At 31.7% G+C, this 124,820-nt stretch overlaps 3 protein-coding genes and 1 long non-coding RNA gene across 6 annotated transcripts; 2 read left to right on the top strand and 2 right to left on the bottom strand.

Moving 5' to 3' along the window:
* Positions 1 to 4,454: 4,454 nt before the first annotated feature.
* On the bottom strand, positions 4,455 to 7,384 carry LOC146997466 (uncharacterized). The gene is made up of 2 exons (XR_015040569.1): positions 5,714 to 7,384; positions 4,455 to 4,677 (listed from the first exon to the last, which is right to left on the bottom strand). It is a non-coding gene; the product is annotated as an uncharacterized LOC146997466 (long non-coding RNA).
* Positions 7,385 to 8,968: 1,584 nt separating this feature from the next.
* On the top strand, positions 8,969 to 11,308 carry vnc (GNAT family N-acetyltransferase vnc). The gene has a single exon (XM_085814477.1). It carries the CDS (start codon positions 9,164 to 9,166, stop codon positions 9,665 to 9,667), a length of 504 nt encoding a protein of 167 aa, XP_085670603.1. The 5' UTR covers positions 8,969 to 9,163; the 3' UTR covers positions 9,668 to 11,308.
* An 11,424-nt stretch (positions 11,309 to 22,732) lies between these two features.
* Positions 22,733 to 75,758, bottom strand: LOC118202357 (uncharacterized). Of its 2 annotated transcripts, XM_085814475.1 has the most exons (11): positions 75,297 to 75,758; positions 75,133 to 75,209; positions 72,940 to 72,978; positions 60,986 to 61,037; positions 57,922 to 58,094; positions 56,713 to 56,878; positions 51,774 to 51,886; positions 45,160 to 45,346; positions 42,131 to 42,267; positions 37,578 to 37,747; positions 22,733 to 27,403 (listed from the first exon to the last, which is right to left on the bottom strand). In XM_085814475.1, exons 5-11 carry the CDS (start codon positions 58,068 to 58,070, stop codon positions 26,028 to 26,030), a joined length of 2,298 nt encoding a protein of 765 aa, XP_085670601.1. In that variant the 5' UTR covers positions 58,071 to 58,094; positions 60,986 to 61,037; positions 72,940 to 72,978; positions 75,133 to 75,209; positions 75,297 to 75,758; the 3' UTR covers positions 22,733 to 26,027. The 2 variants fall into 2 exon arrangements, with proteins under 2 accessions (XP_085670601.1, XP_085670600.1); XM_085814474.1 differs by lacking the exon at positions 72,940 to 72,978.
* A 1,102-nt stretch (positions 75,759 to 76,860) lies between these two features.
* Positions 76,861 to 121,628, top strand: LOC118191800 (mitochondrial import inner membrane translocase subunit Tim29). 2 transcript variants are annotated; one of them, XM_085814472.1, is made up of 3 exons: positions 76,861 to 77,067; positions 82,514 to 82,615; positions 121,199 to 121,628. In XM_085814472.1, the coding sequence occupies exons 1-3, from the start codon at positions 76,953 to 76,955 to the stop codon at positions 121,582 to 121,584; spliced, it is 603 nt and encodes a 200-aa protein (XP_085670598.1). In that variant the 5' UTR covers positions 76,861 to 76,952; the 3' UTR covers positions 121,585 to 121,628. The 2 variants fall into 2 exon arrangements, with proteins under 2 accessions (XP_085670598.1, XP_085670599.1); XM_085814473.1 differs by having other exon boundaries at positions 77,009 to 77,146.
* Positions 121,629 to 124,820: the final 3,192 nt, after the last annotated feature.

The raw sequence follows: 124,820 nt of genomic DNA, 5'->3' as shown, positions 1-124,820 counted from the left end.
AGTGATTTTGCTCACGTTTAAGAAATCGGAGAAATGCTGATCGAATCCCTTGGCATTTAAGAGACAGTCGTAATGCTTTTGAAATGGTGGAGCGTGAATTCATCAGTTGATTCAGATTAAATCGGTTTGCTTCAATGAATTGAAACCTTTTCTGAAGGCAACTGCCAATGGATATTCTCTGCAAAAGCAGGTTTGTTTTTACTTCAGATTATGGAAACTGAAATACTTCTGGAAATGTTTCCGAATCAAAGACTATGCTTAAATGACCTATTTGAGAATATTATATATTTTTATGCTTAAATGACCTATTTGAGAATATTATATATTTTTATACGTAAACACACAAATTTTTAATGTTATTGTATCAGGATTCTTTCTTCTTCATCCCGTTTTTTTTCGTAGTAATGATCGAAATCGTTAATTACTGCGAATTTTGGAATGCAGTAATAATATCACCATTAATTTATTGTTTTAATTACTCTAAAACGTAATCTCGGAGAAATTGTTTTTCTAACAGAAATTATGCATATGCCTGTCTTTGAGATATATATATATATGTATATATTTGGGATTAGTTTTTTGGAATATTATATATTTTTTCATGGTTTTAGATACGTGCATTTAATTTACATATGCTCTCAGAATTTCAGTGATATAGTAAATTAGTTTGCAGCAATAATTAATCTTTGATATGTATGCAATTAAAATTTCATAATTTAAATTAACTTTATATGAATAGAGAGTATTTGTTAAATTCAAATTTCATTCTTTGCAGCAATGGCACATGAGAATTATTTAAATTTAACTTTACTTTTTATTCTTATGAAACAATATATATATATATTCTGTAACTGTAGGGGGAAAAACCATGAATTTTTCTCAGCTGTTTAAACAGTTCCCATGTGTAAAATAGTATTTCATCCCCCAAAATATTAGTTAATTTTCTCCTAATGTATAATGTCTTGCCTGTTCGTACAGTGTGATTAATGTCATGGTAATTTTGGATACTTTCTATAGATCTTGCATAATAACTACACATGTAAGTTATATACACATTCATAAATCTCTTATGATATGAAAAGTTATTGCAGACTTTCACATAACTATTAATAACTTGATATTCTCGATAACAGGTGACTTACCTTACTTCCGTAGACCATGATCAGAATTAAATAAACTTATAAGGTTATCATACAAAATTACACGAAAAGCAGCATGACATAAATAAATACAAAGAAATTAAATGTATTTACTGTACTAATAGATTATTATATTACATGACATTGGTTTTGCCCATGTATAATGGTAATGAAAGCCAGTTTTCCATAGAAAGTCCTCTACAGAGGCATCTGTTTTCTTAAGCAGATTGCTTTTACCACATTTCAGTGACCTTGATTTAAGTATGAAACTGGATAATATTTTCTTTCTGCATGAAATGTGTTAACCGAGTTTTAGAAATATAAGCCATCTTGCAGTTACTGTGATAATACTAATTTTTGGTACCTCCATATTATACCATCAACCATGAAAGTTGTGCTAATTACTGCTGTGGAATTCTGAGCCAGACATTTGTATACAGCAGTTACAACAAACCATACAACAGTCTCTCTGCAGAATACATGAAATAACCCTGCCGTGAAAGTACTGGACCCACTTCGTGAAAAAACATTCGTTCATTACTATTGTTTTATTTGCGGTCAAATTTTACCAAAAGCTCATTTTAGAATGCTATGAATACAAGTTGTCCACAGGTAATTGTTCCAATTTCTTACTGTTTTGTTCGCTATTTCCACATACAGTAGATGTTAATTTTTTCGACCAGCTGTAAAAGAACTGGAGTGCAATCACAAATGTGATTCTACCTAGCTTACCAAGAATTATTTTGGGTTACATACAAATGAAACCGCAGATGTTGTGAGTGTGGTGATATTAATTTTTGTTTTGTCTTCATTAACCGGAAAAATAAATTTTCCATTAATGGTGAAAAGGTAAGAAATATATGATAATAAGTATAATATTATAGTCATTTCAAATTACTGCAAGAATGTTTCATTATTATTCAAATAATAATAACAAAAAGCTATCTATACTATAATTATAGTGAAGTATAGATATTAAATATTACAAAATATTAAATAAATTTTAGAATCACCTATTTACTATAATTACTACAATTTAATAAAAAAAAGGGTAGCTGTAATTTTTTTTTTTTTTTTTTTTTTTTTTTTTTTTTGTGTGTGTGTGTGTGTTTTAACGTTTTATTGCATATTTTTTAATAATGAAAAAACAGTGACATATTTTTGTTAAAAATGGAAAGTAAACTCCTTAAAAAGACTGATTTATTAATATATCAACTATATTTAATGTTAAAAATCTGTATATTAAAATTTCAGATGAAACTTTCTTTTGACTTAGGATTTATGTTTTTCTAGGTATGGAATGCTGGTCTGAGGGTTCTCTATGCTATAGGACAATGGCCAGGCAATACTCATGATGCATTTATATGGAGTGGACTGAAACAAAATCTAGATAGTATTTTGTCGCATCGTGCATATCTTTGGGAGATAGTGGATTATATTCCCATTTTATCATGGGAATATCTCTATAATGAGAAGCACAGAAAAGTTCGTGCAGCTATAGAGATCAAATCAAGATTTAGGGTACTGCACGATACTGGTGGAACACTATTGTATTCACAAAGCAAAATATGTAAAATGGCCATTTTACATAATATATGCTTAAGGTATTGTGTTGAAAATCCTGAGATTGATGTGTTTGAAGATGATGAGTTGGTACCTTCAGAAAGTTTTCAGTCAGTGCATGTTGAAATTGCATTGCACAATGAATTATCTTTAAATTTTGAAACTCGATAATAAAAACCCAAAGTGGGCAACAATGAACCTCTGGTAAAGGTGAAACCCCCTTCATGGATAATAAAGAATATATTATGAAAAAATTACTTTCATAATATATTCTTGGGGACCCACAAGCCATGGTTTATATTTAAACCTGTAACTAAATGCACAACCCTAAATGATTTTAATTTATAATAATAATCCTAAATAATTTTATTAGTCCTGGTTTCAAATGCATACTGACTTTTATCATTATTGTTCTTCCCTCTGAATTTCTTGTTTCCATCATTTATGTTTAAAAACTCTTGACTACCAGAAATAACTTAATAGGCTTGATATATATATATATTTTAGTGTTGGGTATGCCAGTCATGATTTACAATAGTAAGTCACTATAAATTAGCATTGCACTTAATTTATCTTAAACTCAGCAATAAGATTTACTGCACCAAAATTCAGTTTCTTCCAAAAAGTCAAATGTTTCCCTTTCGTCCCCTTCCGTGGGACAAGATAGAAAATTTCCATGTGACAATACACATTTAATAGCATAAGAACTTCATGCTTATTTATTATAGTATAAATTAAAACTGACATATTCTGTCAAAGATATTTAAATGTATTTCCTAAAAACAATTATTTCACTCTATACTGTTTATGTCTTCTTGGGGGTGGGCAAAACAAATATTGGACAGTTCAATTTTCCTCCACCATTCCTGTGAGCGTATTCTTCGATTAAGCAGGGTTTTGCTCCAATTCCTGATTAGCATAATATGTAAAGAATAAACAGCCTATGATTTATGCCTCCATATCCTCTTGTATTATTTAAAGAACATACATTTTTCTTTTAATTCTAGATTTTAAAACATTAAAGTAAGGGAAAGATTGTTTGCTGAATTTAGATTTATATCATCATTACGCATTCACTATAATAACTTACTGCATACTTACCTCAGTGGGTTTGCCATTAAAAGAAATACATTTAAGTAAAATCATGAGTGTATAATAAGTTGTTTTTCAGCCAAAAAAAGAGAAGGGGGAAAATAAATACAGTTTGATTCGCTTAATTTTTAGTACACGACTCAACATTGTTATTGTAAACTAGACATTAGCCATACTTTAATAGTTGTCATCTCTGTATTTTTAGAACTTCGAAATTAGAATGTCAATTTTATCTGCCATTGTTATGGTGCTGTAGGATATCGAATGTTATTTCTTCAATGATAAAAAGAAATGAAATTTTTAATACCACATCTCATTCATATAACTTACTAACATAATTGAAAAACAATTTAATTCATTTTGTGTTATATCTGAAAATTAAAATTTGTAATACATTGACTAAAGATTCTTACAGGTCTTATTCCCATTTTCCTCCAGGAAGAAGATAATTGCTGTGTAAAATGCATAAATATTTTCACGAGGCTTATAATAGTGGTATTAGAATTATTATAATGTTTATGTCATATAATGGATCTGTGAATTTCTTTTAAATAATTTTTATGACCACAAAATTTTATAAAATTAAGAAAGTAGTAAATTTTACAATTAAAATATGAATCCCACACTGCAGAAATACATACAAGAATGAAAACACTGTAATATTTGAAATGCATGATTTATTTTTTTAATAAATTAATAATTATATTTTGATTTTCTATGACAGCAGACTGATTTGCAACTGATTGCTTATACAAGTCACATATTTCACACAGTACATTAATATATTCTTCTGCGTTTTAATTATTTCCTTTTCTGTAGCTGTAATATCATCTCTCTTCCTTTTTTCTCTTCGGTCTCCTGCTTCGAATAGTTGAGCTTTTATCTGAGGGAAAATTTTAAAATATTCATTCAAATTCAAATATTCTTAATTTTTATATTTCATAATGTAAAACACTTTTTATAATTAATTAAACAATGAAACTTCTCTAAAAAGGAACAATTCATAATACTGATTTCTTTAAATTTCAATTTTTTTCCCTTTATAATTTTTAAGACTGTTTATAGATCAAGAGGATTTAATGATTATTATTTTAAATTCTTAAAATCCTGTTGTTAATAAAAGACATACTCTGTATATAATGTTCGCAATAAAGAATTGAAATAACTCTTTTGTATGAGAAATATTAATTTACATCTGTTATAATTAATTTATACCAGCGGTTCTCAGCCAGTGGTATGCAAACAAAATATTTTTAACTATGAAATTCAAAAATCTCATAAAGAAAAGAATAGTTAATAGAAATTTCCTTTGATCGAAATTGACTTGAAGATTTGGAAAATGACACACTTGTTAACTTTTGGCTGAACCGAAAAAAAGAATTTAAAGGCATTTCAAATAAAGCTATCAAATTTGTATTGTCTTTTCGCACAACCTGTTTGTGTGAAAAATGATTTTTTCCATGTTAAATTTGAAATATAAATACTCATCAAAATAAAAAGTGGATCCTAATTTACCATCAAATGAAATAAGAGCAGACATAAAGAAATTAAATATTAAAGTATTATAACTGAAATTTTGATAATCAAGTGAATAATTAATTTAATTAAATTTAATTTTGATAATTAAGTAATCATCAGTTTTTAATCTAATAGTTCTTTATGTGTACATATTTAATACAAAGAGTGTGCAAATGGCTATATATATATATATATATGTTTTTAATATTTCTATTGAGGAATTGAAAAATAATCATTGTAAAATTAGTGGTAGTCTTAATGTTTTTCAGTTTTTGCTTAGATGGTACACTACAGTCAAAAGGTTGAAAACCGCTGATTTATACCATTAAAGTTTTTCTGTTGGGGGGGAAAAGGAAAAGAAGAATGCAGAAAACATTAGATTTTATGTAATAGATACAAACTTGTCATTCCTAAATGCCATTGCAGATTTCCTCGTGATAAAGGTGTGGAATTTTCTAATGTAAAAAAGAAAAAAGCATAAAATAAGCACAATTTACTCAACAATCTTGACTGAAATATACATGCTTTCAGAGATAGCATAAAGCAAGAAAAGTTTACTCAACAATCTTGATTGAAATATACATGCTTTCAGAAATAATATACAAAGCATACTGCATAATCAAAGTTATGAGTTTATATACTATGAGATACTATACATGTTTATAATATACCACGTTCCTGTACACCTAACACCTCGTCCACAATTTTCTATACAATTCATTAAAGATAGTTCCTGAAACATAACTGACTTAAGAGAACCATGCATACTTCTAATTTATGCACAACAATTTGACAAACATTAATTTCAGGTAAAGAGCTACATGTATTATATCAAAGAAAGAATGAATAAGTGTAATTTGCCTTTATCCTACAAATACTTAAAAACATTTACATTAAAAAAATGAATTATACATAATGGTAGCAAATTTTTAATGAAAAATAAAACAAGAGTTGAAAACTTAATGCAGTTTTTGTCAAGATTTTAATCTCTTAAAATTTATATAAATGTATAGAAACTTGAAATGCATACTACATTTGGCTGGAAAACTTGTGGTATTGTACTGCACTCTAGGGAAAGGGAAAAAGTATACAATGAAGCAATCATAAGAATAAAAGATATTTGCATATTATTGAAACCAGCTTAATAAAAGTTACCAAATTTTCAAAAATGTGCCAAACTCTGACAACGATTATGTATCAAAATTTTTCAGGTAACATGCTCATGACAATTTTTCATTCAAGCAATGTCACCATTTTCATATGTGTTTCTTATGTCGTATTTCAAGTTCCAATGGATTTTAGATACGAATAGTTGTTTTAGATTAATTTCAGATTTAAAATACTGCTTGTGGAGCTTACCATTAAAAGACGAAGCTGTGTTAAAAGTTCTGCAGGAATAGAACATTTTAGTACAAAAATTTCTAATGGAAACAACTACGAGATGAATTTGGTACATAGACAAGGCATGCAGTATCAAGTTTATGTAATTCTCTGATTTTTTTTTTTTTAAGTGAAAACAGATCACTTGGCACAAGTGCTAAAAAATTAGACAAAAAATTTGTGGAAAATGTATTTTTTAAAAACTATCATATAATTTTTATTTAATAATTCAAATTAGTATTTTAAAATTTGTTAAATGTTTTTTCCTTTGATATGTTGATAACATTTTGCCAACTTAGATAAATATTGATAGTTTGGTTATGCTAAAAGCAAGCTGCAAAAACAACGTACTTCTCCTGATAAACTCTTTCATTGATTTCTCTTTTCATTTATAAAGACCACCAAACTGATCCAGGTGTTTGCGTTAATACGTTAAGTACCAAAAACTATTGAAGAATGCACAATGAAAGATGGCAACCAGTATGGTAAAAGATATAATTAATATATGCAATGAAAGAAATCTTATTAAAAGACGACTTTCATTATCAGCAGAGAAGCATGACACAGTTACAGTAAAGAAATTAAGCTTTTGTTTCTGCACTTGTAGCTTTTAATAGCCAAAAATTGTTTTTTGAAATTTTATGAAATAAATAAATCTGAACATAACTGATATCAAATGAGAATGGGTCCAAACTTTCACTTTAAATGCACAATATAATGAGCAGAACACAAAGCATAATTTATAAATTAACCTTTACTCTGGATGTATGTATTACATTAATATCACATTAGAATTATCAGGGTTTCATATAATTTTTTATTTATTGTATTATATTGAAATACCTTTAATTTCATTTTTATATTTTCCCAACGATGTACAATATAAATCTAAAAATTGCTCTTAACTGTTTCATCACATAATGAATGTCTAAGGGAAGGAATGCCTGCGTGGAAGACTAAGGAAAACTTAGTATTCATGTTATACATTGAAAAAAATGAAGAAAACACTCATGCAGCCAGCTTTTTCACCTGGATTTAAAGAGAGACTGGGATAGCGATGTTCAGCAGGCTTATCTGCTTGTAGATAGATGGGCTTATTAATTACTATATAATTCAAGAACTAGTTAATTTTCATATGGTAAACATGCCTACTGTCACTGAAGAATCATGCATCTGCATTAAACAATGAAAATATAACACAAATTTGAATTTTAAATTAAACTTACTATTAGAAGTATTAAAACCAAATGCTGTAATTTGAAAATGGGAAAAAAATGTGGTTTATATTTGAAAAAGCAAGGATTTTTGTATGAAAAGTAAAATATATTTTACACACACCTGTTGCTGTAGTTTACTTTGGAGGGAATTTTCTATAGGATAAAGTAAATAAAGTTGTACACATTAAAATAAATACACATGTCTGTATATTTCTTTCGTTTTCAGGGCTGGAACACTTCGTTACACCACACTACAACGCAGTAAACACTTGACCATAAGCTCAGAGAAATCATGGGAATGATGTTTTTTTTAACATCGACACGCAGTCTCATTGGATATTGATGTAGTTTATCGGACAAGCTCTCCTGGCACGAGAGCAAACCAGCTCCCCATTGCAATTTTGACGTCATCAGTTACCAGAGCGGTAAAGCGTTGCACTTGAATTCGACTTTAGCAGGCGATAGCAGGAACGCCTCTTGCGAGCTAACATTTGCAATTTATCAGAGCGTTGCACTTGAATTCGCCCCTTAGAAACTCCTTGTGTTTTGTATTTCAAATGTGTACGATCTGAAAGTGTGCAAAAATTTGTAATTCCCGAAATTAATTTTTCTAATAAACTTTCAAATTTTAAAATTAATCCTTTCTTACACGTTTTTCTCTGTAACCATATAATTTAGAAAAAAAAATCTAACCACAAAAGAATAACAAATATTCGTTCTTCGGGGTAAAAGACTTGAATAAAAGATGCACTTCTTTCTTCTCCAACCCCCTTTTTTTTTTGGTATTTTTTAGAAGAAAATTTGAACTGATATCAAAACAAAAATAAAAAGAAATAAAACGTAATTTTAGAAGCTCCAGTGATTACGTCTATATTCATTTTTCTAACATAAAATAGAAGGGAAAGTATCAAAATAATGAAAGAGTATATTTTCTATTGCACAAGACGAACAAAAGGACATTTATCATAGCTATTAGATGTTGGATGAAGATGAAGCATAAGAAATGAATTTTAATTTAGTTAGTAATTTTAGGATCAATCTGATATGGTGTGTAAAGTACAATATACATGGTTAGCCTGCTTAGGTATCTAATAAAATAAATATTTAGTCCTTTATCAGCAGAACTGACATTACTCAACTCTTCTAATGAAGCACGATTTTACTGAAATTGTAAGTTAAAAAGTTAGTTTTGCGGTTGTTAAATAGCCTTTTATTATTGATCTGAGTGCTTAATACATCTGTTATTATTGTAAAATGAATATTCGGTGTGCCACTCCAGATGATTTGATGAATATGCAACACTGCAATTTATTGTGTTTACCTGAAAATTATCAAATGAAATACTATTTTTATCACGGACTATCTTGGCCGCAATTATCTTATGTTGCAGAAGACGAAAAAGGAAAAATTGTTGGATACGTTCTAGCTAAAATGGAAGAGGATTCTGATGATGATCCTCATGGACATATCACTTCGCTTGCTGTTAAACGATCACACAGACGTTTGGGGCTCGCACAAAAATTGATGGATCAATCATCTCGAGCCATGGTGGAATGTTTCAACGCGAAATATGTATCGTTGCATGTACGAAAAAGCAATAGAGCTGCTTTACATCTCTACACAAATACTCTCAAATTCCAAATTAGCGAAATAGAGCCAAAATATTATGCCGATGGGGAAGATGCATATGCAATGAAAAGGGATTTGGCATCGTTCGCTAGCCAAGTTAAAATATCTGAGAAAGAAGCAAAGTCATAATGATAGTTTTATGCAGTGATATTTAAAATAAATTTAATCAATACTGTAAAATCAAGTATTGTTATAAAATATCTGATTGCCTTCTTTCTATTGATGAATCTGGAGTTTTACTGAAGTTATTTATTTAAGACAAGCAGAGTTTAATTTATAATTAGTTTTAAATATTTTGAAAACTAACTAAAACCGATGGGTAAAAATTAATAGTTGTTTTGACCTAACTGTTTAAGATTTGCCAATAATTAGCAGATGTCTGTATGAAAGGTGGCATCATGCTATATTGATGTTCTCGGAATGAAACTTTGGGTTTGAACTATTTTGTAGTGAATTAAACTGCTGTCATGTATTATTTTTGTTTTATCCTCATTTTGTGCAAAATATTAACTGTGTTCAATATTTTTATTAATAAACATATGACACCAGAGAATTGATATATTTTTGGTGTGAGGGTACATCATTTGCATCTAAAGATAATTTTTATGGGCGATTCATGAAATTAGAGAAATATTTTGTTATTTGAAACTCTCCTCCCCCAAGCTTTTAAGAACATGTTTTGTGCTGTATTTTAATACATTTATTAAGATTTTGTTAGCTAAAATATGCAAGTTTTCTTTAAGAGATCATATTCTAACTAGACCATTTATTTGTGTTTAAGTATTTAGAAACTAAGCTTAAATAATTTTAGGGTTGTTTGGTGTACTTACAACATTTCCAGTAAATATCTATGTAATTTCACTTGCAGTACACATTCTACAAATGTAATTTAAAATTTTATTTTTAAATCTCTTTGAAATATTCAACATATGTTGTATCGGTAATGGGTGCTCCTTGTCTTTTTTTTTTTTTTTATTTTTTTGTGTGTGTGTTTCTTTTTTTGCCAAGATCGGTGACAGGAAGGCACAATTTCAAGATGGCTGCTACACAAAACCAAAATAAGAAGTCGAAGAATTGCACAAACTTGATTTCTACATACATATCGATCTATTTTCATTTAAAAAAACGTAGTATTGCACAAACTGGGCATTGTGCACTGCCTTGACTTTGTCCATGTACACATCAAGCTATTTGCACTTAAAAAAAATTAGTAGAATGGTGGCATCGTATAAGGTTAAAACAAAGTTATTCATCTCCAGAATTGAACAAAATTTGTCACCAATCGAAGGGGCACCCAATTCTACAGTAGACCTGTTGTATCTAGTAAGAGTTGTAGGCAATATCTTAGAACTGAAGAAATTATTTTAAAAATTGGTGCAAATATAAAGGAAACTAAATTATTCGACTCCAACCAAAACAATTTTTCAGTTCAGCCTGTGCTACCAAATAATGTAAAATATGTTTTACTTCCAAATACTGTATCATATACTTAGATCGTGCTAAATTTTGGAATTTGCAAAATCATTGTTTCGAAATTATACATTCAAAGGCATAACATACATTTTAATGAAAACTGAGTTTTGACTCTCATGTTAATAATTTGATATGCATTAGTTTCTTTAAGCATATAAATTAAAAACAGAAGGAGGATTGTAGTTGCTGCTGACAGTATATTTGCTATCCAATTAGTCAGATAATTAGATCAGCTGAAATATTTATTATGCAGTGTATAAACCAATTCTATAATAAAGCTAGTTGACTCATGGCTAATTATTTTTTCACTGTTGGAAGCTTCCATAATTTATATATTTATGTGTTTCATTTTGTTGTATATCTGTGTAATCTAAAGTTTATTAATATTGGTTGATAAACATCCATAATATCTAGTAAAATATTTATATTGTGAGATTTTTAGTAACTGTATGAGGTATTTTCTCGCTCCTTTCTGCATGCCTTTGTGGTGTAACTGGAAGCACATTATACATGTATTCGGGAGAACCAGCATTCGAATCCCAGTGAGGATACTGGACATTTTTCATGTGTTCTACATAAAAAATCCTGATGACTCTACAGTGGCACCTGAACTAAAAGGTGGCGGATAGTGATTCCTTAACACCAAAATTTGACGACCTTTTCACATGCCTTTATAGTGTAACTGGAAGTGCACTTGCCGTGTATTCAGGAGTCCAGTGAAGGTATTGCATATTTTTCGTCTCCAGCATAAATGTGAGAATTTACCAGTCAGGCCTGATAACAGTAGTCTATGTAAAAATAACTTTTTAGTAAGGCCTTTTGGTTCTGGGAAGCATGGATAATCAAATGTACCTTTGGCATAATTCAAGCTTGGGATTTTCCAGTTGCCAGTTAGATGTGCCACCCACTTATACCGTGAGAGCAGATGTAAGAGAATATGATAATTTGTTACATTTTCCTACAGTAGCAGTTGGGTTAAGACAATAACCAGTCAATAAAATCCAAGTATGGAAAAGTTATCCAATGGCATATATTCTAGATTAGTTAGGCTGTCTGCAAAGTGCAATGGAAAGCAAGACTTGACGGTTCTGTAAGTTAATTATCTGATATGGCCAGCATATGACCTTGTGCCAAAGGAAAAAACTCAGTGTTACTGCTGGTTGTCTAATTCTGCTTGAAAACTAATAAGGATTTTGTGTAATTATAGAAACTTGTAGTAATCAACTAAATTATCCATGTACTAATGAAGTAATAATTTTGTCATTGATTACGACAATTTCATTATTACTGTACACATATATTTTGTAGCATATCAACCTATGAAAATTACTTTTTCATCGTTTTTTATACTATTATTAGCTCAGAGGGGTTGTTAGTCTCGGTCTCAGTTTTGTGTCTATTTCACTTTTGTATTGAATCACTTCAAATAAAAGAGTGTTGGGTTGATCTTTATGGTAACTTGGCAATTTTTTGGCGAACATTTGGCGACCAACTCTCCTACAGCAACCCTCATTTTTTTTTTCCTCGCCGCCATTTTGTCTTCACGAAGTAAAGACATGTTTCTTTTCTTTTTATCTACTGAACACTTCTTCCAACAATCTACTAGCCTAATTACACTTATGCTAGAAATTTTATCTAACAAAACTGCTTAATCATGACAAATATTCACTGCAAAATTGGGAAAAAGTGCACAATACCATACTCCTTACGCGTTTTTCAAAATAACACATACACATAAACCATGTACACGTCGACTTATTTTTACTTAAAAAAACATCCCAGAATTACACAAAAATGGCATTGCGCACACTCTTCACTATATACATGTACACTGCTTTTTTCTCATAAATTAGAAAAATTTCACGAAAATACATGACAATTTTCTGAATCTTTAAACCCGGTAAAAAGAACATATATGAAATTACCTGATCGCGAAAAAGTATATATCCTTTCCAAATATGAACATTTCCACATATAAAATAAATAAAATATCCAAAAACTTTTACCTCTAAATCATCTATTATATTATAAACGTCACCAACGAATTCATACTGCAAGCATTACAAATACTTAGTGTCAAATATTTAAATTATTTCCATGCACGTTTACTTCAACTAAAACGTATACCGAATTTCTACAAACTTAAAATCCACAAAATAACTATCATTTAATTAAAATATCACTAAACCATGTACACGTCGACTTATTTTTACTTTAAAAAAAATCCCAGAATTGCACAAAAATGGCATTGTGCACACTCTTCACCATATCCATGTACACTGCTTTTTTCTCATAAATTAGAAAAATTTCACGAAAATGCATGACAATTTTCTGAATCTTTAAACCCGTTAAAAAGAACATGTATGAAATTACCTAATAACGAAAAAGTATATACCCTTTTCAAATATGAACATTTCCACGCATAAAATAAATAAAATTTCCAAAAACTTTTACCTCTAAATTATCTATTTATTATAAACGTCACCAACGAATTCATACCGCAAACATTACAAATACTTGGTGTCAAATATTTAAATTATTTCCATGCATGTTTACTTCAACTAAAATGTATACCAAATTCCTACAAACATAAAATTCAAAAAATAACTATCATTTAATTAAAATATAATTAAATTCAAAAACACTACTTAAAATATAAATAAGCACATACATTAAATTAATAAAAATTAGCTTACATTCCTAATTACTTTAAACTAAATCATTGCTAATAACAATTTTCCCAATAATACCAAATTACTTTACTTCCACCTTACATTTAGAACAATGCATAAAAATAATATCTTCAAATAATTAAAAATACTAACTTACCTAATCTTCTTCAGAATCTTGCTTTCATGGTGGATACACTTTTATTAATAAAATTATTGAACGATTTTTTCTGCGAATTTTTCCTCCGCTAAATAAAAAGCAAAATTCTCTTTATCACAATGCCTCGGAATGGCGCTTTTTATAGCACTCCATGTGCCCTCTATTGTATTGGTATGTGCACCTGTTTCCGGATCTTTAAAATAATATTTGTGGTTCACAGCAAGATGTTTAAAACCTTCATCTTCCAAACATTCATACGATTTTTCACTTTAGACAGCGCCATACAATCCCAAAATTATTCAAACCTACTTCACACAACACACAGTGAAGCTTAATACAAAATAATATACAGCCACAGATATTTTTCCAAATTCCCCCCTTTTCCGATTAAAGAACTGTAATTCGTCCATTAATATCACATGACATATCCCATGATCTCTCATTTCCCTCACACAAAATAATGCGTAATCGGAACTGAGTACTGCTCATATTATTACCAAAGTCCCAGGTAATAACCTTTATCGCCTCCAAAATGTCACCAAACTACTAGTTACCATATTCTAAAGATCAGCCGAGTGTTGCCACCAGGCAACGTAAATACATAAAATTTAAAAGAAAAACCTCTGTATATTGTTTTTTAATGAGTAATACATCAAATTAAAAAGAAAAAAAAAAGTGGGTAGAATTCCAATATCGGGAGCACACGGAACAGCAGGTAAAAATATATGTAAAAGTGCTAAATCTAGGAAACATCACTATTGAAATATTTGTTTTATTTTTAGATTCTATTTTGATAACGCTATGGATCTAATAGTTTGGAAACTGTCCAAGGACTAAATTTCTGCAGTAGAATTTTTCAAAGAAAAAATGTCATTCATGATAGAAAATTATGCTTTAAAAACTAAAAGATAAAAATTTGCATTTTCAATAATTCAACAGTGAAATGGCCTGGGAAGGAAACTCATTACGTGAAAGAATCCTGTGATGAGAAGAAAGGTGGTACAAAAGATTGAAAATCCCCTTTCTTATAGTCATGAAATTCATCTGTTTTTGGTGTCGTGAGATGACATTTATTGAATTTTGCAAACTCCATCTGAATATGAACCACAATACAACTGTAGATCGGAACAATTACGTATCTCACCATATGCCACAGCTTCAATTGCTCAGCCTATATCAGCAGAGCTGACAAGATTATTGAAATAATTAAAAGCCTTTGCACTCGAAGAATGAACAGTGTTGAGCATGTTCTTCTGCCATAATGAATTTTCCGCAGATTATGCATAGAATCAAATAAATGTTTTTTAGTTGATGAAAACTTCGGAGGATATTGCAGAAGTAAGCATTGTCTATGCTGATTACCGAAAAGCATATTCGCCGGATGAATTGCAAGTTGCTGGCTTTGAAAATTTTACTGCCAGCTACAAATCTAATATCATAGACCTAAAAAGTAGGTCTCTTGCACAAACAATAGAGCAGCTGTAAGGTATTAATTGCTAAGTGGCATAGTAAGTGCCATAGAGGCATTTCTCAACAGCACCTCGATTAGTATTTGCCGAACATTTACACAAAAATCTGAAATTTTCTCTTGTTGGAAGACATAAAAAACTTTATGCCATCCATTTAATTTCAATTGTTTTCAGCCATTTTTGTTAATGGATTGTAATATATGAAATTAACTTTTCATCTAAATTAAAAATAGTTATTTACTATTTTGCTATAATTCTTAAATAGTTATTTACTATTTTGCTACCTTCCTTGTGTTAGCATAACCACAATTATTTTTGACATCATTGGCATCAATAGTAGTTGGTGATTTTTTGCAGCCCAAGTGACAGAATTGTACCAAAAACATGCATGGCAATACCTAACCTGTATTGGAAATTTTAAAAATTTTATTGTTGAAATTTATGTGGTGTAAGTGCAAAGAAAGGGATATTTAATAAATAAAGCCAAAATGACAAAAAAGAAAGTTTGTCATCGTTCTAAGAAAACTTAGAATTAATAATCTTGTAAACTGAAAAAGAAATTATGGCAACACTTAGCGCTTTATCAGGAATTTTAAAGATATGGTGATTTTAAATATTTTGTAGCTATTAATTCATTGATTTGTGAATCTGAAACACTATGTGACCAAAGGATATATTGTGATCCATGTGATATTTTCAAATGAAAGCATAAGAATCAATACTTGTCATTTTCCAGTGTAGAGGAGAGTAGAATAGTAAAACTGAGTAGTCATAGGACTGGTTCTAATAGCAAATTGATTAATTGTGAGATCAGCTGGGCAGTGTTAACATTTTAACCTTTTCAAATTTTAAATTTATGTATTAAATCAGAATTTCTTAAACTTTTTTCAGTCATGACCCCTTTTTGTCACTGAGATTTTTTCGTGATCCCCAGGACCCCATAATATTTTTAAAAAATTTTGTGGTACCCTATAAGCATTGCGCAAATTCAACACATGTGCGAGTGAAACTGTCAATTTTTTCACTTTTACTGTTATATACTATTGCAGTTTTAGGCCATTAATTTTAATTTCTAATTTTAAGACATAGAACAATGTGAAAATTTTAAATAAGTAAAAGACGAAATGACAGCATCACGTGCAAAGCAAGGAAAATTAACGTTTATGTTATAAAAAGAATGCGTCGAAACGTTTACATTTTTCTCCTTGTCTGTATTGTCTTATCTATTTTCAGATACATTGTGTAAAAATATTTGGTAATCGTAAAATTATTATAATAAGTTAAAGAAATATCAAAACTGCTAAAATTTTTGGCAATCCCCAAGGGGGCACGATGCACAGTTTAAAAATTCCTCTATTAAATTATACTTCTCCCTTTTATTCTTTTGGCTTTGTCAAAAGAATGATTTTAGCATCTAAATCCATTACAGACAGGCATTTATTTATTAATCTTGAAATCATGCTTGGAATAAAGGTTATGGTTTTTTAATGTGATTTGAGGCCTCCAATCAAAGTCTGAGTCCAGTGGAACCGATTGGTAGGTGGCACAATTTGACACACCTGTATATCAAACTCTTATTACATTGGTTCTATATCTTTTCTTTAAAATCTGTTAAAAGTTCCAAGTAAAGCACTACTTTTAGTTTATTATATGTAGTCAAAAATAATAAGTTAGTCTCAATCATGAAATTTTGGATATTATATATATCAGAGGCGTAGTTAGGGTGTTCGGCGCCCAGGGACAACTAAAGATTTTGCACCCCATTCTCTGTACCAAGAACGGAAAACGTTTCATTCTAAAATTTCGTAACATCAATTTGGCGCCCCCTGAATGCTGCGCCCAGGGGACAGATGTCCCCCCTTGCCCCACCCTAGCTACGCCACTGATATATATATATATATATTTGTGCGGAAGTGTCTTCAGAGCTTCAAGTAAAGTAGCACTTCCAGTTTATCAGTTTTAGCCAAACTCTAATATATTGTTTCCATTTATATAAAAGTCTGAAATACTAAAATTCAAATGTTACGGATTATATTTTAATATAGTTTTTCATTAAAAACTCTCACGGGCCACTTCCAATTATCCAGTTTAACCCCAGATCTGAATGTAGAAATCTCAAATATGGAAAAACAATTATTTCTGGAATTTTTATGTTAGAGTTATCATAGTTGAAAAGTTGTTACACATATGCAGACAGACATGTGTCATTGAAAAAATGTGTTATGGGGATCCGAGTTTGTACTTATTCGCTGGAAATTCGCTCAAATTTGTTTGCCAAAAGCATTACCCCCCTTATAATTATATGTGAAATTGTATTTTTCTGTGCAATGTAATATGAAAAATCTAAAAGGACTCATGGATATGTGAACTTACATTCAAGAAATATTGGCAAGATGACACGGTTTGAGGTACACAGATGAATTTTAATTTAAAAAATAGTTTGATTGTTGTACACGCTTACACTACCGAAGGATTATTCTAGGTGCTCAACTTGCATACAAAGTATCAGGTCAAAGCAAGGATTACCATGGGCAAATGAATTATGAAAATTGGAGAGAAAGAAAATGTTGGAAAAACTTCTTCCAAATATACGACCCCTAAGTGTGGTATGCTTGGACTCGAAAGCTAAAGATCTGACATCCATGATACATGCTACAAAGCAAACGATGTTAAACTGGCTGATGAGGAAGCTGCTACCCCTTAAATGAGAAAAGCAGAACGGTTCAACTTGATACAGTGAAATCGTTTTAAAAAACTCATCTATAAAACTGACATTATGAAATTAAGAAAATGGGCATCATCTTGTGAAGCTCCTCCTTACCTCTGAGATCTAACTGCAATAAAATATGTTTGGTCATCAGTTAAAAGACTGATTAGTGGGCATCATGTTGTGCAGCTCCTTCCTTACCACTAAGATCTAACCGCAATAAAGTATGCTTGGTTATCAGTTAAAAGACTAAATAGAGAAAGAAATGCAACTGGTTATTTATAAAATTTTGAAAAGTTTATTGCATGAAATTATAGATGGAATCACTTTACAGTAACTGCAAACACATTGTATCCATGTAGAAAATCTTGAAAATTCTTATTGAAACAAGGATGGAGTTATTTAACTGATGAATTAATAATTAAGACAGGCAGCAGTGATTCTGTTTCAGAAGTGGACGTGTGACATTTCAGACATTACACCCCTATGAACACATTTAATGTTAACCTATTTTTTCCAAAGTGGATAAGATTATAAAACAAAGTAAAACTGAATGCTAGTAGTTCGACTTCGCTCAAATCTTGGCGAATGAGATGGCTACATGGACGTTTTCATGGTTTTTCCGTGTGTAATGTGGATACAAGTCAGGTTTCCTTAGACTTTCCTCTAGGAAGGCATCTCTCCTCTTAAGCTGATAACCTTCACATGATTTACCATAATCACAACCAAACTGCATCTCTCAAATATTAGAGGACTGGAGAGAAGAAATATTCAAATTGCAGTTGCTGAGAACTTCATGAATGATATTTCTGAATTCAGTATTTCCTTTGCCACACTGAAAGACTACCAAAAGTGGGCAATAATGAGATTTTGGCAGAAGTGAAATCCCTTGTGGATAATAAGGAATACTGTATGTTTGTTTTATCTCCTATTATTGTGTTCTTGGGAACCCACAAGCCAAGGCATACTTTGTGCAAAAAGGAATTTTTAATCTTTAGACAAAAATTAAGAACGTTTCATTAAAAATATTAATACAATAAAGCTGACTGCAGTTATATAACCAAGTTTTGCATAATTATACATCTCTAAAGCACATTTTAAATATTGAATAGGTAACCAAATTTTAAAAACCTAATTTTTTTGGGGGTTTTAATATTTTATTATGTTACTTGTTATTACAGCATGTTTAAAAACACACATAGCACTTAACATGAGAATCGAGCTCGGTAATTGAGATAAAAGCAGTTTTGTTTTTAGTTCAACTTCCCAGTTCCCACAACTCGTTAAAATGACAAGCTTATGATTTTGTTTAAAGGTCTGGGAAAAGAAACAATGTTCACAAAACGTATTTATTGACAGTACGGTACATAAATGAACATTTTTACTTTCAAATTATTCCACATAAATTTAATGATGAAAATTTGTTGTTGAAAAAAATGCACGCAATAAAAGAAACATAACTGAATGTCATTCAGAGAATGAAGAAATCACTCTGAATATTCAATTTCAGAAACTGGGTGCCATAACAAGCATTTTATTTGACTTTACAGAAAAAACAAATATCGCCAATTCTTCATTAAGTGCTCCAAGATGGTAAACTGAAAAGCAATTCTTCAAAACACCCCTATGAAACAAGAGTTCAGCTTTTTTCTACAGCAACAGACAATTTGGCAAAATCTGTTCTTGTGATAGACAGACTGTATATAGCCATTGCTCTCAAATTCCTAATAGTCTGACAGGCAACTTTTCAAAGTACGATCTCTTCTCTCAGTCCAATAGTGCCCTTTCTTAAAATCTGTTAACTGGCAAAATGCCTTTCATTGTGCTGTTAAAACAAATCTAGCAAATGATTAATGATCTCTCAACAAAATGAAACTAAAATGAGATAAAATTATTATAGGAGAATCTATTACGAAAAATGAAGTTACAGTCAAAAGTCTTTAATCCGGACTCGTCGGGACTTTGGCGATTCCAAATTATCGGTTTTTCCAGATTATAGATCATCAATCTAAATCTGGTAAGATGGCATGCAGAAATTATAAAATTAAAAATATGAAACCGTAATTTATGAAATAAAAAGCAATTATGATCTAAAGGTATCAAAATTTACAAAAAAAAAAAAAAGCTTAATATTTATTTATTTACTTTATTAAACATTTCTTTCAACGCCGCATGCGTAAAGCATACATTATGCATAATCGAAATTAGAAAATTGCAACCAGAAAACTATTTGATGTGTATTCGTGATATTTATAATAACAAGGAATTTGATTTAGATCATATCAAAGACGGAGTACATCGAGATGAAATTAAGGAATTATAAGCCGAATAAAATAAAAACATCTGCCCTGAAGATAAGGATAGTGCTGACAGATCAACTTCCAGTTCATTGCGCACCGCCATGTCCCCCCCCCCCTGCAGAGCAGCGTGAAATTGATAAACAGATTTCGGAATGGTTAGAAAAACAAAGGATATGCCTTTATCCATTTTTTGCAGCAATTCCACTTTTTGTTTGATGGACATCGAAACATGCTTTCGCTTTGTAGATAGATCCTTTGGCAGCTCCGGAATTGGAAATTCTATTTGATATATTCGAAAGTTCACGCTTACTTTTATAAAATTTCTCTAACAGTCTGCAAAAAATAAAAAGCCGGATCCAATTCGAAGATTAAGGAACAATGCAATCTGCAACATTAACTGAATTAGATAATTTTAGCTTAGCTTATATCATCCGTATACATTATCCATATATATTATGTTTAATGTATCCGTCTTATACATTAAACATGCATGCGCACACGCATATGCACATGTGTAAATGTATTATGCACATGCGTAAACAGATTAAGGGTGTCAGGATTAATGACTTTTGACTGTAATTGCTACAGCTAGAACTACATGTTCAGTTTTGAAGCAATCCAACATTTCAAACTGGATGCAATATTTTGTTACTATTGTACTTATTTTCCTTTCTTCAATAAATATGCATTTGAGTTAAAATCAGAAAAATTTCTTTTCCGTTTTAACGTACTAATTGTAAGGGTGAGGCCATTTTGGACATCACTTTTGACTGTAAAACATAGATATCCAGATTTTTCAAGTACTGCTGTTCTTTCAGATTCCTCTGCTGTTTTATAGGCTGTAGTAGCCAATGAAGATTTCCTAAAAGTTCAAGAATGCTGATTATTACACATATATTTTTTCTGGTTCTTAAAAAGACAAGCTTTCTGCAATAGATTCCATCTTATACCTGTTAATGATGAGCTGCACCCCCAATAAATAAATAAAAAAAAAAAAAATAAATAAAAATAAAATAAAATAAAAAGATGTAGGATTGTAGACAGAAAAATAAAAAGGTTTTATTTGTAATCTTCAAAACTGTGTTATAAACAAAGTCTGAAGCACAGATTTAAATGATTTATCAGCTTAACTTTGAGATACTGCAATAGCTGCATTTGGACATGATAGTTTATTCACAGATTGTGATCACCTTATTTTTTTGTCTTGCTGTAACATACAGTTCTACATTCAAATGCTATTGGAATGCTGGAGTTTGCATGAGCCTCTTTATAGTATCTTAAATTGTCGTAATTCTGCCACTGAATTTTACCAGTGTTTTATCCTTTGTTGCTTAACACTTTTAAGTGGCACAGCCTTTTATTATTATTATTTTTCTATCTGCTTATAAAGAACTCCATTTAAACAGTACTGTTTTGGTAAATATTTAAAATTAATTATTTCTCTGTTCTCAAAAACTCCATTCATTAAGACAATATTTAGATTATTAAAGAAAGTAAGAAAACGGAATACTTAATATGAGGTAAGATACACCAAATCACAAAATTTCGTGTTCAGACAAAGGCAGTCATGTCACCCTGGGAGTTAAGGACATATTTCTGAAGTTTTCCCTCTCTCTGTGTGTGGAGAGGGTTAAGATTTAGCTCTAACATGTTTAGAAAATCAGCTAGAATATATATATTATACATACTTTCCATTGAAAACTTTGTTTCTTTTATTATTAGAATTAAATCTTTTTAATAGTTACTTATTAAATACTATTTAAAGTTATTTTTATGGCTAAATTGTTTGTATTTATTTACATTATATATAAAAACACATCTATGTTGCCAGCCCATTTCACTGAACCTTAGAAAAAATTACTAGCATTTATTTTGTTTCAACTAGTTGACTAATGGCGAGTTCCAAAATTATTACATTTTAATGCTTGTGCAATACACTACACAAATTAGCAAATTACTTCAATATATTAGCTGCTATATTTATAATATGATCCATATACCACACACAGTGGTTTTTTATTAAATAACTGCATTTAATTTTTCACAGCTAAAATAAAATAGTAAAATACAAAGATTTATTTTTCCAATTTACTTTTAATATAAACAACTGATATGTTTAGTCCACAACAGCATTATTGTATTATACATGTATTATAAAATAATGCAGTACTCATTAGCTGAACATCCTAATCATAAGGATTCGGTAGAAGTCAAAATACATATCTGACAATGTTATTGTATGTACATATGTCTAATATATGAATATGTAATATGAGTTATTTCTACCATAATTTAGAATGGCATTAAAACAGCAGTGCAAAACTTTTTTTATACATATATATTTAATTTACTGATGAAGATTTAACTCTTGGAAGTTTATATATATACATCTACCCATGTTTTATCACTCAGAATGTGCTGATAGGAAAAACTGTCTTTATTTAAGTCCAATTCGTCAATATTATTCAGAACATAAAAATCATACAACATAATATCTTTTGAGAAGGTTAACAATTTCTCATTTAACAGCAATTTTAACAATAACATAAACTGTTATTTCGATATAGGAATTATTATTACATGAATCTGTAATAAATAAGTAATACTTTATTAAACACAATATAAGCAAGACATTAAAAAATATGCAAACACAAAGAATTTCAAATGTTTGTTCACACCTGAGTCTTAGAACCCAGTATTAAGCCAAATAATAAGTTTCAATGTAGGGGGGAAAACACAAGATTACTGCCCAGTTTAATCTGATTTTTAGGTTATACTTCAAAATAAAATATATATTTTCTACATAGCTAAAGCTCATATGCAGAATGAAAAAATGTTGATTCATATATACTACTTATATACAGTACCATGATATCACATACAGAAAAAAGATTCTTAAAAACATAAAATATTCTATTAACCTAACATATAAAAATATTACATCATCATCATTATTTGCTAATAAAGTTGTAAAACACTAATAGATACCTATTTACATATTAAAAACTGATTTTACTTTTTCTTCATTTATAATGCATATACATACATACATTTCTTCATATGATGATTTTTACAAACACAAAAAAAAAAAGATACATTGTTTGCTTAAAAACTGCAACATAATTGAAATGGTGGCACACATTCAATGAATAACTTTTGAACAGATATAACATTTAAACTGTATAAAACTTCATGTAAAATCAAATATTAATTCATCTGTTTGAAAGTTCTACACTTTTAAGTATATAAAATATAGGGAAATAAAAAGGCATGACACAAATAATTTGAGTAAAATGAATATGAATGAAAAAAATTTAAAAACATAGGATATAAGGCAATGTAAAATATTTGGAAATTTAATATTATGAATGAACCTATGGTTACAAAATCTGAGGAAGTAATATCTTTTAATTGTAAACTGTCAAAAAATATTTTATAAAATATAAAAGTCTGGTACATTTTCTGCAATCAAACTAAAATTGAAAACCAGGAAAAATTTCACAAAATGAAAGGAATAAAATCAAGATCTAATAAAATAATTTAATTCACAAATTTTATACATTACAAGGATTTATTTTGCAATATATAATTATTTAACTATGAATCTAAAATAATTTAATTCACAAATTATATATATTATAAGGATTTATTTTGCAATATACAATTATTTAACTATGGATCTAAGAGTATTTATTAATACTTCTATTAATTCAAGTGCAAATTTATTCAGGAAAGCAAATACATTCTAAAACAATTAGATCACAGAAAAGCACCAAATCATGTTTTACAACATAAAACATAATCAAAGACCAGCTTCAAGATAGTTACTTCAACATTTCCTTAAAACCAACTGAGTTTTCAGATAATTTGATTTAGGAATAAACTTCAAATTAAACTGCTTTAACAAGCATAATGTGCAAAAATACTGAAAGTACGGATACATGAAATTAATATGATCATATTTTAGAATAAAAAATAGATTTTGATGTACAATCATACACATCTGAACATGTATAACTAAAAGTTACAGATTTTATTTCAAAATAAAGTCAAAATATTTTCCTTTTTGAATTTATCTAAGCACAGATGAAAAGAATATACTACACACAACAGAACAGCATATAATTATATTTACAAAAATTCAGCAGAATAATTTTTTAAAAAAGCACTGATTATTATAATTTTAACATGCAGAACACAATAATTACAGAAGCAATGAAAAATACTTATGTACAATGATTCGTTTGATGAATACAAACTGTGGCAGTAATCTGATAAATATAAATACACAATAAATATATGAGTACAAGTTTTAAAGATCTGTTTTACAGAATTGCATACATCACAGTTCAACCATTTATAACTGTTTCAACCAGTTACAGAGATAGTTCCCAAACTGTATGATAATGTGTACTTCTTACAAAATTGCGAATTAATCTATACTCAAAACAAATAAAAAAAAATCTTATTTCTACAGCATTTCAGGACAAAAATAAATTTTACTCTGGCTACCATATATGCTGTTTACAGATACAGAATACTGACAAGATATTGTTTTATAATATGAACAAATAATAATATATTTATTTAATAATCTTAAAATAATTTCCCTCGGTAGCAATTCTAAACATAAAACATGATCTGAACTTTTAATGGATTCATAACAAGTCTTTACATGTTCCAAAGCCAATCAGAAAATGTTAAATATTTATACAAAAATATTAAGAATCAAAACAGGCTAAGCTACCTTTATCATATTTCTTAACATTTTGAATTTTAAATTTAGTGTAGCAGAAACTTAATTATATTTATGTACATTTCTTCCTTAATGAAAGAGTATAGAAAAATTATCACAATATTTTTATTCTCTAAAATATTTTCTAAATCATTTTTCCATCTAAAGGAGAGAAAAAAATCAAAATCATCCATAAAATAACCCCCTTTTTTTTGCATTTTTTTAACAAAATGCATTTACTATTTGAGTTCTTCTTTTTAAAAAATTAAAAATTCATTGTTTATAATTTCATAAATTAACTTAACAGTTAATTTATGAAATTATAAACTTAACAGTTAATTTACGAAATTATAAACAATGAATTCTTATTTTTTGTATTTCAAACAAGTTTTCTTAATTTTTAAATGCCAATTTTATATTATAAGAATAAATTATACCAATGATTGTAAGATAAAATATAAATATAAATAAATAAAAATTCTGCTCTTAAATACCTAATTTTAATTCAAACAAAAAATAAATATCTAGTAAGAAAGTAAAGCAAAGAAAATAGAAACAAAATAAATTTAAATAAAATCAAGGCATTTTAATATGATTCATAATACTGTCAATAAAAGAAACTTTTAAAATATATATAAAAATAAAAATGTGTTCTCTGTCTTCAAAAATTTTACAATCACTTCCTAAAGGAATATTTAAATTCCACTCAACTGAAATTAATAGCTATCATACATCCTTCAAATTGATATTTTTACTTCAAAAAACTACTGACAATATTTAATTTTAAACTGCAAGTAAAAGAGCACAACACCGGTAATGGTAGCAACCACAATTCTTAAGAATTACACAGAAACATAATTTGAGTTTAAGAACCATGCAATGGCAGTGTTAAGAACAATAAAAATTACTTTCTATATACAGTAAACAATATTGCTATATAAAATGTTTTAAGAATGAAAAAATGTACATTAAAAAATTAAGACACTTTTTTATGTTTTGTAGGTGGAATGTCTATGTTTAAAGAGTTATTTTCCCCATATTTTAGTTTAATTCTTTTGAACTTCACTTCACCCACCCGCTTTAGAAACTCAGAAAAATTTTCACCATTTACACAATTGTTTGGAACAGAACTATGCTGTTCCAGTGTTTCAAAAGAGTCATTAAAATTGCGCTTTAATACTTTATGATGGTGATCACTATCAGATCTGTGTCGGTGAGTTTTGTGTTTGCTTTTTTTCTTTTTATATCTACAGGTATTCCTACGAGTTAAGCATTCTTCATGGTCAGAACTATACTTATCATATGAAGTACATCTTTCTGGATTTCTCAAACCAAAAGGATTAGTCGAGGAATAAATAATCCCTGAATATGTTTTCTTAATTCGAAGTATTAGTTTTGAGCGTTCGTGTGGGGATGAAGGCAGATTAGCCCTTTCTGCAACAGAAGCAATTTTTATGTCATTTTGTTTCTCATGGGTCCACTTTAGCTTCAGAGTGGACGGATATGAAGCTTTCTCAAAACTCTCTTTTTCTTGAGAAAGAGCACAGTCATGTAGGAATGATGAATCAGATGTAGGAATTTTTTCTGTGATTGCTTTTAGAGTTTCTTTCATTCGTGATAACAGCATACCTGATGTGGGATGTGTATCACTGATTTCTATCAAAGGGCAAGGAGGTAAAGAGCACAGCTGATTTTCATTTGTATCATTAGACATAACAGTATTATCACTATTACTAAGTGATGTATTATGTTCTGTTCTAGGAAACATAGGATCTTCTTGGGCTTCTTTCACCGGAACAGATGTTATCACAGTGTCTGATGTGACTGCAAAGTCATTAGGAAAGTCATTGCTTTCAGATCCAATTCCTGAATCACTCTGATATTTGTTGCTTATTGTCAAAGCTGATTCTATATTTGCACTAGCTGAATCACCATTTTCTGAACTACTACTTGAATCCTGAATACCAACATTTTCCATTTCTGAACAAAATGCTTGACTGCAATCTAAAGCTTGTGAAACTGCATTGTGGAAAGTAACATCAGGTGAATCAGAATTGCCTAAGAATGAATGCTGCAAATTCTCCAAAGAAGTATTTTTATGCAATAAATTTTCAATATTAGAACATTCTTTTTGAGATTTATCATCTTGACTACTCACTGAACTTGCATCTCCAGAAATTTCCCCTTCATCATTAGAATTATTTGTTGAAGTATTTTGTAAATCAAGTCTGCTACTTTCATCTTTAGCAGTAGAATCTTGAGATTTAGAGCTTTTGCGATTTTTAACTTTTTTCTTTTGGTTTTCTGGCACTGAGACAATGCTGCTACAGCTGTTACTCGAAGATCTAAATTCTAGAACAAAAATGAAAAATGATTAATTATGATGTCAAAAGCATGCAACAAAGACAGAAATTTTCAGATTTCGTAAAAAGAACAATTGTATTTTCCCACAATAATCACAATCAAAGAAACACACAAAATGTAAGATACATAGAAAACATTGGAACTACTCTGATATGCACCCTCAAGTCGCCAAATATTTTTGGCGAGAAACTTCACGCGGCCATATTACTATCTAAATTTTTTGTCAACATTTCGAACTTTAAGCCTAAAATGTCTCCAAAAACACAGTTTTCGGACATGCAAAAACTACGTTTTGAACACACGATTTAAGCTAAAAATCCAAAACAAAAAAAAAAATTTAGATAGCAAAAACGTAAAGTTCCTAACCAAAAATATTTGACAAGAATCAATGTACACAGCGACATGTTTTAACTTAAAAAAACATCTACGAATGGCACACTGCAGGCAATGAACGAATCTACGAATTACGCACACCTCGCTTTAATAAATTAACATAACAATAAATTTCAAAGAATACCATGTACACAGCGTTCTGTTTCAACTTTAAAAAACATCTACGACTTGCACAATCTACACTAAAAACAAATCAAGAAAATAAACTAAAATGAATTTCAGACAATTCAAAAAACAACAATAAAAACGGAAATTCATACAAAAAACAATGAATATAACATTCTACAAAATGAAAACAATAAAATAAAATGCACTTACCATAATGAAAGCTCCTTTTAAAAGCAGAAATATCTTTCCCCCCATCTTCTCAGATACAGAGCATACAAAGTCCAAAATACATTCGTTAATAAAATTTCACCAGTCACACAACGTCTGTGAAGAAAACTTCCACGATTTTGCTATATCACATGCCTTCCTACGATTCAAAATTTCGAAAGTAACAATAAAAACTTCCTCCAACGTTAACTTGCTACACGAAAACCAAGATCCAAACCTTAAACTCCGCTGACACTCACATACTTTATTAGCAACAATTTTACTGCAAACCCCCACAAGTCTATCAGAAACACCATTTTTCGCCCGAGTTCTCATATCAGCTCCGCATTTCGGACATGTCAAACTCCGTTTTAAAAGTCCCGACTCCCACAGAAATTCCAAAAATACACTACGATCCCCATAAATATATCCGTGAACAAAAGACTCGTTAACAACTCCAACATCGTACCTTTTCATACTAAATTTACTCTGCACACAATCTAAAATACGCGGCTGAAACCTTCCCACCACGTCTTTCATCGCAACATAGGCCATTTCAAAAACACACGCGACACGAACCAACCAGCAATTAAACTACTCAACCAAAAGATTTTTCAACGTCGACGTGGTTGCCATACAACACGCAATTGTGCCAAAAATCAGCGCAAAACACACATCGCCACATTTGGTGAAATTAAGGCGTTTATTAGAGTTGTACCAAAACATTTTTTGAGACAACAGATACACTAATAATCAGAATTCAAAGATAATCCATCTGGAAAGGGAAAAAAAGAAAAAAGTTTCATTTAAAAGCATGGCATTAAGAACCATTTTTCTTTTATTGCGTGTATTATTACAATTATCACCCCTGATGCGATATGATCTGGTCTCAGTAATTATTACCTTAATGAACCAAAAACAAAAAAGCTCTGCATACTTAATCCTCTGGCTGTGGATACAAAATTAAAAAAGCATAAAAAAATCATACCTTTCTTTCTGACAAACAGATTATAGTTTCTGCTGACACAAGAATGCTTCTAATGTATATTCAGGATAAAAGTTAAATGCGTTTCTCACGGATCCTGCATTTGAAGGATTGATATGAACACATAATTTTAATATTTGAATATAAATATACACAGTGATTCTAAAATATTTAGCAAAAATATAAAGGGAGGGAGAAGAGACTGAAATGAGCAGATTTTGTTATGGAAGTAAGTTCAGCAGTTAAAGACGGTATGAATAATAAGCAAATAAGAAAGTCAGGCAAAATCAAAAGAAAGAACTTTTCAATTATTCAGCTTTTTCAATAGGTGCCCACAAATGGTACTGCAAGATTCATTCTTGCATAGTTCGTGGCTAATACGGTTGAATGTTGGGCAATTCAACAGCTGTATACTTGGGAATAATTTTCTGTAAGCAGTTGCTTAATTTCCATTTGCAGCCCCTTAAATAAAATGCATACTGGTGAACTATACTCTGTTTTTGTGCAGTGACGCATACTGCTCAAAACATACACTAGGAATTATTATTTATGCAACAGGACTCCTTTCAACCAATGATCTCAACAGGACTTTCCCCACTTCAGCACACCATTTCTATATACACATCCATTGTACACATTCTATTATAAAATCTGCTTGTTTCAGTCAACTTTACCAGTTCTTATTCTCCCTAGTTCTTGCAGAACCAGCACACACAATAAGTATATATTAGGATAATATATGGTGTCCCTAACCATTGCGGGAAAAAAACATGAAGAGATTCTCATTCTCCTTCAGATTTTTGTTTGAGCTGTTAGGTGGAGCTCTGTTCAAGATGTTATGATGGAAATTTTGAAAGTTTTGCTATTTAAGAAAAGAGAAAGTAGTAAAAACATCCTCATGTGTTTGAGGCTATACAGGTAATTCACTTTTTAGGAAGTAGAAATTTGTCTTTTGAATGGACGGCTTTGCAAACCTTAGATCTTTTGCAAAATTTAGAGTATTCTTTATAAGAGTTATTACAATTTTCCTTTACAAACATGCATATCTTTGACAAAATGAATGTATGTAGACAATTGCCAATTCTAAATGTGCGTTTTAGATAGAGATGTGTAATTAGGGAGATCCATATAAACTATGATTTTTATGCTAAGTATGATGAAACTAAAAGAGAACAAAAATGTGCATAATACTAATTGTAATTAACCCTTTATATGATTTTTTTAATCAGTCCTTCTTTTGGAAGATATAACAATGCTAATCATACTTTTTTGTGATTCACAAATCAATTTTTGCATTATTTTGGGAGATAATACATTTTTTAACAGATCATTTACAGTGAACCGTGCTTCCAGTTCTTTAAAGTTTGTTGTATTGTAAAACTATATTTGCTAGATTTTATATTAATGACATATTAAAATTAACTACATTTAAAATTTTAAATATTTATGTGGAATGAAGTTCAAACTTTTGCATTTAGGGGGTGCTTTTTTTTTTTTTTTTTTTTCTTTTTTTCTTTCTTTTTTCATGCAAATTAAGTCTGATGATTAGTGAAACTATACTGTTTTTGGCAAACACTTTTTTTTTACATGGAAAGAGATTGCCATACTACTACTATAGATTTTTATTATGCCCAAAGATTTTATATTTCTAAATAGTTATTTTTGTTTTAAAACCTTGGGAATTATTTAAAAATTTTTAAATATTATTTGGCAGGCTAGATTGAAACCTTTGGTGGGTAGGTCTGTGGCCCCCATCTTGAATATTGAACAGACCTGTTACATACAACCTACAATTTTTTCTTCAGCATACATTATAACAAAGAGCTTCTCCCTTCTTGACAATGAATTTTAATATGAACAAAATATGCACAATATTTTACTCAACTTAAAAAAAAAATATTTTATTTTGAACTTACTGCATTACTGAATTTATTTAACCTTTACACTTAAATATACATATAAAAAGAATATTATTGAGATGAGTTTGAATAAAGAATTTTGTTTTTCTTAAAAGAAAATTTATTATCTAATACTTTTAAAGTTAATTACTGGGTTTCTAATTATGTTTGCAATAACTATTATTTCTATAAATTTTTTATATATTTTATATTTTTTAAATTTTTATTTTTACAGCAAATACCAAGATACAAGCACAAGAACTTCATTTGTTAAATTGGAACATTAGTCAAAATATGAGATTTAATAACATAGCTGATTTCAAGATACTGTTTAATTAAAAACAATTTTACTATGTTGCTACAACATGAATACATTTCTTGAATGTGCTCTCCAGGATAAAAGTTTTGGAAGACAATTATATTTCTCTATACTTAATATGCTTACTCTATTAAAAGAAAATAATTTGAACTTGAAATAAACTACCAGAAATAGAAGCTAAGAGCAAAAACATATACAGTCAAAAGTCTTTAAGCCGGACTCGTCAGGACTTCGGCGATTCCGGATTATAGATCATCAGTTTAAATCTGGTAAGATGGCACGCAGAAATTATAAAATTAAAAATATGAAACCGTAATTTATGAAATAAAGAGCAATTATGATCTAAAGGGTATCAAAATTTATTTAAAAAAATGCTTATTATATTTATTTGTTTACTTTATTAAACATTTCTTTCAACGTGCGCGTGCGTAAAGCATACATTACGCATAGTCGAAATTAGAAAATTGCAACCAGAAAACTATTTGATGTGCATTCGTGATATTTATAATGAATTTCATTTAAATCATATCAAAGACAGTGTACATCGAGATGAAATACTACATTTAGTAATGAACTATATGCTGAATAAAATAAAAACATCTGCCCTGAAGATAAGGATAGTGCTGACAGATCAACTTCCAGTTCATTGCACTCCGTGAGATTCCCCTCCGCAGAGCAGCGTGAAATTGATAAACAGATTTCGGAATGGTTAGAGAAACAAAGGATATGCCTTTATCCATTTTTTGCAGCAATTCCACTTTTTGTTTGATGGACATCGAAACATACTTTCGCTTTGTAGATCGTTTACATATTGGTAAATATATATCGGAAATTATATTTGACATAATCGAAACTTCAAGCTTACTTTTATAAAATTGCTCTAACAGTCTGCAAAAAATAATAAGTCGGATTCAATTCCAAGATTAAGGAACAACGCAATCTGCAACATTAACTGAAATAGATAATTAGATCATTTTAGCTTAGCTTATACCATCCGTTATATATTAAAAGTGCATGCGTAAATGTTGGCTTTACTTTTCCACATGCAAATTTTGATCGGAGGTCAATCGGTGGTAAGCTAACATGGTTGCTGCTGATTGGCCGATGACGTCAAGATCGGCGTGTTGGCCGAGTATTATATAGTAAATGTACGCTGGTATCGGCGAATGTCTTGTTCTCTTGTGTTATTATGAGTTAGCATAATGCTAGTTTACTTTCAATCAAATGATTTTAAATGTAAAGGCTACAGTGTTAGCTCCTTTATTTTAATTTACGGAATAAAGCATGAATTTTATTTAGATTAGTCTTAGCTTTATTTAAGGGAAGCAAAATATGCTTTGCCTTTATCACCACTGCCAACAGGGTTATGGGCCCAGCGTCAACAGCTAATCGGTCATCCAGTTCAACTCAGCATTGAAGGAATGTAGGTGAAGAGGGCCGTTATCCACGAAAAGAAGCTGACCTGTCTTAGAAGTTTGTTCACGTTGTTTTGTTCATATTTAATTAAAGATGTCATTACTACCTGAAGGTTTTGAGCTGTTAAACCATGACCACTGGGATCGATGGAAAGTTGATAGGAAAATGCTGTTACTGGATAGAAATTGTTGGAGCTTTATAGAGGACAAAAAAGACGAATTAGATAAAAGTGCAACAAGGCGTGAATAGCAGGTGTTCACACTGAGAGAGAACAGAGCCCTCACTACATTATATTATGGAATTAAAACAGAGTTCAGGCCACTGATACAAGAATGTTCAAGTGGTAAAGAAGCATGGGAAGTTCTACAGAAGCAATTCGAACCCAAAACAAGAGCAAGGATAATTCAGTTACTGGATGAATTTTTTAGTATTAGATATACACAAAATGAAGAAACAGGATTATTCATCGCGAGGATAAGAATGACTGCAAAGAAGTTGGCTGAAGCTGGTCACAACTTGGCACATCTTTTTAAAGGATTTCAGGCAATAAGGAGATTACCCCAGGAATACTCCGGCATTGTACAGTTGATCTATAGGTGGAAGGACGAAGATTTTACGCTGGAAAGAATTGCTGAAGAACTGGTAAGGGAAGAAAGCCGACTTCGTCAGGTAAATGCCGATTTAGAAGACAGTAAGGTAAGCGTGTTTAATACTATTGGTTCAAATCCAGGGAAAGATAGAGTTGAAAATAAAACTAAATCTAAGAAAAAGATGGGAAATATGAGAATAGGTTCTTGTTTCAGATGTCATAAATTTGGGCACTTAATCACTCAATGTAAAGAAAATGTAAGTAAAAATCAGAAGTTTAAAATAGACGATAAAAATGGAGAGTTTAAAGATAAAGAATTTATGTTAGTAGAAAATTACGTAACAACTACAGATAAAGAAGGTAATGCAGATAAATTTAATTGGGTCGTAGATACTGCAGCTACAACTCATTTCTGTAATAATTGAAATTTAATGACAAATTTCGAAGAAATAAACGATATACGTATGTCTTTAGCTGTAGGAAATAGTGAAAGTTACTGGAAAGGGTACCGTCAAATTTGCAGTAAAAGTAGGCAATCGAATAAATTGGATTGAGTCAGATAATGTGTTATATAATCCAAATCTAAGAAGAAATTTACTATCGGGAGCAAGGTTAGAAAAGGCAGGTGCTCATTTTGTGATTTCAAAAGGGAAGATATGGATATACTTTAATAATTGGGATAGATTATGCTACCCTAAACGATATGACGGACTTTATCACGTAAAACCATTTAGATATGCAAGAGATGAAAAAGAGGTTGGTTACGGTACAGAAATTGGAAGGTTAAATAAAATAGACGATGCAATGCTATAGCATCGGAGATTTAGCCACATAAATTTTGATTATATTAAGAAAACTAGTAAGAATCAAAGCGTGAAAGGGTTACCAGAAATTGGAAAACCAATGGAGAGGTGTGAACCGTGTATTATTGCTAAATCTAGTAGAATAACTTTTAAAACTTTCCGAAGAGATCGGATAAACCATTGCAGTTAGTTTATTTAGACGTTTGTGGCCCACTACCAGTTCCATCTAAGGGTGGGAGTAAATATTTTCTTGCTATTGTGGAGGACTATAGTAGATTAGTAACAGTGTATTGTATGAAAAATAAAAACATTAATCGTTCTACAATTTTAAGAATTATCATAGGCAAATGGAAAGACTGACGAATAGAAAATTAATAAGTATACGCACCGATAACGGTGGGGAATTTTGTAACAGGCAATTCGATGGGTACTTAGCCGAAAATGGAATTAGTGTTGAACGCACAAACGCGTACACTCCAGAAGAGAACGGTGTGTGTGAATGTTTTAACCGAATGGCATTATACACAGTTAAAGCTATGCTTAATGATGGTAAAATGGGAAAAGAATGGTGGGCAGAAGCTCTTGGCTGTTTCGTACATACGTTGAACAGAGTATGTCATAAAAGCAACCGAACCCCTTGTGAAATGTTCCTAAATAGAAAACCCAGTGTTGTTTATTTTAAAATATTTAGATGTAAAGCCTATGTTGGCGTGCCAAAACAGATTAAAAATAAATTACAAATAAGGTGCAAAGAAGGAATCATGGTAGGATATGCGAAGGAAACTAGGGGTTATAGGATATGGCTGCCAGAAGAACGCAGATTAATAGAAACCTGTAATGTGAAGTTCGATGAAAAACTGTATGCAGCAAATGGCATTCTGGAACAGAAATCAAAACCTAAATTTAAAAGACTAGAGGAATCTGAGCTATTAGCAGAATCAGATGAAGAACAGGAAATTTCTAGAGAAGAAATAAAGTTGTCAGATGACAAATCTACTCCGAAAGAAGTATCAGACTTAAACTGGCAAACAAAAGCAGTTAAAAGACCAGATGGAACACGTACAGACATATATTATTATGTAGAGGGAACAAACACCCGTTTTAGATCCTATAATGATATTGAAAAGTATTGTGAGGCAAAAAATATTAAATTTGAAAAAGATAAGTTCGATTTTAGTGGAAAAAACGAATACTCCGGGAAAGTTAATTTTATAGAACAGGAGACTAGCTCCGTGTCTGAAGAGGCAAATTCCGTAGAAATTGTTATCCCACAAAATTTTAAAGAAGCACGAAAATCAGTAAATGCCGAAGAATGGGATGACGCAATGAAAGAAGAAATTGACACAATGAAGAAAAGAAAGGTTTGGGAATTAGTCGAAAAGCCAGAAAATAAAACTATGATAGGAAACAAATGGGTCTATACGCTAAAAAGAAATGAAAAGAATCAAGTGATACAAAGCACGTTTAGTAGCACAGGGATTCAGGCAGAAAAGAGGTTAAGATTTTGATGACGTTTACAGTCCTGTAGTAAATTTTTCAATCATAAGAATATTTTTCACTATCCTGGTATGTTTATATGGATGGACTAACTGTCAGTTAGATGTAAAGAATGCATATTTATACGCAAACCTAAATGAGAAAATATATATGACCCAACCAGAGGGATTTATCGAAGAGGAAAATAAAGTGCGTTTAATACACAAGGCCATTTACGGTCTACATCAAAGCAATCATGAATGGTTTTGTGAATTTGAAAGTACTTTAGAAAATCTACATTTTAAGAAAATACAATGGTGTAATTGTGTTTATAAGAGTTCAAATGTAATTCTCTTGTTATATGTAGATGATATTGTGATTTTTAGTAAAGATCAACATAGTATAGATAAAGTAATTTCACAGCTGAGTAAGTTTTTTTATCTTAAAGTATTAGGCAAAACTAAAACGTTACTTGGAACTGAATTCTTAGAGAATGAGAATGGAGTTTTTATACATCAGCTGAAAATATATCGAAGAAATTTTTGAAAAATTTAAACATTTCCAGATACCAATAACTTTACTTCCCATAGCTACAGGCACTATTCTTACAAAATTAGATTGTCCATCTACAGGTGCAGAAATTACGGAAATGCGTACATTACCCTTTAGAAATCTGTTAGGATGTTTAGTTTTTGTAGCTAACAGGACAAGGCCTGATATTACATGCAGTGAATATCTTATCACAATTTCAGGAGAATCCTGGAATTAGGCATTGGGAAGCATTGTTGAAATTGCTTGGTTATCTCAACAGTACTAAATTATATAAGTTAAACTTATCGAAGATTAAACATATAAATTTATATTGTTATTCAGATGCTGATTATGCAAGTAATAGAGATGACCGCGTGTCCATGGGAGGATTTATATTATATTTAGATGAAGTACCGGTAATGTGGAAAACTGTTAAAGAAAAATGTGTAAGTTTATCAACCATGGAAGCGGAGTATATCGCCTTATCTGAAGCAGCGAAGGAATTAATGTGGATGAAAAATGTCTTACAAGATGAAATTTTAAAGTTTAATTTAAGAGAGTGTAAACTATTTTGCGATAACAAGTCTGCCACTGATTTTTCTAGATCGCTAATAGAAAATCGCCGAACTAAGCACATAGATGTAAAATATCACTTTGTTAGAAGACTAGTAAATGATGGAGTGTTTGACCTTGAATTTATCACCAGTAAATTAAATACTGCCGACTTATTTACAAAAGCAGCGACTGCTGTTAATTTAAGAAAGTTTTGTTTAGATGTTGTCAGTGTTTAAGACAATAAGTGTTTTCGTATAATAGAAATGAACTATGAACTTCTGTGCAAGTTTTGTTTTTTTGTCTTTGCATGAGGAAAAGAGGGCCGTTTGTTGGCTTTAGTTTTCCACATGCAAATTTTGATCGGAGGTCAATCGGCGGTAAGCTAATGTGGTTGCCGCTGATTGGCCGATGACGTCAAGATCGGCCGGTTGCCCGAGTATTATATAGTATATGTATGCTGGTATCGGCGAATGTCTTGTTCTCTTGTGTTATTATGAGTTAGCATAATGCTAGTTTGCTTTCAATCAAATGATTTTAAATGTAAAAGCTATAGTGTTAGCTCTTTTATTTTAATTTACGGAATAAAGCATGAATTTTATTTAGATTAGTCTTAGCTTTATTTAAGGGAAGCAAAATATGCTTTGCCTTTATCACCACTGCCAACAGTAAACGTATTATGCGCATGCATAAAAGTATTACGCGCATGCAGAAACGCCTATGCGCATGCGCGAACGCATTATGCGTTGACGCATGTGCAGAAAGTTTGTAGCTTTGAGGTCCAGATTATAGATTATTTCGGATTATCAACTTTTGACTGTATAAATCAGTTATCTTTGGATGCATTTAGACACTTCAGAAAATACTCAATAATATATTCCATACCTGGTAAACTTGCCAGAAAATCATTTCTCCTTGCATTGTTATCAGCAGCATTAGCCTGTTTTTTGAATCTGTTTAACCTGTTGTCAGTTTCACGGAGACAATAAGCAAGTCTAGACTCTAAGAAGAAATCCTGCTTTGGAGTTTTTGTCCGGAAAGCTCCTCTCCCTCTTCTACAATTGAAGAATAATTATTTTATAATTAAAAAAAAGAGCTGCATTTATGAAAAATACCATATTCATAAACTCATAAAACATAATACTATCTGTAATATTTAGCACAAACAGCTGAACTTTTACAAAACAAGAAAAACAGTTTAAACTTTTTTGCATATTTTGTAAATTATTACATCATTACAGTTATGATTTTTCTACTTGTTTTAAACTGGTATTTATATATACATATGTTTTTTCAAGTTCCTATATATCACTTAATCATAATATGTTGGGGGATTTATTTTATAGTTTGCAGCGAACCTAATTCTATATTAAATTTCCAAGAAATCTTTAATACATTGAGTAAATGCATGCTAATACTAGATTCAAAATGAAGACCTTAGAAATTCAAAATGAAGACCTTAGAAAATGAAATAGTTAATAATGAATTAATAGAAATGATCTTAGAATAAAATGGTTTTATTGCAGGCCACTAAGCACTTTGATAGAGATTGGTAAAAGCTGCTGGTTTCAAGGTTTTGCTCCTTAAGGTTGCAGTTTTCTTTAAAATGCATGGAGCTTTCCATTAAAACCATATCATTCTAAAATTTAATTTATACTAATTTTGAAAGCTTTACATGTCACTGCTAATCCAAATAAGCAATGATTTTATTTATACCACGTTTATTTGCATATTCTATCCTTTTTTTTAATTACTAATTTTATTGTATGAAAATTGAAGGGAAAATTATAAGAAAAATTTAATTCCCGAAGGATAGTGTTACAGTAAAAACACAGCAAATGAAAAGTATTCATGGATAAACTGTTGGTAACTATTACAATATTATCTCTATTTAAAAGAAACCTACATAAGAATGCATAGTAATATTATTAAGATTGCAGTATCTATTAAGATATCTTCAATTTTCCATCCCTTATCTTGAATCTTGCTCACTGTTATTATTATCAACTCCTACTTCCTAGGCCTCAAATCATTTAGGGCTGCTGGAACTAACTATTATCTCTGCTGTCTGCTATACGTAAGTCGTTGGTATCAACACTGTTGTTACTCTCCTTGTCTTTTCATATGCAGTAATCTTCAAAACCATTATTAAATTAAATATTCTTCGCCATATTGTTCTATAAAGCAGTATTATTGTTCCATTATGCACCCGAAACCCACGAAAAAATAAATTAGTAAAACAAAAGCAATCACTGCATGGAAGAATCCATTTTAAAATTTAGGGTAGCTTGTTTTCTAAATGTTCTAAGGACAGAGCAAATTGCATGCATATTTAAAAACCTTTTATAATCTTGTACTAAAAAGCTAAGGGGGAAAATATGTGAGCAAAAATGATATTTTTAATTTTAAAGTGCAGAGGGTTAGCCTGAAAGACAAACATTTTAAATTCTTATAAATTCAGATGTGCTTGTTTTTATCAGGGAGCATTTAGCATCATTTTAATGATATTGTAGGGAATTCGATGTTAATTAACCAGTTATTTATAATTTCAGTCTTTGCCATAACTTATTTTTTCTATATTCCTTACAAATGCAAATAAGTAGCAAATATTTTAAACTAAGGTTTTCGGATTTTAAGACCAGTTCTAATAGTTGTAATTATTCAGCTTTGCATTTTGTCGCTACCAATACTTGAATTTTGACACTCTAGTAGAATTACTAAGGCAGCTTCTAGTAGTATTTAATTGTGCAGTCATTGACAACTGTTCAACACTTGATTTAATTTAGACTGTTCTATTTTATTTTGCATCAACACAAGTTGTAGAAATTGTAGCACAAGAGACTGTCCCTATGTTCTACATTCTGTTTACATAAAAAGGTTACTTTGACTTTCTCTAGGCTTTCTAGGCTTTAAATTTGTTCTTGGATACAGTGATAATTCGCAATTATATTTGCTTAATTTTATATTTAGCCCTAAAAGACTAAAAACATTGTAACAGCTAAAAAAAAAGTACATATATGTTTGTTTTTCAAACTAACCCTGTACTTTAACCATTTTTGCTTGCATATTCCCCCCTTAGCTTTTTAGTACATTTAATTAAAACTGTGTGACTTAAACAAAATTATTTTAAAGGTGTTAGATATTTTTTCTTATTTTCATTACACAGAATAAAGGGAAAAAAATAAAAGTAAACCTCAGCCACTAAACATTTGACAATTATTCCCTTAAGTAATTTACCTCACATTTCATTCAAGATCTTCCACTCTATTTAATGCTTTTCATTCATTTAACTTTCTTTTTAAAAATCTGATCTTATCATAATTTTTAATAGTGTTGCTAAAAATGAAATAAATATTTTGATTTAAAAATACATCATAGTTAGTGCGAGGAATTCTAAAGTTAATTTTTAAAAAAAATTCAAGGAAAGCAATTTCGACTATTCCCATCTTTGTATCACTTAAATCAGCCGAAATACTAATTAAAAAGAAAATCTGAATGGTTTCAGATTTTAAATTACGTCCAAAGGGGCATTTTTTTTAACATTTTGTGTTTGCCTTTATTTATTAAATATCATGTTCTTCGCACTTAAACCATAAAATTCAGTTTAAGAGCAATATCGCAAAATAACTTTAAATTGAGCATATCTTTAAAATTTCCGATACGTGGTCTCACGGACTGGAGATAAAAATGGTTTTTCTGCACAACATTGCCATTTGTCGTTTTGAAACCGTTGAGTTTGTTAAGCAAAAATTCTTTGAAGTGTTACAAAATATGAAATCGATAATAAAACAAATTTCAAATTCATATTAGGACTTCCACATGCCTATATTCTACGGAAGATTACGTCATTCAAATTTTGATGGCTGTAGGTTGGTACTGTTGTTTTATCACAATGTGAGAAACATATATACATTTATATATACAAAAACAATAGTCCTTCAGGGCAAATTGCCCCTTTGGACTAAAAAAAAAAAAAAAAAAAAAAAAAAACTTGCTGAAATAAATGAGAGAAATCTAAGATCTAGCGCCATTTAATTAAAACTCAGTGAATGCTAAAAACTTACCAAACGTTGATTCTGTTGATCAAATATTTATATTTTACAAACAATGAGAAAGAGAGAAAACTAAATATATTGATTCTTGATACATATTCGAAGGAATTTCCTGATTATCAGCAATCCCAACAAAAAGTCACAAACTTGGTGATTTTGGAGAGCATTCATAAACTCAGTGGCAACTAATACAAAATTGGCAACCAAGCTAATGCATGAAAAGCAATAGCCATTTTCAAATGGTGGCACACCAAGAATTCCATACAAGAACAATCAATCAATAAAATTGTAAAAGGTCAAAAACATCGGTAACAAAACACTTACATTTTTCAAGAAATACATTTTTGCACTTTTGTTCTCCTGATGTAGAGAGTGATTTGTGTTTTCTTAAAAAAAAAAAAAAAAAAAAAAAAAAAAAAAAAAAAAAAATCAGAGAATTCTAGAAGCTTAAACATCCATGCAATTCAGCACTGTATGTTAGCTAAAATAGGCATAAGCTATGTGCATATTTGGGTTGTCACATAAAATATTTTGTGATATAGTGGGTTACAACATAATTATTTTTCCTCGTGAACACTTTTTGATGAAATTCTGTGGGGATGTGGATAATCAGAAAGTCTCAGTTTCAATCATAGATTTTTGAGGAATCTAATACAACCAATTTCTGAAAGTTACAGTTATCTTTGAAATGGTAAGAATAATGAATTGCATAAATAAGAGGGGATATAGAAATAGGCAAAAAATAAATAAACAAATAAAATCTGCTGGACTTGATTTATGGATTCTATCAATCATAATATAGCAAAACACAGTCAGGTGATCTGTGTAAGTCAAGTGATCTGTGTAAGGCAAAGAATGCTTTGTGGAGAAATACTGGCTCATACTTAGCATATTACACATGGAGGAAGCCATGGCAGTGGCCATGCAATCAGCCAGTTTGCTAGGATTTAACTCTGGGTTGAACTATTAGTGTTCAGCAAAATTTCCCACTTGACTGCTGATGGGGTAGAGCTGATTTTACAGTGGCTTTCACAATAGCAGATGCTAACTGCTTTTATTAAAATTTATTTATTCACTTTGAAACACTACAAAATATTATTGGCAATTAATAGTGCTAGTTTATGATATTGATGAAATATAATGCCTAAAGTAGATAGAGGTTTATGAAACAAATATCACTATATTCTTTGGAATTCAGATATTAGAATGCTATTTGGACTGGAAAATTTCAGATTTGGATTCAGATTTGAAAAATTCCATTACCTATACATGTGGTGGGAAGGACCTTTAAGTGTTATAAAATACAAGTTTACAAAGCACAGTTAATGAGAAACAGAGCATTTGTAAAATGATGCATAAGAAAATTTCAAATAGAAACAATCTTACCTTTCACACGTTTCGCATTCACAATAAGAATTATTATCTCCAAAAAAATCTTCTCCATAATAACAAGTAATTTCTTCTCCAGCTTCAATATCTCTCAGTACTTCTACACAAGCACTGTCACGTCCAGTAGGTACAAACTAAAACAATTAAGTGCAACTTAAAATATACACTTCAAAAAATAAATCACAATTCATAAAATAATTAACTGATTTTCCAAACATATAATTCAAAACAAAAACAAGTAATTACCTTTTAATTTTTAGGACTGTTCTTAGCTATTTTAAAATAAAATTTAATAAAAGTAAAAACAGATCATACATATAAGGAATTCTTGTCTTCCTATCACAGTTTATAAAATAATGGACTGATTTTTCAAACACATAATTCTGCTCCAAACCAAACACATGTAATTAGTTATTTTTACCTTGAAATTTTTAGAAATATTCATAGGCATTTTAAAATAAAATTTAATAAAGGTAAAAGGTGATCATACACATAAGGAATTCTTGACTTCCTTATAGGAGTAATCACGTTTTAAATTTAAAAGGAGAATAAAAATAAAATTTTGCATATAGATTCATGCATAATTTCAAACTAATGATTTAAGCTGAGTTTCAAACTCAATATACTAACTTAGGCTTCATTTGCTATTTTTGTAATCTGAATGGAAGTTAATTAATGATGGAAAATTGATCCAAGGCTATCAGATTAAAGAAAGGGACCTTTATACTCTTTCTAAGGAAAATTGGTCTGTATTTATGTTATACGTAGACACGCGTAACTCATAAAGGCAGATTTTCCCACTTCCTGGAATTGAAACCAGGTAATAACAGCCCAGCTTCAGTTATTCAGTCAATGTTCGATTTTACTGGCTAGATATTATAACTATACAAATCTAAAAGTGAAAAATCATAATGAAATTTTAGTACACCGTTTAACTGCCTAGGACTGCAATATGCTACATGAATTAAGAAGAGATAAATCTAAACATTTTATAAAATGCCAAAGTGAAGTGAATGAAGTTAATCTTACCAAGAAATTAATGTGCTCTAGACTCAAACATATGCGAATTCTAGTGATATACACAGAATGTCTTAACACACATGAAAGCATCTATTTTTTTTAAGGCTTCAATGTATTTACAAAAAATACTAGATTCAAAACTATTTTCTTTTATCTAGACAGAAAGTAAGTGTTTAGAATAGACATATATTAAAAATGAAATCAAATAAAAATAATAATAATAATAATAATACAAATTTTTCTTAATATTTTCAATGGAAAGGTTAGCAATACTTTATATTTATGCTTATATAAAAAGTATTTCAAAATTAATTAGATGCACTATTAGAAATTTCAAGTTATATTTCCTTTTCTGTAACTACTGGCAATCATTTCAGAGATTTACTTTACATATATATGTAAGAAAAATAAAGAATATGTAAAAGATTAAATTAGTAGGGTAAAATTAATTTTCCTTCTCTATTCTAAAAATAGTAACCCCTATTTGCACTGTGTCATTTCCAGACTCTTACATCATTCTGATGATGTAAATGGAACAAAACCCAAACAGCTGCCAATAGTAATTTTATAGCAATATTAACAATCCAATCAAAATGCACTGAGAACCAAAACTAACTCTCTGAATTAAGATTTCATCCTGAACATAACACACTTGCTTTCTACGCTTTGGCCTAGCTGCACTGCTGTCTGTCTGCACCTTCTTCCTTACTGCAAATTTATCTAAAATGTAAACTTTTTGGAATAGGCATAAATAATGTGCCAACTTGTTGGTGTCTGCAACATATTTACTGAAATAAAAATTGAATTAAATCTTCCTTGACTACCAAATTTTTTACTCATTGTGGATTGGCATTTCAGCATTCTACATCAAAATTCTCGCTGTTGATTACGGATTCAAACGCCTGAGTTCTACTACAGAATCTATTATATATATATACAAGGAGGTAAAGAAAAATTTATAAAAAGAATAAAATCAGTAATACAAGATATTAAGCACTGATATTAAGACTTTACATTCAGAATAGTTATAAATTACAATCAACATTATGTTGTTATAATTTATAATAATAAATATTTTAAAATAAATTTAACAGATTTAGAAACAATCAAAATATTACATTCCTTTATGAAATATATGGCAAAGCATGTTATATGATTCAGCCCACACCCTCATATTGTACATCTCCTTTCAAAACTATTTTCAGTACTTATGTATTATTCTGTTGGCTGAGAAACTGCCACCAAACAATGCAATTTAGAGGCAGTTGTGGATAAGCATGAAGTAAACAACACACTCATAGCATCTATGACTTCATTTGATGGAATCCTGACTCATTCCCGACAAGCCACATTTTTTTTTTTATGTTATTGTCGTATTTCGTTTAAATTTTTTTTTTGGGGGGGGGGATCAAATTTAGAACTTGCATTTTACAAAACAGCAAACAGTGGATTATTTTCAAAGTTAAAGAATTCTTCCATCAAAACAGTTTATATTAATTGAATGTTTCATCAACAAAATAATAATAGATTGTGGCAATCACTTGCAAGAAGTAGTACTTATAGTGTTTAAAACATAGCTTTCAGTAAAACTGGAGGGCCCAACACAATAGAAGAAATTAATAAATGACTTTTTTGTGAAAAACCAAAGTGAAGCTAGTCAGATACTGGTTGTATAAGAGACATGAACAGTTGGAATGACTTCCATGGTTTGATGGTTCAACTTTCATGGTTTCATGGATGTATGTACCCTATTTTTCAATCATGTCATTATAGAGTGCATAAGTAGCAACTTTATTAACAATTGATGTAAATACTAAAGGGAAAAGTAAAGTTATAAATAATATTTTGTAAGGTATTGTTTATAATACCTTAAAAAAACATATACATGTATGTTTATACGTCCATTCCATGCATTAATATGAAATCAATGTAAATATTAAGCATGTTCAAAAAATATCAAAATATTAAACATAGTTATATAATGAAAAAATTAATTTTTTGCTTACCTTACAATTTGGTCGACAGTCATGATTAATAAAAGCAGCAGGTCCAAGCCAGAGTTGAGCACAATTCTTTCGACAAGAATACATAACACTAAAATCATTTTTTCCAGGAGACAGCAATTCTGATTCTTCTTTCTCTGACAGTTCAGCAATGCAGCCAACAAGGTAGTGCATTTTATCATTTTTAAACCTAACCAAAAAATAAATAAATAAATAAATAAATAAATAAATAAAATTATGCATTAGATAATATTAAAAACTTTAATAATAGAATCTATAAAAAATAAAGTTTTAAATAGTAAAAATAAAAAGAATTAAGCCTTTAGCAATTACTAAAATACTCAGTAACAATTTTGCTATAATGCACAGTGCCTCATTCTATAGCTCTACAGACACTTTCAAAAATGGTACTGGCTTTAACAAATAATGAAGAAGTTTAAAATGTTAATTTTTTAAAACATTCTACAATTATATTCAAAAACTCTTAACAAAATATTTGTCCTTTTATTTTCCCAACACATGAATTGATTCGACTCAGAGCAGGAATACATTTAGCAGTTCTATAATACTGTAAACCACCGCTGAAATAGTTTCTTTGTTTGTTTCCTGATCTTAGGTTAAGGGCACAGAAAACATTTTTCTTGTTTCAAAATTTTCAGAGTCTTTTATAATTATTTGTCAGATTTATTCCCTTTTTGATTCTGATTAATTAGCTAAGAAAAATTTAACAAAGTTTATCTTTTAATAAAAAGTTTTTTTTTTCCCCCCTGCCTTTTAGCAACAAAACTACAGAAATGGGGAATTAAAAAAAAATCTTAATTATGCTTCACTTGTAAAACCCCCAATATTAATTAAATTCAATTAGTTTTCAGGTCTTTATAATATAGAATTGGTTTATTTTCAGGAGCAAGATCAGTTCAACTGCACACACCGATGCAAAGATCTGCTTTGTCAGAAAGACATTCCATTGCACAGGAACTCTGTTCTGTGATTCAGAGACTTTGGCGATTCAGCCAAGGTCGACCAACTGCTATGACGAGCACTGATGACAGATATTTGTTGTTATGTGCATGAAGGAATAAAACCTCAACTCTGACACAACTGAAATCCTCCTTGGAAGGTTGGTGTCAACATGAACCATGCATAGAAGGCTTCACATAGGAAGTGTGTACGTGAGGCAACCAAATGCTAGACAGCACAAGTCTTGCATCGTGGATGGTTATCTTCAGAAACAAGCAATTCAGCACATGTAGTAGCCAGCTCGATCACCGGACCTGAATCCTATCAAGCATGTCTGGGTTATTTTCAGAAGACGCATAGCTGCTCTCAATCCTCCTCTTCAGGTCCTTGCCACGCTTGCAACTGCTTTGCAAGAGCAATGGCTCCCGCTTCATACAGAATTGATAGACTGCATAATTGAAAGCTTCACACATCGCTGTATGTGTTGCATTGCTTCTAGGAGAGATCATACTCCATAGTGAAGGTAATTTTCCTAACTGATATGTCTAATTTGTTCATTTTATACATATGCTACTTTCTGCAACACCATAATTGTCTTGGTTTCTATCTTACTATGTGCTGCATATTGTGCACATAACTTTTTGAGTAATCATCATTTTTGTGATTTTTCCTTAATTAATGATAACCAGAATACAAAATTCCACTTGAAAGAATAAAAAAATAAGGTACTTGTTTGTTATAGTGGCCCCAACCATATTTGGCTATTTTAGATTTATGCCAACATCTCACTTATAATTTCTCCATGCTCGTGAAGTGTGAATGCAATAATAAACAACACAATATATAATCATAACAATAATACTAACAAGTTGTTTCCTAAGAATATTTTTATTTATCTCTATTATTATTTTATCACTTGTAATTGTTCAGATCAACTGCAGTCCTTTCACACATACATATTAAGCTGTTTAACACCATTTCATGAATGTTAACTCCTCTGCCCAAGAATATATAAATCTAATAGCAGTGATGAATGATATTCTGGAACCACTGAAACCAATTTTCAACATGCGACCTTTCTTCTTTCTCCAATTTTTAACAATGCACTTTCAAATGGTTCTGTTGTTAACATAAAGTTTCATGTTGTGGCCAATTTTGCATACTCATTTGTCATGTAAAAGACCTCTTTCTTGAAAAAATGATATGACATCCGCCTCATTACTCAGTAAGTTAAAGATTGCTAACATCATAGTCACACACATACACACACAAAGCAATGAACATATTTTAAAAATAAACAATTCAAATTCAAAAATCTCATAAAAAATTTATAACGTAAAAACATGCAGTGACAGCAAAAATGCAATACAGTGCTAATATACGATTACACTGCAAGGTATAAGAACATGCAGCCAGTGCTAATATACGATCACCGAGGTATAAGAACATGTAGCCACATTTACATGAGATATCTCGGTTGATTGACGATTCAATCTCAATTTCAATATCGCATACTGTCGAGCTGATGGTACCAGCTCACAAATTTATTATCTCATTCGCATCAGCAGCTTTGGGATTTTCCAGAATTTTAAATTCGCATGGTATATTAATGTATTGAGGAAGGCACAGACAAAGGAAGCAAATATATTCAGGTAAAAAGAATTCAAAGGCCAACTGATTCAAATACCAGCAAATCTTGAATTAAGGCTATTAATTGAGTCAGAAACATTTACATAAAAGTTGCAAGATAGTTATATTGACCATGTAAGGTCTTGTATCACCATGTGTGGTTAATCATTGATTGCATCAAATTCAATAGTAGTGGAGAGGGATTTTTATACAATATTTTTAATAAATTTTCAATCAGTGATTTTCTTGAAACATAAAGGGAGAATGTCTTTGACAGCAAGACCATATTAAGCAATTACTTGCTTAAATTGCAGATACTTTCTCTTGGATTTAAGAATTTTAGATGTCTCAAAACCAAATTATTGTTATTATTATTATTATTATTGACTTGCTAAAGTTGGTTAACCAAATATTAAATGATATGACTCATCTTCACGAAACGAGTTGGTCATTCTCCCACCAAATTCTACTCCCATTTACCCAACTAATTACGACAATCTTAAATGCTGAATGAGAAGTTAAAAGATATATGAAAATGAAACAAACTTTTCCACACAGTTGAAAAATCTCAGCAACTATGCTTTCTACTTTAATAACAGAAAAACATTCTTAACTATTGTGATTATATAGAAAGACAAGCAAATAATTTCAATAAGATTAGAAAAATTCAATATAAATAAAACTGATTTTGATGATACATTAGGTTCAATGCACTGTTGTTGAACTATTACTTTTGATTAATTTTACAGTTTTAAAACTCAACATTTAAAATGCCAAAAACAAATATACCCTTTTTTAAGGTGGGCTATAAGTATTAAAATTACCAGGTGTGACTGAAAAATCCAAAGGATGATCACAGAAATCTGACAGTGCAAAATACTTGAACAGATATACATTACCAGCCTTCAAAGTAATATCTCTCTAATAAACTACATGTCTGTTAATGTTCATATAACTGTTGGAAACATCTGGAGAAGTTCGCCATTCATACTGCTTTTAGCTCTCTCAGCACAGCAGCTTGGATGTAAGAAATTTTACAAAATCTAAGCCTTTTCAGTACAGACTTCAGTTTTGAGAAGAGAAAGAAATTGTAGGGCAAGAATGCAAGAATATGAAGGGTAGAACAACTCAGTAGGTAAACTGCTTCACATGCACCACAATATTACATTACCTGTTGAGTAAAAGGAACTACAATCCTAGTTCACAGCACTGAAACTACATATGATGAATATGAAATAAAAATCAATTGAGAACCTCCAACTAAAAATCTCCATTCACTGTTTGGCCTTCTGATATGAATTTCTTAAGGATCAGGCTATGTGTATTGAAAATGTAATAACTTCTGGAAGTAAATCTTTTTTGATTTAGGCAACAAGAAGTTGTGCCATTCCATGCTTTGTTGTTTAGCTTCTCGACACCACTGGAAGCACTATATTTCATCCAGAAGTTACAATTCATAGTAAAAACAAGACATCAGTATCTGTCATGCCAATGCAATCATGACATAACTCCATTCTCTGTTGTTTTTATTTTTTAGGTTAGGTGTCAATGGACAAACTTCTGCATTTTATTTGATGACAATGGTTTTTATGATTTCATGAAGAATATCCAGTTCTTCCCCAATCAATCAGGGACAAATGCTGATCTACTATCAATAGTTTGTGAACTCTTATCTTTATTTGCTCTGACTCTGTTTGTCATTGGCCTCCCACATGGTGATGATATAATATGCAATCTACCACTTTTAGTTAGTTATTCATTTCTTAGATGGAAGCACTAAAACATTATTTTTTAAATTTGACTAAAAAATGGTAGGAAAAAGATATTATTAATTAAAGTTTTAGTCCTGTAATTAAAAAAAATAATAAAATAAAAGCAGTTGATCACATACTACATCATTACCTTCCACATTAAATGATCATCTTTGATGGTTTTTCACACTTCATTGGGAACATTTAAACCATTTGTATACTGTTCTCCAAGTTACAACTGCATATTCGTGCACAATTTTCAATATTTCATGTGTTTCCATTGCTGTTTTACTAAATTTGTAAGAGAATTTCATATTGACTCTCAACTCAATTATGCTGCAACAGTGCCACATACCAGAAGCTACTGCATGAAGGAACATCTACCAAAAAGTGTCCAGACATGCTCACAGATGTTAGCTGAGATACAGAATATGGCCTCATACATGCCACAGCTAGTAAGACAACTCATATTGTGGAATCAAGGACCATACTTTTGGTCACCTTTACATAATCATCTATAAAGATAACTTTAAAAATATACAATACTTTCAGTGAAGATGGATAAATTTTCAGCAATCTTGATATCTTATGAAATGATTTAAGGATGTCTATTGTAATGATTGTATTAAATAACAAAAAATAAGATTCTAAAATTTCCTTTCATTCTGAAACAAGGCATGTTTAGTTTGATTTGAAAAGAATACATGTACAATGCTGGTAAAAATCATCATATTGTCAATAGATGTTCCTGCACCTGAAATTTTTGAAGGAAAAAATTATAAAAAGTTCAAAGAGACTTTCACACACATACACTCTTTTTAGCATAAATTTCAATATAGTCAAGCCCATTTAAAATATTTTTTCTCCTGCTAAATTACTTTAATCCTTTCACTGCTGAAATTACAAAATAATTCTGTAAAATGAATGTCTTCCATGAATAATTCACGCATTTAAATGATTCTGCAAAGCATCCCACCCCCCTTTTTTTTTCTTTAAGCAAAGATGCTAACTCAGAATAACCTAATTTTATTGCCACACACAGCCATCTTTTAAGAAATAAGTAGACTGTTTTAATTTTTGAGTGGCATTAAAAAAATAAATAAAATAAAATGGACAATGCAAATTATAAATTATCAGTGCTATTGGTACCTTACAATCATGACAGTAGAAATTTCAGGAATATCAGAGATGGATATCTCAATTTCCTATGATGATTCAGGTATTAATTTTTTTTAATTCCCCTCTCATAGAACTATTACAATGGAATTTTTTCATAGATTCTGACAATGTTTGGTCTTCAATTTTCCGTATTTTAACGGATCACCTTAATTAATCTGCAAAATAACTACTTTTTTCATAAATTTTTAACATACATATTAGTACATTATTTATTAATAATTCTAATACATCATTTTATTTATTAATTAATACATAATATTATTCATGTTTTATTTATTCATTACATACTAACACTCATATGTTTTTATTATTTTATATAACTAATACTTACTATTTACTATACACGTGTAATATGTTTAATGCGTAGTCGGGATAGCACAGCGGCAAGACGGGACGAGGATATTGATACCAAACCAAGTCAGCTAATTATCATCTTTATTTCCAGGGACATTAGAATAATTCTTCGTAGACAATATATTTTTTCGTCATAACCAATTGCAATTGCCATGAATAATTCATGCATTTAAATGATTCTGCAAAGCACCCTTTTTTTTTTTCTTTAAGCAAAGATGCTAACTCAGAATAACCTAATTTTATTGCCACACACAGCCATCTTTTAAGAAATAAGTAGACTGTTTTAATTTTTGTGTGGCATTAAAAAAATAAATAAAACAAAATGGACAATGCAAATTATAAATTATCAGTGCTATTGTACCTTACAATCATGACAGTAGAAATTTCAGGAATATCAGAGATGGATATCTCAATTTCCTATGATGATTCAGGTATTATTTTTTTTTTTAATTCCCCTCTCATAGAACTATTACAATGGAATTTTTTCATAGATTCTGACAATGTTTGGTCTTCATGCATCTTCTAAGGTAAGAATTACATCATATTGAACTAATTAAATTGCAAAGTTTACTCAGCCCAAAGCATCTAGACATTTGAACACAAATTCAGCAGTGAAAAGATTAACCAGGTGGAAAAAATACTCTTGTTATTATAAATATAATTCATAACTTGTCAAAGGAAAAAAAACAGAGAATGAGTTTTATTGCATATTTTATAATTTTTCATAATATTTAAAAGACTCACCATTTTTTAGTAGCACAAACTTTAGCTCCTACATTTCCCTCAAGGGAATATCTTTTACAAACACATACTCGAAAGCCAGAATCTTTATCAAATATTCTTAAGTAGCGAAAAATCTGAGAAAACAGAAAATATAATTAAACGTTTCATAAATAAGGGCAGCCTGAGGAAACTCTGTTAAATATGCAGTTTATATATTATTTCACCAAAAATATTTTACTAAGGAACATATAGAGTAAAAGTTTAATAATCTAGAATCCAAACAGTTTAGTACACTCGATAGTCGAGCAGTTCTTTCACTAATGTCCCTGCCATATAATGTCATTATTGCCATTTCATTCAGGAATATTTGGAAAATCTCCACAATTGCTTTGCTTCTTTTTTGCTCACTTTTGATCAGTCTGTTGCTAAAACATTCATATTTATTACAAGTATATTGTCTGCTTTCTTTACTTACTTAAAATGTTTTCAACTTTAAATGTTTAACAGAAGCTGGACATTACTAATTAACTAGAAACAGCTGAAACTCTCTGCCTCAAAGAACTTGTTAAACTTTTAGAAAACAAAATTGTAATAATAACTGATAATAATAAATCAATTAAATGATGACCTTATAATTCACAGTGTACTGAATCCACAGATAAAAATATATAGGAAAAGAATCATATTCTATGAAATGATTTTTTAAAAAAATAGCAAGAATTTAAATTCAATTGAGGAAACATTTCATGCATGAGTGATAGCAGTGAATACAAAACAAAATCACCATACACAATTTTTTTTTTCATTTCTTGATATAATCAATAACAAAAAATAAATGCTTTGCCATGCTATACATTTTTCTTTTCAATAACCCAAAATATTTGATAGTCTAGCATTATTACAATCCTGAAAATGCTGTATTATTAGGCTTTAATTGTATTTCAAAAATACATGGTTGACATAACATCTGAGAATTTAAGAAGAGTATTAGGAAATTAGGTCATATCTGACAAATAATTCTACGTAAAAATACTTCAAAAATAAAATGGCAAGTAGAGCAAGCCAAAATATGCAGATTTTGTAATGGAATGAGCATGCGGAAACGAGACATTAAGGTGGGTACAGAGTGCTGTTGAGCAACAACAGATACACATTCTGCTGGCATAAACTGTCATTCCCCATGTGGATTTTATGCAGTATTCTGATAAATATTTTTAATCACCTTATATATTACAGTAAAATACATTTAACGTGAAAATGCTTAAGATGAAATATCAGAAACATGAAATAATACAAAGATCCCGACAAACTACTATGTATTTTCATGCATTTTGTTTCTCTTAATATGAAATAAAAATAACTTAACATGAAAAGATATCCTTACTGGGAATGAACAAAGTATGGAAAACACCGGCCTCGCAGGCGACATTTAAGTAGGGTGTGAAATGAAAGAGAGGAGGTTTCCCATGTTTCGTCGAAAGGAGGCTAACTTGGCTTTGTAATAATATCAGAATAGCCTGTGACACGAGCCAGTTTTGTTTATCTACGCTACTTGTATCTTCCACCCCTACAAACGCCACACAAACATGTCATCTCTCATCAGTTGGCTTTGGAATTTGGTGACTAGTACATCGCAGTGCGAGTTAATATCAGTGAGTTTGGTTCATATGTTGCACTCTCCATGTCTCTGTCTCTTCATATTGTTACGTGCGTAAGGGTTTGTTACAAAATGAATGCACAAGTCGAAGGAAAATGAACAAAATTTATTATTATCGCAACAAAAATTTCCTCAGATATTCTTTCAGTATTACAATATATCACAGTAGCAATCTTAACTACTCAAACATTCAACAGAAGTTAATTCAAAACAGCTAAAGAAAGCTAATCCGCGAATTCGCTACAATCAACAAGAGCAGTTTTCTAAACAAACTCTTAACAACACGCTAACTAAAATAACTGACTGACTGAATTGAGAGGTTTTCCTGCTTTTTATAAGATTTTTAAACCACGCGCAAGAACTTTCTGGAACTTTCTCAAAATCAAAAAGAGATATTTATTTATTTAATGTTAAATGCACGCGCTCTTGAATTTTTAATTTTCCGGCTTAGCTTTCTTTTAATATTCATCACGTGCTGCACTGCACGAGGAATAAAACAATTTTATTTATAATTCAACTAACATTAGCTATTTAAATACCAAATTCGTAACAATATATTTGTTGCACTCTGCATGGAATTCAGCGACTCCAAGGACGAATGAAAATTGTTTTTGTCATCTACGATTCTCAAAAGTATCGGATTCTTTGGCGCCAAAAGAAATGGAGAAGGAGGATATTGAAACTGAGGACATTTAATGAAATGTTTGAGAAAGTTTCTGCATTAATGGAATGTCCTACTGTATTATCAGAAGATTTTGCTGCAGTAGTTGATAATAATGTGTAATACAGCCCCAATTAAGGCAGGCAAAGACATTTTGAAGTTTGCTCAAAGCTAAAAAAATATCATTAATGCAGATTGTACTCTAAAAACTTAATTTTGTTGAATATATGTTTTGTTTTCAATATCCTTTAACACGAAATTCTTTTAACATGAAAAAATATTTCAGTCCCCTCAGTTTCATGTTAAATGATTTTCACTGTATGTTCATATGAAAAACATTTGAATATATATATATATATTTAATTTATTTACTAAGGAAATATTGATAATATTATCTCCTAATATTAATTTTAGTAGAAGTATCTAAATATATATACCGTATTTGACGGCATATAAGACGCACATTTTTTCCTAAATTTGGTCTCAAAAAAGTTACCTGCGTCTTATACATGAAGGACACAGGTTAACTTTCAATATTGAATGCTATTTTTAGCCTGGATAAAGGTCTAGACGCACATAACTTTTTCTACATCTTCCATAATTATTTTGCGCATGTGTGAAATATCCGTCGCCAAAAAGCGCCAAAGCTTGAAGCTGATGTCGAAGTTCGAACAGGTTCAACGGTCACATTACGTCTATGGAGCCTTTCCTTCTTTACATAGACTTTCTTTGACTCAGCCGACACATGTGTCGGTATCGGTGCTACTCTGTATAAACGTGTCAGTATCGGTGCTTAAAACTATTTGTTTAAAAAAAATACCCTGGAAAATATGACTACAGGAAACAAGAGATTAAGCTATACAATTCAGTATAAACTAGGAGTGTTAAACTACGCCAAAGTGCATGGAACCAGAGCAGCAGCAAGGCATTTTGGTCCACCACCTACCGAAAAAATGATACATACTTGGCGACTGCAGGAAGATCAACTGAAGACTACTTAAAAAAGGAAAAAAAAAAACATAACCTTCAATGCCCAGCTCCATCTTGGCCTGATCTTGGCCGTTCATTCATTTATTCATTATGGAAATTCACATATCATGTTCAAAATAGCTTGCCGTTTGTTAATTTTCCTTAATAAAAATATGTTTGGTAATTGCATTCAAAGATTGTTTATTTGGCTTTGACGAAACATGAGAACTAAAAGAAACCACATTTTAAGTTATTGTGGTACCGCACGGACTATAAAAACTTTTTTTCCTTGTGTGTGGCCTTCTAAATAAATAAGGGTGCGTCTTATATGCTGTCCAATACGGTATACATATACAGTCAAAAGTCGTTAATCCGGACTCGTCGGGACTTCAGCGATTCCAGATTATCGATTTTTCCGGATTATAGATCATCAGTTTAAATCTGGTAAGATGGCATGCAGAAATTATAAAATTAAAAATATGAAACCGTAATTTATGAAATAAACAGCAATTATGATCTAAAGGGTATCAAAATTTACAAAAAGAAAAAGCTAAATATTTATTTGTTTACTTTATTAAACATTTCTTTCAATGTAAGTTGTTTAATTTGCTTCGCTTCATGTGATAATACTTTCTCTTTAATTCTATTAAACAGACATAATTTCTTGTTTACTTACAAAGTTCCACTGTTCAAGTCCTATAATTGCTGTGTCGAGAATATCGGCTAATTTGTCAATCGAAATTTTTTCGTTTTCAATAACCTCTGAGTCACTTTCTTCACTATCGGAAGCAAATTATAATGAGGAGGAACTTGATTTAAATCATATCAAAGACTGAGTACATCGACATGAAATACTACATTTAGTAAAGAATTATAAGCCAAATAAAATAAAAACATCTGCTCTGAGGATAAGGATAGTGCTGACAGATCAACTTCCAATTCATTGCGCGCCTTGTCGTTTCCCTCCCACCCCGCAGAGCAGCGTGAAATTGATAAACATATTTCGGAATGATTAGATAATCAAAGGATATATGCCTTTATCCATTTTTTGCAGCAATTCCTTTTTTGTTTGATGGATATCAAAACATATTTTCGCTTTGTAGATCCTTTGGGAGCTCCAGCATCGGAAAATGTATTTGACATAATCCAAAGTTCAAGCTTACTTTTATAAAATTGCTCTAACAGTCTGCAAAAAATAATAAGCCGGATCCAATTCGAAGATTAAGGAACAACGCAATCTGCAACATTAACTGAAATAAATAATTAGATAGTTTTAGCTTATACCATACGTTTTACATTAAACGCACATGCATAAACGTATTATGCGCATGCGCACATGTATATTCGCACCCGTAAAGGTCTTACGTGCACGCGTAAACGCCTATGCGCATGTGTGAATGCCACGCATGCGCAGAAAGTTTTTAGCTTTGAGGTCCGGATTATAGATCATTCCGGATTATGGGTGTCCGAATCAACGACTTTTGACTATATAAGGTGATTAAAATAGGCTTAATTTCAATGCAATTACAAAAAAAAATAATAATTCTAACGAAACAAATTACATGCTACTTGGTTATCTGAAAGAATATAATTCAAGTTTTATGTTACAGTAAGTAAAAAATTTATATTATAATGTGTCTGATTATTTATGATAGGGAAAAAAATCTACTTACATGTTCTTTCAGTGTAGTTTGCTGATTTGTACTCTTTGAGTGAATATATCTGGGGAACCAATCCCAATTAGTCAGAACTTTGTAGGTGAGATCATAGTCTTGATTATTTATGAAATCCATTAATCCTTCTAGAAGTTTCTCTCGATCCACGTCAAAGGGTGTAAAGCTAATTGAAAAGTTACATTAATTAATGAAATGAAAGTAAGCAACTGCTCTTTCTTTTCAATAGAAAATGTTTATGCTAGAGAGGGGTGAATAATCAAATAGAAAAAGCTCTGAAAATGTTTTATAAAAGCTGATAAATATATACACTACAAATACAACTGATAAAATTGCATTTTAAATTATATCTGTATTGCTCACAAAATCTCTTATGGGAAAAATGCAAAAGCTCAACTCTGATAAACATCCAAATTTAACTTCTTACTTCCTAAAAAATTAGTGTTCAGTGAAAACAACAAATCTGATAATAAGAAATTTCTGAAGTCTCTTTCTAAAAAGCATGAAGAAATTTTTTAAATACAATTTAAAATTTGTACACTTTAATTTCAGATTTGAAAAAAGTTTTTGATGATATAATTATTTTTTAAAATCTAATGATAATATTTTTTAATGCTTTACAAAATTACAGCTATTTTATATTTTTCAGATAAAGAGAATTTTTTTAAAAAATTATTTTATTTATTTATTTATTTATTTAAATTCAAGCTACTTTAACCACTTTTTAAGGTATAAATTTTTTCTCTTTGTAGTCTTTTTGATTTAATTATGTATTTCTGCTTTCATATTCGAATTTTCTTCCAGATTATTTAATAATAATGCGTAATAAATCCATATGAGATAGCAGTCTTCTATAGCCATCTTATTAATATCAAAATTACATTCCACTTTTAAATTCAAGTATCAGCCTTCAATTGAAACATGATTAGAATCTTTTTCATGTAATATAATAAATTTAACATATCGCTAGTAATGCAAATAAACTCATACTATTTTTTACTATTAACAAACCTAGAAATCAGTTAAAAAATAGTGTTTTGTGTAAATCATTATGCTTTTTGTATCTGTTTGGTATGAAAAAACAGAAAAGGTAGAGAATATATATATATATATATATATATATAAAATAAATAAATAAATAAATAAATAAAATAAAAATAATAATAATGACAGAAATGAATATTTAAAAGAAACTTTTAGTTTACATACTTAATATCCATTTTATGAGTTGTGAATCCTAGATATGGATCCAAAACTAAACTTGTAGCTAAATCATCATTTTCACATAGCTCCTTAGCTGTCATTCCCGTAGATGGCGTGTAACGGGAATGATGCCTTGTACCAACCTCCACAAGCATTTTTACTTAAGAGAATATAGATATCTGTAAAAAATAACACAAAAAGCACTTGTTTTTAAATATACAGAAAATAAAAATAAATTTTTAGTATGGTAAAATGAAAAAAATATTAAAAATTCACTGTTATTAATATGAAGCCACATATGCATTCTTCATGAACTTTAATGGTATATTTTTTATTTATTTATTTTTTTTAGGTAAAGAAGTTGCATGTGAAACAATGTTCTTAATCATTACCAATCCCTTACATAAATAACTAAATAATATCAAAAATAAATATAAACATTTAGCACAATTCTTTCATTAAAAATACTTGATGTAATAGCATGAAAAAATGTAAAATCAAAACAAAAACATAAGTCTCGAGACTTTATTTTAAAACTTATTTGTAATTTTTTTTATTTTAAAAAGTAAAATAATAATAATGAGGCAAAAATTACAGCACAAATAAATTTTCTAAATTATCCACAATTTCAAATCACATTTAATTTATTTTATAACAGATATACAAAATAAAAAAAATAATTCATTTATATGGTACTATTCCGTTAGAGTGGTGTCAGTTAAAAATATGCTGCCTTTTTATGACACCAATTGTTGCCAATTTATCATTGCCAGGTATAAAATTATTAAATAATAATAAAGAGTAACTTTTTGTATTTCTTAATTCTAAACAAAAGTAAAATTTTCTTTTTAATTTTTTAATCTACGATATTCTATACTTAATAAAAAATAAAAAAATTCAATCTAAACAGTGGCATAAAATTACAAATAACATCATTCAATATTGGAGAAAATATTTCAGTTTTTGAATATAAGCAGCACCACATAAATTTTATCAAATAAGACTCTAAATGGTGGCGAGCAGTGCTCCGCTGGCATTCATTTCTTCATTTAGCACTGCCCCGCAATCACTCCACAGTTTGGGAATGGTATCCAGTTTCGAGGTCTACAAAATTATAACTGTGAATCACAGTAAAATGTTCATATACAGTATTTCTTAATTCCTCTTTCTTATATCCTTTCTAGCAGTCTGAAAATATAATGCTGCCATGTGTGATGTTTTCCTGAATGGCACTCATTAATGTCATAGCACAACGATCAAGACCGGCGACCAGAAAACATTCCTTGCTTTCCCGGCATAAAGCCCTGAATAACCATGCTTCCGGGAGAACACATCTAACGTAGTTTTTCCTTTTTGTAAAAAAGACTTTAAAGTAGTTATTCTAATCTACTGTCGTACCATGGCTAATTTCTAACCGAAGCTGACAAAATTCAATCAACATCAGATAGACAGATAGATAAAACCAACAGAACTGAGGAAAGAAAGCCGCGAGCCTTCAAACCATGTTTTGGTTCTTAATTTTTTTTTTTTTTTCTTTTGTCACAGCGAGAACATATGTAACAATGCCATATAGGAGTTTTATTTGACATGAAAGTTCACTTCATCGGATCATTTTGAGAACAAAGTCTCTTGCTGTGAATAATTCCTTTGTCCTCAAAGAATTCTAATGGCAGCCTTATCGTCATTAGAAAACTGCAAAACTGTGTAATCCATCATATTAAAAAAATGAAGAAATGTGACAAAAAATAACGAGTGACAATATTTTGAATGAGAACTAGAAATCTCGACTTGCGATATTTCAAACGTTAAATTCTCAACTCACGATTATATGATGTGTTCGTTAACAGCATTGTTTTCTCCGAATTTTTTTCTTCATATTTAACTGATTCTAATTCTAAATGAAATAGTACCCAAAAAATGTAATAACATTTTTAAACATATGCCTCAAGACTTTAATTGGAAACTTATTTGCATTCTTTAATATTTATTAAAATACTAATAATAAAGCAAAAATTACAGCACAAATAAAACGGTATTATTCCATTTTGAGGACTGTAAAAAAATTGCAGAGAAAATGTATGCGCAAAAGTGTCAAATCTAGCAAACGCAGCCCATTTAAGAGTGCGCCAAATCTAGCGTATGCTCTTTGCATAACTTTATGTAAGTTTATATAGTCTATATTTCTTAAGATGCCATTTAAATACTAGTTTAATTTTTAAATCCTTTTTTGATTTTAAATCCTTATTTGATATTCTATGGATTTAACAATTTGAGAATTGCCCATGATGAAAAGTCGACAATAGAATTTTGGGTAAAGTGCAGAATCACCCACTGCTTGACACGATTTTAAGAATTGCACATACTCGGTATCCATGTGCACATCAACCTACTTTCACTTTAAAAAAAAAATCCCAGAATTGCACAAAAATGGCACTGCGCACACCCTTGACTTTATCTATGTACACCTCGACCTATTTTCACTTAAAAAGTAAAAGAAAATTGACAAAAATCCAATTGTTTTTACCCTTGTAAAAAGTGGCAAACAAATAAATGGGCGATTCTGCACTTTCCCGAGAATTTTTTCATAGAAAAGGCATCATTCATTATAGAAAATTATGTTTGAACAACCAACGAGATGAAATTATGCTTTAGCGATAACTCGGTAACAAAATAGCGATGCAGGCATCCATTCAGTTATGTTTAGCAATTTTTATATAAATTATAAAAATGATCTGAAATAGTTATTTATTCTTATGCTTCCGTTCAGTCATGTTTAGCCTTTTTTATATAAATTATAATAATAAAAAAGTATTATACGAAATTAACATTTCATCTAAATTAAAACATCAATCTTAAATAGTTATTTACTATTATACTTCCTTTCTTGCGATAGGGTTGCCGCAATTATTTTTGGCAGCACTGCCATCAACAATAGTTTGGCGATTTTTTACGACCCTCAAAACCGGATAGTACCAATAAATCTTCTAAATTATCCATGATTTCAAATCAAATTTATTTTATAACAGACATACAAAATAGTAAAAAAATTCATTCAGAAAATAAATTATACCTTTGAAGTCACTATTTTTTTTTGAGCAGAAAATTAAAAAATGTTTTCCAATCTGCAACAGATATAAAAATCATAGTTTAAAAATAGAAACATATATTTTTCTGAATATACGGACAAGTGCATATTAAATTACAAATTGAAAACTATGTTTTATACTTTTAGATAAAAATAAAATGAAAGGTTAATCGACAAAACTAATTCATAGTTAAAGAAAAAAGAGCAGATTAAGCATATGGTTTTCCTAAAATTTATGTATAAGGATTACAAGCAACAGATAGTACAGAAAATGTAAACAAGAGATAAAGCCAAAGGAATCCTCAATGCTGCCATTTTTGTTGGCACAGCTTGGGCCTAGGTTTGATATTAGAGAAGGCATTTAAGATGTTTTCACAGAGAGAAGGTTTGTAAATGCATAATGTCTTTATGGCATGGGAGCACTTAAAAAACTGTTCCACTGAAAATCCTCTCATGGTGGTAATAGGCTAATATAGGAGCACGAAACCTTCAGACTACATGGATATTGAAGATCCATTCTGCCTTTTCATGAATATGTACAAAAATTTCTGGTATTTCTCCTTTTAAAAATGACAGGGATGATGAGGGGGTGAATCTTCTCATGCCTACTTGTTTTGATAACTACTGTTTTGCCCCTTTTTAATCCACATATTTGTTGGAAGGAACATAAAAGGTGAGGGAGTCTTGCACTATATTTGTTATGCTACAAGTTCAGAGTTATTATTCTTTTGAAAATTGATGACGTAAGTATAAAACTTAAAAAGAATCTTTTCCTCATAGGTAACAGGTACCTTCTGAGCAAGCCCTCTGCTGCTTAGACTCAAAAAATACCTCTTAATAAAATAGGAGCACCACCTTTCAAATCAGATATATCTTCTAAGTCATCTTTCTTCTTCTACATCTCTTGGACAATTTTTCTCTCATGATCAGCTTTATCCAAACAGATGTAATACTTCCTTTTTGGCTTCTGATCCAGTGTTTTGAGTTTTTCCTCCAGGATTGGACCCCTTGCCTTTTCCCTGTTTTTTGTTCACTTCATTGCTGGTATCTGTAAGAGTCTGTCTTTACACTTTATCCACAGTTTAATCATAGCACCCACACGAGGAAGCTGAAACTGTCTTGATGCCGCTTTATCATAATACTCCTCTGCAAACTGAACCACTTTAGTTTGAAATTTGTAAGACATGAAATGCATTTTTTATTCTTGAAAATTTTTACATTCATGGAAAACAAAAATTTATGGAAGAATAATGCATAGGTTGGGTATTCTATATTTTGGGGTACCCTTTGGATTATCATCAAGTTATTGTTTCATTTATGGTAACCTGAGTGTTTCACGGTGTATGTTTTGAAAACTCTATCATGACCTGATTGGTTGGACGCTATTATGAAGCTATTGGTTGCAAGGTATGATCACACTGATTTTGATTGAGAATTATTTCTGCATTGGAGGTTGGTTAAGAAGTATGTTGCTTATTTCGTGCTTTACGCCGTAAAATGGCTGCCAGTGGCAAACTGGGTGTTTGATGGTATAGAACGAGAGAGTGGAAAGTGTTTTTTTTTGAAGTGGTTGAGTGCAGAAGAAAAGAAACTTTGTTGGATGTAGTTCAACGAAATATCTTACTTGGAACAATCAATGATCATATCTGATTGCTGGAAGTCATCTGTTTGTCTTTCTGATAATGGCTTCGTTCACCTCTCAGTAAATCACGCAGTGACATTTAAGGATCCGAAAACTGGAGCTCATATGAACACTACTGAAGGTATGTGGGGTGTAATAAAGAGTGATTTTCAAAAGAAATGCCACTGACAGTGCGGCACTAGAGAGGATATTTTTTATTCTTACTTTTGTGAATTTATGTGGCGATGGCAGTATACAGATTCTAGTTCAGATAATTTTAAAGTGTTTTTGGATGGTGTAAAGGAATTCTGTGTGCCACACACCAAAGACATTGAAATTTCTAAATAAGATAAGTCAAGATTTCCTTTTTCCACTGTGCAATTTAGATAACATGAAATTTCCATTTTTATATTATTTTCTTGTTTTATTTTGATTTAAAATGCAGTTTACTGAGATTATAATTTATTTATATTTTAATTATGTTTTATTGCATCATCTTTCGCAGGACACTGCAAGTAAACAGAAATGGCATCAAAAAATCACCAATTTCTCCAAAGGGGACCCTGAAGTATATATTTTCCCAATAGATCAATTAAAATAATAAGAGACAATACATAGCAACATGATAATACTCAGCAAACATGAGTAGGTGCCATCTGGTAGACATTTAATTATCATGGTGGTTGCTTTATGCTTGTGACATTATTTGATAAATGTATGGACTTCTCCAACATGAATGCTGCGATTCACTGGGTGTTGCCCTGAAGCTTGCAGTATTCCAATTTATTAAAATTTAATTTTTGAGAAACTGAGCAATTTACTTTTATAATATTAACCTTGCATAAGACACCTCCTACTTTCAAAATACAATTTTTGCCAAAACAGAATTCCTTATACAAACTAAAATATAGTTGTATTTTAGTTCATTTAAAATTATAATATATAAAGCAAAAAGTACAATATTATTCCTTGTTATGTACTTACATAGAAGAAATATTTATTCATTACATACCAAATACACTTATACCAATTACTATCCACTTATTACATATCATATTGAAAAACATATACAGTCAAAAGTCGTTAATCCGGACTCGTCGGGACTTCGGCGATTCCGGATTATAGATCATCAGTTTAAATCTGGTAAGATGGCATACAGAAATTATAAAATTAAAAACATGAAACCATAATTTATGAAATAAAGAGCAATTATGATCTAAAGGGTATCAAAATTTACAAAAAAAAAAAAAAAAAAAAAAAAAAAAGCTCAATATTTATTTGTTTACTTTATTAAACATTTCTTTCAATGTAAGTTGTTTAAGTTGCTTTGTTTCATGTGATAATAGATTCTCTTTAATTCTATAAACAGACATAATTTCTTCTTCAGTTACAAAGTTCCGTTGTTCAAGTCCTATAATTGCTGTGTCGACGATACCGACTAATTTGTGAATCGTAATTTTTTCGTTTTCAATAACCTCTGTGTCACTTTGTTCACTATAGGAAGAGAATTATAATGACGAGGAATTTGATTTAAATCATATCAAAGATGTAGTACATCGAGATGAAATACTACATTTAGTAAGGAATTATAAGCCAAATAAAATAAAAACATCTGCCCTGAAGATAAGGATAGTGTTTACAGATGAACTTCCAATTCATTGCGCACCGCAGCACATTATTTTGGATGCATTTTCATTCACACATCATTTTGGGTGTGATAAGCATCCTCCACACTTTTATCAAATGGATAGTATCATTAGACAATAGTTAAAGCAGAGAAATGAGCAATGCATATTTGTGCAGTGAAAAGACGACAGGAAAAAAGGACTACGCGCAACACAAGTAATGCTATTTATAAACTTGATATCTTTGTTTCAATTCTGGATCTGTAACTGGACAAGAGTTAAATTAGCAACAGGTCCTTAATTACTCATATTAATTTGGGTATTTTCCCTAACCATTCTAAAAATAGCAGTAATAATTTCTGGACTGCATCCTTTCTAGACTAATCCATATCCTATGACTTTTATATAACGATGATGATCTAGCTAATTTGGAACTTAAATTTAATTTCCATAGCCAATACCTCTCGCTTAAAAAGCTGTCATATTGGATAACTACACACTTTGCGGTTAGATTTAAAGGTGCCCCTTATATTATCGTGAAGTTTTTTCATTTATTGCCAAGTTGGTGTTTTATTTACGGTAACCTGAGTAGTTGAATGTTATGGAAACCCTATTATGGCATAATTGGTTGCGTGATTGTGCTGAATTTTAAATGATGGGAAAAAAATTGTAAGGGCTTGTGGTGTGTGTTGGTTAGGAAGTTCGTTGCTTGTTTTTTGGTTTAGACAGTAAAATGGCCGAATGTGGTAAGTTTAATTTGAAATTTCTGTACGATTTAGAATGAAAGGGGAAAAGAGCATTAACTGACTGGTGTGTAAATGAAGGTTTGGTTAATCTTTGGATTATGGTAACCTGGTGTTTTTTGGCGAAAATTTGGCGACCAACCCTGCTACAGCAACCTGCTAGTTTTTGTTTGGACGCCATTTTGTTTTAACGAAGTAAAGGCATTTTTTTTTTTTTTTTTTTTTTTTACTCAAAATTTTTTTTCAACAATCTGCTAGCTGAATTACGCTTACGCTAGAACTTTTATGGAACAAAAGTGCTTAATCATGATGAAGATTAGGTGCGAAATTGGAAGAAGTGCAGAATCGCAAACGGCTTGCTGCGTTTTTAAGAAATGCACATACACGGTATCCATGTACACGTCGACCTATTTTCACTTAAAATAACATCCCAGAATGCTCTTACAGATTTGCAAATAAGTTTTAGCACAGAAAAGCACCTCAGAAAAAGGGATTATTAAGTGTATATATACATACTGTTACGAATTTGGTATTTAAAAAGCTAATGTTAGTTCAATTATAAATTAATTATTTTTATTTCCCGCGCAGTGCAGCGCGTGACAAATATTAAAAGAAGAAAGCTAAGCCGGAAAATTAAAAATACAAGAGCGCATGCATTAAATAAATAAATATCTCTTTTTGATTTCGAGAAAGTACTGGAAAATTCTAGCGCGTGATTTTAAAATCTTATAAAAGGAGGAAAACATCTCAGTTCGTAGTTGCTGCTTAGTTTGTTGTTTTTTAGAAAACTGCTCTCGTTGATTGTAGCGAATTCGCGGATTAGCGTTCTTTAGCTGTTTTGAATCACGTTCTATTGGACATTTGAGTAGTTAAAAGATAACTACTGTGAGATATTGTAATACTGCATGATAATTTGAGAAAATTTAAGCATTTTTGTTGTGATAATAATAAATTTTTGTTAATTTTTTATTGGACTTGTGCATTCATTTCATAATGAACCCATACGCACGCAACAATTTTTGGTGTCAGGAGTGGGGTATTGAATGCCAATCACAAGAGCAATGGAAGAACAGTTAAAACAATTTATGGCAGCCTTTGCTAGATTTAAAGAAGAGATGAAAGACTCTGTTAAAGAAGAAATGAAGTTGGGCCAGGAATCCGTTAAAGGAGAAATGAAATTGGGCCAGGAATCCGTTAAGGAAGAAATGAAAGAAAATATGGAAGCTAGTCAGAACAAAATGGAAGAATCCGTTAGAAGAGAGATGAAATCTATTAAGGAGGAAATGAAAGTAGGTCAAGAGGAATTGAAGAGAGAAATTACTTGCATAATAGAAAACAAGTTCCAGGCTATGGAAGGAAGAATGGATACAGTTGAAGACAAAGTTTGAGAAATTCAAGAAAGAGTTTCTGCAGTAGAGCAACAAATTGAAAAAAATGTTTCTGCCGTCCAACAACAAATTGAGGAAAGGGTTTCTGCTGCTGTTGCCAAAGAAGTTGACACTTTAAAGAAGAACATAGCAACAGAATGAAGCAATTCTGAGGGTTTTAAATTCTTAACGATGCCTGCTCGTCCATCTCTGAAGTTATCCACATATGATGGGAAGACATCCTGGCAAGTGTATAAAACACAATTTTCTATCGTTTCGGATGCAAATGGATGGGATTCCCAAACTAAGGCCTGTCATCTTGCTTCTTCTCTGAGAGCAGATGCAGCGGATATCCTGCAGACTCTTCCCGAAAACCAGAGACTAGACTTTGAAGCTCTATCCGGCGCATTGGAGCTGCGCTTTGGTGAAAAGTGTTTGAAAAACTACAGCAGGCTTCAACTAAAATCCCGTCAGCAGAAGCCCACCGAAACACTTCGGGAGCTTGCCACGGATGTTGAAAGGCTGTCACATCACATCACACCTTTTCGGAGTGTCCGACAGAAACAAGAGAAATCCTGTCGCTGCAATATTTCATCGACGGCATCTGGGATCCTGAAATACAGAAAGCTCTTCGAGTGGCAGATGTAAAGGACATAAAAAGCACTCTGTTGTAGGCCATGAAGTTCGAGGCAGCCCAGCAAGCAACTAGTAGAGATCGCTACCCAGTTAGAGCTGTGCGAGTCCATGAGCCAGTGGATCAACTGATGGCTCGTTTAGATGATTTAGCCAGACAAGTCGACGCTTTGATACGGAGTAGGAGCGAGAAGAAAGTGGCTCTAAGGTGTTGGAGATGTGGTAGTGAAGGTCGATAAGACGGAATTGCAGAACACCCCAGGGTACGGAATATAAAGCAGATGATTTTACCAGACAAGTCAGTGGCTTGAGACGGAACAGAAGTGAAAAGAAACTAATTCTAAAGTGCTGGAACTGCGGAGTTGAAGGCCACATACAAAGAAACTGCAGAACACCCCGAGGTACGGAAAATAAGACCATTTCCCAGCAACGACGCAGTAAACAAATTAGTGACCATATCGAGGAACGGAGGTTGCCAGATAATGAAAAACCTTGTTTTAAAGCGCTTAAAATTTATACAGTGAGTGGCAACAGTAACGGAATGTCCATTAATGGGAATATCGATGGAGTTCCTTGCAATATGATCATCGACACAGGATCTAATGTTACCATCATTAGGAAAGATTTAGCTGAACAGTTTAAAGATAAACTTATTTGGACGCCATCCTGTGTTACCCTTCAGACTGCGTCTGGTGATAAGATCGACATAACTGCGAAGCTAAACATAAGCATCATGTTTGGAAGTGTCGCCTACCATCACACGTCTTATGTGGCGGATATCACAGATCCATGCATACTCGGATTGGACTTTTTAAGGAAATACAATTTTCCCTTAGACTTGAAAAACAACAAACTGCTTTCAGCATCTGATGGCATGACTATCCATCCTCAAAAGGGATCCTCGCTTGGAAATGTCGACGCCTTGTCCGTAAGATCCAGCTCGGGAAGCTGCCGAAATCATACTAGGGTTGAAAAGAAACGCAAGGCTACCAGCTACGACCCAGATGCTCTTTGGTCGAGACCTTCATCTGCCTTGTGACCACCTGTTTGATCGCAATACGGATACTCCTTCATCGCCTGAGGAACACATCCAAGATGTCCAGGCCCGTTTTGAAGTGATGCACCGTTCCGTATGAAAGCGAGTGAACTTGGAGAAAGTGAAGACCAGATACAACACGAGAGCTACTGGACATAGATCCAACAAAGGAGACAAGGTGTGGTTGTGGAACCCAATTCAACGAAAAGGACTCAGGCCTAAATTACAGTCACCTTGGGATGGTCACCACACAGTCCTAAACAGGCTGAATGACCTCGTAGTTCGGATCCGTAAGTCTTCGAACTCTGATCCTAAAGTCGTTCTTTACGACAGGTTAGGTTAGCTCATTACTATGGCCATAGTACGTAATGTAAATAATTGTAAATAGTATAAGACCATGGTCCTTTTTGTTTTTAAGTGTGTATTTGATTTGATTTGCATTTAGTATTTGATTTTCATTTAGTATCTGATTTGTATTTGATAGCATTTGATTTGTTTTATTTATTGCATTTATTGTTCATGTTGTTTATTATTGTAATGTAATACTTATTAATGCATTTACGCCACAGTTGTAAGTTTAGCTTCCTGTCCAGGGATTGTACTGTCCGGGACAAACAGTCCTTGGGAAGGGGGCAGTGTTGCGAATTTGGTATTTAAAAAGCTAATGTTAGTTCAATTATAAATTAATTGGTTTTATTTCCCGCGCAGTGCAGCGCGTGACGAATATTAAAAGAAGAAAGCTAAGCCGGAAAATTAAAAATACAAGAGCGCGTGCATTAAATAAATACCGTATTTATGCGAATCTAATGCGCCATCGAATCTAATACGCATCCCCATTTTAAAACTTTAAATAATAAAAAAATTGTTGTCGGCGAATGTAATGCGCATCAATGGTATGAGGAATTTATTGAATCTTATTTTATGCAAATATGGATTTGCATATAAATTATCAATCAATGGTATGATAATTTTATTTTAAGTTAGATACCATATTTTATACAACAATGGATTTATACATATAGTAGCACAACACAGAATTAACCTATTAGTGGGCTATTGTTATGTGAAACAATCATTGTTAATTACCACTACCGTATATACGGTATCTATCGTAACATATGGACATGAAATAAATCGTAACATTTCTATAGCTAACAGTTTCTACAAACCGTGATTAATAGTAATCGTCTTTATTCACTAATGTTTTCATCACTGGAATCCTCGCAGCTCTCTTCGTCAGAAGCAGATTCATTTCTTCTTTTGTCATCGTCATCATCGTCATCCTCGACGTTCCAGAGCACGTCATCTTCACTGCCATTCAATGAATTTGAAATTCTTGAAAGATTTCGCAATCATTGGATCTTCGATGCTTTTCCAAGCAGCAGAAACCCAGTGTGCAACAATGTGCGGTGCAGTACGCTTAATTTTTCCTATCGGGGTCAATTCACGGTTTGGCTCACAAAACCATTTTTCATACTCCGCCTGAACGTAACTCTTAAAAGGTTTATTTATACTAACGTCAAGTGGTTGTAACACAGACGTCATCCCTCCAGGAATGATTACAAGATCACTGCCTAGGCTGCGCGTGTTCTTTTTTACGTCGTCGGTGAGATAACCACGAAATGCGTCCAGACAAAGCATTGATGGTAGATTGAAGAGCCCACCGGGACGGCGTTCCCATACATTTCGGAGCCAATCAAGCATTAATGATTCCGTCATCCACCACTTCTCTTGGTTTCGAATCACGAAATCATCTGGGAACAGCTTTTCATTCTTAGGGGTTTTAAGGCTTGTTTTCCGTTTGAAGATTAAGAAAGGGGGAAGTTTGCACCCGTCTGCTGTTATTGCCAGCATCACTGTAATGCGTTGTTTTACACATCCCCAAGTTTTAATGATAACTTCCTTAGTCCCCTTCTCCGTAATGGTGTAGTTATGAGGCATATCAAACTAAATTGGCGTCTCGTCAGCGTTGCCAATTTGCCCCACTGAAAAATTCTTTTCCTTCCGAAATGTGATGACATACCGCTGAAATGTTAGTAGTTTTCCCTCAAAATCTGCAGGAAGCTTTTGGCATATTGTTGTACGGCGTCTTAGAGATAAGCCCATCCGCTTCATAAACCAATCCACCCATCCACCGGCTAGCCATAAACTCTTGTTTCGGTATTCCAAGAACTTCAGCCTCCTCTTTTGCTTTATTTCTTATGGTGTCACCAGTCACAGGTTGTTCATTTTTCTTCCTTTCACGTACAAATTCCAAAACTTTTTCTTCAATTTTAGGGTGTCTTCCTTTGCGAGAGCCAGTGAATTTCTTTCTACTAGCTTTTAGTTGCAAACAGTGCCAATTTCTGTTGCCGCCACAAGCGAACACTGCTCTCAGCTACGTTGAACTCTCCCCTGCCTTTCTATTGCCATTTTTTTCAGCATAAAGAATTACTTTACGTTTGAAAGTAGCGTCATATGACATTCTCCTCTGTTTGCCCTCCCTTTCGTGACTATGTACTCTGCAGTTTGTATCCTCTATGCAATAATGTGTCAACGATAAATGTAACGGTAAATCTAGTCGACAAATACAGTAATCCATTGTTACGATTTAAATTTGGTTGATGTCATCGGCGAACTTTACACTCAAATCTAATGCGCACCCCAATTTTGAATATTACATTTGGCCAAAAACGATGCGCATTACATTCGCGTAAATATGGTATCTCTTTTTGATTTCGAGAAAGTACTGGAAAATTCTAGCGCGTGATTTTAAAATCTTATAAAAAGAGGAAAACATCTTAGTTCGTAGTTGCTGCTTAGTTTGTTGTTGTTTAGAAAACTGCTCTTGTTGATTGTAGCGAATTCGCGGATTAGCGTTCTTTAGCTGTTTTGAATTACGTTCTATTGGACATTTGAGTAGTTAAAAGATAACTACTGTGAGATATTGTAATACTGCATGATAATTTGAGAAAATTTAAGCATTTTTGTTGTGATAATAATAAATTTTTGTTCATTTTTTATCGGACTTGTGCATTCATTTCATAACGAACCCGTACGCACGCAACAATATGAAAGAAGTAATTAGTAAGCCTTCATAAAAACATCTACCATAATAAGTCTATGGCAACATTTGGAATTTCCATGTTACAGACTGGGAGATTAAATGGCTAATGTGCAGAATCGCCCACTTATTTGTTTGGTGCTTTTTACAAGAGTAAGAAGATTTGGATTTTTGTCAATTTTCTTTGACTTTTAAAGTGAGAATAGGTCGATGTGTACACGGATGAAGTCAAGGGAGTGCGCAATGCCATTTTTCTGCAATTCTGGGATGTTCTTTTGGTTAATCTTTGGATTATGGTAACTTGGCGATTTTTTGTCGAAAATTTGGCAACCAATCCTGCTACAGCAACCTGTTAGTTTTTGTTTGGATGCCATTTTGTTTTCACGAAGTAAGGGCATTTTTTTTTTTTTTTTTACTTAACATTTTTTTCCAACGATCTGCTAGCCGAATTACGCTTATGCTAGAACTTTTATGGAACAAAAGTGCTTGATCATGATGAAGATTAGGTGCGAAATTGGGAGAAAGTGCAGAATCGCAAACTGCTTGCCGCGTTCTTAAGAATTGTACATACACGGTATCCATGTACACGCCGACCTGTTTTCACTTAAAAAAACATCCCAGAATTGCACAAAAACGGCATTGCGCACACTCTTGACAATATCCATATACACTGCTAAAGTCCTAGCTAGTAACCTTTATCGCCTTACCAAAATGTCGCCAAACTACCTGTTACCATATTATAAAGATTAGCCGTGCAATTCTTAAAAACGTGCATAGCAGTGAGCGATTCTGCACTTTGCTCGATTAAATTTGCCAATTTTTGTAACTACGCACGTTGGCTGATTTAACAGGATGTTTGGTTTCATGTAATGAAAAATTAGAATACAAATGTAAATCATAAAATGTATTTTTACGTTTAATCCTAGTATCCGGTGCACACGGGATTTGCCTTATTTTGGCGCCTTTATGATGAGCAGTAAAAACGGGGGCCAATCTTTGGAATATGGTAACAGGTAGTTTGGCGACATTTTGGTAAAGTGATAAAGGTTACTAGCTAGGACTTTAGCAGTGTACATGGACAAAGTCAAGAGTGTGCGCAATGCCATTTTTGTGCAATTCTGGGATGTTTTTTTAAGTGAAAATAGGTCAACGTGTACATGGATACCGTGTATGTGCAATTCTTAAAAACACGACGGTTAATTTTTGGATTATGGTAACTTGGCGATTTTTTGGTGACCAACCCTGCTACAGCAACCTGCTAGTTTTTGTTTGGACGCCATTTTATTTTCACAAAGTAAAGGCATTTTTTTTTGGTGCTACTTTGGTAGACGGTTGCACGGATTTTTGGCGATTTACGTTGGCCGAATTGTTGGCGCGATTTTTACAAACGTCAGCCATCTTGAAAAACGCTGTTTTTACGCATAGTAAAGTATTCGAAACTTAAAAAATAAATAAATAAATATCGTTAAAAGTAATGGATTAATTTTTTGTTGAAAATGTCATTTTTTAAGATGGCAGGCAAGTGTAAATAAATATATTTACTATGAGTATAAGATACTAAAGTAAGGTTATTATTACTTTCATATAGCAAAGAAGAGAATAAAAACACCGCTATAAAAACATTGGGCCAACGTTTAATTAGATTAAAATATTACTGAAATTGAATATCGAATTAAAAACCATCATACCAACATTTAAAAGAATTAGAATATTATTAAATTCAAATACTTTAAAATACGTTATATAGAATATAATTAACATTAAAAAATATGGACAATAATTATCTCAGCAATTTATGAAAATAGTGTATTAAATTTTTTAACAAAAATTGAAGTATACAATTATAAAATAAAAGAAAAATATGTACTTACATTTTTTTGAGTGTTTAACCTGTTGTTTATTGATAAGTACTACAATAAAAAATCAGAATCATAATTTAGATAACATCTTTGAAGGAATTCGAAGATATAAATTAAATTTTAAAACGGCGCGGAAATGCACAAATTGTCAGTAACCAATCAGGAAGCTGATTACAGCTCGTTAATGCACAAATATTCTATAATAACCAATCAGAGAGCTTATTATGTCACGGCTAGAATTAAAATTATTTAAAAATTCATATATAATGTAATCATTTTTAAAAAAATGCAAAATTAAATTGTATTTTAATATTTAAGAGCCATAAATAATGTTTAAAACATTAGATTAAATTTATACATATTAAAACGAATTACTTTTAAAGTAAGGTGACGTCATTGATTACATCATCCACAACATAAAATTTCAAAGATATGATAAACAATAAAATTTTTATTTCAAATAAAAATGCAAAATTAAATTGATTTTTAATATTTAAAAGCCATAAATAATATTTTAAACACGGAATTTATGCACAATAAAACGCACGATTTTTTAAATAAAATGACAACAAAGTATCGGTTACCATAATTAACTTATCCAGCAATGGGTTTACCATAAGTTGTATTACTCGCCAAAGGAAAATCGCCAAAATCCGTGCAACCGTCTACCAAAGTAGCACCTTTTTTTTTTTTAACTCAACATTTTTTTCCAACAATCTGCTAGCCGAATTACGCTTATGCTAGAACTTTTGTGGAACAAAAGTGCTTAATCATGATGAAGATTAGTTGCGAAATTGGGACAAAGTGCAGATTCGCCCACTGCTTGCCACGTTTTTAAGAATTGCACATACACGGTATCCATGTACACATCGACGTATTTTCACTTAAAAAATCATCCCAGAATTGCACAAAAATGGCATTGCGCACACTCTTGACTTTATCCATGTACACTGCTAAAATCCTAGCTAGTAACCTTTATCGCCTTACCAAAATGTCGCCAAACTACCTGTTACCATATTCCAAAGATTAGCCAACGTGGCAAGCAGTTTGCTATTCTGCACTTTCTCCCAATTTCGCACCTAATCTTCGTCATGATTAAGCACTTTTGTTCCATAAAAGTTCTAGCATAAGCGTAATTCGGCTAGCAGATTGTTGGAAAAAATGTTGAGTTAAAAAAAAAAAAAAAAAAAAAGCCTTTACTTCGTGAAAACAAAATGGCGTCCAAACAAAAACTAGAAGGTTGCTGTAGCAGGGTTGGTCGCCAAATTTTTGCCAAAAATTGCCAAGTTACCATAATCCAAAGATTAACCAAAACGGAACATATAACAATGAGTAGTAAATGGGTCATTCAAATATAATATGTGTAGTTATACATAGTATATACTTAGTATATAGTGTATAGTATATACATAGACGTTCTTTGGGTCATTTTTGGTGTTGGCGATAAGTTTCAAAATCGCGCCAAGGCTGCACCGTATACTAGGATTTTACCTATTTTTATAAACATAAGAATAGAAAATATTATAAGAAATGCATATTTTATCTAGATATTGCATTACATCAATGCATAGTATTTATCCACATTTTTATTGCAATATTTTACAAAAATTAAATTTGTATGTGCTATTCGAAGGGTTTCTTAAGTATATTTTCCTGAAATACTTCCATCGTGAGCACATTTTGATGAATAATAGCTACTGAAGCATAAAAGGTATTTTGATAGGTATAACAACAAAAAAGCATAAAACATAAATGAAACGAAACAAAAAATAGACTATTTCCATAAATATTGTTAATAAATTTTTAATCAAATAAAAATATTATGTTTTTTTCAATAATATAATGTTAATTAAATAAAAATATTCCTATTATCATTTCAATACAATTTCTAAATATCAGTGTTGAGAAAAATGTTACTTTTGTTTTCTTAGCAAACATAAAAAAAGGTACAATTTGAAAAATCATCTTAAATATAATAAATAAATAACGCAGTTTTAATCTCCAATAAATATATCAAATATATATAGCGTGACTTCTAAACAATAAATAGACGAAATATGTTTGACATATTTATTCTGATATATGTATTTATTACCAACATAATTACAGTTAATATGCATAAATTTTAAGTTTCTGATTACTGAATAAGCTATTAATTTTTATCAATAAGTAATTTCATACAGAATAAATATGGAAAATACATACTTTCAGATTGGCCCTTTATTCATGATTTAAGTCACTAGTTTAGGCCCCATGTAAACACTTCATATTTCGCGAATTTCCTATACAGAAGAAAAACAGAAATGTATTATTTCCACCTGTATAATACAATAGAATGCTTGAATTCAGTCATATAAGATATAACATACCTTTTTTGGATCAATCAGTGCGGAAATCAAATTTGCTGTAATATCAGCTTCGTAAACAACATTTAAATGTCCCAAGCGTCATTTGAAGTTACTTTACAAAATAATGCTTATATTAATTGCTTTACGATGAAATATAAATTATGGGCACTCAATAACATTTATTATAAACATTACGCATTATGACAAATATTGGCAAACAAATAAAAACCTGTTTTCAAAGTTAGATTCAAATAAAACCATCTGGGCACGTCTTACATCAAACAGTAATCCACCAAATTTTATAAATTCATATCACTCAAAATGCACTGAAAACAAAAATTTGAGGAACAGTAAGTGCTTTCATCCAGCGTTTAAGGTGAAAACTTATATTCAAATTGTATATGAAGTGATACATAATACTTTATTAAAATCCAACTTAGTAAGCCTGTCCCCTAACAATCTTAGTTCAAGGAACCCGATTGGCAACGGCTGTTCAGACCCATATTAAATGCCAGATTTTGTCCAATTAATATAAATCGACTACGTGGACTTCGTGAAATTTTAAAACAAATAACATTTAGGCTCATATAATTTTTTGACTGTCGTATTCACAGATTATTGTCTATAGATTGCATTATTGGAATTTTCTTATACCGAATTAAATGTATTTATCTGACAGAGTAGGATTATTTGTTGAGTTTATGCAGTAGAATGATAACGTTACTCAATTGTGAGAAAATGGGTTTTAATATCCAAAAATGGATACGAAAAGACATAATTTAAATTGAAAACCTTTGAAAATAACGTTAATTTCTGCGGTATTAGGAGGGTGGAAATGTAATTGTGAAATAAAACATTTGAAATACATGAAAACACTAAAAATGTTCCAGTTTCCCGTTGTTTTAGACTTACTAAAATATTTATCTTTATATGTGTGCAAAGTTCTTAATTTTTTATGTAGAAAACTGTATATACTATGCATGTAAATAACTCTAATAAAACTGGTGTAACATTTACAGCAAGTCAAAAGACATATTTCCCATAATTTCAACTTCAGGATATCTCATTAAGGGATGTGTACTCATCGATGTGTACATGGAAGAAGTCAAAGGGGTGCGCAATGCCTAATTTGTGCAATTCTCTGGTGTTTTGTTAAGTGAAAATATGTCGATATGTACATGGATACCAAGTTTGTTGTCCCAGTTTCTGTTTGTATGTGTCGAGTTTTGTCTTAAAAACTAACCGAGCAGTGGGTAATTCTGCACTTTTTCCCGTAAAGGCCCGTTTATTCATCGACCTAGACACTTTTAAAGATTGCGAGGTGATTTCCGCCGCCTAGGATGTCATTTTCTCTTAAAATATTCTTTTAAAATTGGTATTAGAGCTGCCTCTGCATTTCTAATTACTGGCTTTGATCTTATTTGTATACAGCACCACTTTGAAAGCACCACTTTCTTTCAACGCTTACTTTGCTTAAAGCAACTTTAAGTCATAAACAATGAAAAATTAAAAAATATATTTAACTCGTGCCTCTCTCTGCTACATTTTAGAACACATATACTCTCTCATCATGAAAGGCTAAAAGGCTAATTTAAAGTGCAAAAACAAAATGCAATGTGACCGTAATTATTAATAAATTTTATAACAATATATTGTTCTGTTTTTCTAGTTACAGAAATGATAATCCAAAAAGCAGCTCTGTATAAAGGAAGCATCTTAAAACGTTTACCTTTATTTACTCAGCGGTTCCGTTTTCCTGAAAAGTGGAAAGGTGGAAGATTAGAAAAGTGGAGTAAGAATGTTTATTATGAATCGAGTAGCTGTCTATTCCCCAACTTTTATTAATCAGCTATATTTATTGCGATTGCTAGGTTGTTGGCATTAATAATATATACATATAATAAAAATTTGTTGCATATTTATAAATATGTATTGGTTTGAATAACGATAATACGCTGCTGTAAATATCCGATTAGCATTTGTATAATTGTTCTATTACTGGCTTCAGAGCTTAAATTCCGCCGGAGCGCGACTGCGGTACTTCTTAGTTTTTGGGACATATTCCAATTATAGCCGGAGCGCACCGGAGCCCTAAGTTAGAAGGCCCGGCACTTTTTTATGTAACTGAACAATTATTTCAGTAGAAATTTGATCTAGAAAATTTTACTTTTAGCAATAAAATTATATCAAAAATCGCTTATTAAATTTTTATTTATCTCTTTACATTTTATTTAATTTTAATAGTCTTAATTATTTTAATAAATAATAAATTAAGTATACATTAATTAAGTAATAAATATAAACTAAATAATAATTAATAAATATAGATTTTGAATACCAATTCAGTAATTATTAATTAATTTGATACTCATTAACTATTTAATTTTTTAATTATTAATTATTTTAATAGTCATTTTATTTATTTATTTATTTATTCTTGTTACTCTTTCCTGACAGTCTTCCATAGGGCTCCGGCACTTCTACTTTTAGAAATTAAGCCCTGACTGACTGCCTTAAAATTTGGTAATTATCACATAAATTGTATGGAGAATTTGCATAATGCCTCGTAAATAATGATTAGGTTGTACAAAAAACACAATTTTTTATTGTTAATATAGTTTTCGTAATAGTTATTGATCTTTATTATTAACAGTTATGAGATTAGTTACTGTTTCCATCAATAGAGCCATAAAGATTTTTATTGTATGTTCTTTCTCAGTTGGTATGAGACAGTGTGTTGGCAAACAAGGGGCATATTCAAATATTTGTTAAAGTATCCACAGATTCAGATATTTGAATCAGTGGATGAAGTGGTGATGAATAGGTGCTCTTAAATATCCTTGTGTTAGTGGCTTTTTTTGTATCATCTGTTGGCTGAAAATCACAGCAACTTAGAAATTTTTTCGTTATTTTCTATCTGTGTTCTTTTGCCATGTTCATCAATGCCAATAACATTTCTACTTTTTGGAAACTTTCAAATAGGATGCAGTGTTATTACCAAAAACCTATTATTTCAAATTTTGTAAGTTTCATCCGATGTTTTGCCCAAACATATGCAGGGGTTAATGTTGAATACTGCTCAACAAACAATATTTTTCGGTAAAAGTATAGTTTAGGGTACCCCTTGGTGAAACTTGGCGATTTTTGGCGGTACATGGATACTGATTTTGTGCAATTCTTTGACTCTTTATTTTGGCTTGCGAAGCGGTGATTTTTGCACCAAAAATCGCCACTACACAAAGCCAAAATAACGAGACAAACAATTGCACAAACTCGGTATCCATGTACACATCGACTTATTTTCACTTTTAAAAAAATAGCCGAATTGTACAAAAATGGCATTGTGTACTCCTTTGACTTTATACATGTACACGTCGACCTATTTTCACTTAAAAAAAATCCCCGTATTGCACAAAAATGGCATTGCACACTCTTTTAACTTTATCCATGTACACGTCAACCTATTTTCACTTAAAAAAAAAATCCCAGAATTGTACAAACTTGCATTGCGCACTCCCTTTACTTTGTCCATGTACACATTGATATATTTACACTTAAAGAGTCAATGGAGCACCAAATTCTATAATATAGGCAAACAAAAAATACATAATCATCTCGATAAAATACATTTTAAACCAAACAATACAATAACATAAAAAAGGAAAAACATGTTATACGTTTAAGCACTACCAAAAGCAAATATTCACTTACCATGATTTTTGAGTTGCTTCGTACACTCAGAGCCACGTAAAAATCAATATATCAATCATACTGAAATGACTTTTTTCAAACCAGGTACTCTTTCTGATCGAAAGCTTCACATAGTGACCATTTGAACCTTTCTTCCTACAAATCCATCTAAACGGTTTTAACGTTCGACTAGACCAGTGTTTCGTAACCTTTTTGGCACAATGAACCACTTTAAAAATTTTAAATATGTCACGGATCCTTCTGTGAAAAGAAAATTGCTTAAACATCATTTATTACAAAATATATTCTGTTTTATTATTTAATTATTTTAATATTTTTATTTCAATAGTATAAAAATTTGAAGAAATTAAAATTTTTAATGTGAAGGCTGTTGCTGCTTTTCCTTGATTAACAGGTTGAATTGAGGGATGGTTTCCGACAAAGCAACGTGCATATCATGTTCGACATTCAGTCTATTTTGATGTTTTGTTTTTATTGTGACAAGTGTGAAAAATCCTGCTTTGCAAAGATATACTATAGCAAACGGAATAATGGCTGCCATAGCTCATTTTACAAGCAATGGATAGGCTTCTCTTAAAGAAGACCAAAACTCTCCAAGAGTTTTTGAATCGAAATCCATTTTTAACAAGGACTTTATTTTCAAATCAATTAGCACATCTTTGGCAAGGTTCATGTCATTGATACAGTCAATATCACAAAGAAAAGGATTACGAATCCACAACTCATCTTTTATATTTATTCCATCCGAATTGAAATATTTTTCAAATGAAACTTGAAGTACTTTCAGGTGTTCACAGATTTCATTTTTCAAGTTATTCAATAACAAACTATCTTTCCGAGATCCATTTTCAAAAAGCACTTCGTCCAACATTTGAAAGTTTGCATATATCCCATTTTTAATTCTAATTTTCCAAAATGACATTTTCAATAAAAATGCCTGTAGTTTCTCAGTGGCATCCATAATTGTTGTATCAGGCCCTTGAATTGAAAGACATATATCATTCATGTGGTTAAAAATGTCTGCAGGTAAGCCAATTTACATATAAAATCTTTTTTCTTGAAATATTCGAAGAGTGAGTTATCTTTTTCTTCTAAAAAAAAGTGATACTTCTGTCTTCAACATGAAAATTCGTTTCAAAACCTGCCCTCGTGACAGCCAGCGCACTTCCGTGTGATACAGAAGTACCTCATGTTCTGCATTCATTTCTTGACACAGTGTTTTAGAAAGACGATGATTAAGAGCTCTACTTCTAATAAAATTCACAGTTTTAATAACTATTGACAATACTTCTTTTAAGCTGGTTGGAAGAGTTTTTGTAGCCAGTGCATGTCTATGTAAAAAACAATGTGTAACAATAACATTAGGAGCCTCTTTTTTTTTACCAAATGGGCAAAACCAGATTTATTGCCAAGCATTGCAGGTGCTCCATCCGTACAAAGTGAATGAAGTTTTTATTTTCAGTTGAAGTCGTGTTTGGAAAAGAAAACATTTAAAATCGCTAAAACATCAACTGCCTTTGTAGTTTGCAAAAGAGGCTTACAAAATAAGAATTCTTCTTGGATAGTATCAGCAGACACGTAACGAACAAAAACAAGAAGTTGACTACAATTCGAGATGTCTGTAGTTTCATCCAGTTGCATACTAAAGGGAAATGGCGATGCTTTCAATTCATCGATGATCTGTTTCAAGATATTGCAAGAAATTTCAACTATTCTTGAATGTATCACATCCTTGGACAATAAAATAGCCTCAAGTTTTTTTCTCTGTTCCAGTCCATAAACTAATTCAACCATTTCCAGCACACATGGCTTAATGTCTCTCCAATAGTATGCGGTTTCTTACTTTTGGCAATACGATATGCAACTCTGAAAGATGCTTCAACCAAAGGTTTTTGTGAAATACCAAATCCAAGTTTGGTTAATGTTCCAGATTTCGAAAACTGGGCTTTCTTCTTTGTAAAAAATTCTAGATCTATAGATGCATTTTCAGGATGAAGAGATTTGAGATGCTCTATCAATTTTGCCGGTTTTATACTGGCGTTTGCCAAAACTTTTCCACACAGAAAGCATTGTGGCTTTTCAACACCATCCGCTTCTTTCATGCAGCAGAATCCATATTTTAGATAATTTTCATCATACTTCCTTTTTTTGGACATTTTCGGCTACAAAAAATATCAAATAATCAAATTAAGAACAAACATTAAGACACAAAAAAAAAACACTTGAAAAAAAAAATACTTTAATTACAACTTATGAAAAAGTAAAACAAATATTTTGTTTAAAAAATTTGCAAGAACTTTGTGGAACTCATTTTAACGTCACTTTATTTCCAAGTGAAGTAAAATTCAAAGGCTACTTTGTGTTTCAAAAAATTTCAAATTTTATATGGTTTGCGAATGTTCTTTTCCTTGTATTGTAAAGGTCTCTATTATTGGGAAATGGCAGCCAGACGGCTTACAGAGGTTGCCGGTGAAAAAAAAAGTTTTTTTAAAATATTGATGCAAACATTTTAAAAATTAGGATCAGTCGGCAGACCCCCAAAATATGACCCATAGATCCCCAAGGGGTCCATGAACCACAGGTTAAGAAACACTGGACTAGACGCATATCCTTCCTGCATTCTTCCATTATAAAATGGCTATTAAGTAAACCTTCATGTACACACCAGTCAATTAAAGCTCTTTTCCCCTTTCGCTCCAAATCGTACAGAAACTTCAAATTAATCTTACTATATTTGGCCATTCTACCGTCTAAAGAATCAAACCAACACACACCACAAAAACTCTTACAAAACATCCCATGATTCAAAATTTCCCAGAATCATGCACCCGATTATGTCACAATAGGCTTTCCATAACATTCAACTACTCAGGCTACCATAAATGAAACAACAACTTGGCGATAAATCAAACAACAACTTGGCAATAAATCAAACAATAGCTTCGCCATAATACAAAGGGTACCTTAAAGTCTACTCTATCCTATTTTTCATTCATTAACAGCTACAAAATACCCAGTGGCAAATCTGCTTTTCATCAGAGGATAATTGTCACTTATGTTAGCGGTGCCAGTTTAATCTCAGTAAACGGTGCACATGGGATTTGGCTACTTTTGGCAACTTTATGATGAGCAGTAAACACGATGTTTACTGTGAGTACTTAAATGTGTCATTTTAGTGTTGGCGATAATTTTCAAAATCGCGCCAAGGCTGCACCGTATACTAGGATTTTACTGATCTGCTACTTAGATACTTTTACCGTACATTGAATTGCAAAATATTTCTATCGTGCAGTATATAATTGCAGTAACTGGGCTAGTTTAAAGTTACACAAGCTTTGGTTTCTGAACATTAATATTGCTATAGCTTTTTTATATCTGGTTAATATGTATTTCATGATTTGGATAATGTTCATATCAAATTTAAGTAAATCATTAAAAAGTTGCTGAAGTTTAAATTAAAAGTTCTGTATCCAAAGATATTACAGCTCTGTATTTTATATACATAATAACTTTTGTTATTATTCCAGGTCTGTATTGGGAAGGACTTTACCTGGACTATAAATCAGTTGCAAAAGATATTGTGGAAGAAGCCAAGTCAAAGCCTAAGAAAGCTGTAGTAATATCTTCAGGTAAATAATAAAATAAAGTGAAAAAAACTTGTCAGTATTATATAAACTTCTAATTATATAAATTTTATTTATCTGATTGTTTTGAGTGCATGACATTTTTTCAGGTTGTGTTGTAAGAAATGGAAAAATAATACTTCTCTTGTTTATATGTCACAGATTGAAGCGTTCTCAATTGTGTATCATAAAATTTTGTTCTTGAACATGGCTCAGATAAAAAAAAAAAAAAAAAAAAAGTGTTTTAGTACTTTCTTGTTATGGCCCTTTCCGGTTTCGATATTCAGCAGAATTCCCTTGTTTTTGATGTACAGTCAAAAGTCGTTAATCCGGACTAATCGGGACTTTCGCGATTCCAGATTATCGAATTTTCCGAATTATAGATCATCAGTTTAAATATGGTAAGATGGCATGCAGAAATTATAAAATAAAAAATATGAAACCGTAATTTATGAAATAAAGAACAATTATGATCTAAAGGGTATCAAAATTTACAAAAAAAAAAAAAGCTTAATATTTATTTGTTTACTTTATTAAACATTTCTTTCAATGTAAGTTTTTTAAGTTGCGTCGTTTTATGTGATAATACTTTCTCTTTAATTCTACAAACAGACATAATTTCTTGTTCAGTTACAAAGTTCCGCTGTTCAAGTCCTATAATTGCTGTGTCGAGAATACCGACTAATTTGTCAATCGAAATTTTTTCGTTTTCAATAACCTCTGTGTAACTTTGTTCACTATCGGAAGCGAATTATAATGACGAATTTGATTTAAATCATATCAAAGATGTAGTACATCGAGATGAAATACTACATTTAGTAAGGAATTATAAGCCAAATAAAATAAAAACATCTGCCCTGAAGATAAGGATAGTGCTGACAGATCAACTTCCAATTCATTGCGTGCCGAGACGCCCCCCCCCCCCCCACGCAGAGCAGCATGAAATTGATAAACAGATTTCGGAATGGTTAGCGAAACAAAGGATATGCCTGTATTCATTTTTTGCAGCAATTCCACTTTTTGTTTGATGGACATCGAAACATACTTTCGCTTTGTAGATCCTTTGAGAGTTCCAGCATTGGAAGTTTTATTTGACATAATCGAAAGCACAAGCTTACTTTTATAAATTATAAATTATTGCTCTAACAGTCTGCAAAAAATAATAAGCCGGATCCAACTCGAAGATTAAGGAACAACGCAATCTGCAACATTAACTGAAATAGATAATTAGATAATTTTAGCTTATACTCTCCATTATACATTAAATGTGCATGCATAAATGTACACTCATGTCCAAAATTATGTTTACATGCATAAATTCACGGATTTCTCAGAGACTATGACTTATAATATTATGTGCATGCGCCCATGCGCAGCCGTAAAGGTCTTACGCACATGCGTAAACGCCTATACGCATGCGTCAACGCGACGCATGCGCAGAAAGTTTGTAGCTTTAAGGTCCGAATTAACGACTTTTGATTGTGTTTTCAATTTTACATGCAAGAACAGCCAACTTATGTAAGCATGTATCATGTATATTGATTTGATTGGATTGGATAGTTCTATAGGCATTTAGCTTACAAAGCCTTCACTAAATAACATGAAGTTCTGCCATAAGGCAATGACTTTAAATAAAATTTAGGAGTGTAAAATGCTCACACCAGTGGGCTGGGGGGGGAGATGAAGCAAGTGCTGCCATTTGGTGACACAGGAATTTAACAATAACTCTTTGACACCATTTGATTGTTAATTAAATGTCCTTCATTGCTAAGATGGTCATAAACTTGAAAATCATCTTAGGAAACACATCTGCTGCTTTTAAAATTGTACTGAGCATTTTTGGCTCAAGATTTAGCTTTCTCCAATTCATTGATGATATTAACTGTTTCTTTTATCTGGTAGAATTTTAGTCACTTAGGTTTGCTGAAGTTTTACAAACTATTTTACTATATGATCTTCAGTTTATTGATATTGAAGTTGATGTCTTTTTGGAAAGTTTTATTCTTTATTTTGGATGGTATTAGGAGTATTTCATTAGTTTTTCCCTTGGTATCGGCAGTAACTTTTCCGTGTGTTCTGGGCATAAACAGTATTTACTAACAATAGGATCTGTACAGGAAATTCTTTTGTTTTCGGCATTCTGAACTTCTGTGATTTTTTTTCACAGATTGTGCAATGTCTGTTGTTAAAACAAAAATATGTGTGGCCGTATCTCTGCCCATTTGAAGCACTGGGTTGACCATCACTTCTTAAGTTTGATTTTTGCTGTATGTATGCTTATTCACATTATGTTGTTTATGTTAAATATTGCGAGACCTGCTACAGTTCTTTTCAATTCTAAAATGTGTGTAGGGAATTTTGCTATGTTTCTTCAGTTTTCTAAGTAAATTGTTTTATTTTAAGGATCAGGAAATTCCATTTCATGGAATCTTACTTAATTTTTTCTCATGAAGTTGCTTGTGGAATATTTTTTAAGTATCAGCTTCTCTTGTAAGCTGATGTAATCTTCCTTATGTTTAACATGAATGAATATCAGTTTCCTTCTAACTTGTGCGTAAAGTTGCTGATTACATATATTAAGTAAGTCTGAGTTGATGCTTGTACAATCAGTCACATCATGTGATGGTAACCGTGGAATTGTTTCTGTCGCAGCATCCAGAACTTCCCTGCTTATTCTTTCCATCTTCTCGCTGCTAAAAGGTAAAAACGTGTTTTGTTGTCAGTTTATATCTGCACTTCGGGTCTGAATGGTTTCTCTGGTTTTCTTCAGCTATATTTTCAGTCATTTCTTCATCTTTTATCTACATTTTGTTTCACTTTCCTTGTGAAATCAGCCAGAAATTGTGCTACATCATTATCATTTTTTGCTCTTTTCTTACCTTCTTCTAGTGCTATAAGAAGCAATTTTCATTTTGATATCAGCTTTCTGCATTTTGATTAGGGGGGATTCGATCTGTAGATACATTTGCCGTGAAGTAATGTTCTGTAGTGAAAATTAATTCATTCAGGTAATTATTAATTGTTTTTTTAACTTCTTCATATTTCTTAAGGATGGGATTCTGGAATTGAGAATTGTTGTTCAGTTTTTCCTAGATCTGTAGGATGGCTTACTATCTTTCCTCTTTTTAACTTTATCTATACTAAATAATAAAACTTTGTAGGAAATTTTCAAGTTTCAATTTATCATTACGTTTCCAGACACAGATTGTGCTCTACTCTTATATGCGCCCTAAGATCACCAAATGTGGCGATATGTGTTCTGTGCTGGTTTTTGGCGCAATTGCGTGTTGTACAGCAACCCTTTTGATGTTGAAACCTCTTTTGGAGTGGTTTAATTGCTTGTTGGCTCGCGTCATGCATGTTTTGAAATGGCCTATGTTGCAATGAGAGATGTGGTTGCAAGAGGGTCTGGAAGATTAGTAGATTAGATTTTTAGTAGCTGTGCAAGATAGAAGTAAGGAAACACTGATGCTGTGTATTAAAGAGTGGATTGAGCCTAGTACAACTATTTTTTCGGATGGCTGGAAATCTTACAAGTATTTAGGAAAAGAAGGTTTTGAACATTTATTTGTGAACCCATAGTATGAATTTTGTGGATAGTGAGTCTGGTTGTCATATAAATACTATAGAGAGTACATGGCGGTATGTTAAAGTTACGTTCTGCTGTCCGAAGAAGCATCGATTATGGTAAGTGCATTTTATTTTATTGTTTTTATTTTGTAGAATGTTGTGTTCATTATTTTTTTTTACTATGAATTTCTGTTGCTATTGTTTTTTTAATTATTTGTAATTTAGTTTATTTTGTAGACTTGTGCACAATGCCTAGATTGTGCAGTTCATAGATGATTTTTTTAATTTAAACATATCACTGTGTACATGGATTCTTGTCATATATTTTTGGTTAGAAACTTTTATGTTTTTGTTATCTAATTTATTTATTTATTATTATTATTTTTAAAATATTTTTATTTATTTATTTTTGTTGTTGTTGTTGTTTCGGATTTTTAGCTTAAATTGTGTGTTCAAAACATGGTTTTTGCATGTGTGAAAACTGCATTTTTGGAGACATTTTAGGCTTAAAGTTAGAAATGTAGACAAAAAATTTATATAATAGTATGGCACCGTGGCGCCGCATTTGGCGACCTGAGGTTGCATATAAGAGGATATAATGCCGATAACATCGCGGGCGAAAACGTCGTGCTACAAAACATCGTGGGAGAAAACATCGCAAAGAGTAAACATCGTGGTACAAAATATCATCATCCTAAATAAAGCGGTTCAAAAACTTCGCAGTTTAAAAACATCGTCGTCGAAAATATCACGGTAAAAAATAAAGTATTGACAAATTATCGCAGGACGATAACATCGCAGACCTGCTTTTTTCAGGCTTTAATAATTGTAAATAGATATTCCCATAATGATTTGTGAGCGTGAGGTGGAAAGAAAGATAATTTTTACTTTCATATTTTTTTAACCAATAAATTTTTGCTGCGGTAAAAAATAAAGTATCAACAAATTATCGCAGGACGATAACATTGCAGACCTGCTTTTTTCAGGCTTTAATAATTGTAAATAGATATTCCCATAATGATTTGTGAGTGTGAGATGGAAAGAAAGATAATTTTTACTTTCATATTTTTTCAACTAATAAATTTTTGCTGAAAAAGTAAGAAGGAAACTTAATACTTAAGAATAAACTGAAGCAGAACAAGAAATAATTTTCATTATAAAAGTATTAGATTGACAAAAGTGAAGAATATAATCTCATAATTAGCAATTTTTTATAGATAAGGTCATGCAGTTACGTAGCTTCCTTTTTCTAAACATTTTTAGATTATACTTTTAATGAAAAATTACCAGTAAAAACTTTATAAAAAATTATTTATTAATGACCTTTGTTAGTTAACTATGTCAGTTTAAAGTTCTATTAAGTGCTATAAGTTGCCTTAATTTTCTATGCTTAAATTTCCTCCTTACTTTTTCAGCAAAAATTTATTAGTTAATAAAAAATATGACAGTAAAGATTATCCTTCTTTCCATCTTGCGCTCACAAATCATTATGGAAATATCCATTTACAATTATTAAAGCCTGAAAAAAGCATGTCTGCAATGTTATCGTCATGCGATGATTTGTAGATACTTTATTTTTTACCACGATATTTTCGACGACGATGTTTTTAAACTGCGAAATTTTTTAACCGCTTTATTTTGGAAGACGATATTTTGTATCACGATGTTTTAGAACTGCGATGTTTTCTCCCACGATGTTTTGTGTCACGACGTTTTTGCCTTGTGTTGTTTTCTCCACGACGTTTTCGTCCGCGATGTTTTCGGTTGTAACCATATAAGAGTAGTTCCACAGATTGGAGGATTCTTTGCTAGAGTTCTGAGGGATTTTCATTATTTGACTTCTGAAAAAGAGTCATCAAATTCAAGAATTCAGCCTACAAAAATGGTAACACTAATACTAGCCGAGAGCACTAACCATACATACCTGTACCCGTGTTGTCCCAACTCATGTGCGTGTGTGTGGTTATGCATATGTTTACATGCACATGGATATATGTGCTTTATATTTAATCATCTTTAACTTGAGTATTATTCATTGGCTATAATACTGTAAATGCAGTACATCTGGACATCTAGTATTTGGAATGAGCTGAAATCCTCAACTCCACCAGGAATTTTTCGGTAAAAATATATTGACTCGTTCCCCTTTCCAAAAATTGGCGGTACATAAACACCAAGTTTGTGCAATTCTTTGATTTGTTACTTTGGCTTTGTGTAGCGGTTATTTTTGCACCAAAAATCGCCACTACACAAAGCTCAAATATCATAATAAAGAATTGCACAAACTTGGCATTGCGTACTCCATTGACTTCGTCCATATGCGCATTGATCTATTTTCACCTCAAAAGTCGAAGGAGCAGGCAGTTCTACACTAGAGCCAAACAATCTCAGTAAACTATATTTTAAAAGCAAACAATGAAATAACATAAACTAAATTCATCTTAGCACTACACAAAGGAAGTATGCACTTGCCTTATTTAGAAATTTCCATGTCTTCATTCAAACAAAATTCCTTAACCCGTGAGAGTGCACTGGGTCCAGTAGACCCATGCGATTAAACAAACCCTCCTCAAAGCACGCCTAATTTAGGTAACTAATTAGGATCCAGTGTAGCCATGTCTGAGGTCGATCTTCTTATGTTTTTGAAGTTTTTTCATTAGGACTTTGATTCGGAGTCTTGATTTTGACCAGATTGAGTCTTTTAGACCCAGTGCGCCTATTCGTATTACTGTTACTTAGTCAATTTGTGATAGTATAGAAACTGGCAAACATGTTGCATAATTTATCTTGCTAGGAAGAAATGTTGTATAAGTTATTAGATGTATCAGCTGGCGAAGAACGTATTGAAGAAAACAAGGATGGAAGTGATCATGAGTTTTTAGTTCGCGGGATACTGATTTAGAAACCGATAGATTCTGAAAATGAGAGTAAGAATGGCATAAATTTTTTTATTGGAAATGTGAAAAAAAGGGGGAAAAAAGAAAAATGGGGAAAGATTCTATGTTTGCCTTGTGAAAAATATGTGTATTTGGAGCACACGCCAACACTTTATTCAATGTACTGCTAATATTTGTTGTTGTTGTAGACACAGAGAAAAAAATGCAATGTACTGCATTTTTTTCTCTGTGTCTATAGTGCTAATAAAGAAAATAAAGAACAGATACAGAGTAAAGGTATACTATTTTTTTCTGTGCTAATATATAGCAAGATTTTCTATTTCTTTAATAAATTTTAGAAGGACTTTTTTACTTCATTTAGATAAAAAATAAGAAATTATTTTTTGTCTACATGAAGTACTTTAAGAAATTTTAGGACCTTTTTTACTTAAAAAAGGAAGCTTTTTTAGGAAATTTTATTTCCTAAAAATTTCCTAAATAAAATTCTCTTTTAAAAGCATTTGGAGAAAGTAAAAATTTTAATGTGCATATTTTCTCAGTTTGATCATAAAATTTATTATTGGCACAGATATAACACTTTTTCTGAAAATTTACAATTTTTTCTTCCAAAAACACGAATCGTGTCTTTTGGTTCCAGTATGCGTGCGCTCCCGGATTAGCAGCATCTATAAACTTCCTAAAATTATCTGAACTAGAATCTGTATACTGGCGTCACCACATAAATTCACAAAAATAAGAGTAAAAAATATCCTTCGTAGCACAGGTATCATCCGACGTTCGACCATATGCATTTCTTTTGTACAAACAGTACACTTATAATGGCTACTAAGTAAACCTTCATTTACACACCATTCAATTATTGCTTTTTTCCCTTTCTTTCCAAATCGTACAGAAACTTAAAATTAATCTTACCACATTCAGCCATTTTACCATGTAAACCACAAAATAACCAACGTACTACCTAACCAATATCCAACACCAAAACAAGCCCTTAAAAATCATTTCCCATCTTTCAAATTCACAGCAATCACACAACCAATTATGTCATAATAGGTTTTCCATAACATTCAACTACTCAGGTTACCATAAATGAAACAACTTAGTTGGGAGCACCCTGAAATATACTATAACCATTTTTTCTTTAATTTTTTTTTTTTTTTTTTGGTGGGGAGCTATGCTTTACTCATGCATATTTAATATTTTTTCATTATAAAAAATCTGAAGATTCCTGATTCTTAATGCTACATGCTTAGCAATTCTTAGTAATAATTTTCTGTTTGTTAAACCAACTTATGTTCCAGTATTTGTTCTTCATTCCAAATTTCTTTGGTTATTGTATTTATAGCTATTCTATTTTTTCCAAATTAATTGCAGAACTTTGTGTATTTTCGACAGAGTCAGATGGGTATCTATTTTTTGTTGCAATTTATATTCTTAGTTGTAAATTTAGGTTACAGAACAGAATTCCATGATGCATTTTAAGTAAAAACAAAAAGCTATCACGTGTCTAGAAAACTGTGCTGTTTCTTGCTGGATACTACTTTTTTCCAGTCCTTGGATAATTTGGAAAAGTGCTGAAAAAAATTAAAATAGTACCTCTTGCAGGGAGACAAAATGCAGCCCAAATGCATTGGGGATGTTTAAAATTTTGGAAATATTTGAGACTTAGAATATTTGAGTCTGAGGTGTAGACTTTATGACTGATCAGCTGAAACTTTTTACATGTACTTGGTACATGGTCAGCAGATCTCTCACAACCTAACCATGTTCATCCCTAAGCAAATCAAATGATTTTTATTTCCTTTTCCTATGCCATTTTTGTAATGATTTTCACTAATATGCCAGGATAACACATTTTTCGAACTGGAGTTCTAGCTTTCGTAATGATTCTTTGGTAAGGTTCGGCAGATTTCAACATTTATTTCACCTGTGATTGTTCATATTGAAATTTTGGGGATGATGGGAAGGATGAATTTCTTCACTGGATTGACCATAATTTCAACTCTGGTTCAAACTCTGTAATCCGTATTTCATTGGATTATTCAAGACCTTTATTGTCAAATCTTTGTTTCAATAAAAATGGATGAAGCAGTAAGCAACCCATCAAATATCTACATTTTTCTTACAAATCATTTCTCAAAATAAAGTATACTAATGCAAGTCAAATTGTGGTAGCCAGAGATATTTCTTCTCATGTTGTTGAACGATCTTCGTCCTTTCTGGCCTATTATACGTGTCACATTTCTTTAATCTGTTACTATTTGTAATGTTCCTTGCCTTGGGTCATCTTGTACAGTAGACATGGTCTTTATGAAAGTAGGTGGTCGAATAGAGGACATACCTTGATCCACTGTCTGATTACTGAAAAATTCACACAATGCATTGGGCAATTCTGTTGGAGTTTTGATGTGTAAATTTTCTGTTTCGAATTCTATATATATTTTACTTAAGTTCAAATTGAAATTGGTTGTATTTATGAAAATAAAAGTAATTCCACTACTTAAATTTGTAGGAATAACTTTACAACTTTTGTTAAAATTTAAAAACAACGAATATATAAAACTCCTCCTCTTACATTAAAAGAAATATTCATTTGTCCCACAGTCTCCAGGAAATGGCTTTCTGTTATGAAATTTTCAAACAAATTTATATGCTTATTTAATTGCGGCAAAGAACTGAAGTCTGTCCCAATAAAAAGAATTCCATGAAGTTATATTTTACCTTAAAATCAGTTTTTCTTTCCCTGTTTGGCAAAGATTTTACTTTAATTCATCAGTGTTTTATAATATTCGAATTTCCAAGTTATCACAATGAAATTTTTGAATTCCTTTGGGAAAGATTCCTTTCTTAATTAATCTAAGCTTTTTTAATACGATTGCAGAAATTAGTATCTTTTCAATGTCTATTTCTGCAAATGATACATCAAAGCAAAACTAGATGTGATAAGCTTACATAATTAAATTAGACGTAATTAGAGGGTTAGATGTAATTTTTAAGTTTATAATAACAAACTAAAATACCTTGTTTGCAGAAGTGAAATATATTAATTTAAAATAAATTATCTTGTTTGCAGAAGTGAAATATATTAATTTAAAATAAAATTAGTATCTCAAATAAAGTTTATCAGTGAAGCTTAAATATACATTTCGATTTATAGTAATTTTCATTATTTATGAAATTGTCTGCAATAGGTTAAATTTTCTTAAAATACCATTTGAAATTCGGTTTTTTTATAACATGAAGTAACTTGTACTTTTAGAGACAAATTAATATTAATTTATACTCTTTTGTCACAAGTGAAATTTTAACTATGATGAAATGTAATTTCCGTATGTTTATATTGTTATCGTTTAAATAATTTATGTATCTATTTAAAAAATTAATACCATAAATGTATCCTCTTAATCTTTTAAGTAACAGATACTTTTGTTACTTTGCAGAGGTTTTCATGTTTTTCTTAATATAGAAAGTGAATACGAGTTAGTTTCCTTAGAAAGTCCTCCACAAAGGCATCCCTTCTCTTAAGTAGGCATCCCTTGTGTGTTCTGCCATATTCAAATAATTTGACTTAAACTAGGAAATATTTTTTTTTCTAACTAAATCTCTTAATACGGAAATTGGGTTACTTTAACAACACAAATATATAATACGTAAAAATGTGACATAATTTGCGAAAACAAAAGATCTGTTATAATAAATTTTTAAAATTAATCTTGGAAATTTACATATAGGAAACATGTAGAAAAGTTCAGTGTTTTAAGTAATACACCATTTTTAAAGTTATAATAATTAAAAAACGTTTTTTAAATAACTAAAACGTGGTTATGGAATTATGGCATCATTCATAATGTGGCGCTAAGTATCACGCATGGAAATAAGTAACTATTTGGGGAATAATTTCAAAACAGCTGAATATGATGAAATTACTGCAGTAAAATGCATAAAATAAACTCTTTTTTCACATTATCTTTTAACATTAAAAACAACAAAAAGTGAATTATATCTACCAAATAAACCTGACTCCCTAAATTAAAATTTCTAAGCAGTGAGACAAAAATAAGATGACTTTTGATAATGGCCCATGCTTCTGCACGCTTTGTAATACAAATAAAAGTTAATCTACTGCCAGTATTTCTTTTTGTTCATAGCATTTAAATTACACTTTTATTATTACTTATTAATTATTACTGATATCATTCACTTCAATGTACAATAAACAGTGCTTACCTGAAAATGTAGCACAGACGATGTGTTCGGTGAACAAAACTAAAAAAATAGTCCTGAAAATCCTTAAGACAAACAAATGCTATGCAGGTAACAAACTCTTTCGTCAGTCTCTTTTGATAACAATGGATACAGTAGAATGTGAATCCATTCACCACAGAATATAGTTCAATGATTTCAAAGTACCTTATCAAAAACATGCTAAAAACTGTTAATATTTTTAATAAAAAAAGAAATAACTAAAATTGCAAGCTATTAGCATAAAAGAATAATTTATTTAGAAAGGTTTACTGAAACACATAGCAATGAATCAGGGTGGGGGAGGAAAGTCAGCGTGCAAGAATACCTTCCATTAAATACGTGAGAAAGGTCAGGGTGGGGAAGACTGTGAATTTCTTGTTGTCACATTAAATGTTTGCTGCGACGTGTTTGTGACATCCGTAAGACATTCACATCCACATCACAATACGACATTTCTGTGACATACTGTGGTCACAAATGTAATGTGAAGAAAATACAACATTGAGAGGTCACTGCAACGTCTGAGCAACTAAGTGTGCTGTATGGGAATATAAGCAGATACCTCCATTCAACTAATTTCTCATTGCTTTCAATTGCCATACTTCAGAGGCTTATCATGCACACTTAGATTGATCTCAAACCTTCAGTTGCAAATAATACAAATGTATACAACTTTTTTTGTCACTGATAGGCACCAGGTAATTGATATGACTTTTTATAGGGTTTGCAAAGCATATTTATCAAAATTGATTGACAAAATTACTTATATGCTTTCAAATCTTGAAACCAGCTGGCCAAAAATTAAATAGGATTATGTCAAAAGATACAGTGTAAATTATAAAAACTACATACAAGAAGAAATGGAGACACAGAAAAAAAGATTATATCTGATATGCACAAACAATAGAATTCTTCGTCCTTCAACTAATATGTCTATGTATGTATGATATTTAGTTATTTGGAACCTTGAAATTCTTGTCCAGATCACACTTAAATTTCATATAATCATTTTTAAAATCATCATATTTCTTATAATTGTGATAGTTTCTTCATATGCTTTCAAGTAGAGTGGATTCCAGAATAATTGTCATTTGACCTGTAACACAGAAATGTACAATATTTTGTTGGCAGTGGTGATAAAGGCAAAGCATGTTTTGCTTCCCTTAGATAAAGCTAAGACTAAACTAAATAAAATTCTTGCTTTATTCCGTAAATGAAAAAAGAGCTAACACTGTAGCCTTTACATTTTAAAATCATTTGATGAAAGAAAAACTAGCATTATGCTAACTCATAATGACACAAGAGAACAAGAAAACCAGATTCGCCGATATCGGCGTACATATATATTATACTCGGCCAACCCGCCGATCTTGACGTCATCGGCCAATCAGCGGCAACCACGTTATCTTACCGCCGATCGACCTCCAATCAAAATTTGCATGTGGAAAACTAAAGCCAACAAACGGCCCTCTTTTCCCCATGCAAAGACAAAAACAAAACTTTCACAGAAGTTCATAGTTCAATTCTATTATACGAAAACACTTATTGTCTTTAAACACTGAAAACATCTAAACAAAACTTTCTTAAATTAACAGTAGTCGCTGCTTTTGTAAATAAGTCAGCAGTATTTAATTTACTGGTGATAAATTCAAGGTCAAACACTCCATCATTTACTAGTCTTCTAACAAAGTGATATTTTACGTCTATGTGCTTAGTTCGGCGATTTTCTATTGGTAATCTAGAAAAATCAATGGCAGACTTGTTATCACAAAATAGTTTACACTCTCTTACATTAAACTTTAAAATTTCATCTTGTAAGACATTTTTCGTCCACATTAATTCCTTCGCTGCTTCAGATAAGGCGACATACTCCGCTTCCATAGTTGATAAACTTACACATTTTTGTTTAACAGTTTTCCAGATTACCGGTACTTCATCTAAATATAATATAAATCCTCCCATGGACACGTGGTCATCTCTATTACTTGCATAATCAGCATCTGAATAACAATATAAATTTAGATGTTTAATCTTCGATAAGTTTAACTTATATAATTTAGTACTATTGAGATAACCAAGCAATTTCAACAATGCTTCCCAATGCCTAATTCCAGGATTCTCCTGAAATTGTGATAAGATATTCACTGCATATGTAATATCAGGCCTTGTCCTGTTAGCTACAAAAACTAAACATCCTAACAGATTTCTAAAGGGTAATGTACGCATTTCCGTAATTTCTGCACTTGTAGATGGACAATCTAATTTTGTAAGAATAGTGCCTGTAGCTATGGGAAGTAAAGTTATTGGTATCTGGAAATGTTGAAATTTTTCAAAAATTTCTTTAATATATTTTCGCTGATGTATAAAAACTCCATTCTCATTCTCTAAGAATTCAATTCCAAGTAACGTTTTAGTTTTGCCTAATACTTTAAGATAAAAAAACTTACTCAGCTGTGAAATTACTTTATCTATACTATATTGATCTTTACTAAAAATCACAATATCATCTACATATAACAAGAGAATTACATTTGAACTCTTATAAACACAATTACACCATTGTATTTTCTTAAAATGTAGATTTTCTAAAGTACTTTCAAATTCACAAAACCATTCACGGTTGCTTTGATGTAGACCGTAAATGGCCTTGTGTAATAAACACATTTTATTTTCCTCTTCGATAAATCCCTCTGGTTGGGTCATATATATTTTCTCATTTAGGTTTGCATATAAATATGTGTTCTTTACATCTAACTGACAGTTAGTCCATCCATATAAACATACCAGGATAGTGAAAAATATTCTTATGATTGAAAAATTTACTACAGGACTGTAAACGTCATCAAAATCTTAACCTCTTTTCTGCCTGAATCCCTGTGCTACTAAATGTGCTTTGTATCACTTTATTCTTTTCATTTCTTTTTAGCGTATAGACCCATTTGTTTCCTATCATAGTTTTATTTTCTGGCTTTTCGACTAATTCCCAAACCTTTCTTTTCTTCATTGTGTCAATTTCTTCTTTCATTGCCTTATCCCATTCTTCGGCATTTACTGATTTTCGTGCTTCTTTAAAATTTTGTGGGATAACAATTTCTACGGAATTTGCCTCTTCAGACACGGAGCTAGTCTCCTGTTCTATAAAATTAACTTTCCCGGAGTATTTGTTTTTTCCACTAAAATCGAACTTATCTTTTTCAAATTTAATATTTCTTGCCTCACAATACTTTTCAATATCATTATAAGATCTAAAACAGGTGTCTGTTCCCTCTACATAATAATATATGTCTGTACGTGTTCCATCTGGCCTTTTAACTGCTTTTCTTTGCCAGTTTAAGTCTGATACTTCTTTCGGAGTAGATTTGTCATCTGACAACTTTATTTCTTCTCTAGAAATTTCCTGTTCTTCATCTGATTCTGCTAATAGCTCAGATTCCTCTAGTCTTTTAAATTTAGGTTTTGATTTCTGTTCCAGAATGCCATTTGCTGCATACAGTTTTTCATCGAACTTCACATTACAGGTTTCTATTAATCTGCGTTCTTCTGGCAGCCATATCCTATAACCCCTAGTTTCCTTCGCATATCCTACCATGATTCCTTCTTTGCACCTTATTTGTAATTTATTTTTAATCTGTTTTGGCACGCCAACATAGGCTTTACATCTAAATATTTTAAAATATACAACACTGGGTTTTCTATTTAGGAACATTTCACAAGGGGTTCGGTTGCTTTTATGACATACTCTGTTCAACGTATGTACGAAACAGCCAAGAGCTTCTGCCCACCATTCTTTTCCCATTTTACCATCATTAAGCATAGCTTTAACTGTGTATAATGCCATTCGGTTAAAACATTCACACACACCGTTCTCTTCTGGAGTGTACGCGTTTGTGCGTTCAACACTAATTCCATTTTCGGCTAAGTACCCATCGAATTGCCTGTTACAAAATTCCCCACCGTTATCGGTGCGTATACTTATTAATTTTCTATTCGTCAGTCTTTCCATTTGCCTATGATAATTCTTAAAGTTGTAGAACGATTAATGTTTTTATTTTTCATACAATACACTGTTACTAATCTACTATAGTCCTCCACAATAGCAAGAAAATATTTACTCCCACCCTTAGATGGAACTGGTAGTGGGCCACAAACGTCTAAATAAACTAACTGCAATGGTTTATCCGATCTCTTCGGAAAGTTTTAAAAGTTATTCTACTAGATTTAGCAATAATACACGGTTCACACCTCTCCATTGGTTTTCCAATTTCTGGTAACCCTTTCACGCTTTGATTCTTACTAGTTTTCTTAATATAATCAAAATTTATGTGGCTAAATCTCCGATGCTATAGCATTGCATCGTCTATTTTATTTAACCTTCCAATTTCTGTACCGTAACCAACCTCTTTTTCATCTCTTGCATATCTAAATGGTTTTACGTGATAAAGTCCGTCATATCGTTTAGGGTAGCATAATCTATCCCAATTATTAAAGTATATCCATATCTTCCCTTTTGAAATCACAAAATGAGCACCTGCCTTTTCTAACCTTGCTCCCGATAGTAAATTTCTTCTTAGATTTGGATTATATAACACATTATCTGACTCAATCCAATTTATTCGATTGCCTACTTTTACTGCAAATTTGACGGTACCCTTTCCAGTAACTTTCACTATTTCCTACAGCTAAAGACATACGTATATCGTTTATTTCTTCGAAATTTGTCATTAAATTTCAATTATTACAGAAATGAGTTGTAGCTGCAGTATCTACGACCCAATTAAATTTATCTGCATTACCTTCTTTATCTGTAGTTGTTACGTAATTTTCTACTAACATAAATTCTTTATCTTTAAACTCTCCATTTTTATCGTCTATTTTAAACTTCTGATTTTTACTTACATTTTCTTTACATTGAGTGATTAAGTGCCCAAATTTATGACATCTGAAACAAGAACCTATTCTCATATTTCCCATCTTTTTCTTAGATTTAGTTTTATTTTCAACTCTATCTTTCCCTGGATTTGAACCAATAGTATTAAACACGCTTACCTTACTGTCTTCTAAATCGGCATTTACCTGACGAAGTCGGCTTTCTTCCCTTACCAGTTCTTCAGCAATTCTTTCCAGCGTAAAATCTTCGTCCTTCCACCTATAGATCAACTGTACAATGCCGGAGTATTCCTGGGGTAATCTCCTTATTGCCTGAAATCCTTTAAAAAGATGTGCCAAGTTGTGACCAGCTTCAGCCAACTTCTTTGCAGTCATTCTTATCCTCGCGATGAATAATCCTTTTTCTTCATTTTGTGTATATCTAATACTAAAAAATTCATCCAGTAACTGAATTATCCTTGCTCTTGTTTTGGGTTCGAATTGCTTCTGTAGAACTTCCCATGCTTCTTTACCACTTGAACATTCAGTGGCCTGAACTCTGTTTTAATTCCATAATATAATGTAGTGAGGGCTCTGTTCTCTCTCAGTGTGAACACCTGCTATTCACGCCTTGTTGCACTTTTATCTAATTCGTCTTCTGTGTTCTCTATAAAGCTCCAACAATTTCTATCCAGTAACAGCATTTTCATATCAACTTTCCATCGATCCCAGTGGTCATGGTTTAACAGCTCAAAACCTTCAGGTAGTAATGACATCTTCAATTAAATGTGAGCAAAACAACTTGAACTAACTTCTAAGACAGGTCAGCTGCTTTTCGTGGATAACGGCCCTCTTCACCTACATTCCTTCAATGCTGAGTTGAACAGGATGACTGATTAGCTGTTGGCCCTGGGCCCATAACCCTGTTGGCAGTGGTGATAAAGGCAAAGCATGTTTTGCTTCCCTTAGATAACCCCCCCGGGGGTCGACGTAGAGAACTCTGCGAAGCTACTGGCTAGGATCTGTACCTAGGCAGTCTCGGCCACGGGGGGTATATAATTTATGAACTTGGCGGTTCCCGATGGTCCATGGGGTAGGTTTATACTTGCTCTTCATGGGCCGGGAGGTGTAAGTCCCTTCCACCAGGGTATTGGTAGCCAAATAGCAAACTGGGCCATTGAGCGTCTGGTCCCTGCTGTCCTTGGTATTCCATGTAAAAGCCTAAGGAGAGGGGCATCCCGTGTAGGACTGGCAGGTAGCCCAATTTAACGACCGGTCATCGACCCTAAGTTGTCATCGCCCACCCCACCGTGGTCTCAGCCCGGCCGAGACGGTGGTCTTGACTTGGTCGTGTTTAGCGGTGGGCTCGGTGTTCGTTGAGCGTTCATCAGAGGGTCTTTTAAATGTGTTGGTGTCTCGGGGATGTGGGACCCTGGGCCCAGCAAGCGAGTTCTAACCATCCTTAGGGTGGCTTTTGACTGATTTTCAGTCCCTGTAGTGCCGTTAAGTTGGCGAAGCAGGTATAAAACTAGTTAGTTAGTTCCCTTAGATAAGACTAAACTAAATAAAATTCTTGCTTTATTCCGTAAATAAAAAAAGAGCTAACACTGTAGCCTTTACATTTTAAAATCATTTGATGAAAGAAAAACTAGCATTATGCTAACTCATAATGACACAAGAGAACAAGAAAACCAGATTCGCCGATACCGGTGTACATATATATTATACTCGGCCAACCCGCCGATCTTGACGTCATCGGCCAATCAGTGGCAACCACGTTAGCTTACCTCCGATCAAAATTTGCATGTGGAAAACTAAAGCCAACATATTTTATATTAAATCTTTCATAATGTATTTGAAAATGTCTATCATTAGTAAAATCAGGAATATTGATGTAAATCTTTTGTATAGCTGATTCCCTTATCTGTTCACCCATTTAGTTCATGAAAGTTTTTTTTTTCTCTTCGAATCTGAATTTTTTTATGTTGTGAAAAGTAAGAAGTAAATTTTATTCTGATGGCATCATCCATTTTTGTAGTCTTGCTAGCTTGTGCATTATTTTTTTAATGAACCTATGCTCATTGGCATTATAATGTCCTGACAATGTATTTCAAAGCTGGCTATACTGTACTACAAATGTGTATAGTTTTTAATTGGGTATGGAAAAGCTAGTACAGTCAAAAGTCGTTAATTCGGACACCCATAATCCGGACCTCAAAGCTGCAAACTTTCTGCGCATGCGTTGCGTTGAGGCATGCGCATAGGCGTTTACACTTGCGCGTAAAACCTTTACGGCTGCGAATATGCGTGTGCGCACGTGCAATATACGTTTACACATGCGCATTGAATATATAACGGACGGTATAAGCTAAGCTAAAATTTTCTAATTCAGTTTGTGTGTAAATAGTTTTTACTCTTGTGAAACGTTTCAATGTACTGCAAATTGTGTTTTTCATCGTTTTACTTGCCAATTATTACTTATCAAAAGAATAATTTTTATGAAATTTTAAAAATGCCTTACAATACATCCTGGAAGAGATGGCGCAACCAGAGCTCAAGTCAACTAAAATGCTTTTGATCACTAATAGATGATGCCACACGAGCACCTCATTTGTTCAAAGTTTACTTATTCTACGGACACAGGAGCCTCCATCGCTAGTAATCTCTGAGTTCTAGCACAGCATGTGTACAAGTACTTCCGTATTATTGGATACAACTTACTCGATTCTTCAAGCATTTAAAAGTCAAGTATCATATATTGGTAAAGGCCGTTAATGGTCGATTGCCTCTTACTAAGTGATAAGACATAGACATAGATATAGACATCTAATTCAGTTAATGTTGCAGATTGCGTTGTTCCTTAATCTTCGAATTGGATCCGGCTTATTATTTTTTGCAGAATGTTAGAGCAATTTTATAAAAGTAAGCTTGGACTTTCGATTATGTCAAATAGAATTTCCGATATATATTTACTAATATGTAAAGGATCTACAAAGAGAAAGTATGTTTCGAAATCCGAAATCTGTTTATCATTTTCACGCTGCTCTGCAGCGGCGGGGGGGGGGGGGGAAACGCCGTGGCGCGCAATGAGTTGGAAGTTGATCTGTCAGCACTATCCTTATCTTCAGGGCAGATATTTTTATTTTATTTGGCTCAGAATTCCTTACTAAATGTAGTATTTCATCTCGATGTGCTCCGTCTATGATTTAAATCATGTTCCTCGTCATTATAATTCGCTTCCAATAGTGGAGAAAGTGACACAGTGGTTATTGAAAACGAAAAAATTTCGATTGACAAATTAGTCGGTATTCTCGATACAGCAATTATAGGACTTGAACAGCGGAACTTTGTAACTAAACAAGAAATTATGTCTGTTTAAGAGAATTAAAGAGAAAGTATTATCACATGAAACGAAGCAACTTAAAGAAATGTTTAATAAAGTAAACAAATAAATATTAAGCTTTTTCTTTTTATAAATTTTGATACCCTTTAGATCATAAATGTTCTTTATTTCATAAATTAAGGTTTCATATTTTAAATTTTGTAATTTCTGCATGCCATCTTACCAGATTTAAAATGATGATCTATAATCTGGAATCGCCGAAGTCCCGACGAGTCCGGATTAACAACTTTTGTCTGTAGTTAGTCGAATCTTGAATTTCCTCAAATTAGAAACTGAACCCTGAAAGATTTTTTCATATTAGTTCTCTCAAATCCTTTAAATAATCATCAGCAGAAGAAAAAGGGGGAAGGATAAAAAATTTCATTTAATATTTAAAATTTTTTAAATGAAGCAAAATTTTAAATTTGGGTTGAATAAAAAACAAACTTAAGAATATTTAAAAAAAAAAAATTGTGTTTATTAAAAAGATGCAAATGAAATTTTGAGAATGAACTACATAATTAAATTCTTGAATCTTTAGAGCTCTTTTTTCTCAGCATAGTTTAACCACTTGCGCTAAAAAGACGTGCCAAGCACGTGGAGATGCTTTTGTCTCAAACCACGTGCAAAAATGAAAATAACGTGGTGCACGCGTTGCCTAACAACGAGATTGTTTATTTCTATAGTTACAGCTCTGGATTGCACTCGCAGACGCGGAGCGGCGTAAATGAAACACTTTTACCGCTTGTTATATCGTAGCGCACGGCACCGCAACCGTGAAGTTTAGTCGTAGTGCAAGTGGTTAATAAACATATTTGAGTACCATCTCATATTTCAACTAACAGTTTAAAAGTTAGCATCTATTGCAGCTGAATAATTCAAGTGGTGGATAGTTGGAGCTATGTTCACATTACAACATTTATATGCCATGCTATGAGTTGTTAGAAATATCCAAGGTCTATTTGTAGAAGGTTAGCTGTGTCCAGAATTGTTGAAGTGACTCACGAGCTATTTGCTTAGATAGCTTTAGAAAGCTTATCATGCCAGTTATTTGAAAATTGACTGGTATATTTCTTTGAATGCCATACTGAAACAATGTGGCACTCCAGGCCATCACTAGGTGATTTTAATGCTTCAGATTCCACTGAAATTGCAACAAACGCATTCTTTTTGTGGTGCATGCTTCTACTGACATACCAAAATTGGAGTTAAAGTTTGGCAGTTTATTAAGTTAGGATTTGAGATATTCAAAAGATTAAAAAAAAAAAGGATTTGAGTTTTGAAATTAGCATTTTTAAAAACGTTCGAGGTATCTGATGATTCACTTATCATATTCTTAGAAGAAATGACATATACATGACAATCCTGTTCACATCTAAAATATTAAATCAATTATTTAATGCTAAGTTTTATTCCAGTACGCTGCCCTCCTGTTAATTATCTGAAAAAAAAATTAAATTGCTATATTTTATGCAAAATCCTGTAAATGTTGACAAGTTATTTTAAAATGGTTTTCCTTTCTGTAGTAGTTTATAAACAAGCTAATCTCCATTGGAAAAATCCTGCATGCCTGTCCTTAGATATATAGTGCCTCGTGTGCTTTGCAAACAAATAAATGAGCAGACAAAAAATAACCTTTCTCGAATAATATTTTCTACATAATATGCATTATTTCATTTCACATTTATTTTTTCCTGAGGACTGACTGCACACGAGTCAAAAATTAAGAAAAGTAACTGGATCTATTTTTCAAATTAATATTTTATTCTTTATTTATGTGAAAAGCTTTTTGCGTTATTGCACTTTCTTCTTTCTTTTGGTTTCAGCTTACTTCTGCTAAAGTTAGTCAATATTCAAACATGTTGAAGGGAAACTAGAAGAAAATACTTGTTTTTTTGCCTGAAAAAAAAAAAAAAAAAATGTTAATTTACATTGTACAATCTTGGGAGCAAACATTTTTGAATGTATAGCGAGATAAATAAAATTTCTTGTTTGTGTGTAATTACAGTAAAGGGCAGAATTTACATTAGTTTACATCATACATTTCTTCATGAAAATGTTTTCCCTTGTTTTGAAAACAAGTAAATACAGAATAAATACTCATAGGAAAGTGCAGCTGCGGCGCTTGAAATTTCCTTTACTTTCCTTTACTTCCAAGAAATTTGGCCTTTCCTGTTATATGTGATCATTATTTTTAGGCAGTTCAAGTTATCTAAAATGATGAAGTGGCGAATCTATTTTAGGCACTAAAACAGGTATTCTCACAATGCTTTTCAAATTGTCAGAAGTGCTGAAGCAACTGTGTGCATTCTGTTTAATACTACTTCGAAAGTATCTACGTAATTGTTTTTTTTTATTTCGAACAGAATTGCTCTACAAGTATTGTAGTATACTATTGGGATCCATTGCTGGATGCCTCCCTAAAATTAATTAGCTATTGCAGCGAGATGACATCCCTATAAATATCAGATGCTCCAGTATGACTGTGGAACACATGCAGAGGAGTAAATAATTCTTTGATTCAACCATACGTACATTCGAGTAATTTCAAAAAGTAGAAGGTACTAGAGATTTCTCAACGCTCGGGTCTAAACTGTATGAGACTGCAGAGAGCATCTGCTCGCAGTTTCATGGTTTGGAGTCGACTACGAAGTATAGAGATATCTTCATGTGAGCTTTGCTCTTTAGATACACTTTGCATTGCATTGTGTGTAAGTTCCTACTAGTTTGAAGTTTATCTACTGATTGTGCTCTGTGATATTAAGAAGAGCTGTTCGAGCATTGTTGTGGAAAGTTCCAGAATTGTACAGTGTTTCTTTTGGTAAAATAAATTTTATCAAGCTATTATCAGCTCTGTGTGCATTTAATCTACTACAAACCCATACAACGATATTTTCAGTAAAAATATATTTATGTGCGCCTCTTGGCAATTGGTTATTTTTGCGGTGTATGGATACCGAGTTTTTGCAATTCTTTGACTTGTTATTTTGACTTTTGTAGCAGTGATTTTTGCTTCAAAAATTGCCGCTACACGAAGACAAAATAACAAGTCAAGGAATTGCACAAACTCGGTATCCATGTGCACATTGACCTACTTTCACTTAAACAAACATCAGAGAATTGCACAAACTTGGCATTGCGCACTGCCTTGAGTTTATCCATGTACACATCGACCTATTTTCACTCAAAAAAACATCAGAGAATTGCACAAACTTGGCATTGCACACTCCCTTTGACTTTGTCCATGTACATATCGATCTATTTTCACTTAAAAAGTCAAAGAAGCACCCAATTCTACAGTACAGCCAAACAAAAAATACATAATCTCAATAAACTACATTTTAAATCAAACAATAAAATAACACAAAGAAGGAAATTCATCTTATGCATCTAAGCACTACACAAAGCAAATATCCACTTACCTTATTTAGATATCCTCGACGTTCAACCATACGCATTTCCTTCCTACAATCAGGACACTTATAATGGCTACTAAGGAAACCTTCATTTACACACCAGTCAATTAATGCACTTTCTTCTAAATCGTACAGAAATTCCAAATTAATGTTACAACATTCAGCCATTCTTCAAAAACAAGCCATGTACTTCCTAACCAACATGCACCACAAACCCTTACGAAACTTTTTCCCATCATTCAAAATTGATGGCAACGCGCAATCGATTACATCATAATAGGGTTTCCATAACATTCAACTAATCAGGTTACCATAAGTGAAACAACAACTTGGCGAAAATGAAATAACAACTTCGTGATAATACAAGGGGCACCCTTAAATCTACTCTAACTATATTTTCTTGCACAGTGTATTTGTAAAAGATGTGAGTGCAAAGTAAAAAGATTACTTTCCTTCTCCATCCACTCCCATATGATGTTATTTTTGGAATTTAATGTGATATGCATATTTTGTTTGCTAGAAACATGCTCCAGAAGTAGATATCTATCTTGCAGAAGAACATTCTTGAACTTATGTGTTATCTTTTCAACCAGCCAAGTAGCATGATTTAGCTGCAATTGTTGGTGAGATGTGATGGCCCAGCACAAGCATAATATCTACTTTTTTGTTTCTTGTACCCCAATTCAATTCTCGATAAGTTACGTTTTGTTTTGTGAACAAGAATAGAAATTAAGTGTTATTGCTTTATTTTTCCTTGCAATTTGAAAAAAATAATAAAAGTTTGGGACCTACCTTCCACAAAAGAATAAGCAATGAGCTATTTTCGGCATCTGTAATGGAATCTTACCGTAAAAAAAGTATGTGTTAATGGACACTATTGTGCTTTACTTGAAAATGGATAAACAACAGCAATATAACAAAAAAAATTGTGTTGTCAAAATATTCATTCTAAAAGGAATGTGGTTGGTTCGAGAACTGTAGAATCCCAATTGTGAGTGCATTCATTCTGCATCATTTGCAGCTCGTCAAGGGAATTAACATCAAATGTTGAGTGAGGGACAGAGCAGCTTAATATAGCTGACAAAACAGTAATAAATTGGAATATTATCTGCAGGAAGTTCGTATTCTTGCATTTTGAAGAGAGCTTCCAGTAAAATCGCATGGCCTAACAAATTTAGAGCCAAGTTCATTGAGATTATAACTATTTTGTTGTTATTTTAAATAACATTAGGGAGTTTTGCCACCAGAATAACTGCCATACATTTTCATAAATTGATATAGTTTATTTAAAATCTTGAATGAATATTTCTATAATCTTTTATGCTTAATTTATAATTTTTATCTGTCAGTAATACAAGCAGACAAAGAATAGCTGTTTGTTTAAAAAAAAGGAAGTCACTTCCTTTAGAATTCCATAATAACAATTGATACTGTTGTGTTATCGGGACCAGATTCAGAAATGTAGGTATATATACACACACAATATATGCACATACATACGTATGCACGTGAGGGCCCACCAGCAGCCGAGCAATAAAGTCACTGAACAATGGTAGTTTGGCCCGAGGTTCGAATTCTACAAACGGGTTGGCTGCATGGGCGTTTTCGTGGTTTTCCCCATCTGTAACGTGTATATGAGCCAGTTTTCCATGTCCTCCACGAAGCCATCCCTTCCCTTAAGCAGATAGACCTCGAAGCTTTGCCATAATCACACACATATGTATGCATACACACATACGTATTTATATACATGCATACATGAACACATACATCCATACACACATTTCTCAACCTGGTCTCCCGATAACAGAAGGGTAGCTAAAGATTGTTGACTACTGACCATTGCCGAAATTTCCACTGACAATCAGCAGGGTAACACATAAATACCCCATTCTCAGTCTTTATTCAGTGGTTTCTGAAATTATAATGTGAAGATTTTATATTGATATTTTCACATAGTAATGAAAGCAATTACATATTAATTACTTAAGGATAGGTTTACCTGTGTGTAAGTTAAATATAAAAAAATTTGATTCTATGTGAGGTATTTAAATGTTCTATGTATTAACAATAAAAACAACAGCCACTCGAATAGTGTGAGTATTGTAAACAGAGCCGGATCTTTGATTTTTCTGATGTGGGGCAAAAGCTAAAACTGCCGCCCTCACCAATCATCCTTTACGTTTCTCTAAAAATTTTAGTTTCTTTAATAAATACAGAAATAGGTAGGGTTTGAGGTAAAAACCTAAGCTCCATTTTATACTAAATTCTTAATGTGCCCCCTTGTTTTTTTGTTTTTTGTTTTTTTTTTCCTATAAAGGGGAAAAAAAGTAACGAAGTTACATAATTAGAAATTCGTCCCCTCCCTAGGAGAATCGCCTTTCTGGTGAGCTTACTTTCGGATTCAAGCCTAATCCTAATTCTAATCCTGAATGCTTCTAACCCTCCAGTCCTCTCCACCATTCGTTTTTCGTTCTAGGTACAACGGGCAACACCTAAGCATATCACTATCCCCTATTATTGCATTACTGGTTAAATTAGGTTGAGTTAGATTATATGTATATGGCAAAGAAAGGCGGGCTACCTGCTTAGAGGAGAGGTGCTTTCGTGAAGGAACTTTTTAAAGCAAACTGGCTCGTATTCACATTACACATGAGGAAATCCACGAAGAGAAACCATGCAGCCAGCCCGTTCTTTTAGGTTTGAACTCAGGCAAGGTCGAACTACCAGTATTCAGCGGTCTTATTCACTCAGCCACTGCTCAGGACATTTGTTTGATTATTTACTATGTGTTTCGCCATTAGGCACCACATAGAAAGGGAGGAATGCCTTGTGGAAAAAATTTTTAAGGAGACTGACTGGTATCTGCTTAGAGGAGAGGTGCTTTCGTGGAGGAACTTTTTAAAGGAAACTGGCTCGTATTCACGTTACACATGAGGAAATCCACGAAAACAAACCATGAGCCAGCCCGTTTGCCTGGGTTTGAACCCAGGCAAGGTCGAACTACCAGTATACAGCGATCTTAATCACTCGGCCACTGCTGAGGAGATTTGTCTGATTATTTACTATGTGTTTCGCCATTAGGCACCGCATAGAAAGGGAGGAATGCCTTGTGGAAAAAAATTTTAAGGAGACTGACTGGTATCTGAAAAAAGGAGGAATATCCCGTGGAAAGAACTTTGTAAGGAAAACTGGCTTGTATCTATGTTACACACGGGGAAATCACGGAAATACTCATACAGCCAGCCCTTTCACCTATACTCGACCCTCGGACCGAACTACTAGTGCTCAGCGGCTTTTATTGCTCACCCACTAATGGAACCATTGCATACAAAATATGGACTATTGCCGAAAGGAAGTATTGCAAAACGATTATACAGAATATGGGCTATTACTGAGAGTATTCGTGCTTCCTGTCTTGTTTTTCATACTTCCTATGTCATAAGTAATTTTAAATTCTTACCTGCCTTAATGCTATTAAAATATCATGGAATTAGTAACGAAAATTAAAATTTTACTCTGTAAGCCTTTTGTTCTGCAAATAAGTGCATGGAATTGTCATAATTTGATCTGCGGTTTGATTTTCGGTTGCCAGAATCGCGAGACTTAATAAACGCTTTTGCTCACCGATGATCGTAGATATTTTTTAATATGTTTTAATTTGCTGAAACTTCGATCTGAACAGGTTGAAGTGTTCGTGATTCATCCTCAAACAGTTCATCAGATTGCTTTTTGTGCTTTAGAATTCTTTATTTGTCAGAATAGACTCAACTGCGATTTTTTTCGGCTACTGTTTTAGACTTGTACCCGATATTCCATAGGATTTTTCTCTCATTTTTTATAATTCCTCAGTTTTGTTCTTTCGTTAACTAACCAAAACTGAGGAATTATAACGAAGAGGAATTCCTTTTGAATTTTTATATTTACTGGATTGATTTCTGGAAAATTATTTGCTCAAATATTCAGGTTGAGTAAATTCAAATTTTTCACAGCATGTAACAGATGTCCTACCTCATGCTTTGATTCCGTATCAAGAGAAATATCTTTAATTTCTTTTAAATATTTGAATATTTCCGGTAAATTCATTAGGACTTTCATAGCCACATATTTTTCCGACCATCTCGTCTGGCTGATTCCTTTTAAGTTGTATTTTGTACATTTTTTAATAATATACTGTCGAGTAGTGCATTCGACAAAAAAGCGAAGTATTTTTTGAGTAATTCCAACCAGATTAACTGCTTCCGGGCACGAAGAAGCAGAATGCATACTGACAAAACACGAGGAATGAGCCAAACATGGCACAAATTCATCCAGCTTATTCATTTCTGTAATTCTAGCTTCTACTGTTTTCAGCCATATTAGACCCGTTGTTGTAAGACTGACACCGATATTGTCCAATATCTAAACCATCAAGTGTCAATTAAGACACTAATTTTTTACAGTGCGTTCAGAAATACATTCTCCTATCTTTCCATCAACTTCTATGAAATCAATTAAATATTCTTTTACCTCACACAATCACCACAAGTTTTTACGTATTGAGTCACCTGGCTCATTTTTTTTCTGTATGAGACACATATGGGGTAAATATGATTCCTTTCCCTTTGTTAGGTGTTTTGACTTGTTAGGTACTTGTACTTAAGAGTTGAATTATGTTTGGCAAGCGGAGAGATTAAATTCAGAAAATTTTCTTCGCTACGTCGAGGACACTTTGTGAACAGGCTATTTGGGATTTCATCAGACCCAAGAAAAGAACGACAGAATGTTGAAAGATATAGTACCGCATTCATGACTATATAGAATTTTTCTCCATTTTTCTTTCTGTGTATGAATGAGTCGCTTGGTGTCGTGATCGATACCTTAGCACGATTTCATTTGTTGTGCTCGAATTTTCCACTTAATCATGCATCTCTGTGGATTCCACACACTTCGTGCTCAGTTAATCTTGCTAAAACTTTTTCCAATTAATGAATCCTGTTGTATGGTGTAACGGCAGCACCATGTCTCTGATAAATCTTGCAGGTTGTACAAAAAATTGCATTCTTGTTTTTAGAATATGTAAACCAAGATCTAAGCTTTTTATTATTTACTAATGTTCTATATAACATGTCAAATGTCTGCCATGACGTTAAATGGGATTGAAGTTTACGTTTTCCCGGATGTTTACCGGCTAATAATACTGATTGACTGCTTAAGAAAGATTGTTGGTGACTGTTCATTTTTTTTTTATGACAAGCCAATTGCATGTGTCCAACAAATCAAAAATTTTTAGTTTTTCGTCTTTCTGCTGCCCGCTCTCATCTAAATGAAGAGATCTTTATATCATGGTTTCATGTCCTCCAGCTATTCGTTTGATGTCGATGAAGAAGTTTATTCTTTCAAATGCTGACTTGATTGTTTGGGGATGATATATGTAGTCATGTTTGGTCATGCAAATTGCAAGAAATATTAATTCCCTCTAGAATCTCAGCACAATCGGAATTGTGGCAGGATCTGACAATTTACTTCTTCCATGAAGTTATTTTTTCATCTTAGCTGAAATTTGTTTTCTCTGTTTGGCTTTATCTTTGGCTCATTTTCTGTATTCCGTTTTTCTACCCGTCGACGAGCAGATGGTTCCTTTTAATCTAAATGAAATTCACTATGAATTGCCTTAATAAGAATAACTAAGAATTGACATAATTACACTGAACATTCCTAAATAAATGGTCATGTGTCACTAAATAAAAGCAAGCATAGAGACCTAAAAACTAAAAAAAATAATAAACCTAGCTTTAAAAATCTAACATGCGCTCCACCGTTCCAAGTCAAACCAAAGGTGAGCCTAAGTTGCAAACTGGCTGCAAAAAAATCTAAATGCCTTGCTTCTGCTTGAAAACATAATATCTGTATCTTGTATATACTTGATGGATATTAATTTGAATTATTTCATTTGTCCAGGATGGCCCAAAGTTAATTTTTTGGGTTAGCTCTTAAAAAATAGTTACAATGCTTCTCCATTTCCCAGCAGACGTTGCTATGGGAACTATGTGACTTCTACTATCTATCGTTCTATTTATTATTTGAATACGCCCGGCCTAGACAGCAAATAATACAGGGACTCCAGATGTTACTGATAGGGTCTGTCTGATTCTATCAGTGACACCTGGAGTCCCTCTATTGGCCTCTTTCTGATCTTGTATTTATAGTTGTAATCAGCTGTACTTTATTTTAACTCATTTCTCTTTAAAAGGGTTCTTAGTGTTTAATTATAAATCTTCTTAAAGAGGTTTTTAAACTTGACCTTAAAACTATTAACATTGTACTAAAATTAGAGAGCTGTTTTAGCGAACAACATACCAAAACGATCCAGCCTTATATTTGAATTTGCCACTCGGGGCAAGAACCCTGGCTTGCCCCCCGCTAGATCCGGGACTGATTGTAAAGATCCAAATTAAAGATTTGTACCAGATATAGTTAACAGAATTAGTGATTGTAATATCTAACGTTGTTTCTTTTGTTCTGATAATGAAAAGATTCTATGTCTACTGGAACTTGTCATCTTCAGAGTGATATTCTTTGCTGTTATTGAAAAACCAACCAAAGGAAATTATTGATAGTAAAAATTTCTCAAATTCTAGATCTTCTAAAGCATTCATTGGAACCCTGGGGTTCCATGTAAATCTTCTGTGCTTTTAGCAAATCAAAATTAAAAGAATATTTTAGTACTTATGGACTGTGTATAACTAAACATCTAAAGGAAGTAATCAGCCCAAAGGGGCAATTTGCCCAAGAAGGGTTATTAATTGTGCTTTGGCATTTTATGTTGATTCACCTTTAAACGACAAATCACTTCTTAAATTGTTGCCACCAAATATTAGATCCCTGTATTATATTTAAAGAAATTAAATAATAAAGAATGTGCATAAATGTATGTATATTTCTCGCATTTTGATAAAACAACAGTATCTAGAGCCATCCAATTTTGAATAATGTATATTTCCACTCGAATATGGGTGCCGGAAGCCCAAATTTGGAATTTGTTTTGTAATCTGTTTCACATTTTGTAGAGCATTTATGAGTTTTTTGATTAAGAAACTCAAATATTTCAAAGTGAACATTGGCAACACTGTATAGAAAAAAAAAAAAAAAAAAAAAAAAACTTCATAGTTTAAATGCGAAGAACATTATATTTAATAAATAAAGGTAACAAACAAAATGTTAAAAAAATACCCTTTTGGGTGTAATATAAAATCTGAAAGCCTTCAGGGTTTTTTTTTTTATTTATTAATATCTATTGCTATTTTTATCTAAAATAATACAAACACAAAATATTTGTATCTGTAAGAGCTTTGTTCTTCTTTATTTATGCTGAACTAGATGCAAATTAAGCAATTTAGGGAGTAACGAAGCAGAATAATTTGCCAGTCTGTTTTGAGTTAAGGGATCGTGCATTTCTAGTATTCACTATCGACAGAATAAAAATGTATGTAAATTTTAGAAGGCTATTTTTTTTTGTGTAATTGCTGTTTTTTTTTTTTCTTTTTTTAATTCTTATTCTTTATTGGACTCTTCTTGAGCTGTACAGCCTGCTACAGGCGAAGGTTGCCTCTCCAAGTTTTCTCCATCTGACCCTATCCAGCATGAGAGCTTCCCATTAGTTTACCCCTACCAGTTTCAAATTCTTTTTCACACTGTTTAACCATCTAATGGTTGATCTTCCTTTTCATCACTTTCCGTCAGTTTTTGAGAATGTTATCTTTTTAGTAGAAAATGCATCATCGTATGTATAAATCCTAGCCATCTAATACGAGATATCTTTACAATTTTGGCATATTTCCTATAGATTTCATGGTTATATAATATTCTCCACAGTTCATTTTGTCTCACTGGTCCTAAAATTTTTCTTTCAAATATCAGTAGTAGCTCTTCTTCTGTCTTGTCAATTGTCTAGTATTCGATTCCATACAGGGCCACAGGTCTTATCAAAGTCTTGTTTTTATGCTAATTAGTTTGGATTTTAGTTAGTTACTATGTCTATAAAAAGATCTGTTGGTCATAGATATCCTGTTTTTAATTTCAATGTCATTGCAGCTTGAAATTATATTATATTTAAATTGTTTAACAGTTAAAATTATTGATCTTTAAAGGGGTTAGGTCCATGATTTTATTTATTACCATCATAACTTTTGTCTTATTCCCATTGATGGTTAGATCCATCTTTCCTGCTGCATATTCAAGTGAGACAAATGCCTCTGCAACAGCGTGTTTAGATCGTCCATTGATATCAATAAATGGTGTGCGTACAAAATTTGAACTCGATAGCTTATCTAGAAATAATCTAAAAATCGATGACGAGCTTCTGATTATAGCGACAAACACCCTGAGTGAAATGAATACAGTTTTTGAAACAAACTTGCTGACTCTTAAATATTATATTTTTAAACATTTGGGGAAGCTCGGTAAATTGTTGACATCATATAACCGCCATTTTTATAACAATGTTATCATAAAGCATGTATGTGGCATTCATATGCGATTCCCAACAGTTCTGTTCATTTGTCAAAGTGGCTGCTTTTGATACTATTGTGATGCTCATTCTATATGCTCCACTATCTGTGATAATCATTATCAATATTTAATTATGTTCTGTATATATACAGAAATATTGGTAAGATTGAGAGAGCTCAACAAAATTTTCACAAATGTTTAATTAGTTAAGCTACATAACTACTTATACTAGCTCAGGAAATTTTGAGTCATTTTGTAAAAATAAGCTTTTCTTTAAAATTCCTTTCCCCCCCCCATGCTTAATGACTTCATTCTGATGAATGGAAGGTTATGAAAACCAAAAGCTGAGTATATAATTAAAAATCGAACTAATAAATGCTTTACAAATACAACTCTATTATTCTGCAAAATCTTTTCAAAATGCATTTATATAGATTGCTGTAGAAATCAACAAAGTTTTTTATGCCAATTTAAGGTTTTTTTTCCTTCTCCTTATTTTCGGTTGCTTATGAGTGTATTAAAAAAGCTTTCCCACTCAAAATGTAAACTATTTAAAAATATTAGTGATCACACTTCTATAAAAAGAAAGAATTATAATTGTATTTAGTACAGAAAATTTAATGGATTTGGAATCTGGATTTGGAATTTAATGGAGGACTGAAACTATCATGGAGGGACTTTCTAAGGAGAACTAGATCTCATCCACACTGAATGTAGAAAACCCTGGAAAACTTTCATAGAACAAGTGTGTTCATCAGGATATGAAACCCATGTCGAATTACCAGTACGGTTTTAGCGTTTGGCCACTGGGACCCCCCCCCAACAGCTCGATTTAAAAATCTTGTTTAGAAAACTTTCATCTTGATTTAGTGTGACACTGAGGGTTAGGATTATTTGAATACAGCAAAACACGCGAGGACTATCTGCTTTTAAGGAGAAAGATGCCTTCATAGAGGACTTTCTAATGAATGGCTCATATTCATGTTACACATGGGAAAATATCATACAGCCATCACATTCATCCGTCTGAGTTTGAATCTAAATCGAACAACTAATATTTAGCGGTCTTATCAGCCACTGATATGGCTGTAGTATAATAGGGGAAATAACTATTACCAGACTGTATGGCATCTAAATTAAAAAATTAAAAAAAAAAAAAAAAAAAAATCACTTGTGAGGTAATCTTCAACACAAATTTTTTTTAAATTCTAATAAGTAATATAATTATGAAAGAGTTCACTCATTTGTGTCATTTTCAGATTGTTAAAATTAGTGTGGTTTTAATCAATGATTATTTAAACCTGCTACAAGAAAAACAAATACATGAAAATTTTCCTTCAAAATATCAGGAATTATTGAAAAAAACTTCTGTATTTCATAAAAAAGGAAATGTATTTAACAAGATTTTACAAGTGTGAAAAAATAATGAATTATGATCTCCTCTAGTGGAAATCTTTGTAATTATATTTCTAGTTCCAAAATCGAAGTGAGAAATCTAGTCACTGAAGCCACAGAACACTATCAATTCTTGTAGGCTTCTATTTTCAGTGACGAAATATATCAGCTGCATGGAATTTTTATGATTTTTTTTCTATATGTAAACTAAATACATGTAAGTTTTCCTTAGAAAGTTTGCCGGAAGTAGAATATTTCTATCTTAGAATATAGATATCGCGTGCTTTAGTAAAGTTAGCAAATTTAAAAACAGGGCAGACAGTAATATGTTTGTGACCCTATTCAAAAAATTAAAAGGGGCGAAATCACCCTACATTGCAACCTTTTACTTTTATACTTTTATCTTAGAATTATATATTGCATTCATAAAAAATCTCTCTAAATTAATGTTATCTGGATTTGCAAACCATTTTATGCTAAAATACATCTTCACAGATGGTCGTCTTTTACTCACTGGGAGTCAATGCTTCTTGAAGATGCCAATTCATGAATGAAAAATTATTTTCTTGTTTTTCTGGTTTTCCCTAATCATTCACACAAAGGCGAAACCTTCGAGAGAAAACAGCCTATCTAATGGTGTTAATTCCTCAATTAAAAGATACAGCACTGAACAGGGGATAGTATGTTTATTTATTTGTAGAAATCTTGACTTTCCTTTTCCCTCAAAATTCAAACAATACGAAAATCTACTATAAAAGATATACTCTCTAAGGTATAAAACTTTTCTGTAATGAAATTATAAAATGCAGCATATATATATACCGCATTTTATATGGTATATATATATATATATATATATATATATATATATATATATACCGAATTATAAATACTAATTTTAAATACGACAGTACATTTTTCTGCTGATACATAAGCTTAAGAAAGTAGACAGAAATCTGCATTGTTTCACCAATTAACACACTGTATTGGAAAAGCTTTACCAGAAAAAGTAAATTTGAAAAATTTGCGAAATTCAGAATAATAGATGAACCTTGGACTTTTAGAAGCAAGAAATGCGAAATTCAGCAGTGCTCTCATTATGCTTTTACCAACAAAGTCTTCCAAATTCTAGCTGGAAGAACATCCATTTATAGCAAGATAATGGCATAATTCCTTATTTTTTCCCTCTTATAGGGCGAGAGAGAAAAAGCACAAGACACTGTTGTCCTAATTCATGTGTTCACGAATTATCGTCTATCACGTTTTCATTCGGGTTCCACTGTAGAGACATTCCGTTTTTCTAAGGAGAAAATAAGAAAAATCCTCTATGCTCTCGCAGGGATACGAACCGCAGACTTTCCGATTGCTAGTCCGATCTACTATCACTTACACCACAAGAGCCCTCAAAAAAGAATGAGATACTTTCTTATAATCTATACAGATATGCAAAGGGATGATTCTAAAATTTGATTACCATAAGGCTGGGAAAAAAATTCAGGATTTAATTCATTTTCATACATTTTAATAGGCGTTCAATTTTTCAGAAAGTTAAGATAAAATATTTATTAGATTGTAAAATCTAAGCTTTCTAGTTATTTATAAAAAGGATAAATTTTATATTAATAAAGAAGAATCATTAATAATATCCCTCTGATTTTAGAAAGAAATTTATTTCAAGTGATATGTTTAGTTTAAAAGTAACAGGAGCAAAACTATACTCAAACAAAAGGCACACATATTGAAATTATCTCCCTTAAATTAATAATATCTATACTGCTGACAAATTGTTACTTGACATACCTACTAGAATACTCATGAATAATTGATAGTTACATGTAATATGTTTACACAGGCATAACATATTTCTATGGAATGATTTGCTATAATTTCTAATTTAAGTTTCACAAACTTTCATATTTAGGGCATTAATTACATCGTACTGAAGATTACTCAATGTATCATAAAAGATGTGCTATTCTAATTTATGTTTAAAATGACAAAATTTTAATGTTATATGCTCACATGTACACATACTTCATAGCTGAATACTGGTACTTCGACTAGGATTCGATCCCAGGCCGAAAACATTGAGTGCATGATTTGTTTTTGGGGTTTTTCACCTGTGGAATGCAAATACGAGTCAGTTTTCCTATGAAAATCCTTCACGAAAGCATTCCTCATCTTATGCAAATAGCCCTCATCTACTCTGTCATATTCTAATAGCCTAACCTTTTCTACTAGACAGAAGAATCCCTTTTTTTAATGTATGACTACTAATGGTGTCAAAAATTGCAGTTTTCTTTTTTCTCCCCTTCTCTTCAATGCAAAAAATGTACAGCGATCAATCAATGTTATTTTACATAAAATCTACGTGAATTTGTATTTTTTCCACTATTTATTTATGTGTTGAAGAGTTTTCATATGCGTGAACTGAAACTTGACACAGAAAGCTTCTCTGTATTATAAGTGCAGAATGTTTCCATATTAACTTTCTCTGGAACGTTCAAAATTTAATATTTTGTGAATGTGATGGAAGAAAGTTTGCATGTAACATTAAGTCAACTTTTTTTCCGCACACTGTAACATCAAAACATAGTCTCTAGTTTCTAGAATTCTACTGTCGCTAATTTTTCAAATAGAAATATCATTTATAATGTTGATTAGTTGTTGTAAGTATATTAACTTATAGTAGCAGGGAAAGAAACTCGAAAATCATTTATTCAAATATTTTGATCATTTCATTCAAATTTATACAGCAACTGACACTGAAATATTTACACGATGGTATTAAGATTGCTTGCTAATTAAAAGTTGTTAATAATATAACATTTTATTTTGTAACGAAAAAGGTTGCTGAAACTAAATAATTATAACATTATAGAATATTAAATTTTTAATTAAAATTTTATGAATTAAAACTGTGATAATTAATTAAATTTTTGTATATATATTAGATTATATGTATATATATTTATTATCTGTATCATATTAGATGTAATATCAAAGTCTAAAACCATTATTACTTGTCTCTTTGTGTAGACTGAGAGATCTAGCAAATACTCTCATATTTTCATCTTTTCCAATCTTTGCATTAAATTCTCCCATAATGAGCTTTACATCTGACATTTAGTATAAATCCTGTCAAAAATATCATAAAATTCATTCTTCTCCTCATCATCATCTTTTTCTTCCATGGGAGCATGATTCTTTCTTGCTAATTCTTCCATTCACTAGTTTAAATTTAATAACTCTGTCCCTAATCTGGTTACTAGCAATGAAACAGGTACCAAATTGATGTCTCTTTATATGACAGCTATAATACACTTTGCAGTTTTGTTTATCAGTCACTACTTGGCCAGTCCATCTCATTTCTTGGGTGGTCAAGACATCAAGCTTGTATTGAGTGAAAATGTCGATAAACGTTTTCAATGCTCCATTTCTATTATAAAGTCCGTATATTCCATTTGAACATTTCACATAACCCAAAATTCTCTTTATGTACTGCAGTATTTATTTTATCTAGGAGGTCTAAAATGATCTTGAAGTAATACAAATTATGTTATCTGTCAGGAATGCATAGAACAGGCATTAACTCAAGTTTAAAATTTGATTTTCAATGATATTTTAATGTAAAAATTATTGCTCACATCATTATATTAGTCATTTCATTGTATCATCCTTTATATATTAAGTTTTTTTACATTAATTAGCATATTCTTAATTATTATGATGTGTTTTTAGGTTATTATTTTTATCATTTATGATTGTTGTTATTAAGAATGGAAATTACAGCTTATCAAATAAGTAATTTCTTGCATTCTTTTCAAAATTCTTTCACGGTGATTCCACCCTCCTCCATTTGAAGTGATACATATTAGACAAAGCTACAATGCTTTGCATAATGTTTTGCTTTTGACGGTTTTCTTTGAGAGATTTTTCCATTTTTTATACCATTGATAAAATTTCTAATGATAATAAAAATATTTTAAAAAACATAACATTGAGCATATTGGTGCATATATAATGTGTTACATCAAGTAAACAAATTTAAATAATACATATATATTCCATGGTATAAAAAATTAATGATAATTAATTACATTCCAATCATTGTAAATAGCTTTACTAGCAGGTAATTTTAATGGTCTGGTATGAGGGTTAAAAAATCTTAATTTAAAATCTTATATCACCATCAAAATATTCTTTTCATTAAACTAGAATGAATGGAGAAGAGGTTCCCTCTCAGAGATTACCCACATGTTTCTTCACTTAGCTTTTCCAGTATATGAATTAGGAACTTTTTATTTAAGGTATCAGCTTGCAATAAATAAATAAGTAAAAAAGAATCCTATTGAAGACAATAATTGTAATGACATTCTCTGAAATACCAAACAAAGTAACATTAGTACATTTATTCATGTGAGTTGTTTAATATACCTTGCTCTTTTCTTAATTTTTCCCTCATAAATGGTGTGCATTCTGCAATTTTCCTTTATTTGCTTTCAAAAATTAAAATTAGCAAAATTTAAGGGCAAATTATGTGTGTAAATATAGTGTATATTTTTAATGATTGAGATATTGTTCTACAATAAGAACTGTAATATAATGAGAACTATATTCTTTTATAAATTAGAAAGTTGTTGAAGATTTCCTTCTTTGATGTGAAATCAAGTGTATATAGACTAAATGTTATTATTTTTCTGAAGTTTATAAAAAATGTGTGAAGTGAATAACATTTTTAAAGTTTCTTTATTTGTACTAGTAAAGTTTGAATATAGTTTTGTGACAAGTGAATATTTTTTTTTTCATTTGTTTTCTTTGTTTACTGAAGCTTTTTTGTTTTGCCACAGGTGGTTGGTTCTCTTACACTTTGCTTTTCACTTTAATTAACTGTAATACAATAATATTTGTGTTTTTGGTTTATCATTATATGTAGGATAGCATCTCAGTAATTTAATTGTTTATTATAGTACAGGGTGTTTCCAAATGAATATCAGGGTTTTAACACTTTGTAGTATTTATTACATAAAACTTAAAATTATAATTAATACATGAAATAAAAGAGCAACTCAAACAGTTATACCTAGATGCTTACAAGTGTTCAATGTGAGCACCTTTCTTCACACATCAAGCTGATAGCCCAGTTCTTCCCAAACATTGATTAGTGTTTGTGGTGTAAAATTTTCAACAGCTGCCTCAATCCTCTTTTTTAGGACGGGTAGGTCAGCTGGTTGTGGAGGCACATACACACAGTCCTTTATGAAACCTCACAGGTAGAAATCACATAGCGTCAGATTGGGTGAGCGTGGAGGCCATGTGAAACCTCTGTCATTGGGCCCTGTGTGGCCAATCCAGCAGTCGGGTACAGTGACATTCAACCATTCGCATATGTCACTATGCCAGTGAAGCAGTGTACCAGCTTGCTGCCAAGTGAAGTTATTTGGTTCGTCTTCTACCACTTGGGGAAATAGCCATCATTGGAGAGCATCAAGTTAGGAAGTACAAGTTATAGTTGCTTCTCCAAAGATAAAGGCCCATAAACTTTCCATCAAGATGTGGCACAAAAGGCATTCAATTTAGGGGAATCTCATTACAATTGTACTATCTCATGAGGTTTTTCTGAGCCCCAGTTGCATGCATTATGAGTGTTCACTTGTCTCCTGAAGTGAAATGTTGGCTCATCACTGAAAACAGCATGATCCAGAAAATTGTTGTGCAACAACATTTCATGTGCAAAGTTGACACGTAAACCATGGTCCTTAGGCTTTATAGCCTGTACTGACTAAAAATGATAAAGACATAGTTGTAAGCATTTCCATAAAACTTTACAAACAGTCATCACCAGATTCACAACTAGCTTTCTGAATAGATTTCTTCAGGCTATGTGTGAAAGACTCTTTCACTCGCTCAACACTCTTCGCTAACCCTTAGTTGACCCATAGTCTTCTCGTTCCAAAGGCAGCCGGTATTTTCAAACCGATGATACCATCTACAGATGCTAATATCACTTGGGGGATCACATCTGAACCCTGAAATGCATGCTGTACAATAACTATAGATTCGGTCTTTCTGTTCACTAGTCGCCATTTTTCTTACTAGCGCTTTCTAGTGCATGTGCACACCAACAAACAGAACTGTCTGAGTTGCTCTTTCATTTCATGTATTAATTAGGATTTTAAATTTTACGTAATAAATACTACAAAGCGTTAAAACTCCGATATTCATCATTTAGAAACACCCTGTATATGTATCACGACATAAACTTCTGTAGTTCATAATATTTTTAATACTATTAATAATAATCTTTTTTTTTAAATTATTTTTTAAGGTTTAGGTATGCTATTTGCTGCTCTGAAATCTAATCCAGGAGAACGATCATTCTATGATCAACTTATATCTTGTATTACTGACTTAGCTATGGTTGCTGACCCAATTCGAAATCCTCAGGCTGAGAAACATGTACGGTTTCTAACACAGTGTCACAATCAAGGTTTGCTACGTTGTATTGACTTTGCTTTCTTTACACTGATGTGGACTGCTGATTATAGTAAAGACTGTGATATGTATTCAGCTCAGTGTAAATATTTAAAACCAAAATATTTTTCATTTCATGAAAGGATAGTTGATGTTGGAATATTTGGTACATGGTTAAATTTAAAATTAAAAATGAAAGATTTTGATGTAAACCCAAATGAATGGGCTCATGCAACATAACGTAAATTAGTAAATAAATAATTAAAATTTTGTGGAATGTATAATCTGTATATTTTATATTGAATATGTTTATGTGTTATTGTTATTATTATTTATTATAATTTATTGTGTTTTTGTCACGCTTTTTATTTGAATTTCTTTGTTTTTCTCTCAGTTAGTGTATGAGTACTGTTGCTTTCTAGTGATTTGACTGTTACAGCTCTGTACCATGGTTATACCACTTGATTAATTTTTTTAATGTACTTTTCCATTATGCACCTAACAGACATTTTGGTGGTTTTTTTAGTCACAAGCAATTTCTAATTATAAGAACTTTTTATAGATACACAAACACTCACACAATAATAGCTCAGATAGCTATATTGTTGGGTCTCGATGTGTGTTTGGCTTCTCTTTCAGAAACCACAGAAAGCATCGCAAGAGCATAATGGAAAAGTACCTATCTTAAATTGCACTTTTTTTAAAAAATTAAGTTCTAGTCTTTGAAAGAGGGTATCCTGCTCTCATACTGTGTAAAGTAATGCTTGTGAAAATTGCAACACCATGAAGGAACTATGCAAATTGAACCAAACTTATAGAAAATGTAAAGTCAGATAAAACATGCAAATCATTATAATTACAAAGCAATTGTGCATGTGTGCAATGAGAACCGGCCGTTCCATGTAATAAAGAACCAGCTTGTTCCCTATAAATAAAGGACTGTAAAGTTGCATTGAAATATGTTTATCATCCTTTGTTTGCGATGAATGCTTAATTATTGGTTAGTGTGCCTTGTCAACAGCAGAAGGTGCCATATCTACAACTAACGGAGTTCAAACGAGGCTACATCATCAGTGTGCAAGAGCATGTCTTTCGTATCGAGGAATTGCAGTCTGCATGCAGGTTAATGTGACAACAGTGATGCATGTTTGAAGAAATGAACAGAAGAGAGCCAAAGAATACAAAATCCTGGCAGTGCGGGTACATAATAATAGCATAATGGCACGGGACAACAGACACCTCATCCGCATGGCTGTGACGGATTGTACAGTGTTCTCTCGCGTGTTAGCACAACGTTGCAGCACAGCTACATGTGTTGTATTCTTTAACTCCACAGTTCATTGCTGGTTGCTGCAGCATGAACTGTGCGCAAGGGTTCCTCTACACAGGATTCCCATGCCACTGAATCGCAGATGCCTCTGGCTTCAGTGGGCACGCAAACACAAGGTGTGGTCTCCTACAGTGTGCATAGACCTCCAACTACTACAGATTCTCCGTAGTTTCTACGGAAATTCATGAAAAACTACGAGCTACGAAAAGTATGGAAAAAACTACGGATTTTACAGAAACAAGAGCAGGAGAACCAGTACGCAAAACGGAACCAACTAATTCATCCGATGATTGGCTGAATACTCGTGTTATCATATATCACGTGTTGAGTGCGTTCCTAGTTTTGAAGAATTAGCCAATCGTAGATCAGTAACTCCAACCGTTAACGACTTATCAATAGTTCCACCCAATTGTCTGTCTCCCAGGTTCCTCGCTGATGCGTGTTTAGGCTGCATTCGGCTGCATTGTGTAGTTTACGGCGAGAGCTTAGCGTGTGTCTTGTGAACTGTGAATCAGGTGAAAGATTTTTAATCATAATGCTGCCTCGAACGAAGAAGCCAAAATTATCAAAGCAGAAGTTTAAAGATTCATATTCTTCAGAATTTCCATGCATTAAAGCGTCCGAAATTTCTGTGAATCACGCACACTGCAGTGTATGCAACAAAGACTTCTCAGTTGCTCATGGCGGAAAAGATGACTGTAAACGGCTTGTGTTTTCTCAAAAGCATATAGAACTTGGCACCGTAAAATCTAAAGAAATAACAAATTTCTTAATAAAAGATGATGAAACAGATCCTATAAAAGCCGAATGCTATTTTGTTCATTTTTTAATTGAACATAATCTACTGCTTTATGTTTCGGATCATTCCAAAGAGCTTTTCAAAGCAATGTTTCCGGATTCTGCCATAGCAAAAAAATTTAGCTGCGGTCATACCAAAACTGCTGCTATTGTGAAAACGCTTGCAGAAAATACTGTTGCTGATATTATAAAATCAGTGTGCAGTACATCATTTTCTCTAAGTACTGATGGAAGTAATGATAACAATGATAACAAACTGTACCCATTGGTTATAACATACTACAGTAAAGAAAAGGGAGTGATAATTACTTCATTGATTTCTATTTTAGAATGCACGAATAATACAGGAGAAGGTATTTTTAATTGTATAAATGAAAACTTTAAAAACAAAGGTTTAGAATGGAAAAATTGCTTATCATTTTCTTCAGATAATGCTAGTAATATGATTGGAAAGTTTAAAGGTGTAGCATCATTTATCAAAATGCATCAACCAAGTATAATCACCCGAGGTTGTCCGTGCCACCTCTTGCATATAGCTGCAAAAAAAGCTACTGAAAAATTAATTGGCTCAGAAATTGAAATGTTGATAATAGATATATATTTTTACTTGGAGAAAAGTTCGAAACGGAAGCATAGCTTCAAAGTTGCTCAACAAATTTTGGGACAGAATGCAAAATCTCATAAAATTTTGAAATATTGCAGTACGAGATGGTTGTCTCTTTTAGAATCTATAACAAGGATTTTGAAACAGTGGGATGCTGTGATAAATTTTTTTGGAGATAAACCAGATAACAGTGAGAATGAAGGAAAGAGATTGCAAAACATTAAAAAAATTTTACAGTCACCGACCACCAAATTGTACTTGTTATTTTTGAAAAATACTTTGCCTTTGTTTATAACAGTAAATATTAATTTGCAACAACAAGCTCCTTATATACATAAATTGAGAAGAGAACTTTTTGAACTTTTAAGGAATTTATTTGTTAGATTCGTAAAACCATCAGTAATTTCTAAAGAAAATGAAGATGTTACTCTAACGTCTATTCCATTTCAGAAGTATAGTAAACAAAAGAAAATGAAAATTTAGTGATTGGTGCGGAAACAAGACTATATTTAAAAAATGCCAAGTTGAATGAAAGTGAAGTGAAATCATCTTTCAATTCTGTGCGAGCTTTTTTTGTAACTGCATGTTCATATATAATTGATAAATTTCCACTGAGTGATCCATTTCTAAAACATGCTGAAGTTGCTGACATCAACTTGAGAACTGAAGTCTCATTTTCATCTGTTCTTTACTTGATGAATACTTTTCCATCCATTATTGATGAAAAATGTCTTAATCAAGTAG

The sequence above is a fragment of the Stegodyphus dumicola genome, chromosome 4 (assembly GCF_044657685.1).
Source record: "Stegodyphus dumicola isolate Sdum_Otavi_A_Nest chromosome 4, ASM4465768v1".
Classification (NCBI taxonomy): domain Eukaryota; kingdom Metazoa; phylum Arthropoda; class Arachnida; order Araneae; family Eresidae; genus Stegodyphus; species Stegodyphus dumicola.
This window is presented reverse-complemented; position numbering and strand designations above follow the sequence as displayed.

What these genes read in the sequence shown, in the direction of transcription:
- vnc (XM_085814477.1), top strand. Translation starts at nt 9,164, where the DNA reads ATGAATATTCGGTGTGCCACTCCAGATGATTTGATGAATATGCAACAC.
- LOC118202357 (XM_085814475.1), bottom strand. Translation starts at nt 58,070, where the DNA reads ATGCTTGTGGAGGTTGGTACAAGGCATCATTCCCGTTACACGCCATCT. An exon ending in AAACTACACTGAAAGAACAT is followed by an intron (nt 51,887 to 56,712) that starts GTAAGTAGATTT and finishes CTGTTTTCTCAG; the next exon opens with ATTTTTCGCTACTTAAGAAT. An exon ending in ACTGTCGACCAAATTGTAAG is followed by an intron (nt 42,268 to 45,159) that starts GTAAGCAAAAAA and finishes TAATTGTTTTAG; the next exon opens with TTTGTACCTACTGGACGTGA.
- LOC118191800 (XM_085814472.1), top strand. Translation starts at nt 76,953, where the DNA reads ATGATAATCCAAAAAGCAGCTCTGTATAAAGGAAGCATCTTAAAACGT. An exon ending in TGGAAGATTAGAAAAGTGGA is followed by an intron (nt 77,068 to 82,513) that starts GTAAGAATGTTT and finishes TTATTATTCCAG; the next exon opens with GTCTGTATTGGGAAGGACTT. An exon ending in AGCTGTAGTAATATCTTCAG is followed by an intron (nt 82,616 to 121,198) that starts GTAAATAATAAA and finishes TTATTTTTTAAG; the next exon opens with GTTTAGGTATGCTATTTGCT.